General features: G+C 40.9%; 3 protein-coding genes across 8 annotated transcripts; all 3 read right to left on the bottom strand.

The window, feature by feature from the left end:
* Positions 1–3,395: 3,395 nt before the first annotated feature.
* Positions 3,396–62,746, bottom strand: ror2 (receptor tyrosine kinase-like orphan receptor 2). The gene is made up of 9 exons (XM_076757432.1): positions 62,245–62,746; positions 29,263–29,334; positions 20,679–20,966; positions 20,237–20,267; positions 16,927–17,048; positions 16,443–16,757; positions 13,294–13,548; positions 7,947–8,152; positions 3,396–5,853 (listed from the first exon to the last, which is right to left on the bottom strand). Exons 1-9 carry the CDS (start codon positions 62,306–62,308, stop codon positions 4,396–4,398), a joined length of 2,811 nt encoding a protein of 936 aa, XP_076613547.1. The 5' UTR covers positions 62,309–62,746; the 3' UTR covers positions 3,396–4,395.
* A 4,444-nt stretch (positions 62,747–67,190) lies between these two features.
* Positions 67,191–92,672, bottom strand: sptlc1 (serine palmitoyltransferase, long chain base subunit 1). Of its 4 annotated transcripts, XM_076757788.1 has the most exons (15): positions 92,590–92,672; positions 89,283–89,390; positions 89,095–89,189; positions 83,189–83,282; positions 83,023–83,095; positions 80,667–80,799; positions 80,353–80,482; positions 80,057–80,146; positions 77,371–77,478; positions 76,765–76,860; positions 71,653–71,749; positions 71,376–71,430; positions 70,227–70,344; positions 69,740–69,813; positions 67,191–68,342 (listed from the first exon to the last, which is right to left on the bottom strand). In XM_076757788.1, the coding sequence occupies exons 1-15, from the start codon at positions 92,641–92,643 to the stop codon at positions 68,249–68,251; spliced, it is 1,419 nt and encodes a 472-aa protein (XP_076613903.1). In that variant the 5' UTR covers positions 92,644–92,672; the 3' UTR covers positions 67,191–68,248. The 4 variants fall into 4 exon arrangements, with proteins under 4 accessions (XP_076613903.1, XP_076613906.1, XP_076613907.1 ...); XM_076757791.1 differs by lacking the exons at positions 67,191–68,342; positions 69,740–69,813 and adding an exon at positions 70,754–70,817; XM_076757792.1 differs by lacking the exons at positions 67,191–68,342; positions 69,740–69,813 and adding an exon at positions 70,760–70,817.
* A 7,017-nt stretch (positions 92,673–99,689) lies between these two features.
* Positions 99,690–111,850, bottom strand: chsy3 (chondroitin sulfate synthase 3). 3 transcript variants are annotated; one of them, XR_013079192.1, is made up of 4 exons: positions 108,583–111,850; positions 106,128–106,411; positions 99,986–104,536; positions 99,813–99,903 (listed from the first exon to the last, which is right to left on the bottom strand). XR_013079192.1 is itself a non-coding variant. In XM_076757433.1 (3 exons), the coding sequence occupies exons 1-3, from the start codon at positions 109,145–109,147 to the stop codon at positions 102,971–102,973; spliced, it is 2,415 nt and encodes an 804-aa protein (XP_076613548.1). In that variant the 5' UTR covers positions 109,148–111,850; the 3' UTR covers positions 99,690–102,970. The 3 variants fall into 3 exon arrangements, 2 of the variants coding, with proteins under 2 accessions (XP_076613548.1, XP_076613550.1); XM_076757433.1 differs by having other exon boundaries at positions 99,690–104,536; XM_076757435.1 differs by lacking the exon at positions 99,986–104,536 and having other exon boundaries at positions 99,690–99,903.
* Between the last annotated feature and the right edge of the window lie 785 nt (positions 111,851–112,635).

Raw genomic sequence — 112,635 nt, 5'->3', positions numbered from 1 at the left:
TCCTGAGAAGTTTGCATGCCTGATTGAATGCAAGCACCATTCGTGAAGTCATCCATTGCATTAGTCATTACTGGTAATGTTCACATAACAACTAATCATCATTATGTGAACCCATATGGGAGATTTAATATTGGACTTAACCCTCTGAACTACATTTATAAAATGTTATTGTTCACTTCTTGATTAACAGACAAAAATGGCCTAACCCAGGTCCATTGTTTGTTGTCATTCTACATGGTGCCCAGAGAATGTTATTTGAAAATTCAACATGCAGGGTTTTCATTGAGTGCTTGTTTATCCCTATTTTCATATTGCAGATATGTCAAGGGTGCTCACACTTCACTACAGTAGAGTGCATTTCGGCCCTTTTGTCACATCCGTGTGGCTTTTGACCTTACAAGAGAGGTCACTTATGTGACATCTCTCAAGTTCCTCTTTGATCAAGCAAAAATGAAAGTTTGTATGCACATTGGTGTGCATGATACAGAAGGGTCCAACTGTTACATTACTATTAGCTGTACTGTCGGCCAGATTTAGCTTATTGTAGATATATTGGTGTTTGCCTAAAGGTGACAAGAAATGTAAGCCCAGATATGACAAAGATATGTTTGAAGTGATTTACAAACTATCCTCCATTACACAGTTAATCTAGCAGAAGTGAAATGACCACTTTATTCTTACATTGTAAAATGTCCCACTCACTACATATCTTGCCCACAATTATCTATAAAGTGCATTGCAATTTAAAGTATAAATGTAAGGAACCCTTATCAAAACTGTGTCATGCATTTAAGTCAAAAAACTGCTGGGGGACGGAGTTCAGCAAGGAAACAGCTCTGGGGAATAAGCTGTTCCTGTGCCTGCTGGTGGAGGAACAGAGGCTCATTAACCTCCTACCAGATGGCAGAGGGGCAAACAGTCAATGGTTAGGTTGGGAGCTGTCACTGCTGATGCTCTTGCCCTTCTTAGACACCTCTTGTGCTGGAGCTCTTCGATAACTGTGCACCAGTGATGTACTGTGCGGTTTTCACCACCAGTTGCGGGGCCTTCCGCTCGGAGGCCGTACAGCTGCCGTACAATACTGAGATGCAGTTCACCATACTGAGATGCAGTTCCACTATCAAGCTCCTCTCCTGTGGAACCATCTTCTAGCCTCGGTCTGGAGGGCAGAAAATCTCTCTTCCTGGACAAGCCCCTACTTATGTTGTTGCAGGTTTAAACTACAATGGGACTTCCCGTGATAGACTGAGCTCATCTCTCCTCCTCTCCCTCTCTATCTGTATGCATTCATGTTCCATCTAGAGGTTCTTAGATGATACAGCCATTGTTGGATGCGTATCACAGGGGAATGAACTGGAATAGGGAGGTCATAACCAACTTTGTAGACTGGTGTGGAGATCATGATTGATTTCTGAAGGAAAGTACCACATACTACACTGGTGAACATTCAGGGCTTAGACATTGAGAACGTGGGAGATTAAAAATACTTGGGTCTTCATCTTAACCACAAGCTGGACTTGAGAAACAACACAGATGCCCTGTACTGGAGGGGCCAAAGTCATCTGCACCTGCTAAGAAGAAGAAGAAGAAGAAGAAGAAAGAGGTCCTTTGGAGTATGTAGGTCACTGTTAAAAACATTTTTTGACTCTGTGGTGGCATCTTCAGTTTTCTATGCAGTTGTCTGCTGGGTTGTTGAAGCTCTGAGAGGGACAGAAAAAGACTGGTCAGGAGAGCTGGCTCTAACCTGGACAGCCCTCCAGACACCATCATGGAGGTGGGTGAGAGGAGGATGTTAGCCAGACTGACATCAATCATGGACAAATTCCAGCTCTCTCATACACACCCCATGGTCTTCCTCGGTGAATTAGAGATGTAGAACATCAGTTATTTGATTTTTTTTTTTTCCAACAGACATTGGATCATCCATCTCCATTACTGTACACCTGTAATCTGTACATCTACCTCACCCCTTAAATATCAACAGCTTCATCCAACACATCAATCAACTAACACATCAAGTTCAGGAGTGAACAGCAACAGGTGGGTACACTGCTGGACTTAGACACCTGTTTCTGTGAAGGCTGATGGGAGCAAAAGACCATTTACATCATCAAAGATCAATGGTGACTGGAGAGCACCCTCCTTAAACAGAGCATACCTCTTATCAGTGAGGAGGGGGACAGAGAGGGTGTAGCAGCAGGACCTGGGGTGGCACTCCAGGCCAATGTGTATGGCCATTCACTTCTGACATCAAAGACCATCCTTGAAAAGGGACAGAGGCCATGTGGCCAAAATTCTATACTTTGGTGAGGCAGTGTCATGGCTGTGTCCCAGTTTTTTCTCTAGTTTCCTTATATTTACCCTTCCCTGTGTCTTCTTCTCTCTGCCTATCACCTTTTTCCTCTCTGCCCTGCCTAAGTGATTGTTTGAGTGGAAACATGTGCTGAGGCCAGAGCAGACCATCACCAGCTGTAGCCCATCCTGTAATCAAGCCTCCTACAAAGACACAGCTCTGCCACTTTGACCTTACCTGATCCTAGTCTCATGCACAGGTTAAGTGCTGCTCTGCACCAGCCTTGTATTTTGCCCTTTGTCATTTGCTTCAGTCCTGTTTTCCATATCAGAATCAGAATCAGAAACAGCTTTATTGCCAAGTACGCTTTTACACATACGAGGAATGTGTTCTGGTGAAATTGGTGCATGACACATCTACTAAAATAAGAGCATAAAATATAACAATTTAAATATAACTATAGATATATTAGTTCCACCTGGAGACCCCTCAGGACCTGATTCTCGTCAACCACTGCAACATTTCGTCTACTCTGTTCCGGACCCTGTCTCTGCAATGATTCCCTGTCTCAGACCTGCTCTGGAGCTGCTGAGCTCATATTACCATCCCCTTTGCCCTCATAATTGAATACTTAAACTATCATGCCTGTGTTTCTACCAAATTGCATGTTGAAAGTGAAGCTTATTGGGAGCCAATCAAAACATTATCATTATTCTAAAGCCATGACAGTGCAATCAACATTTGCTGTATAATGATACATTACAGCAAAAACTTGTAATTTGGCAGTTTAATTAAAGGGAAATATATTCCCACAAATATATGAATTTGTTCATACAGCAGTTCTTCTAAGCTCCAGTGGAAAGGTACAGTATGTGATCAAAAAAAATATTATTTTAGTATCAGCAATAAATGTATTTCTTCAGTACAAAGTACTTATTTTGAACAACTGTAACTTGATTGTGCAGCATACCATACATTAAACTCTCTCCACATTAAATGACAGTTGATGGCAAATATAATCAAGTGATAGCACATATTTTCCTTCCAGAAAATACACCATTTTATTAATGATTTTATGTGAATATTACATGGTGGGCTAAAAACTGCTTAAACAAAGCAAACATATGGTAGAAAAGAGACCGTATTAAAACCAGGCTTAGCAATCTTCACCAATAATGAAAATAGTCTAAAAATGTTCAAACCAATCTGTACAACTTGATTGTACAAAGTTGATGTTAGTATCAACCTCGTGGAAAATAAGTCACATGGAATGAAGACTTGAAAAAACAAAAAATATTTTTTCTTAGTCTTTGTTTTCAAAATCTCAACCCTATCTCATTGATAATAATAATAATAATAATTAAAAAGCGACAGACTGTTTCTTTCAAAACTCACTACAACATTTTTATTCATCATACTATTGTTCTTTGATTGCAACTTTCACAAACCATAGAATGATACCCTCAAAAACAACATAAAATTGTCATTAAGAGATGCAAAATCTTGACAGGCAAAACACTTATCCAACACTACCACCTGGTTTCAGTTCTGGGTTCTGGTGGGAGTACTAGATTGTGGATTCCAATAAACACAAGTAGTATTTTAAGTAAGGAGGAAGATTGTGTGGGATCAGGCAACTTTTTACTAAACTAGCAATCCCACTGGTTGGTAGGTTACCTGTATAGAGGGGTTAGGGTATTGCAGGTTGGGAGGTGCGGGTGGGCCCGCATGGCCTCCCAGTGAATGGCACTGATGGCAAGTGAAAGGAAATGGCTTGAGGCTTCTATAAAGACAAGGCAATCTCTAAAGTACTTGTGGATAAGGGATAAGAAAATCTTTTTGTGTTGCACAGCAACAGCAAGAACATGAATTCTTCTGAATGGCGGCATTAAAAAAACAGTCTGAAGAGGATTGCAGGATTAATTTTGCTTAATCATTGACATAGGAGTTTAACACATAAGACACACAACATTCAAATGTGTCTGTACTAAAAAACATTCAGTCTGTTCTGCAAAAATGCTCACTTTATGCTGCTTTTAAATTTTGGGCAAGCACAGCTTACAGAATATTTCAGCTCCACTGTTCTTTAAATAGCGCCACACTTATGTGTCTGATAAGTGAATCACCAATTCATCGGTCTGTGGAGGGTCATTGTCACCTAGCAATTCTGTTTCAGGCACTGCCAAGTCCTTATTTTGGTCAAGGTTTTCCTGGGACATCCTGTCACCCAGGTTCTCATCTATGGTCTTGGAGTCCTCATTTAGTAAAGTTGCTCGCTCTGTGACAGAAGTGTTGGATGGGGCAGTGGTGACGTAGCCTGTAGATGTGGATCCACTGCCACTATGATGAGAACCATCTTTGGGAACCATCTGTGGTGGGTGTTGCATCTGCTGGTGGGGTATGGGCATGGGTATTTGCATAGGGTAAAAGTTCTGCAGATAAGGGTAAGGTGGCATGGGATGATATCCATTGACAGGGATGTACAGTTGTGGGGGCACCATTGGTCGATGGATTTGACCCTTCATTGGCATGAACTGGGGCTGATGGAATGGTGAACTCTTTTTAGGATTGGTGTAGCGCGATGTATTTGCTGTGCTCATGCTGATGCTGCTAACAGGGCTGGTGCTGAGAGAGCTGATCTGGGTAGTGTTGCTGGCGCCAGAAGTCTGAGCAGAGTTGTTATAGTTGGACAGACTCTCCCAGGTACGCAGACGTGTGTGGATGTCCTTGAAGTGAGGCCTTCTTACTGGAAATTCACTCCAACACTCCAGCATAAGTCTGTAAATCCAGGCTGGGCAATCATCTGGACAAGGAAGTAGCTGGTGGCTTTGCACCATCTCTATCACATCCTGATTAGAGTAACCACAATATGGCTGCAGACCAAAACTGAAAGTCTCCCACAGCAAGACACCAAAAGACCAGATGTCGGAGTCAGTGGAGAACTTGCCGTACATAATAGCTTCTGGGGACATCCAACGAATGGGGAAAGGGCTGGTGCCCATCAAATTGTAGTAATCAGCAGAATAGACATCTCTAAACAAGCCCAGATCCAGGATCTTGATGCTGAGTTTGTCAAAGACCAGAATGTTTCGGGCAGCAAGGTCTTTGTGGACTACTTGTTGGCTGGAAAGGTACTCCATACCAGCGGCAATTTGGGTGATAATGTGAAGGAAATCAGCTTGCTCCAGTGTGGACTTGACTGTCTTATCATCATCTAAGCTGCCGACATCTGAGTTGGGGGACCGCATCACCAGATACTCGTGCAGGTCACCAAAGCTGGTGTAGGTGAATAACATGCTCTTTGGATGCTCTTTGGTAACCACACCAAGCAAACAAACAATGTTTTGGTGTTGTAGGTGAAAACGGAGCATGGCTTCATGGCGAAATTCCTCACAGAGGGTTGCATCAACCTTGTCTTTTAATGTCTTGATGGCCACAACCTGGGTCTGCTCACCAGGTGCAGTGCCATACAGGTGACCCTTGTAAACCTTGCCGAATCGATCCTCACCAAGTTCCTCCATAAATCGTACTGCTGACATGTTAATCTCCCGCAACTTGGCCTGCAGCCAGAAAGCAGTAAATGTAAATAATGACATCAAAGTGTATGACCAACAATAAGACCTAAATAGTTTAGCACTGGAATGCAACAGTACTTAATTCAAGTTTGCAGAAGTCATGTTCTTTTTTATTGCTAGGTGTTCAGACCAAAACCAGCACTGCATTAAAAAAACAAACAAACCAAAGAATTGCATTGGTGTGCTACCTCAGGTGCAGATGAGCTGATGAAATATGATTCAGGGATTTAAGTTTAAGTAACAGGTCCATGAGTTGTTAAGGTTTACCAGACACCAAAAGACAGCACAGTGTTTTACAGACCTGTCAACCCCCCCATTTTCCACAGGATTCTCCCTCATTTTTTTCCCTCTCTCCCACTGTCCTCCTGTTTCAATATTTTCTTGTAAATCTCCCATATCTACGGAAGCCCTGAAAGGCAAGGTGGAAAAAAAAAATAAAACGGGCAATGTTTAAGTTTATCTCGTACGTACAAGATAACTCGCAATTATTATTTTTTTTCACCTTGCCTCTCAGGGCCACTGGCTCAGTTATTTTGGAGGAAAAAAAAATAATCTGAAACGAGAGGTTTAACCTTCTCAGTTACTTTAACTACAAATATCTGCTGTAAACCACAATGGGACTGAGAGATTTCTCCATAAAATATTTATATCACATAATTTTATATAGAATTATGAATGAAAGCTCCATGTGACAACACGTAGCTGTTCCGCCACTGACAGTATGCCACGTCATCCAGACTGACCTGCCATGTAAAAGTGAGCCGCAAGCGGCTCAAACATATTTGTAATCATTTTTATCAGGTGTTTGTCTTTTTCAATCGATGCTTTAAAGTAGTGGGCTAATGCACGTCATGTAGCCTACTGACTCTTGCGACAACAGATTTTAGATTCAGATCGTGGTCGATTTTTTTTTTTTTTTTTTGTTGTTTGTTTTTTTTACTGTGGTAACTAAGTGGCGTGCTCTGATTGAGTGGAGATGCAATCTATATCTATCTATCTATCTATCTATCTATCTATCTGAGAATGTCTTTTTATTTGCGTTATGTCGGTTTGTGTAATTTATGGTACCACTCACCCACTACTTTAAAGCATCGATTGAAAAAGACAAACACCTGATAAAAATGATTACAAATATGTTTGAGCCGCTTGCGGCTCACTTTTGCATGGCAGGTCAGTCTGGATGACGTGGCATACTGTCAGTGGCGGAACAGCTACGTGTTGTCACATGGAGCTTTCATTCATAATTCTATATAAAATTATGTGATATAAATATTTTATGGAGAAATCTCTGAGTCCCATTGTGGTTTACAGCAGATATTTGTAGTTAAAGTAACTGAGAAGGTAAAACCTTTTGTTTCAGATTTTTTTTTTCTTCCAAAATAGCTTGGCCAGTGCCCCTGAAAGGAAAAGTGAAAAAAAAAAATAATTGCGAGTTATCTCGTACGTACGAGATACTAACTCATACGTACTAGATACTATCTCGTACGTACGAGATAAACTTAAACATTGGCCGTTTTATTTTTTTTTTCCACCTTGCCTTTCAGGGCTTCCGTACATATCTTTAATGTTGCTAAACAGAAAAAAGGTTGGCTATAACATTGACAGGAGGCATAACTGCAGAGTCCTATGGTAACGCAGGTGGCAGTAGGTAGAACATTGGCTGTAATATCAAGTGACAAGAGATCATTAACAACAAGAAGATTGATCAAAAGGTACAATCAATAGGCACCCTGAATGTGTGCTTGTAGTAATGTACCAATTTGTTTGTTAATACTGTATGCATAACTAAAAGCAAGCAGAATAAACTTAAATTACAGAGGCCTTCAGTTGACACCTGCATTATTATGTCATCTTGTAGTGGGACCCAAGTTGTAATCTAGTTTTGAGCCTTTGGTGTTTCAAGTTATGCTTTCATGATGCAAATTCCTATTTTGCCAGTCTCCTTCGCCAGCGTTAAAATTTACAAGGGGGCTGCATTTTCTAGTGCAGGGCTAATGTCAGTCTGAACATGGCATCAGAAAGAATGTAAATGAAATACTCCAATATCAATGAGCTTCTGTACTGTGTGTGTGTATTACCTGGTATTTTTGTTGATTGAGGAGTGACAGCTCCATGTCCTGGCTTGGTGAGGTGCTGAGCTGGCAGCGAGGTGGTGTGTCAACTGATGCCTTTTGCTTATTGCGACACATGCAAACCAGAAAGAACAGGCAAGCAATGACCAATGGGATGGTAATTGCAGGTATTAGAATGAACAGGATCTCCTTCCTAGGGTTCTCTGGATGCTCTGGAGATACATAAATACAGAATAGAAATACAGAAGTAGCAAGTTAAGTTCTCTGAGTTGTAATGTTTCATTGTAATAGTATCATTTTTTAACACATTATCTGTGGTATCAACACACATACAATACTAATCCTCATTTAGTGTTCTACAATATGATTTGTTCTGCTTGACATTCAGATGAAAAGCTTTACATTATCTAATAGATACTGGATGTCACTCAACTGAGGTTTTAGTGGGACATCAGTCTGTCTTAACAGTCAACTGACAACAACATCACCATAGATAATCCACGCTAAAAGCCAAATCCATCCTCATAGTGCAAGAATAAAATTCTAATTAGTTACAGCTGATGTGGTCTTAGTAGAACAAATGTGTTCTGAAAAGCAAATCAAACAATTAACAGAAAAACTGCTGATGGCCTGTTGAGACTTAGAGACCTTAGAGCAAAAGGTGAAACAAAGAAAATCTATTTTCACACCACCTCAGAAAATAGTGGAAGTTTGTCATTGAAGATGTAGATAATAACTAATGATGCATTTGCACTCCTCAGTCATATCACATTATCAAAAGTCATAAAGTAAGGCTAAAGATAGTGAAGGTACAGATAATTAATTAAATTGTGCATTAGTATGGGCAACTGATAAAAAATTGTTAAAAACTAAATGGTTGGTTAATGGTGATCCTAAAACTAAAAATAAAAAAGAAGTGGTCAGTAGTTATAGTATTGCTGTGATGGCCCTGAAAACAGTGGACAGAAATCCCTATGTGTGGATGGATATGGATGCGAGCTCTACTACCAGTAAAGACAGATCAGATGACTAGAGACATTAAAGTTTAGACAAGGTAAGTTAATGTGCTTGTTGGCAGAGGCAAGCAATGAAATGTGACTAGATCATATGTTACGCGCTGTTATATCTGCATGCCACACTGTTAACCTGAGAATGAACTAAGGCGACTGTACATATACTGCACACTACAGATCATCATCTTAAGCCCACTCCTGGTTCTCCAGATCCTGAGCACTGAATATTTTTGATCTCAAAAACCTAAATTTCTAACTGAACTAGGCCAACATTGTACCTCACATGGCACCTGCATATTTTTGCTTCCTCTTGTAGCAGAACTGCCCTCCAACTGACCCTTCTCCCTTGCAGTTCCAGCTGCAAGGAGTTAGTTATCATTTTGTCTGTTTACAGAAAGGCGCTAATGCAAGGAGACGTGATGTCTGGCCTGAAGCCCCCCCCCCCCCCCCCCCCCCCCCATTCCTTCAGGAGGACGGGAAACGAGAGGCAATCAACTACAAAGGATTTCCTATCAGTTAAACTGTTCTCATGGAGATGTTATTATTATTATTTTTTTTTTACAGCTCCACACCAGATGCAGGCATTAAAAATGTCAGGATGGACAAGTAACACGTCCTTGGAGAGACCCCACGAATCAGATAACATTGACAAGTTGTAAATTAGACATTCCTGTAGCAAACTGTTTTCTGTGTCTGTGTGCTTTCTTTTCTATCACATCAGGATGATTTAACTTTGGATGCTCCTACAGCACTAAACTCATAATTTGTATGGTATCAATTTTTTTTCCTGTGTTTCTAGCTTGTAAAATGACAAAACTATGATCTTGGCTCTCATAATCTTTTTTTTTTTAATTTTTTTTATCCGGTTTCTACCATGGAACCATACTGCCATTTCGAGACTAGAAGCGGTTAGGTTTCAGATACATGACATGAGACAGTTATAATAAGTAGCGCTTAATTCACCAAATATAATCTGCCTTTCCTTGTTTCTTTGTTCTATTCGTTAGTTATGCTATTAGTTATCATATATGTTATATGACCAGCAGAACAGAGGAGGGTCCCTCAGCTGTGGAAAACATCCCGCATCATCCCAGTCCCCAAGAGACCAAAGCTTGAGGAGCTGAATGACTTCAGGCCAGTCGCCCTGACATCACACGTGATGACGACCATGGAGCAGCTGCTGCTACACCACCTGAGGCCACAGGTGCGCCATGCCCTCGACCCTCTGCAGTTTGCTTACCAGGAGAAGGTGGGAGTGGAGGACGCCATTGTCTACTTGCTACACTAATCCCTCTCTCACCTGGACAGGAGCAGCGGTGTGGTGAGGACTACATTTTTGGACTTCTCCAGCGCCTTCAACACCATCCAGCCTCTGCTCCTCAGAGATAAACTTACAGAGATGGGAGTAGGCTCACACCTGGTGGTCTGGATTACAGACTATCTGACAGGCAGACCTCAGTATGTGAGACTGGGGGACTGCAGGTCTGACACCGTGGCTTGCAGCACAGGAGCACCGCAGGGGACTGTGCTCTCTCCAGTCCTGTTCACTCTGTACACATCAGACTTCCAATACAACTCAGAGTCCTGCCATGTGCAAAAGTTCGCAGACGACACTGCTATCGTGGGCTGTATCAGGACTGGACAGGAGAAGGAGTACAGGACACTGATCCAGCACTTTGTCACATGGTGCGACTCCAACCACCTGCACCTCAGCACCACCAAGACAAGGGAGATGGTGGTGGACTTCAGGAGGCCCTGGCCTCATCCGGAGCCTGTGACCATCAAAGGGGACTGTGTGGAGTTTATACAAACCTACAACTACCTGGGAGTGCAGCTGGATGATAAAATGGACTGGACTGCCAACACATTAATGTCAACATTCCTCAATGTTCTGAATGGAATCTGTACAACACTCTGTTCAACATGCACCTTAAGCTGCATTCTGTTTGCACTGGACATTTAAACTCTAGACATCTCATTTAAACTCATGTAAACACTGGACATTTAAACTTGCATTCTGTTGCACTGGACACTTAAACTCGCATTCTGTTGCACTGGACACTTTAACTTTTAATTCTGTTTGCACTGGACATTTCTACTTTTAATTCCGTTTGCACTGGACATTTAAACTCTGGACATTTCATTTAAACTCATGTAAACACTTTTTACTTTTAACTTTTAATTCTTTGCTTGCTGTGCTTTTAGATTATTTATTGCATGCCTTGTACTTACAATTTGTGGAATATGCTACAACTTGTAAATTTCCTTTGGGGATGAATAAAGTATCTATCTATCTATCTATCTATCTATCTATCTGCTATGAGTATTGAAGAATGTTGCCATCATTCATCAAAAGGTGTCTGGCGCATGTCGAGAACGATGTTGAAATGTCATTGAAAAATTGATCATTTAAAAAATATGTGATTTACCATAGTAAGGAGCAGATGAGTCCATCACACGTAATCATTAATTAATGTTTTCTCTCTATAACATGAAATCACAGCGTTCCCCTGTAAATCATTCTACATGCATGAAGGTCTGTTTGTCACAAGACACGCCCCAGACGCAGAAATTATATGCCTGCATATACTTTAGTTTACACAGTTTGTATGTTGTTAAAGCTGCAGTAGGTAAGATCGAGAAGAGAGCAGACTTAGCCTGAAAATTTGAACCGACACAAGTTCCACGTCACTCCCCCTCCCTCTCCGCTGCACTCATGCCCTGCCTCCAAGCCCCTCCTCCCTGCGGCGTCTGCGCGGCTGCCATGACAACCAGTACCGTTATCCTTAGCATCGGAAACAAGCTAACTCTGACCAGCCGCTACGTCACAGCGGCTCGCAGCATGCGTGAGTAGTGATTGACAGATGTCAGACACTCCCTCAGATGCTCCTCTGGCTCTGATTGGTTGTTTTGTGTTGGGTGTGGTGGAGTCTTGCAAATCGCAGTAGGAGCAGAGGGTGGACCAATGTGAGGGTGAACCGACCAATGGAGTCGTTTTTTTTTTTTTTCCCACAGATTACATGTTTCATGTACCGCTGTCTGGGCATGGGGACAGTTTTAGCAAATACGACAAAAAATTACTTTTATACAAATTACCTACTACAGCTTTAACTGTGTGGCTGAATCAAAAACCTCCTGCTGCCAACCAGTGGATCAAAGTACTTTGGCAGACTAAAGGAGGGCCTTGAAAGACAAAAGCACCCTCTTTAAAGAACTGAAGGATAAGGCGTCAGTCTCTGCACCAAGAAAAGGGGAAAAGTTTCTGAATTCTAGCAGTTGACTTTGTGTTGACCTTAAAAATGTCCCAGGATAATTTTGGTGATCTAATCATGACAAAAGATGATATCTAAAGTCTCTTTCAAACATTCATTCAGTGACAAGGATGGAATAAATTTCCTTAATTGTCCCAGTAAAGTCAGCAGTCAACTCTGCTGGCTTGTGTGTGCCCACAGTGGTAATGTGATACTTTTGTTCATACAATAACTTAAAATAACTATACATTATATTTTGCACACACACACACACACACACACACACACACACACACACACACACACACACACACACACATGTACACCCAGTGCAGGTGAAGCAGCCTCTAATATAACCTACGGGCTGTCAACTACGGTGCCCACGTGACCCAAACTCTGCGTATCACCATGGCAACAAGACAAAACGAATTGAACACAGAATAATCAATTAACAAAGCAATATATGGCTCCTACACTGACCTTTTATCTTTTGGATATAGAATACCATCACTTCATTCAAATCAGTGGCAGGTTGCACATTTAAAATGTAGCTAGTTACTGTAATGTGCCACCAACCAACCAACACAGTGAAATCAATTAAAATACAGTTTCAAATTGTTGTGGTTTGTCATACAAACTTTGTCCTTCAATCTTTTTTGGAGATGGAATCCATAACATGTTGAGGGCTGCGCTATAATGATGGATTATCACCTCTTGGTGCAAAATGGTATTACACTACAGTACAGGCTTGGGGCTAGCTGATAGCATGATAACTTCAACAGATATCTCTGCAACACAATACATAGAAATCTTTGACATAACGTCAGGAGTGGTCCTTCTTCACATTCTGTTGACAATGTTAGTTCATTTTTTAAACGTTTTAAACTAAAATTCTAGACATATCTTAGACATTGCATTAACAGCCAAGAATCTTGACTATTTTTCATATACATACTGTATACTTAATGTCCTTTTCCATTGCTTAGCTTTGTTGTTTTAGCTTTGTCACAAGATTTGTTATCTTAAAATAACCTGAAAATATGAATAATGCAAGTGAGTATCAGCAGTTATGATATTTATTGTACTTACTACAAGGTTGGATGTCACACAGATCCACCCTGACCTGAGGGTCCAGGGTGAAGCACCAGGGAGCCTGCATCTGGCCTCCTGGGTTACGGCAGAAGTTGTGACTTCCCCAGAGTTCAGGGTATTCCTGGGACAGGTGGTGACTGTGAGGGTACTGAGAGCTCCAAGGCTGACAGTGATGACCAGATTTAGTGATGCTGACTGTACCCCTGTAGTCAGCGCCACTTCCATTGTAGCAGCTGTGGTCTGAGGGGGAATCTGTGGAGCAGACAGTGACTCATTATGGATATTCCTACACACTAAGAAAGGTGACTTACATTTTGTGGGTTTACAATATTATTCTATATTTAGAACATGTCTGCAGATAGCATTGACATACTGTAACGTTATAGCCCTGTGGTGTGCAACTTGATAAAACAGGGTCACAAATTTTAACAGGACGGTTGTTCTGATATTATTCATATTGTGTTGCCTTTTTTCTGTATGTTACCTAATGCATTACTTACTAATTTGGATGGAATACTTCAACATTTGGGGAAATGTGCTTACTTTCATTATTTTTTTTTATACTTTTTTTCTAGTGGCATGTTCTGATCAAGTTTTACAGAGGAGCAATTAAAAGCATGCTGACAACACAAACCGAGGACCCTGGTCCAGGACAGAGGGGCTCTGCAGAGGGTGATTAAAACTACCCAGAACATCACTGGTAACCATATACCAAGCAACAGTGATAGCACTGCAGTGAGATGCCTGCGTAGAGTCCAAAGGTAACAAAAAGACAAACTCGCCCCAGCCAAAGCTGATCACCCGACTGCTGTCTGGCAGGTGACACAGAAGTGTCTGCAGTCATACAACCAGATTGCAGAGCAGCTTTGTTTTTCAGGCTGTGACACTCCCCAACTCATCCTTCACACTCCAAAACAGTTTTCCTTGAGTAAAGCCAAACTGGGACTACAGCTTACATTTCGTTGAGCAACCTTGTGATGTGATATACTCTTGAGATAGTGGTAGAACCTTGAACTCATTCACAAGGTAAGGATGAAGAAGAATTATGTGATAATGATTTAACTGTTTTCCAAAATTTAGCTGGGTTTCCTTCACTTTCAGAACGTGCAGAGACATAAAATGATGATTTGCTATTTTGAATAACATTGAGACAAATATTACGCTGCAAAAATATTGTCAATCAGTGGGTGGCTTAGTCATGTGGGCCTTGTGCCAGGCATCCCAAGCACATAACATATAGCAATTTCTGAGCAGAACCAATGTTTGTCCCTGTTTTTGACTTTGCTGCAGGAATTGTCATAGTAAACCCAAAATCACTGTAGTAGAAATCAGACAAAAATACTTGTTAAGAAAATTGTTTGAAATTCCTTTCGACCAAGATAGATGGTTTGGATCTTTGTAATTTCATGTCATAGATGCATGCTTTCGGGCAGTAGTCACTTTAGTCAAGAAGGAAAATACCACTAGATTTATAATGCAGTTGTTTATTGGCTAAGATAATATCAAAGAGTGTGGCCTTTTCTGTATTTTTTGGATCTAGTCGAGTGGGGAGGAAATGAAGACATGCTTTAATTATCAGATGAGTTATTTAATCAGTTACTGTTCATGTCACCCCGGGAAAGAAGTTCTGAACAATCATAGCTGGATATCATATCAAATAATTCATCTATCACACCTGCAGGTTCAGAGGGTGAATGATAAAACCAATAACTAGCATTGACTCCATCAAAGTGAGAGGAGGATGTTAGGCAAGCTGACATCAATCATGGATATCCCCTCTCACCCCCTGCATTAGAAAGTGGGGGCATCCACTGAGTAAGAAGGTATACTGTCACAGTTCCCCTTATCCAGTGGCTGTGAGACTGTTCAACTCCAGCATCATTTAATGTAGCACTGTGTTGATGTTGTTTCACATCACATCTCATTCCTACTTTTTTTATTTGCACTACTCCACTATTTATGTTAACATTTGCTATTATCCATGACATCTGTGCAAATATCTTATACATTATAACATATTTTCACTGTGCTTATATATATATTACTGTCATATTTTCTGTTTTGCAATAGTACAAAAAGACTGTAATTCACAATCTTCCATTGAGAAACTGAGGCATCCTTCTCAATATTATTTTTATACTCTTTTGTATATAATTTTTGTATATAATGTAAAAATATATAGAATATTGTGTATTTGTTCTTTTTCTGCATATCTTTTTTATTCTTGCAGTCTGTAACAACTTAATTTCCCCAGTGTAACACAATGTGGCAATCATTGTATTTTTAGCTTTCCACAGAGACAGGCTACTTCCCCTGCTCTCAGTCTTTAGCTAAACTAAGCTAATCATATCCTGACTCCAGCTCTGTATTTCACACAGATCACAGATATCCATCTGAACATCTCACTCTCAAAAAGAAAGCAACTATGCGCATCTCTTCCAAATGCTGAACTATTCCTTTAGCAGCAAAAAAAACATTAAATCAAATATGAGAATCATGACAAGCTTGACATTGTAAAATAACAACCTCAGTGAAATGCAGAACAATATTTACATTTAACATTTCCACATGACATTATTTTCTGTACCAAGTCCTCCTCATCTGCAATTGCAACCATCTGACATTTCCAGAACAGAGTTATTTTCTCTATCTATTAGACTGATAATTGATTAATTAATTAATTAATTAATTACATCACTTAAAACTATGACTGGCGGCTGTGGCACAGGAGTTAGAGTGGTCGTCCACCAGGAGATCGGTGATTCGATCCCTGGCCTTGGCAGGTCCAAGAATCCCTGGACAGATACTAAACATAAAAAACTGCCCCCGGTGCTGTGCCATCAGTGTGTGAATTCATATGTACGTCGCTTTGGATAAAAGCGTCTGCCAAATGACTAATTATAACATAGAACAATGCTGACTGAATGAACCCACAGTAAAATCAAAACCATACTTTCAAAAACAGTTTCTGGTTGTTTGTACTTTGTGTCTGATGTGATTCCTTTGTAGTTTTGCGCACATTAAACAGGTACGCCGAAATGACAGCCTGTCTGAAGGATTTAATGGCAGACTGTTGTACTAATTTATTAATTTATTCATGAGCAAGTTGTTTCAGTAATTTTAATGTGTGCATGACATCCACCTACATGGACGCAGTTTTTCTGGTGGCACTCCTATCCTCATACAGGAAGCAGCATCAGGTGTGCCCGACCGTGGCAGCAGGTGACAGCTGGGGAGCTCCAGCTGCATGAGGATCATGGGATTGGAGCGGGCAATGGTGTACTCAGCATGACACAGATCATTCTCCAGAGCCTCACACTCATCGCGGCAGAGCTGACGCCGTCGAGGGCTCTGAGAGCCCTTATCACACAGAGGGAAGATGTAATAGCAGAAGGATGGGATGGCAAACCTGGAACACTGATCTGATAGGTGGGTGGAGGTGCCAATCATAGTAAAGGCAGCTTGGGGGGGAGAGAGATATGAATCAAATATATATATTATAATACTGTTTCTCACATGTTATGCTCCCACATTACTGATTTCAGACACATTTAGTAATTAAAATTATATCCCGTTGTTTATTGATAATAGTTTAATATTTCACCCGAGAGAGCCACTGGGTTTCCTTACCTGTGATGCGGTTTTCACTCTCTCCCTGCATCTGCAGAGACTCAACATAAATACTCTGGTTGCCGATGAAGCGAGCACAGGCAATGCCTCGATACGGCTGGCAGAAACCTTTTTCACGAGACCTGAAAGGGAGAACAAACTTTGATTTAGGTACAAATGTTTTGTTTTATTTTATTTTGTGTGTGTGTGTGTGTGTGTGTGTGTGTGTGTGTGTGTGTGTGTTTGTGTGTTCATGTCAGTTGAGAAGTCACAAGACAATTCAGAAATTCTAACAGCATGTTTGAAACAATTTAAAAACAGACTTCTGGATTGACTAGCTAGGAGACAGGTAAAGCTGTCTTAAAATGTAAAATGCTTGGCTAAGTTTCCACTTGGCAAAAACAGTAAAACCATTAAGTCAGAACTAAAACAGAATGACATCACAAAGACATAGCTGACCAGAGAGAGCTCAGTTCATAAAATTAAAAACTCTTTAAGCCATATACAACAAATCAGTTCTGAATTATTTTATCATAGTTTATATTCCCAACCTCACACTGACAAAGTGGAATGGAGGACTTCTTTAAGATTTAATCAGATTACAACTGAAATATCAGAGAAAGAAATAAGCACAGCTACAGCTCAATTCAAATAAGGCTCTGAGCCCAGATGGGTTCCAGATGGCACAAAGTAATGAAGGCATCACTGATGACTGTTCTGCAGGTCATTTTATATAGAGTTTTGGATAGAATTGGCCTGTGTTTCAATTGGTTTTGGATATTTAATTACTTGCAAAGGTTTTGGGAAATGTGAGGTTCTGATTCGTAGGAGACACTCTACTGTTTTCTGATCATTTTTTCAGTTTGAGCAGATCTGGGGCGTGATATCAGCTCAGGCACGTTAAGGAAAAAGGCAGTTGGCAGGAGCCACATATTTATCGTACAGACATGAGAGTGATATGAATCCTCTCAGAATGCCAAACAATGTTGAATATGTCACTTTAGAATGGAACCAAGTGTGTGGGACAGAGCCACTTGTTTGTGTGTGAGGTGAACACATGGTTCATCACTATTCTACTTGATAGTTGTATTGTGAGCTTGAAAATAATGTCCCCAGCTATGAAGAGACCATACATCTAACACCAATTTCCACAATTCCTAAGGAACATCTAGATATTGGTACAGGGAAAGTGCATGTCCTTAAGCATGTATGTCTATGGAGGAATGAGGTCTATCCACAATTAAAATAATCATAACTCACTGAATTTTCAAGCTGTGTGGTTTGTTAGAAATGCCAGATATTTGTGATACAGGGTAAATTAAAAATGTGGGTTTTTCATACCAAAAATGCTTTACCTCATGTGCAACCCTGATCCCCCCAAAAATAAGTAACATTTTTGGAAATATATCCTTATTGTGAATTTTAACCAGAAGTACCTTGGGGCAGGGGCAACAAAGACTGGACAAAATGGTTCATTGGTGACATATGATAGTATCATGATTTGGTATGAAAGGGGCATCCTCGAAAGGCTCTGTCATTTACAAGCAAATATGGAGTGAGGCTCACCATGTGTGTTTTACTTTGTGATATGATGAAGTGTATTTTAATGCTACTTAGCTACATTACATTATCTCATCACGTTTAGCTCAAGTTCTATAAAATCTAGGCATATGGTTAACATTCATGCTGATGTTGGCAAATAAAATTTTACTCTGCACTCTGTAAAAGCTATACATGAGAATAAGAAAAAACTTTCAGAAAAATCTGCTATTGTTATTATAACTATCTCTGTTATAATTCTGTTATGCAAATTAAGATGTACCCACTGTGTGATATTTTTTGTATCAACATTGAGTGATGACTCAACACAGACTTGTGAGAAACAATAAACTGCTTTTTAACATAACTCCTTGCGGAGTTATTTAAGTACTACCACTTCTTTTGCAAGTGTTAAAATCATTCTGGCTTGCCACTGCTGCATTACTAGTGCAACTACAGGTTTTTTTATTATGTGCTGAAATTATACTGCTTTGCTACTGAAGCAAATCATGTTTCCAACACATCAATTGAAAAAGCTTCTTTATTTTTTGACTCAGTTCAACCATGTTATTTTCCGTGATACCGTTTTTTTTTTTTCTTTTTTTCCCGTTGAATACCAAGAAATCAGTCCAAAAACATATATATGTGGTTTGTGGAGTACATTTCAGTTTTGTATTTGTTTTGTTTTTTGACTTTAAACTAACAAGGGCCTTTTTAACGTGAATACCTGCATGAGGTAGCCCTGGACATGAAGTCAAGCTGAAGATTCTGTCTCTGATCTCCAACATTGAGGACATCAGGAAGTAGAAGATGTACCCCTACTTGGCAAGCCATAATCACCAGTTGCTCAAGCCAGTCTGACATCAAATGGACATAGATGATGCAATTTGGCAACTCAGAATGAGATACTCTAGGTCATACTTGCTCTGTACTTTATTGTAACCTAATCTGATAAAGTACACCTCATTTAAGACGTGGTTGACAGTTGTCTTTGCATCATTTGAAAAGCACATTTGATGCTGCTTTGCTGGACTTTGGATTCTTACAAGAAGCAATACAGCCTGGGTGTCTTCAAGGACAAGAAAGCCTGTCCTTCACCACTGGGTCTCATGAATCCATGTTCAGTGGAAATTGTATTTATTTTTTTTTATACAACATTCAAGCATGAATGAAGTACCATGTTTCCTCTTTGTTTGACTTAAAATGTTGTTGAGCTCAACCCTTATCAGGCTTTCTATTATGTGTTTTCTCTGAAAAAGTAACAAAATGTCTCAAATCAAATCAAATCTGCAATCTAACCTACTTCTCCACTTGCTGCTCAGTATGTTCTGAACAGTCGTAGTCTTAGGATTGTAAAGATGTGGCTAAATACACTCAGTATTTCGCTATTGCGTTCTGATGATTATTTTTGTGCATTCATTCCAATGGAAGCAGTATCTTTAGCCATATTATGGCAAAAATACAACTTAACTAAATGCACAGATGACAGCCCAGAAGTGGCTTACACTGCAGTAGTGGTTTCTATGGAAGATTTCCTGCTGTGAAAACCTAATTGCTTTGAACTGCATTGCAACTGCCATGAAGCTGACCACAGATGCTGTTCTGTCAATGCCACTACAAACACAGCAAACACAGCAGTGAGTGGTTGATACTTTAAAGATTTTAATTTCCAAAGTTAAGCAGTAAAGACAGAAAAAGTAAAGAGAATGTCCTCAATTCAGAGAGCTTTTCCTACTGTTGTTGTATCACATTTATTAACAAACTCTCAAACAAATAGCAAATGTTCACTTACGGTTCATCTGGTCCATGTGTGGGCAATTGTCCTGTGAGACCAAAATTAAAACATAATAAAACTTTAAAAACTGCCTTAACAAGCACATACAGTAAATCTTATTAAAGATTGACATATTTAGCTTTGTTAATCTAAATGCAGAAGACATGGCATCTTGGTAACTTAATAAAAAGCTTTTACAGTACAAGAAACATTTAAGGGTCTTTAACAATATAATCAGTCAATGAAAAAACAAACTATCTAAACAAACTACTGGTCTCATTGAAACTTCATGTGAACAGATGTTTATTAAAAAAGCAGGGAATCATAAAAATGTGTTTCACTCAGTCATATTTTACAGTGTATCAATTAAACTTAACATTTAGTCCATGTGATTTCTAAATCAAGTCAAATTCTATCAGTCTAGTCAAAGTCAAAGTATGAATATACATATGAACCTTACCCAGTTTGACATACAGGACACCTGTAGCAGAGATGACCTTCAGTGAATTGGAGGCAACACACTGATAATAGCCAGTATCTGTTGTGTCCAGGTCCTGGATGCGGAGCTTGGATCCTGCCTCTGTCTTTCGAATTGTTATGCGTCCCTGCTCCTGGGCCACGGGGGCGTCGTTCTTTAGCCAGCGGATGGATGGTCGTGGGTTTCCTGCCACTTTACAGTGCAGTGTAGCTGTCTGGCCCTGGAAGTGGGTGATATTGTTGACTGGCTCCTGGAACTCCAGAAAATAACCTTGAGGAGATGAAATTTGAAAGTTGAAGAAAATATTTAAACTAAGAAAAAGGCAAAATGGGGTGGACATAATGGTTTTTTTTTTTTTTTTTTTGTATTGTTGATTTAAAGACCCCTGCCAAGGAAAATCAAGTTTTCAATGTTGTTAACATGTCAGTGATTTTTATGCAACAAAACATATCATGAACAAAATAAGCAGTCAATGCCTTGCCTGAGCATTTCCACCTTGGAAGTGCAGTGAAACAATGACAGTGTCACAAACACAGATTCAGACAGCCAGGGTTTCATACATAGCATACCTAAATAGTCCGTCTTTGCGGGGTAGAGCTAAGGTGAAACAAGGGGTATCAGAGGTCAGGTGTAGTTACATGTTGGTATTTTGCAAGCTAAGCTTCAATGTTGTTTAAATGATAGTAGAGATAAATTCTGTTTTCGGTTGCAAATATGCAAAAGGACAAATTGAAGCCTTGCTTTGGTGTTTTATCCATTGACTGTGTCCAACAAATCTGCAGTGTGCTAGATAATGTTGGGCAATGTTAGCCTGCTAATTTACATGATATTTTGTATGGCTCATGGATGTTGATGAAAAAAGTAATAGCAAACATTCCTCAGAACAGTTTGTTGGATAGCTAAGCTGCTGATGAGGTTTGTGTGTTTGATGAGCAGAATCGAAGCTGCAGGTGAGCGGCGGGGGGGTGGGTGGAGAACGAGACGGGACTACTTAGATCCACGCATACCATATGAAGGCAAAGGTTTAGAGCTACATCTCAGTCAGCAATGGTTGGTTAAAACTAAATAACTGGACAGATTGATCATGGTTGAACATTCCAACAATACCTTCTCATCTGCTTTTAATATCGTTGCTCTACTAAATGCTAAAAAAAGAAGTCAAGTGACAGAATCTCTCCATGGTTAAACAACAGCAGTGTCAATAAGATTAAGAGAATCTGTCGAGCAGCTAAAAGAAAATGCACATGCACATGTTTTTATGGTTTCATAGAAATTACTTGCACTACCTGCACCTACCTCATACTGTTTATACCCCATGTCACTTGCACTACTTGCATGTGTTTATGCCTTTTATTTCCATAGTTATTTATTCTACAAGGAACAGGCTTGGCTGTGTTAACATTAGATCTGGAATCTAGATCTGGAGAAGCTAGCTAACCATATGCTACTGGAGTAATGATAAGCATATTCCTGCAATTAGGACTGGGGATAATGTTATGACAGCATAGCCGGCTACTTGTCTGGCTGATGAAGTGCTTCCACTATTTCTCGCCAGCATTAACATTAACATTGTCTCTGTCATGGTACTCCCTCAAGGAACCTTCAAATAGGCAGGGGTACTGTTGCCACAGCTCAACAAACTTTTCCTCTCTTCTGTTGTCCCATCTGACAACAGAAACCTCAGCATCCCTACTCCTCCTCCATGCCATTATTACGTGACTTTGCTCTGGAGAGAGCACCTGATTGGTAAATGCTCAGGAACATGTTGTGGGAGATGTCACACTAGACCGGTCAAAACAAAAAAATTCTGACATGCTGGTCTTTTTGCTGGGCTGTCGTGAGGAGTCCCAGATGCTGCATGACAGGTTATTTAGTATGTCACACTACAAAGGTACAGACGCCCGATTGCCGTTCATGATCGGCCAAGACGCTGGTAATTGGTCAGTCACAACAAATTTGTCTCAAAATGAAGCTAGATCAGAATCAGAATTCAGAATCAGAAAAAGCTTTATTGCCAAGTACGATTTTACACATACGAGGAATTTGTTGTGGTGAAGTTGGTTAATGACACATCTACTAAAAATAAGCTATTAAAGAAGTACAAAATATAACAATATAAATATATATACACAAGTCTGTTTTTTTTTTTTTTCAGAAACCCAGTCTGTTTTTTCAGAAAGAAGTCCAAGCTGAGTCTGTTAATGTAACGCATAGAGTTGTGTCTATGTCAATGTGACTAAATGAGGTGGAGTGTGAAGAGTGTCGGGGGGGGGTTCCGGGCCTTGTTGATAAGGTTGACGGCAGACAGGAAAAAACTGTTCTTGTGGCATGAGGTTTTGGTCCTGATGGACCACAGCCTCCTGCCAGAAGGGAGTGTCTCAAAGAGTTTGTGTCCGGGGTGAGAGGGATCAGCCACAATATTTCTTGCACGCCTCAGGGTCCTGGCGGCGTACAGGTCCTGAAGAGATGGGAGATTGCAGCCAATCACCTGCTCTGCAGACCTAACACACTGCAGTCTGCCCTTGTCCAGATGGTGATGGAGGAGGTGAGGAGGGAATCAATGATGGTTGTGTAGAAGTGCACCATCACTGTCTTTGGCAGGCTGAATTTCTTCAGCTGCCGTAGGAAGTACATCCTCTGCTGTGCTTTCTTGATGAGGGAGCTGATGTTCGGCTCCCACTTGAGGTCCTGTTGTCCACAACCATCTCCACTGTCTTTAGAGCATTGAGCTCCAGGTTGTTCTGTTCTGACCTGCAGGTGGAGTCAGGCACGCTCAGCTGGGAGAGCTTCTCCTGAAGCAGAGTTGGGATGATGGTGTTAAAGGCAGAGCTGATATCCACAAACAGAATCCTAGCGTAGGTTCCTGCAGAGTCAAGGCGCTGGAGGATGAAGTGGAGGGCCAAGTTGACTGCATCGTCTACAGACCTGTTGGCTCTGTAGGCAATGTAGGAATTAGATGACTTGCTAATTTCGGGAATCTGTCTGTGAATTGTAAAAGTCTTTGTGGCCTTTGATCACTAAGGTGAGAAGAGCATTCAATGAGGGAAACAGGATGAAGGGGGACGTTTTTAGGGTACAATCCATTGTAACTGAGAGGTTTATGGTATAGTATTAACCCCTGGAAACAGGATGAGTGAACTCCCCCAAATAGTCATTGTTTTTGAAGGAAAGATTTTATCATTACCAGGTGCATGTGACAACCAGTTGTCTTTTTGTTGAATAGTATAAATGCCAAGACATTGTGGAGATCTGGAGAGAACACTCTACATGAGTCTTCCCTCCATGCTGCATGTATTAAAGAGACCTGATTCATCACACCGAGTCTGTAATTCTTCTGAGAATTAGCAACTCTCAACAAGCAACAAGGAGAATTTCCCTTACAGCAAACTGCAGGGGTTCCAGGAGAGGGTCAGTGATGTCTTTGAGGTGTGAGAGCACAAGGCGCTCAAAGGACTTCATGACCACAGAGGTCAGGGCGACGGGTATGAAGGCGTTAAGTCCTGTGGTCCTTGGCTTCTTGGGAACAGGGATGATGGTTGAAGACTTGAAGCAGGCTGGCATGTGACGTGTCTCCAGTGAAGTGCTAAAAATGTCTGTGAACATTGGAGACAGCTGATCAGTGCTTTAAGGCAAATGGGGAGACAGAATCAGGTCCAGCTGCTTTCCAGGGGTTCTGTCTCCTGAAGAGTTTGTTGACGTCCCTCTCATGGATGGAAAGAGTTGTCAATGAGGTTGGTGGGGAGGGGGAGGGGGGGACCTTTAAGGTGGGAGCTGGAGCTGTTGGGAGGTGTTGTAGGGGATGGTTGCTGGACTGTCCCTTTGTCTTTAAAAGCAGCAGTAGAACTCGTTCAGGACGTTGGCTAGGCGTCGATCGTTGATGGAGTGGGGGGCTTTAGGCTTGTAGTTGATGATCTGCCTGAGCCCTTTCCAGACAGACGCAGTCGTTAGCTGAGAACTGGTGTTGGAGCTTCTCAGAGTACAGTCGTTTAGCCTCTTTCACCACCTTGCTAAACTTCGACTTCGACTCTTTGTCCCCACTCCTGGAGGCCTCTTCCTTTGCCAACCTTAGCACTCTGAGTTGGGCTGTGAACCAGGGTTTGTTGTTGTTGTAACTCACCCTGGTACGTGATGGAACACAGCAGTCCTCACAGAAGCTGATGTAGGACGTCACAGCCTCCATGTACTCATCCACACTGTTGGTAGCAGACCTGAGCACAACCCAGTCAGTAGAGCCCAAACACACCTGGAGATCCTCCACAGCCTCGCTGGTCCACTTACTTGATGTCCTCACTACAGGTTTGCAGAGCTTTAGTTTCTGCCTGTATGCAGGAATGCAGAGTGGCCCAGTGCAGCACAGGGGACGGCGTGATAAGCATCCCTGACTGTGGTGTAACAGTGATCCAGAATATTCTCCTCTCTGGTCGGGCATTTAATCGACTGTCTGTAGGTTGCCTTTGTTAATACCAGGTACCAGGTCAGGAGAACAGTGCTGCTGTTGATGTAGAAACAGATTCCTCCACCTTTATTTTTGCCGGAAAGTTCCATATCTCTGTCCGCGCAGTGGAGTTGGAAGCCAGCCAGCTGCAGCGCAGAGTCCGGTATTAATTCACAGAGCCACGTCTCAATGAAGCACAAAACCACAGATAAAGAAAAGTCCCTGTTTTTACCCAGCAGCAGTTGCAATTCCTCCAGTTTGTTGGGCAGTGAACGCACGTTAGACAGAAATATTCCCAGTACTGCTGTGCGTTATCTGCGCTGGCGAAGGCGCACGAGCGCGCCGGCCCATTTTCCTCTCCTCCGGCATTTCACTGTGTGAGCAAGGGTGAGCGCACCTTTGACCAGGATGTCCAAAATTTCCACTGTTGGGAGGAGAAATTTAGGAAATAAATCCTCTGGTGTTGCTCCCCTGATGTTCATGAGCTCTTCTCTGGTGAAAGACCTCCAGGTACCGTCACAAAAAACAGGTTTAAAACACAAAACAAAACAAGACAACACGCACCAACACACCGGGGCAGCGCCATCTTAAAACTGTTCATATAGATCCGTATAGTCTGATCCTCTCATAACACATACATGAGCAATAAGTCTTTGTAAAGTCAACACAGAAAGTTTAAAGACATAAGATGGATGGGCAGCGGGGAAGCTGTAGCAGCAAACATGTTGGCATAGGCATTTCTTCATTCCCTGTGGGTGAGGTGTGAAAATGTGTTTACTGATTATGTTTTGTAGTAAGAGTATGTATTTATTTTAATATTTTGCTTTGGACCATCTGCTGAACAAATGGACCAATAGACTGACCAACCAACATGCTGAGTTAACAACTGAGATCTGGGAACATGTGATCATAGCTACATCCAAATTCATTGAAACAGGAACAGTAAGATGATCAGGGAGCTTAAAAATGAATCAACAGTTTATCCAGACGAAATAAATCACTTTAAGTGTTGAAATGTCCTTAATAATCTCTCATTCACAGGACAACTATGTGTACACTGCTAAGGTATGTAGACTAGGTCAAAATAGAAGCAGTTCACCTTCATTTTGTCTTCCTTATATGTGTAAATAACCTGCCAGTTTGTTCTCAGCCTGTGTAATGGTCTAACTGGTCATGTCTCTTAAGCTGTTGGACCAGAAGAAAGATGGAGCCACAAGAGTGACAGCTAGTTACAGCAGCTCTGACCACTTTTCTTTGTTTAGTGTGTCACTAGTCTCAGGCAAACATGTTCACCTAGTGTACAACTGGTGAGACTAGTGATTTGCCTTTTACTCTTTTCTGGGCTATTTAAAACCACATGGGGAGATCCATTTAGCCATGGCCATTGTTTACACACACAGGAACAGCTGTTAGCACAAGCTAACATCAATCCTGGACAACCCCTCTCATCCCCTGCATGAGATAGTGGGGCCTTAAGCAGCTCCTTCAGCAACAGACTACTGCATCCACTGTATAAGAAGGAACCCTACCGCAGGTCCTTCACAACAGCTGTCCAATTGTTCAACTGCTACTACTACTTAATAATTCTGCAATACTTAACATGGTACTTATAAAAATGTACTTTATTGTAAGTGTATTTTAAACTATACTTTAGTGTACTTTTAAAATTCTAAGTCTAAGTATATTTCCAAGACAATGATGATTTGATACAATTGTACTGCAAATGTGTTTTCAAAGCACGTATATGGTGATTTTCACTGGTGTCTTTAAGACACTTAAAGTTTGTAAAAAAAGTTGTGCCGATTTAGCATACTATTTACACATCAAGTACTCAAGGACTACTAGAGTACACTTAAGTATACTTGAGGGTGACAAGATTAGCACAAAGTGCACTTTTGTCAAAAACTATAAGTAGAACATTTATTCCCCTGGGTTAATGGTTAGTGTTCCTGTTTGTGAACACTTGAGACTCCCAAGGGACTTAAAACAGCTAAGCAAATAGCTACACTAAATATCAGAGTTCCAACTGTTCCCACACAGAGTAATCATGCAGATCAAAGTGTTTTGATAGGACCTCAGCACTGCAGAGCTGACACAGGAATGTTTGACAATTTCTACAGTACTCTTGACTCTGTCCCCTGGCTCTTAATACCATCTGCTTTTCGATGTATGTAATGGAAAAACAGACATGTGCGCCTGGCTTCCTATCCCAGCTACAGCAGAACTCTCCACAGGGTAGGCTTCAGATGAGTGACGTAAAATTGGTTTGATTTCCTGAAAATAGTAAGTATGATGTTGCATAGCATGAAAAACTGGAGTCCTGAATATCTTGATTTTACCTCTGTCATGTGCATACCAAATTTCATTGCATAAAAAGTACATTCAAGTACTAATTAGGAAAAATGATGTTACGTATATATAGGTAGTAGTAATATTAGTGGTCCAACACTAGACCCCATCACGTACACCAACTTCTCCTTGTCGTGGGTCTGAGGTCTTGGGGGCCTGCAGTTGAGGTCACAGGCTCCAACTGCTACCTTTCAGGTAGGATAAAAGTTAATGGCAGTCTCTCTAATTCTATAGTTTGCCCCAGGGTTGCCCCATTAGCCCAACCCTCTTTAATCTATTTACTGAACCTCTGGCTCAAACTATTAAATAGGAAAGACTTTTGGAGGGTATGAATATAGTCATCATTAATGAATTGGTGACGCTCCTGATCTTGGGAGGACTGCTTTATATGCTTTCTATATAATGTGACATAAAACTGAATACTCTCATACTTCTTGTACACTTTGGACATGTACTTAATAACCATCCATTACCTGCCCATAACTGTTGAAACTGATTTTGTCAGTTTGTCGTTCTTGTTGGCCCTGTCCTGAGCAGTATTTGCGGTGTGCCAGAGCACACGGCCATGCTGGGGAGGGGCCATTGTCATCAGGGATTGCTGCTGCCAGGAGGAAGTGTACTTCTGGTATGGTCTGTGCAAGAGCCATATTCATAAAGATTCAGGGTCAAAAATTATTATGATCACCCGGTATATTTCCTGTTATGTGCCATTGGGTGTCGTTGTCCTGTCGCCAAGAGCGCAGGTATAGGTAGGTCACCTCACCTTGTTGGGTGTGTTTGATCCCGGTAGGGCATTTGGTTTTCGATTGCTGTGGTGGCAAGATGTTCGGACTACATATTCACTGTGCACACGGACATAAATGGATTGTATTATGGAGCACAGACAAGACGAGCCACAGACTCTTTATTGAAACAATACAGCAGATGGTAAGGTGTCAGCCAGGTCACTCCTGGGAGTGGTGTGATACCTAGCATGGTATCACACAAAGCTCCTACATTAGGTATGGTGTTAGGGTGAGTAGTGTGTGTGGTTTTAGTGTTGTGGCTGATCATTGTACATTTTCAATTGTATTCCTATCTGAAGGATGAGGTGACAAGGCATCATAAATATATGCATCAAGATTTTTCAGGTGACACATTGCAATGACGTGTAAAATTGATCTTGCATAGCTTAAAACATTTGCATACTTGTGTGTGGACCATGTTTGGTGCCTAAGACTCAGCTGGAGCTGGGACTTGGCTAGCTTATCTTATCATAAAGACTGAGAGGAATGGGAAACTGCTAGCCTACCTCTCTCCAAAGTTAAAAAAACATGCTTACCAACTAATTTACACACTTAAATCTATATAAACAGAAATGTTAAATGACAATTTGTTATTTGCTGCAAATATCTGTTGGAAAACATCAGTCCTTCTGAGCAGGATCTCGAGCTATAGTGCAGTTGTCAGGTAAAGCTGATGAGCTTTTGGTTTTGGCCCCTATATAAGCACTAAAGTTCCAAACCGGGCAACCTATGTGCCATGACAAGATACCAGGAAACTGTGCATTCACAGTGCCTGGCTGTTATTTGTCAAGAAATAGTTCATTAGTTCATAGTACTTCATAGTACTTCATAGTAGTAGCAGTGCAGTGGTTCATAGTACATCTTTATTTTTGTATGGATTTAACAAATGATTTACAGCATATTGATTAGCAAGCTTTTCAGTGCTGGTAAGTGATTTTTTGAACTGACTATGCACACCTATCAGCTCAGAAAACCAAACAATAAGTATTTATCTTACCTTGAGCTGTAGGTGCAGCTCCACTCTGAGCTTCAGCCATACCATCTGTATCCACTGACAGGCCTAGATCAACTGTAGAAACAACCATATAGAGGACATAAGAGTTAATTCTAAAGTTGAAATAAAACAAGACATGCCAGCAACTGAAAAGGGCTAAACCATACAGTATTAGGGTAAGGTAATGCAGTCCAGAGGCAACTGACATGCTTCAGGACTGCATGGAGCACTGACTGGGAGTCTGAGAGGTCTTGAGCACAACAATGTATTTGCTGACACTATATATATGCATCTGCATATTCTGTGAGTAGGTCTGCCTCCCAATCATAAGGTAAAAGAACCACAAGCCCTTGTTCACAAAACAGCTCAGAAAACTCAGGTGGCACAAGCAGCAGTCATTCATGGAGGAATGAATACATCCAGGCTGGCTAGACAGAACCTCAAGAAGGTCATCAGATGTTCCAAGATGGAATACAAAAGATGGAGCATAATTCAAACACCAACAACCCTGCATCCTCAGGGCAATCACAAATTACAATCAGAAAAGCCCTGTAATCAACCCATCTCCCAGAGCATCTGATAAACTCAACACCTTTTACACTAGGTTTGAGAGGTCCACTTTCACATATGCTGATGGCTCACTATCTCCCACCCTCCTCTCTCACCTTCACAATGAAGGACATCTGCTGTTTGGACAGATAAGTTGAAGGAAGCCCAAGGTTGAACTGGTGAATTGGTTTAAGTTGTACATGGTTTTATTTGTGTTTAGAGGATACTATCCACCTGAAACTGAAAGTGAAACAGTGCAATAACAGTCATTGGGAAGTCCGACTGTTTTTCCTCTGATATACACAATACATTTTTAAAATCAGGAATGTGTGTAATGGATACAATGGTTGCGGCGTATGATTGGGCCCGACTGCCTGGGGGCTAATCAGGAAGAGGTGCTTGTGAGGAGATGCAATGTTTGGCTTGGTCATTAGCTCATCTTGACTTGGAAATGATTTCTGCCTTCCCTTTGACACAGAGTATGTGTTTGACAGATGTGGGTGGTGGAGGAAGTTGGTGGTGCATAAACCCTGCAGTGAATAAACCCATACAGTATGCCTTTCAGAAGCCACCCTTCCCTCTATTAAGTCTGCCCACATCCAGCCATTGATGTAGGCAGACATGGAGACAATTTTTCTTCAGCATGAGAAGGGTGGATTATTTCACTAGATATTTCTGCATCATATGCAGATGCTGGATTTGGCTTTACTCTGCCTTGGCCATGCCCTGGAGATTATGTGTAGCCTTTCACCTCGCCAAGACATATCAAGCACAGTCCCCAAAGACCACATTCTTACAGATATTAGGCCAGTATCTCTGACCACTTTTGACATCCTTGAAATGTCTTCTAAACACCACAGCAGTGATGATCACACTGCAAAGACGAAATACAAGCATCAAAACACTTCGTAGTCTTTGTGTTATATTTTCCTTGATCATTCACAGCCCAATGCTCCCATCTCTTATAGATCTACTGAAGAAGTCACTAATTAGAGCTGACATGAGTGATCTGTTACTGAAAGAATAAAGAACGGCAAGAACAGCTAAACAACCTGAGAGTGTATGAGCAAACTTGTAATGTAGCCAGACTGCCTAAGATATTACTGGTTTATCCCAGTGATTGGTGAATGGCTACATCTTTCCACAACTGTTCCTGTTTGTAATTCTGACTTTCTATTATTAATTTGCAGAGAGCCCAATCTGAGGTACTCTGATAGGGTTGGGTCCGATGGCCTGTTCTGTTTTGGATCCATTCCATGTTGATAAAATATTCAGATTTGAAAAGCCTCAGGATACTAAACAGTGATGGAACAGATGAAGATACTCTGAATGCTAGCTTTGTAGAACTGGCTATGAACTTTCTGGGAGCTCTTCATCTTCCGGAGCAATAGGATGAACATCCACTGGTGAGCTTGCTTGATGACATGAGATAAGTATGTCTCCGTTTCATGTCACTTGGTGATTATTGCACCCACAACTTAACAGGCTCCACCACCTTTACAGCTGTTGCTGACAAGTCGTGGAGATTTGCAGGTGGATTTTTCCGAAAGTCCATGAATACACTATCTTTCTGCTCCAACTTATTATCTGTACAACATGCTGCCAACTATGACAATATTCCTGTGAGTGCCAATCATTGTTCTTGATGAGGCCTTGGACCATTGCCGTTTGACCAACTTGATGGAAGGGTGGCTGGATTTGCAGTCATTGGTGTACAGGGAGAACATATATGGGGAGAGGACACAATCTTGTGGGATTTGTGATATTGGTGTTGGGCAGGGTAGACAGGTGGCTGCCAAACTGCACCTGTTCCTTCCGCTGGTCAGTCCGTTATCCACTCTTAGATCGGACAGGGTACTACTAGTTTGACGGTATTACACATTTGCACGGTTCCAGAGTTCAGCTGTGGCTTTACAGCACTCTAGCTGATGCTTGGCATTGCAAATGGTGATGCAACTCTTAAGTGCAACTGCTCAGCCATGGAAACCCATTTCATTAAGCTCCTGATGCACACAGTGTAGTGTGTAATGCAACAGATGGAAGACAATTTTTTCATGCTACGCACATCAACACTAGTTGGCCCCGCTCTGTGAGTTTCCGTGGTGTTCCTAGGTGCTTTCATTTCACTTCATGTATTCTGTATTTTAGTAAAGCCTTTTCTAATTCATGTTTCTGCTGTGCTATTTTACATAAGCTTCTGTAACTTCTCATTGACAGCTACAAAACACAAATTAGTCAGCACAGTAATCACCAGTCATAATTTAGTTGCCTATGATCATTGCAATGTGGTTGTGCATGTTGTGCCAACAGATTGTCACCCCCAGTGGTCACCTACTTTCAACTATGATGCTATTGGTGCCACTCAACAATCAAGCAATAAACATGCAACACCCAGTTAGCAATGTCTGATTACATTGTGTTACAGAATAAGCTAATTTTTCTCAGTGTCAATAGTTATTGATGGTGAAGCAACAGTGCCAACATGAGGCCAAATATGAAAAAACATCATTACCTACTGTCACTTGCATCCAGCACACCCTGAATGAGAAATATATGATTCTAGTGAACCAGTTTTGGAGATAATCATTACAAAGACAATGCATTTCAGAACACTGTCTAGGGCAAATAGTCAGAGTGAGTTGAGTGCCTATGTGACACTGGCCACCCTTGAAATCCATTCTCGTAGCTTCTTGGATGTGTGCTGCTTACATTCTGATCCCTGGTTGTTACCTTTTTGCAAAGTCTTGAGCTCACCTGCATGCTGTTACTGGCTGTGGGCTCTACACCCACTGCCCAAATATTGCAGGTTACGAGAAGAAAATAATAAAATACAGGCAGAGGTCAGGGTCTCACAATTCTAGTGGGTCATAATTGATGATTGAGAGGGACTAGTTTTGCATGAGTCTAAACATTGCTTCTTGGAAAATCTTGCAGTGCATACCCTTAACTGGATGAAATGACTGAATTAGACAGGGTGCAATATAGTTCCAGACACAAGGTATACATTTAATGGTTAAATAAAGTATTATAACAAACTTTCTTCAAGTACCACTCTCAGCACTACTTGTACAACTTGTAATGAATACTGCAGCCTCTCCCCACCACACAGTAAAGTAGTATTTTGTCATAGAATTCTGTCAGTACACTAGAAGAAAACCGAGACAACCACGAACTGAGTTAGGCTTCCTAATGCCACAGGTCACAGGCATCACATAAGGCAGTGGTTGTGACTGATTATATGTATTCATAGCCTCAGAAAATGAGGGACTGGGGGCAATCAGATGCATTTCCACCCAGAGTAAGACTCCTGCCTGCTGCATTCCAACAGCCTGCTGCCTCCCCCATGAAAGGGCCCTTTGAGAGCTGAGAGGCCAGGCCACTGCTCCATCTACTGGAGTTTTTGACTGAGGGCCTTCTGGCAAACCTCAACACTTTCCTGCCCTCTTTCCCTGTTTAAATTGCTTGTGTGCATGTGTGTGTTCATGAACATCTCCTTCTGCCTCTCAGTCTTCTAACCTTTGTTTCTGTTACTCCCCATCCTCCACCCTGTCTACATGCTCTGCCCTCACTTCCAACCTGTCCCTGACTTTCCAGCCAGGGTCAATTCAACAGAGAGCAGAGACCAGACTTACAGTTATAGTTACACAAAATTTCTTGAAGGCAGAGCTACTTTAAAGGCAGAATTTATGTTGCTGGTTGAGTTAAACCTCAATGGATAGAAGCAGGTAACCACAGTGGCAAAGGTGAAAAAAACGACTGTAAATTCAGACTGTGGTTGTCTTCTCTACAAGAATGTGAGTGGTCAAATAGAGTATTATAAAGCTGCAAGCAGCTGTGATGTTTTTGCAATCATTATATCTGTATGTTGATCAGCTAGTCTGGTACTATTGCTTATGGTCAACAGCGCCAATACACAACATGTTCATGTTGGAGTTACCTCTGTTAGATTAAGTGCACCCCACCCTTTCCCCTGACCATATGTAGAGTGTCAAGCGATATTAATTTATCAGAATCATTCAAATTTCTCAAGAAAATCTAACATGTATTCCTTGTCATGGTTTCGGCTGTTGTTTCCACTTTAGTGTACCTGCTTTGGAGACAAGTTTGATTTGGGCTCTCCTGAGGGCTATACTAGATACTAAAGTACTAGCAGAGTACTAAGTAAGTTTCCAGCTGTGCTCCCAGTAGCAGTTGGTTAAGCAGATGCCACATGATATCATAAAAAGGACGACTACTACAGACACAACAGGAATAACCATTTTACAACTGCATCTATTTGGAGGAGGACAACCGATATGTAAAACGAGTGGAGTAGTAGTGAACCCTTGTCAGACAGGGAGCTAAAATCAGCTGTTACAAAGCAAAAGGACATTCCTCAGCATCTGACAGAAGTGAGGACACAACTCACAGCCTGAAAGTGCAGGTAAAACGATAGATGTATGCAAAAATGTGTCAGTCTATTTTTATTTTTGGCTTTAAAAAAAGCAAAATGAGTGTTTTCTCGTTTACATCTTGAAATAACCAAAATAAAAAAACAAGACTTACTTTTGTTTTTCTGTAATTTTGTTTTTCCTCTGTGCAAATGCACACTGACCTGCAGCATGCACTAACCTCGCATGAGCATGCTGATTCAAAGGAAAAGTTTGTAAAGCATTTAGAAATTGAAAATTAAGATACATTTTAAGAAATCTGAAAAAAACAAAAAAAAAAAAAACAGCTGTGACGTGTAACTTTTTTAACATCACTTTAGCCTATACCTTACCTATACTTCTGGTGTAATAACACCTATATGATTATTATGCAGGCTACAGTCCCTCTGCAAACACTGGAGCACTGGATGACAAAAGTCACTTTCAGTGATGGAATAACAATAATGTGAAAAAACATCGCAAAAACAAAAAATAGACTTATTTTTTGGCTGCATTTTTCTATTTTATTCAATTACCCACTTCAGTACTACAACCCTGTTTCCAAAAAAGTTGGGACGCTGTGTAAAATGTAAATATAATATATATAAATATATATATATACCGTAACCCCAAATTTAACTAAAAAATAAAACCCACAAAGACAACAACACCTTTAAAAAAAGTAAAGCCTGGAAAAGTTGTGGCATGTTAAAGCACCTGCTGGAACATCTGAGCTTAGACTCAAGATGGCGCTGCAGACGGCTGCTTCGGTGTATTTTTGTGTTTTAAACCTATTTTTTGTGAGGTTATCCGGAGCTCTTTCACCAGAGAAGAGCTCATGAACATCAGGGGAGCAACACCAGAGGATTTATTTCCGAAATTTCTGCTCCCAACAGTGGAAATTTTGGACATACTGGTCAAAGGTGCTCTCACCCTTGCTCATGCAATGAAATGCCGGAGGAGAGGAAAATGGGCCGGCGCGCTCGTGAACCTTCGCCAGCGCGGATTACACACGGTGTTACCGGGAATATTTCTCTCTAGCGTACGTTCACTGCCCAACAAACTGGAGGAATTGCAACTGCTGCTGGGTAAAAACAGGGACTTCTCTTCATCTGCGGTTTTGTGCTCCATTGAGACGTGGCTCAGTGGATAAATACTGGACTCTGTGCTGCAGCTGGCTGGCTTCCAACTCCACCGCGCGGACAGAGACACGGAACTTTTCGGCAAAACTAAAGGTGGAGCAATCTGTTTCTACATCAACAGTGGTTGGTGCAACAACATGACAGTGATCCAGCAGCACTGTTCTCCTGACCTGGAATCTTTCACCATTAACTGTAAGCCTTTTTATGCACCCCGTGAGTTCACTTCATTCATTCTGGTCGGCATTTACATCCTGCCGCAGGCCAACGTGCAGGACGCACAGTGTATGCTTGCCGACCAGATCGTGCGTGTGGAGCGGACCAACCCGGACTCTTTTTTTATTGTCCTTGGTGACTTTAACAAAGGTAACCTCATGCACGAACTCTCTAAATACAGACAGTTTATCTGCAGTTTGCCTACAGAGCCAACAGATCTGTAGACGATGCAGTCAACTTGGCCCTCCACTTCATCCTCCAGCACCTGGACTCCGCAGGAACCTACGCTAGGATACTGTTTGTGGATTTCAGCACTGCCTTCAACACCATCATCCCAACTCTGCTTCAGGAGAAGCTCTCCCAGCTGAGCGTACCTGACTCCACTTGCAGGTGGATTACAGACTTCCTGTCTGACAGGAAACAGTGCGTGAAGCTGGGGAAACACGTCTCTGACGCTAAGACCATCAGCACCGGATCCCCCCAGGGCTGCGTTCTTTCTCCTCTGCTCTTCTCCCTGTACACAAACAGCTGCACCTCCAGTCACCAGTCTGTCAAGCTCCTGAAGTTTGCGGACAACACCGCCCTCATCGGACTCATCTCTGATGGCGACGAGTCCGCCTACAGGTGGGAGGTTGACCATCTGACGACCTGGTGCAACCAGAACAACCTAGAGCTCAACGCTCTAAAGACAGTGGAGATGGTTGTGGACAACAGGAAGAACTCAGCCTCACCTGCTCCCATCATCCTCTGTGACTCCACTATTGACACTGTGGAGTCTTTCTGCTTCCTGGGAACTATCATCTCCCATGACGTCAAGTGGGAGCCGAACATCAGCTCCGTCATCAAGAAAGCACAGCAGAGGATGTACTTCCTACAGCAGCTGAAGAAATTCAGCTTGCCAAAGACAATGATGGTGCACTTCTACACAGCCATCATTGAGTCCATCCTCACCTCCTCCATCACCATCTGGTACGCTGCTGCCACCGCTAAGGACAAAGGCAGACTGCAGCGTGTCATTTGGTCTGCAGAACAGGTGATTGGCTGCAATCTCCCATCTCTCCAGGACCTGTACGCCTCCAGGACCCTGAGGCGTGCAGAAAAGATTGTGGCTGATCCCTCTCACCCTGGACACAAACTCTTTGAGACACTCCCCTCTGGCAGGAGGCTGCGGTCCATCAGGACCAAAACCTCACGCCACAAGAACAGTTTTTTCCCGTCTGCTGTCAGCCTTATCAACAAGGCCCGGAACACCCCCGACACTCTTCACACTCCACCTCTGCCTCATCTTGTCACACTGACATAGATGCAACTCTATGCGTTACATTAACGCTCAGCTTGGACTTCCTTCTGAAAAAACAGACTGTGTTTTCGGAAAAAACAAACAAACAAAAAACAGACTTGTGTATATATATTTATATTGTTATATTTTGTCCTACTCTTATTTTTAGTAGATGTGTCATACACCAACTTCACCACAACAAATTCCTCGTATGTGTAAAACCGTACTTGGCAATAAAGCTTTTTCTGATTTCTGATTCTGATTTCTGATTTCAATTAATTAGGTTAACTGGCAACAGGTCACTAACATCAATGGGTATAAAAAGAGAGGCTACGTCTTTGACCAGGAGGTTTCACCACTCTGTGACAGACTACACAGCAAATAGTGCAGCAATTTAAGAATACTGTTACTTACGTAAAACTGCAAAAACAATTAGGAATTTCATTGTCTATATTAAATAATGTCATTAAGAGATTCAGAGAATCTGAAGAAATGTCTGTACATAAGGGATAAGGCCAAAAACCAATACTGGATGGACATGAGCTTCGTGCCCTCAGACAGCACTGCACTGAAAACAGATGTGATTCTGTTGTGGATCACTGCATGGGCTCAGGAACCCTTCCAAAAACTGGTGTCTGTTAACACAGCCACTGCTTTCACAAATGCAAGATGAAACTCTACCATGCAAAGAATAGACTGCATATAAACTGCCTTCTCTGGTCCTGAGCTCATTTAAGATTGACCGAGGCGAAGTGGAAAATTGTCCTGTGGGCTAATGAGTCAAAATTAGATTTTTTTTGGAAATCACAGATGCCATGTCCTCCTGACTAAAGAGGAGATGGATCATCTGACTTGCTATCAGCAAACACTTGTGAAGGTAACATGAATGCTGAACAAGATATACAGGTACAAGTTTAAATATGGGGTTTTGCAAATCATCATATTCTGATTCTGTTTACATATTACACAGTGCCCCATCTTTTTTTGAAAATGGGCTTGTATGTCCTCAGATATATTATGCACATTAATGTCTGCCTGTCCTTGAAATATTTTGCATCTCTTACTGTCTGAAAATACTGGTCACTTCCTATTTTTTTTCCTGTCATTGACAACATGATACAGCATTCCGAATGTTTGATCTTAAGACGATAATAAAACAAGCTTTAAAAATGTGATACTTAGTAGCTTTGTCTGTTGTGAATGAAGTTTAAAATAAGCTTATGTATGAGGTAAGCCTTGTATGTACATGCTTTTATGTATCTGTTTGTGCTACACTGAATGGCAAATAGATATATAATATAGCTTTGTGTAATCAGAATCAGAATCAGAAACAGCTTTATTGCCAAGTACACTTTTACACATACGAGGAATTTGTTCTGGTGAAATTGGTGCATGACACATCTACTAAAATAAGAGCATAAAATATAACAATTTAAATATAAATACACAAGTCTGTAAGTCTGTATGTCATGACATCATAAAATTAATACTTTTGATCTGTGTAAGTTCACCTTAAGTGCACTACTATACAAATAGTGTTTTAACACGCTGAAAATACAATACAAAGTATTTGGCAGCAATTATCTGAAAAGTGCACATTAAATATTGAACTTCAGTTTTACTAAAGATATATTTCACAACAGTGTAATTATTAAAAGTACGCTATATTTCAATTTTAAATATAATGTAGCAAAAATCTACTTCTGAGTCAGCCATGACAGCATAAATTTAATCTACTTTTAATCTGTATGAGTTTATTTTAAGTGCACTACTAAACTAATAGTGTTACAACACTTACTACCACTTACTGAAAATATACTGCAAAGTATTATCTTAAAAGTGCACTTTAAAAATTGAACTTAAATTTTACTGAAAATATATTTTACTGTATTAAAAGTATGTTTTCAATGTATTTGAAGTATGTTGTAAACAAAAGACCAAAACAGGGCAGGGTGGGAGAGGTCTAGAACAGGGTAAGTACCAGTGATGTGCGGTGAGGTTCATGACTGGTGAGGCACTGACTCCTCTGTCAGATGTAAAAATATATGAACCCAAAATAGAAGCTTATATTTCAATTTTGACCTTAATTGAAACATTTAGTTGTTTTAAAAGCTTTTAATTGTGCATTAATCAATTCCACACTGTTCAACAATATGATAGCAAGAAAAACAAAAGAATATTTAATATAAGGTCAAATTTTATTTTTTAAAATTTAAATGTTTTATTTTTGGCTGATCTCTCTTTTTTCAATTGAAATTGAACACTCACTATTGCCCTCTATGTAGGAGAGCATGCAGCGACGTGCATTGCACCAATGGAGCTCAGCACTGCCACCTATCAGTGCAGCACGGTACTTTCTGTCTCACCTGGAGCATTTTCACTGTGCGTTCATGACCGATATAAAGAGAGACAGCAATGGGCATGCACCAACTGCCTGCATCAGTCAGTGTGTGTGGCACAGCACCATCAGAAGTGAGGCACAGCTCATCGCTGCCTCACCTCACCCTTCTCCCACATATTTGAACAGGAAATGTGTAAATTTAGTGATTTTGACCATAGAAATGTTGAAGTTATACAGAAAACAAATATATAGAACAGTCATGAGCTTAAGTCTGAATTTCCTACTCTTAATGAATTTATAAACCACAGTAAGTTTTTTATAAATTAGATTTTAACAGGTGAGGGAATGCCTCCGCTGCCTCCCCTGACTGCACATCACAACGGCCTCCGTAACCTCCCTCTGCCTGAGCTTTCTCTGTCCTCCCCCCAGGATCTCTCCCCCCAGGACTCAACTCCCACATCCTACACCATCGCCCACAGCACCCTCTCCACTAGCACCATCCCCTGTCTGACTGAGTGCAAGGTAAGAAGACAGCTGGAGATGCTGCTCCTGGGCAAGGCTGCTGGCCCTGATGGCATTAGTTCCAGAGTCCTGAGGACTTGTGCCAGCCAGCTGTCCATGATCCTGGGACACCTCTCCGACCTGAGCCTGAGCCTGTAGAGAGTCCAGATGCTGTGGAAGACATCCTGCGTGGTTCCTGTTCCAAAGTCTCTGGCCCCATTGACTACTGACCCGTTGCCCTTACATCATTCATGATGAAGGTGCTGGAGAGGCTGGTCCTGGCCCACCTCCGACCGCAGGTGAAGTCATCACTGGACCCTCTACAAATCGCCTACCAACCTCATCTGGGTGTGGTGCAACGTGCTCACTCCCACCTTTTAGCGGCAGCACTGTGAGGATCCCTTTGTTTGATTTCTCCAGTGCATTTAATACCATCCAGCGGCTGCTCCTGGCTGAGAAACTGTGAGTGATGGGTGTCGATGCACCCACAATCTCCTGGATTACTGACTACCTGACAGACACACCACAGTTTATCCAGCTGGGAAATGTTCTGTCTGAGACCATGGAGAGTAGTACAGGAGCACCACCAGGGTCTGTTTTGTCTCCTTTTTTCTTCACCTCGTACACTTCACACCTCGAGTACAACTCCTCATTGTGCTACCTACAGAAGTTCTTGGAAGACTCAACGGTGGTGGGGTGTATAAAGGATGGACGAGAGGAGGAATACAGAGCAGTGTTGGATAGGGCTTGGCAATAAAACGATAACAATATGTCTCACGATAGACACGTAATCAATATCAACAAAAAATGCATTTGATAAAACATTTGCTAATTTTTTTTCTTCATCGGAAGAAACTAGAAGTTGCGAAGCAAGGTTGGTTGCATGAACAAAGGCACTCACTCTCTGGTAACCTAGCAATGTAGGGAGTAATCACTGATCAGTGGGAGTGACACGCTAACAGCCAATCATGCAACAGTATCATGTTCGGTTGCGCCATCTCGTTGTCTTGTGTTTGATTCTTTGTGAGGAGTGAGACGAGAAAAAGAAAGTGAGCGCAGCAGCGAGTGAAGAAATTGTCGATAAAACAGGGAAAGTCAGCTCGCCGGTATGGCAGTTTTTTGGATTTTGGAATTCGGACCATAGTGAGACAAATGTGGTCTGTAAAGTATGCAAGACCGTTGTCCCCACCAAGACCGGCCAATAGGCAAGGAGCGTTGTTCAATATCATGGAGCACTGAAGGCACCACCAACAAACTTGAAGGCAGATGTCTGGATGCATTTTAGATTTACAAAAACACGAAGGCAGCAATGCACTGGACAAGAGCAAAACTATATGCAAGATATGCAACATGGAGGTGAAATATTGTGGGGACACAACGAACCTCTGAAATCATTTAAAGAGACACCACACAGAAATGCAGTCTGCAAGGACATCGGACCCGAAACAAACGCAGCTGGAGAAGGCATTTGTATGTAAGTTACAAGCAAACTCTCAGAGCCCAGAAAATAACCGAGGCTGTCGCAACATTCATATGTAAGGACATACGACCATACAGCGTTGTTAAAAATGATGGTTTCCACGGCAGAATCTGCTGTTGATATAGCTGAGGAAAGCCGAGGAAGCTGTGCCTGTACAGCAGAGAGACAGCTCCCTTGAGCCTGCTGAGGAGGAGGCTTCCCCGCAAAAGAGGCCAAAGGAATCTTCGGCACTTGTGTTTCTCCTTGGGTCAGCCTACATGCCAAAAGACACTGTATCACACAAAACTCTGGCTGACAAGGCACAGGAAGAAGTGAAAAGATACAGGGAAGTAACACATGTTCCACTTTCTGAAAATCCATTGAACTGGTGGAAGGTGCATACTGGGGAGTATCCCCTTTTGGCTCGCCAAGCAAAGCAGTACCTCTGTGTACCCGGGAGCAGTGTCCCATCCGAAAGAGTGTTCTCAACTGCTGCCGATATTGTTATACAAAAAGGAGCTGCCTCACTCTGCAACATGTAGATCAGCTCCTTTTCTTGCAGAAAAATCTTACAGTCTACAAGAGAAAACACACGCATGTAGGGGCTTAAGTTTCATGGGTAGTTTAAGTTTAATGCCCCGAGGTTTACAAGACTTTTTTATTAACATGTTCCAAAAAACATGATTCATTACACTGTTGTCATACAGTCATTGACAGAAGTCTTGTCGCATAAAGACAGTAACTTAAAATGGCATATAACTTTATTTCAAATCAATCAATTGTTACGATGAATGGTTCATTTTATTGTTTTATTCACAATAATAACTGGGTGCAAAATTAAACTGTCAAAAAGTCTCCTGATATTCACAGCTTGGTAAAGCCCATAACATCTGTTTTTGCAAGGACAAAAGTCTCGCCATGTCTTTAAATGATTCAACCAATCACAGACTAGAGCTTCACCTGTGACAAATCCTGGAATAAACACATTCCCAGATGTGCATAAAAAAGAATCCCAGCACACCAGACCTTCATGTGAAGTGCAACCTGACCTCTGACAACATGCCAAAAATTCAACCACAGACCAAAGTGCTGATCATCAAGAGCCTGAAGACCAAGTCTGCTGCTAAGGTGGCAGACATCTTCAATGTGTCCAAACGTCAAGTGGAGAGGATAAGAAAAAGATACGAAGAAACTGGTGACATTCATGACAAGCCCAGGTCAGGCAGACCTCATAAGACAACTGTTTGACAGGAGCATTTGTTGCTTCGACAGTCCAGGGCCAGCCCTTTTTCAACTGCAGCAGAGCTACATGAGAACTGGTCATCAGAAACCCCTGTATCTACAAGATCAGAAACCCCTGTATCTACAAGAACAGTTTGTCGAATTCTCTCTCACGGTGGTCTCCATGGTTGAATTAGTGCTCAGAAACCAGCATTAAGCAGAAGACAACAAGAAAATCGGGTTGCATTTGCCAAGGCCCACAGCTTGCAGAAAGGATGGACAGTGGAAAAGTGGCAGAAGGTTGATTTTTCTTTCCCAATCGCCGCAAATACTGCAGAAGACCTGTTGGAACCCGCATGGACCCAAGATTCACCCAGAAAACAGTCAAATTTGGTGGAGGAAAAATTATGGTTTGGGGTTACATCCAGTATGGAGGTGTGCGAGAGATCGGCAGAGTGGATGGCAACATCAACAGCCTGAAGTATCAAGAAATCCTCCCTGTCCATTACAGTCGAAACCACAAAAGTGGGCAATGTCTTCAGCAGGATGGTGCTCCTTCTCATACTTCAGCCTCCACATCAAAATTCCTGAAAGCGAAGAAGGTCAAGATGCTCCATGACTGGCCAGCCCAGTCACCAGACATGACAATTATTGAGCATGTTTCAGGTAAGATGAAGGAGGAGGCTTGAAAGATGAAACCAAAGAATCTTGATGAACTCTGGGAGTCCTGCAAGACTGCTTTCTTTGCCATTCGAGATGACTTCATCAATAAGTTATTTGAGTCATTGCCGACACGTATGGATGCAGTCCTCCAAGCTCATGGGAGTCATACACAATACTAATTATTTTTCCCAAGGTACCATGGCTTTATGCTCTGATGTTATTTTAGTATGTTTGTGTATTCAAAATGAAGTATAATTTCTATCGCGCATTATTTTTTGAATGCGACAAGACTTTTGTCCTAAGCAACAAGAATTTTTGTCAGGGACTATATGCAATTCAGAGCCCTTTTCAGATATTTTTGTGTGATGTTTCTTTCTTTTGATTTTTGGCAATGCAGTGACAGTCTGACAGAAATTAGACACAAGGGGGAGTTCAGAGTTCAGGATGAAAAAGCCTCAAAAGCAAAATAGAATTTCACTTAAAATTTTGTTAGACAGAGGGCTTTTTCAGTATCTTATTGTATACTTGAAGTTTACTGTTCACAGGAATTTACAAGACTTTTCCAACATGTTCCAAAAACCTGACTTATTGAACTATAGGACAATTCAGTGCTTTTTTACTTTCTGGTTGTTTACTCTTATTTATTACTATTTATTCATTTATGTGGTTGTTTGTCTCTTTTGATTGTTTCTCTTCTGATACAGTTGTTAGGTTTGTTTTGCAAGCACTGTGACATATTGCACAAAAGCTCTGTGAGACAGACACAGGCAGCAAAGTGAATGTCCTCAGTTTACAATGTGTTTGTAGCCACCTTATTTACACTGCCTGCCTTGTGATTTGATTTGATATAATTTATTACATTTTTGTTTTGGTCAGGTCATGTTAAATAAAAGTACATGGTTAATGTAACTGCTTAGGGATCAATTCTTAATGTAAACATTAATATTTTTAATAATGCACCAAGTTAGAGTTAGTTTCTACTATTTACAGCATTAGGCCTCTGAGAATCTCTTCCATTCTTTTTCTCTTAGTTGTTCATTCTCATCCTTATTCTTCTTTGTTGTATATATTTTGTGTTTGTGTCTGTATGTTTTAACTACTGCTGCAATGGAATAATTTCCCAAGTTGGGATCAAAATAGCACCAGTCTAAGTCTCTGAGTCTAATATGGTTGTGTTTGGTTCTATGTTGTTTCAATACACAATGTCAGTTTTCCCTGGAATCATGTGGTATCTTAATTTGTAAAGGGTATCAAAGTATTCATTGCAGGTTTGCAGAGGCATGAAATTGACATCTAAACCATTTGACATTAACACTTGACCAAACTGATACTGACACCACGTACAACGTGATGTCATATTGTAATTATTCCTTCTTCAATGACAAAGTGATATACTTTATCATAGACAGGCTTCCTCACATATAGCGGCCATTACATACAGTATATTCAGCCTATACAGAGAGTACGGTATACAACATCAGCAACATTGTTACATGCTATTTCATGAAGACACACTATCTTGAAGTCTGTTCACAAGTAACTTATTATCTAGTCCTTGATTTAGACTTATTCAGGAACTGTTCATTGATGATTCACAAAGTTTCTGGTGTGGAGGCTATTTAAAGCTGCTTTCTGAACTGAACTGAAAGTATTTGTTTCATGCTCTGGTGTGAATAGGGAAGTGCAATTACCCATAAGTATATTAAAAGGTGAACTTTCTGATGCTTTAGACTTTGCATTTGTGTTTTGTATATAAGCACAAAACACAACAAGCCAGATATCTTTGTCAGATTTTGATGGAGCTCACCCAAAAGCTAAATGAAGAGTGAATATTGAACTCACATTCAAAAGGTTGACGCTCTATGTCTGTTCAGTGTACAAATAGTAGAACCCCAGCCACCTTTGTCACATCACTCCATCATGCCTCTCTTATCACATAAATACACACGTAAAACATATAAAAGGTTTACAGTCTTTCTGACCAAATAACTGTATCATTGCACTCTTTGGATTGTGAGATGGTATCACTTGCTTGCAATGGAATGTCCACTTTACTGAATATACTGTCTTTTCACCATGTGACCCTGCCCTCATCACAGATGCAGCTTACATAGGAGTATCTCCATCCCCTTGACTAAGTTAAAACAACAACAGCCAACTCATAAAAAAGCAGACACTTCCCTTCAAATATTTAGCCATTTGGAAGCTCAAAGACAAGACAATAAAAGACACTGGGGAGGTTGTGGTGGGGGATGAGCCAAGTCATTTGCATTTTATTGGCTTTCTCAGGAGTGTGTACTAGGTATGTGGAAAACTAAGATCAGCTGTGAAAAAGAAAGCTTTTGGATACATGTAAAACAAAGCTCTAGTGTCAATTATTTATCTCTCTCCAAATCAGCTTGTCATTCTTTCCTTCACCCGAAGAATCTGACAAAAGAGCAGGAATGTGGAGCTTAAGAGTACAATATTACAGAGATCTTGTTGTGAACAAACCAGAAAAAACTGCTCCCATTTTTCCTTCTCTTTTCCTTTTGGCCTCTGTCTCTGAACCATGATTAACAAAGCATCTGCTGTAGGTGGAAGGACAGACTATTTGTTGGACAAGCCTGTTGTTAAGATATTTCCACAGATCCAAGATTATAAAGGCCAACCACCACTTACTCAGGGCTTTCAGCATGTTTTACTCATTTGTCTAAGTGAATACTTAGATGTGCTTAGGTTTCAACAGATGAATCAATCAATACAAACTTTTAAAATGTTACACTCTCTTTTTTGGACACAGAAATTTGTTGTCTTCTTTTTTCCTCTTGTAAGCCCACCAAATTGTAAAGCCCATGACAGTCCTTCAAATCACATGCATTTCCTTCATTCCATAAAGTGATGAACAGTGATTAAGGATCTCCAGTTTCACTATGGCCACATGCAAAGTTACTGCCTTGGGATTGTATGCATTTACCAACCGTTTAAGTTACAGTTCACAACCATGTCTGTCCAGTTTGTTTAGTGAAGACTGTGAAGGAATAATAAAAGGTATTTGGTGATTTTTTTGGTGAAATAGAAGTTATTACTATATTAACAGGTATGATTCCAGTGGAATGCATTCCACTGGAATCATATATACAGAGTTATCATGTTCTGATGTATATACAGGCAGACGGATCGACAACCAAACAGTTGTCAAAACAGTGTGGAGTCATAATAAAAACTGCAATAATCTTTTTGTCCATTGAACACACTGATGTTTGGCTGGTTTTTCTGTGAATGGCGGCTGTTGGTGAAGAAGGACTTGAAGCTGGAGTGAGGCCCACTCATCCATTCTTCTGCTTATGTTACATTAAATAACATATTAAAAATACATTAAATAACAGTATTTGACTTTGTGACCTCTCAAGGGGTGGTAAGTTTGTCATCAGAGCAATTGCACACTTATTCAGTGGTTAACTGAATACATACAATAAAAAAAAAAACATATACAATACAATATGATGATTACACTCTTATGGGCAGGAATGTCTTCTTTTGGCATTTTTCCAGACAACGTAGATCAGCAACGTCAATGAGACAAATTTGAGTCTAATACCATAAAAGGTAGGCTGGCTTACAAGGAGCTGTGAGTCTGCCATGACTGTAACCGGCCAATGACATTGACAAGAATGCCTTACTATTCCCCATTAGTCATTGTGTTTCCTATTTTGTCTCTAAATGATGACAAAATTTGTGACTGCTTTCATAACTGTTATTTATTAAGTGGACCATATGGATAAAAACTCAATCGCAGTATGCTTACTTCTATATCACTGGTTGAACCAATACCTGCAATTTGATGTACTTCATCACATCCATGCAAAACCTGGTCATTGATTTGTAGTAGTATAAATGTGTTTACAAAATCTATAAATGTGTTGACAAATTTATATCGTCTTATGGTTTATACTTTTATATTGCCCACACCTAATTTAAATCTATTTTACTCCCATATTCTAATCTTATTTCATCTGACATTTCCTTTTTTGCTGCACAGGTTTAGGTTCTGTTGATTTCCCTTTCCCATTAATTATCTTAAGCTTGCAAATCAAATTCCAGGCTGTATGTGAATATCTCTTTTTTTAGCTTATTGTCTATCATCTTCTTCAAGTTCTTCAACATAGGTGTCTACATTGAATAAAATACTAAACTCTAATGCTTCATAGTTTTCTTGCATCAAAACGGAAATATGTTCAGCTATCAAATGCACATTTGCTATCGTTAAAAACTTTGATATTGCCATTAGAATATAAAAAGATGTTTTGTGACTTTGAGCAGAAATTTGTAAAGTTTGTGAAGGTAAAGCCACAGGCAGATCTGGAACAATCACAGAATTTGAATTAAATTTTTAATGTTGGAGTTTTACTGGACAGTTTGTCCATTATGGTATTATTAGTTCAGCATAAGAAAATTATTTTAATGTTTTTCCACTGCTGTGCAAAAAACTGATGGAGCCTCTTTTGGTTGAGCAGCATTTTCTACAACAAAGCATATCAACAAAAGCAGCCTTTTGCTCACTGTAAGTACATATGTACAGCAATTGCATAGTTGCTCTACATATGCATATACATAGGTTGAAGATGAGGGGGTTGGATGAGCCTTACCTTAATTATCATTTATTAATCAAAAATAACAGTTAATAAAAATTGTTTAAGGAAAACCTTATGTATCCTCATTTGGTGATCTTCATGGTTTCACTTCAGGCGTTTAGTTCATGACACTCTAAATGCTTTCATATGAAAACTGCATCACTTTAAGTCTGAACACACATTTGTTTTTCTTCACATTGGCCACACTGTGGACATAAAAAGTTTTCATCACCACCAGCAATTTGCTTTTATAGTGAGTAATCCAGAATCCAAGACAAACTGTGCAAGGCTGCACAGGTTTGAAAGTAACCCTGTCTCTATTAATTGAGTTAAGAAGGAATGAGTATGAGAATGAATCCAATCCTGAAAACAGTTACACACATAGAGAAATATGTACCATAAAACATGAGAACATATCCTGGGACTCTTTAACAGGATAATTATGAACAGACTCAACAACACTGCCTGTGGCTCCAAATATCTTCTAATCCAAAAGACAATTTCCAGGCACACATGGGAATTCAGCAAGATTAACAACATCCACAACCTCTTCTTCTTAGAAAAATGGAAAAATATAACTTCTCTGTTTTCTCCACCAAAATATTCTTGATTAAAAACTGTTGAGACAAAGTGTCTATAAATACAAATTAAGATACAAAACGTCTCGCAGCTTCACAAGTGCTCCTGCTGACCATTGACCTCTGAGTGTTTGTAAATTTGTAGGTTTGAAGCAGTGTGGCTCTCTCTCACTTAACAGACTACAATTTGTGTAAAACAATTCAAGATGTGATTCAGCAGATCCACAAGCACAACAATCCCAAATGTATTTAAGGGAGTGCGATCTATGACGTGTGTTTTGTCTAAATCAGACTAAATCTGCATGCCCTTTTATGAAAATCCAGCCAGACTACTTGGCAAAGACATGCTCTTCCTCCTCAAATCTCCACACTCTATACATTCACCCTGTTTGCCCTATTTGCCTAAATTAATTTCCTTAGTTAGTCAGGGTACTGGTGTAAAATCTACTGAATGCAGGGTCTTGCAAAGGTCCTTCCTAAACAGGGAGTGATAACTCTGATAACCAACAGCTGTAGCTCTTCACCACTTCCACCCTCACAAGTGAGTAAAGGGCACTATATACTCCAAAATAAGTACATAAGAATCCCATGTGAGCCTGAAAGAAGCTTTTCACTACTTTCAGATTGTCTAAACTCTTCCGCTGAGTATTAACTAAATTTGCCTTAAGAGAGGGCTATATCCCAACAGTCACCCTGACTTCCTGCACTGATTGGCCAGATAGGCTGACATTTGTCAGATAACCAATAGGATTGTATAAAAAGAACCTTAAGAGGCTGATGTGACCATCAAAATGTGAACCTAAAAGTCTATCAGCACCAAAGTGCTACAATGTGACTTTAGCTGCCAAATTTGCTTTAACAGAAGTACCTGCCGGACATTTAAGCAGCTATGTAACCCACCTCCCTCACACCTTTCCAATGCTGAAGTTGAGTCAGGATCCACTTTTTTAGCCCACTGTGCTTACACATTGACATTGAAAGAATGAGGGGGCTGCATTTTCAAATAAAACAGACTTAATTCATATGTCTGAATACAAAGTCATGTTTGGAGTATGCATTTATCAGCACTTAAAGCTACCCTGTGCCACTTTCTTGTAAATAAACAAAAGCATTTTCTTGTACCTGTACATGAGACAAACAAAACAAGGATCACTCTTCGAAGTACAGCTCCATAGATGAAGTTTAATAACTAAGCTCAGGACAAGACCACACCTCAAACACACTCCATTTCTGCACCAACGTAATTAAGCATTCCTGGTTCATTCATTTCCCCTTTGACTCGTTTTCTGCATGGCCCCATTCTCTGCAATCCAACGCCACCAGCAAATCCGGCTGCACTCAGAAATCCACTTCCCCTAACAATAGCAGCTCACAACCCCTGACAATTTCCATGTAGCCGGCCCGTTGCCGCCACAAACTCCAGGGGAAAACCTCATCTCAGTTGTCCAAGAAACACTGCCAGACATCTCTCTCCCACCTGCTCAAGGTCCAAGCATATGTCGACACGTAAACAGCTCCTCAGCATCAAACACATCCAAGTGGACAGTGGCTTGTCTGAAACACACTCTCGGGCAGCAAAACATCCACTTCCACAACTCTGACAGGAAAGCAAAACTCTTCAAACTGTTCAGTGAGTCTCACAAACTACCTCTGCTTCTTCCTAAGCGTCCCAAGCATTTCCGGGTTCCCAGCGCCACGCCGAAGCCAACGTCACGACGCACACCGAAGAAACTCAGCCTTCCTCATTAGACCTTCCACAACAATGCTGTTATTAGCCTAACGTTTCTTTTTCGTTTCCTCCCATTTCTCTTTTGCCCCACCCCATAACCACCATGTTTTCAGTGTTTCTCATCACTCATTTAACGCACCTTTTCCTCCCACAGCTCCACAAGTAGCAGATTATAGCGCTCTCCCCGCTTGCCTCCCTCTACCTAACAGTTTCTCCCTAGCCACCGCTCTACCTCCAGTACGCCCAGTCACATCAGTCCGACCATCACTTGCGTCACCCATGCTCAGGCAACACATCCTCACTAGTAACTGTGCTTACCTCGCTTTACTGATTTACCCATCCCCATGTAATCCACATGTCACAAGGCAAACACATACCACTCCAGGCTTCAACTCCCTTCAACTCTCTGTCTTTGCATGACACATGACAAACCACGCCTCAAACACATATTGTGGATGTACAGGTCCATATGGACAAACTGTGCATGACTGCAACCACATATAATGTGTCACTGATAATGTTGATCACTGTAAGACAGTAAATAATTTCTGATAGTTTATTCTACATTCAGAGGAGGTTGTGTGTCTCAGATTCTACCTGTCTGTATCTGTCAACATCTAAAGTTATTAAGCATCTTTCTTTCATCTGGATCCATATTCTTCAATAATTTGTATACTGTGATATACTAGAAAAATAAGCTTCCTCCCATTTAATGAGATACTTGCACAAACTCTTAGCCTTTTTGGCTGGGACTCCACTCCTCTCACATTGATTAGTCTTCTTCTTCTTGTTTTTTTGGCAGATGCTGGAATGACTTCCCATCACTAGATGTTACAACTAATACATACTGCCACCTGCCTCCAGATGGGAATGTAGCAAACACATCAAATAGGCTGGGCCCATATGCAGGTCATCATTACAGCCAGCATTATCTTAAGAATCCGGGACATGTATGGGAAAACATTTAAAGGGAGGACAAAATATGCAAAAAATACTTGAGAATCCCATGAATAGCAGAAGGATTGACAGGTCTGCCTCAAAGCTCTGTCCTTTCCTGGTATCTACATGCTCCCATTCGACTTAATAATTCAGCAGCATATAGCAGCACCCTTATAAACCAACATGGTCTACAAATCTTTTTTAGTTAGTAAAGCTTCAGAAAACCTTGACTTCTCAACTTCCATTAAAAGGTCTCTGTCAGTGAGTTTTTTTCAACTGAGGTTACTGTGTCTTGTATCTGTTTACGTCTTCAGGGCTGTCTTGTACTCTAAGCTAAAATGTCTGTCCTGTTTACACTGTACACGTAAACACATAAACATACAAAGAAGGTTGCAGCAACACAATGAAGCATTGGTGGAACAGAGTGTTCTACAGTCAACCCATGCCATACTGCCTTTCCTCCCACAAACACATGTAGGTTTCCTCTTCACTTCTTGCCAGGTCCAGTAATAATCAGCATATATCAACATTATGCCTCTATGTTTTGTTTCAAATTGCAATCAAGAGCAGTCTGTCTACAACATGAATGCATGATGTGATGTAGTCTTTAAAGTTATGATTATTTCAAGAAACGATCACCAAGTAAACTAGAAGGTTATGCAAAAAGCCAGGAAACTAATTTGTCACACACACAGCACAGTGCTGACAGAGTTCATTCTGTCTACATGTCAACCTTGCTGAGCCCTGTCTATTGGAATGTCTTGCATCACTCTAATTAGTTCCAGATCTAGGATTTTAATTATTACCAGATCCAAGACATACCAGCATACAGAACTATGCTTCCAGACAGTCATTTGACTCTGCATTGCCACCTCACATCAACATATAGAGGAAAGTGTTAATGGTTGATCATTGTGGCCAGGACCTTTCTTGCTATCACGGTTCTCACATTCTTTCTACTTTCACTGATGAAATGCATGACTCACCTATGCATTGTCAGTGATAAAAGGCAATCTGCTTTCACTGACTGGTGGTTAGAGAAAATTCACAACTGGCATATCTATGTAACCCTACTAGGGCTGAGCAATATACTCAATGTTCACAATAAATATGTGATAATTATGCTGGGCATCAAAAAGTGGCAAATAGGCTGTTGTGAATATTGCAGTTACTGTAATGTTTTTATACACCTTTATTAATATTTATTTAATCATTTATCTACTTTTATGCATAAATGAAAAGAGGCATGTACAACCGAAGCTGGCATTTTTTTGGGGGGGGGAATTCTGTGGGTCATGGGATTCCTATGAGATGTTGGCCCACTTGTGTTATTGGGTTGACACTGAATGCATTTGTAGCCTTAAGTGTGCTACAATTTAACAGGAGCATCATATATCACCAATAATTTCCAAAATGTAACACAATGATGTTTACACAGAATACATTTTAACTGACTTGTGTTTTTACGTTTATCTGAGTATTTACATGATTATTTTTACTTTCTTTTAACAGTTCTTTAACTTGAGTATAATATTCTAGTACTCTTTCTATCTGTGTCTAAATGCAATCTGAAAAGGATAGCATATACATCAAGTCAAAACCACAAAGAACGAAGAACAAACAAAGAACAAAGTTGTTTAGGTTGTAACATGATGCCAACTGTGCAAGGGTGTTAAATCTCCTGTGAAGGCATGAAAGGATGCTATTGTAGGAGGGGGATAAGTGGTGTCATAGACCTCCTCCTCTCTTAAGGGATGGTTTCTCTGTTTTTATGTAAATAGCCTCCCTGATTCCTCTTAAATGTATTTGTCCTCCCTGTTCAAAATACATAGGTTGTTGTACTCAAGTGAGTGTCCTTTATCTTCCAAGTGGAGGTAAAATGATGAGCCTTGACATGAGGAGTTGGCCCTCCAGTGCTAAGCCATGCATTTGTTCAATGGTTGTTTAGTTTTCTGATATATAAGTCTATGCATTCCTCACTGCACTGGACTGCATACACTAAATTACTTTTCTTGTGTTTGGGTGTGCAGTCTTGTGTGGAACAGTTCTCAGATACTCCAGACACATATGGAACGATGATGTTGTTACAAAGCTCAAAGTATAAGTATTGGGGGTGTTCCCCATCTCCAATGTGGAGGCTTATGTCCTCTTCATTCTTAAAAGACCAAGCTGTTGTTCCTGATGTCCTCTTGTGTGAACTTGATGTTTCTGTCCACTGAGTTAATGTGTTATATGAAGGCCTATGTGTAATCCACATATCTTAATCAGTGGCCCGGTTACATTCCTCTGAAGGAGATCAGGGCTACTACTTCCATGTAAAGGCTGCCCACAATGGGAGATACTGGTGAGCCCATGACACAGGCATACCTCTGTCTGTAAAACCTCCTGTTGTACTGAAACAAGTTGGTGTTCAGACAGAGGTCCAGCAAATCTGGTCTGGGAGTAATCTTTGATTAGGACATGCTCTTTAACTCCCCACATGAAATAAATCCCCTAACCCCCCTTTTAACACTTTGTTGTTCTCCATTACTCATTTCATCTATACTAATCTAAGGTCCTATTTCAGTGTGGATGTGTGTGTGCTAGTGTCTCAGCCAAACTGTATTTTGTAGTAACACACAAGATGGCAATAGCTACATTTGAAGTACTGTGTGGGAAGCATTCAAGTCAAGGAATTTTCAACAGCTTGGTCCAATAATATTTCACAATAAAAGCTTTGTAAGGAAATGATGGGACTCTGTCCACTGAAACCATACAAGGCGTTTTATTTTAAACAGATTGAATGCATCAATTTACCTATCAATTTGAGAGAATTAAAAATAGGAGAACAATTTACTGTTATAGCCTGCTTCAAATAAAGGCCTAGTACCCTCTGCAGTTGAACTAATTTAAGGTTTCGATTTGGGGATTGGTAGGTAACATGATAACTAACCCTGTGAAATCCCCTCACAAACCTAAGGTATTCACAGGTACACAGCACTTGTGATTTTACTTTTTTCTTAAGTGAGCAAATGACTGATTGATCAATGCCTGGTCAGAACAGCATTTTTTTCATGGATAACCATTGTAGCGTCACATGCAGGACTCTGGTACTACTCTGCTTTATACTTCTATCTGCTTTTTTATGACACTGTTGCATTTTTTGCAGGGGACCAGATTGGTTTGGAATACACAATGTTGCAAGGGACTACAGTGCACTACATTGTGGACAATACGGAAATGGGCCAGTGTCCTTTCGACTATTAGAAACTCCAAATTATCTGATGGGCAACAAAACTGGGCCTTAAGTTTTTCCTCGCCACTGTCATCAAGTGCTTGCTCATGAGGGAATTGTTGGGTATGTGTAAAGAGTATGGTCTGTACCAGCTCTATGTGGAAAGCGTCCTGAGGCAACTTCTGTTGTGATTTGGCGCTATATAAATAAAATTGACTTGAATTGAATTGAATGAAACTATGATCCAGCATGCCGACCATGGGAAAATATAGTAAAAACAGTGTAAAGCATAGTTAACATGCTTTTGCACCACTGTGTACATAGCCAATTTCCCATTAAAAGCTTATGTTACTGATGATGTAAAACTTATGATGTAAAACATGAATAAAACCAAAGTTTCTGTTCAGGACGTCAATTTTTTTAATAATTAAATAATTGAATCAGTTAATATCAGCACCCATCATATAGACAAAATGGAAAAAATGTACCTTGCTCAATTGAGAAATAATGTAGGAACGAAGACCTTTGTAACTAGCCAAGGCTACTACTTCTGGTACTTTGTTTGGAAGTTCTGGGGGGTATGGACTTTTCTTTTTAGTAGATCTACTCTCTCTCTCTCTCTCTCTCTCCCTCTCTCTCTCTCTATCTCTCTATCTCTATCTCCTTGTCAGTGTCTCGTCATCTGACATCATGATTATTTCCTAACGGCAAGTCTGGTTAGGACACACACACACACACACACACAAACACACACACACACACACACACACACACACACACCTCCCTGTAACCTTCAAGGAAATGTTATTTCTGCAGCAGAATCAGAATCAGAAAAAGCTTTATTGCCATTTTATACATACGAGGAATTTGTTTTGGTGAAGCTGGTGTATAACACATCTACTAAAAATAAGCTATTAAAGAAGTACAAAATATAACAATATAAACATATATACACAGTCTGTTTTTTTTTTTCTTTTTGTTTGTTTTTTCCGGAAACACAGTCTGTTTTTTCAGAAAGAAGTCCAAGCTGAGCGTTAATGTAACACATAGAGTTGTGTCTATGTCAATGTGACTAAATGAGGCAGAGGCGGATGTTGAAGAGTGTCAGGGGGGTTCCGGGCCTTGGTGATAAGGCTGACGGCAGACGGGAAAAAACTGTTCTTGTGGCGTGAGTTTTTGGTCCTGATGGACCGCAGCCTCCTGCCAGAGGGGAGTGTCTCAAAGAGTTTGTGTCTGGGGTAAGAGGGATCGGCCACAATATTTCTTGCACGCCTCAGGGTCCTGGAGGTGTACAGGTCCTGGAGAGATGGGAGATTGCAGCCAATCACCTTCTCTGCAGACCGAATGACACGCTGCAGTCTGCCCTTGTCCTTGGTGGTGGCAGCAGCGTACCAGATGGTGATGGAGGAGGTGAGGATGGACTCAATGATGGCTGTGTAGAAGTGCACCATCATTGTCTTTGGCAGGCTGAATTTCTTCAGCTGCTGTAGGAAGTACATCCTCTGCTGTGCTTTCTTGATGACGGAGCTGATGTTCGGCTCCCACTTGAGGTCCTGGGAGATGATGGTTCCCAGGAAGCGGAAAGACTCCACAGTGTCAATAGTGGAGTCACAGAGGATGATGGGGGCAGATGAGGCTGAGTTCTTCCTGTTGTCCACAACCATCTCCACTGTCTTAAGAGCGTTGAGCTCCAGGTTGTTCTGGTTGCACCAGGTCACCAGATGGTCAACCTCCCACCTGTAGGCCGACTCATCACCATCAGAGGTGAGTCAGATGAGGGTGGTGTCATCCGCAAACTTCAGGAGCTTGACAGACTGGTGACTGGAGGTGCAGCTGTTTGTGTACAGGGAGAAGAGCAGAGGAGAAAGAACACAGTCCTGGGGGGTTCCGGTGCTGATGGTCGCTGCGTCGGAGATGTGTTTCCCCAGCTTCACACACTGTTTCCTGTCAGACAGGAAGTCTGTAATCCACCTGCAAGTGGAGTCAGGCACGCTCAGAGAGAGGAGAGCTTCTCCTGAAGCAGAGTTGGGATGATGGTGTTGAAGGCAGAGCTGAAATCCACAAACAGGATCCTAGCATAGATTCCGGCGGAGTTCAGGTGCTGGAGGATGAAGTGGAGGGCCAAGTTGACTCATCATCTACAGACCTGTTGGTTCTGTAGGCAAACTGCAGGGGGTCCAGGAGAGGGTCAGTGATGTCGTTGAGGTGTGAGAGCACAAGGCACTCAAAGGACGGGTATGAAGTCGTTAAGTCCTGTGGTCCTTGGTTTCTTGGGAACAGGGATGATGGTTGAAGACTTGAAGTAGGCTGGCACGTGACGTGTCTCCAGTGAGGTGTTAAAAATGTCTGTGAACACTGGAGACAGCTGATCAGTGCAGTGCTTCAAGGCAGATGGGGAGACAGAATCCGGTCCGGCTGCTTTCCTGGGGTTTTGTCTCCTCAAGAGTTTGTTGATGTCTCTCTCATGGATGGAAAGAGTCATCACTGAGGTGGGTGGGGAGGGGGAGGGGGGGGCCTTTAAGGTGGGCATTGGTGGAGATGACTGGAGCTGGAGCTGTTGGGAGGTGTCGTGGGGGATGGTTGCTGGACTGTCCCTTTGTCTTTCAAAGTGTCAGTAGAACTAGTTCAGGTCGTTGGCTAGGCGTCGATCGTTGATGGAGTGGGGGGCTTTAGGCTTGTCGTTGGTGATCTGCCTGAGCCCTTTCCAGACAGATGCAGTCCTTAGCTGAGAACTGGTGTTGCACATTAAGGTGCAAAAATAAAGAATACGTAACAAATGCTTACTAAAGTGTAACAAAATAATGCAAAGTGTAAAAATGTAAACATAGAGAAACCTGAGAACTTTTGCAGGTTTAGTGCCAGGACGTTCACAAGCTGATTAATCTTCTGGTGAATAAAGTGTTTTAAATATGTGCAATGTTTTATAAACACAGGAGAAATTAAAATTAACTGAGGTAGACTTTACATCTGTAACGTAGAAAACAAATGGCAGTCTTAGAAAAGTACTTTCGGCCAGGTATAACATGGAGGTCAAGCACGTGTAAGAGATTTTTATAACCTGGTTTCTCCACAGTGCTCAGCGGAAGCATGTCTTTAGCTATATGATATGTCACTGCCTCCGTTATGTCTTTGTGCCTTTTAGATGATTTGTCATAAGGCACTGAAGCAGAGAACCTCTGCATGGTGGTCTGCTGCTTGTGCAGTGGTGTTGCAGTGGCAGATGTTGTTGGACATTGGCGAATATGGCTGCGCTCCGAAGGGTGAGCGGGGCTAAGGTTATAAAACAAGTTTGTGGTATTGGTGGGGACGACAGTCTTGCATACTTTACAGACCACACTGGTCTCACTACGGTCCGACAAAATCCAAAAAACTGCCATACTAACGAACTGACTTTCCCTGTTTTATCGACAATTTTTTCGCTCGCTGCAGCGCTCACTTTCTATTTGTCATCTCACTCCTTGCGAAGAATCAAACACAAGACAACGCGATGGCGCAACCGAACTTGATACTGTTACATGACTGGCTGTTAGCGTGTCCCTCCCAGTTATCAGTGATTACTCCCTACGTTGCTAGGTTACCAGAGAGTGAGTGCCTTTGTTCATGCAACCAACCTTGCTTCGCAACTGGTTTCTTCCAACGAAGAAAAAAAATTATCGAATGTTTTATCGAACACATTTTTTATTGATATTGATTACGTGTCTATCGCGAGACATATCGTTACCATTTTATCGCCCAGCCCTAATTCCAGGTCAGGAGATCAGTGCTGCTGGATCACTGTCACGTCATTGCACCAACCACTGTTGATGTAGAAACAGATTCCTCCACCTTTATTTTTGCCGGAAAGTTCCATATCTCTGTCCGCGCAGTGGAGTTGGAAGCCAGCCAGCTGCAGCGCAGAGTCCGGTATTAATTCACAGAGCCACGTCTCAATGAAGCACAAAACCACAGATGAAGAAAAGTTTTTACCCAACAGCAGTTGCAATTCCTCCAGTTTGTTGGGCAGTGAACGCACGTTAGACAGAAATATTCCCAGTACCGCTGTGCGTTATCTGCGCTGGCGAAGGTTCACGAGCGCGCCGGCCCGTTTTCCTCTCCTCCGGCATTTCACTGCGTGAGCAAGGGTGAGTGCACTTTTGACCAGGATGTCCAAATTTCCACTGTTGGGAGCAGAAATTTAGGAAATAAATCCTCTGGTGTTGCTCCCCTGATGTTCATGAGCTTTTCTCTGGTGAAAGAGCTCCGGGTGCCATCACAAAAAACAGGTTTAAAACACAAAACAAAACAAAACAACGCGCACCAACACACCGAGGCAACCGTCCGCAGCGCCATCTTGATCGTCAAGCATGTGAAGTTGTTCCATGATCTGCCCTTCTCCTTATGGTTACTGGTTTGTAATGTTAGGCTGACATAATTAACATTACACTAGCAGCAGACATGCCAACCGTCCTGTTTTCCCCGGAATAGTATATTTTACCCTGACCCATAACCGCCTATTTGATGTGTTTGCTACATTCCTCCTCTGGAGCAGCAGTATCTTGTTGTACCTTTGACCACAATGCCACATTCTGAGGAGTGTTTCGGCATCTGAAATGCCTATGTCTTACTGCCCCCCCCCCCCCCACCACCCTCCCATAGACATTTTCACCCCTCTCTTCCACCCCAAAAGACTGCAACAAGATGAACATTTGAACTCAGCCCATGCCATACTGCATACATCACTTTATATTTTATATATACCCCATCTGTTCACTTTTTTATTTTTACTGCACTGCCACTTACTACTGGTTGCACATGTCACCTGTTTACATACCATGTTGCACATGTTTTTTTTATGGTTTAATAGAAATGACTTGAACTATCTGCACCTACCTCATACTGTTTATACTGTTTATACTATACTGTTTATATCTCATGCCACTTGCACTATTTGCATGTAATTAGATTTTTTTTATATATTTGACTTTTTGCACTTCTGGTTAGATGCTCAACTGCATTTCGTTGTTTCTGTGGTGCACTCTGACGATGACAATAAAATTGGATCTAATCTACTCTAATCTAATCTAGATACCTTAACAGAGGGGTAATGAAAAAGTGGGATGGAATGGAGTGGGTCTTTTAGCCACACCCACAACTTTTGACGATGGAAATGTGATATGTGTAATAAATTGAACTGAACCAGACTGCTTGGTGGAAACACACCTCCACCAACACCAACACAGTCCCATATATTGCTTTAACACAGTGCTGTTTATGGTCAGAATCGCTTCTAACTTTGTTGAGTACAATAACCAATAAAATGAAGGAGCAACAAAAATAAAACCAAGGTTGTTACAAATTATAGTCTAACTTCAACAAAAAGGAATATATGGGAAACATAACCTCGTAAAAAATACAGGAACTGCGAAAGCAGTTTTCTACATTTCCAGTCTTTGTTTTAAGGTAGACTAAATGTATCTCTGGACCAAAGCTTCTACACACTGTCAACCATCCCTACTGGAAACCACCATCTATCACTGAAGAGGGTAAGATTGAAACAAACTTGCTTCTACGTATGTCCGAACACATTAAGTTGAAGTGTTCTGAAAGGGTGCATTAGAAAGCATTGTGAAAAGTCACTACAGAGAGAAGGTAATCATTCAAATGGGGATTGGTGCACACTTTCAATCTTTCCCTTCATGGTGTTGCACTTGGTTGTATTGCGTAGTCTGTAAGACAAAGACGTGTAGGTTTATGAATGGGGCTTGGTATCAAACTATATTTTCGTAACAGAAATGTGTCTGTAACACTAAGTATCTGAAATCAAATTAATGCAAGTTCTAGACATTCCTATTTAGGTAGAGTTCTTATATGGCCACTTATGCTTATGTATCTCCAGCAGGCTTTTGTTAAATGTGACCACAGGGATGATGGAGCACTCTTTAAAAACTCACACCACAGCAAAGGAGGGCCCTCTGGCCCCATTTCCACCAGCAGCAACTGCCTTTCTACCCTAACCCCAACACTGTGAGTCATGTCTGTGTGAGTACTCATTAAAAACAAGCTTCCAACTCACCTCACAGCTGCTCCTTAGGCTTTCAGCTGTTTCTGGTTCTTCCTCAATACAATGCGCTCACATCATTTCAGTTTTTTTACTTATCAAAATCACTCTCACAGATTTAATATACTTTAAATGCTGAGCACTCCATTGTCATGTTGAGTCTGTCAGTATTATCCTTGGAAATCTGTGACCTACTTATTTCTCTATATTTTTCCACTCCTCTTGTTTTCTTCTTCCACAAGCTGGGATGACAACCAGTGCAAAGCAAAAGATGAAAGACACATTCTCAATTATATTCCTTGTACACGACAACTGATTAAGTTAATTAAATCAGATATGTTCTTTCTATTGGAACACAAACCACTCAGTAGTTGTTTCCACTCACACAGTCACAGCTCATACATGCATGTGGTTATTGATGATGTCATCTTGGTGTGTCAGAGCCCTTGGATTTTTTGTGAGGGTATTTTTTACCTTCAGGCAGCCATTATTTTCCATCCATTTCACTAAACTATGAAAACTAACTGCAGAGACTTGAAACAATGAAAGCAGACAAGATGTTTGTTGCTATAGATGACATTATGTTTCAAGGTTTTACAAGTTGATTTTTATAGTTCAACAAATGTTAACCAATGGCTGTCTTAAAGGCAGGAAAAGCATGTTTCAAACACCAAAGCCCATGTGGTATGCTGTAGGACATTGTTTGCAGTACTGTAAAATCAAGTGGACAATATTAAACCAACCAACTAAATTATTGTTTTTTACTTTGCACATGGGTATGTAATGATAACAGTGAAACACAGTTCATTACTTTGATTATTGCACATATGATTTCAAGTATTATGTTCCAGGAAAAAAAGAATGTGAATTTATCAAATGTCAAACAAAGTGCACTTGTGGAAAGCCACCACATATGAAAATTTGTATTGGAGCATAAGTATTAAAATGTGTCATGTGGAACCACATATATTAAAACAAAAACTCAGATATACGACATTTATGTGTCACACCACTGTCTATCACACGTCAAATAGCATTTCACGTGTGATAAATTCACATACAAAGATCTGTAGGCTACGTTAGTGATTCAAATATTTAACAAGTGAAAGAAATCAGCATGCCGACATGTATAGTTAATATTGCGCCCCACCTCCCATGGTCCTTTCACTTCATACAAAATGGAAGTTCTAGGAACTGGAACTGAAAACAGGCAATCTCCATTGCTCTCATCCCCCGCAGGGCGAGTAAATGATTTAGCATGACTGACAAAGAGGCGAGGTCACCTCGAGCTATGCATTCAATTAACATAACAACGACACAGTGGCCACTGAGTCTGACACAAGTTTTTCTGAAGACTAGAAGCTACAAGGAACACATGCTGAACGAGGACAAAGAGTTGAAGTGATCACAGAAACTTGGGGAGAGCCTACCTTCCGACACAGGCGTGCGCGCGCATGCACACACACACACACACACACACACACACACACACACACACACGCACAAACAGCGTTCCCCTTCACACCATCAAAACATTTTCATCATTAAGGTGAAACAAATACTTTTGAGGGGCTCCCAGGACGATTAACTACAAAATTCAACCGTCTATTCTTCAATAAATTCTAAAACAAACAAACAAAAAAAAAGAGTTAACACTTTATTAAGGGGGTTGCCTTATTTAAATGTGTGTGACGCACACGATTAAGATCTTAAGCGGTTGTAAGGGATGCCATGTTTTAGTGTAAAGCAACGGTGAGCGTTTTTCTGCAGATGAGATGTGAAATCTCGAGCTCTACTCACGGTAATGGATCTGATACAACTCTGTGAAGTTTTTACTGTAACAGCAACAAAAAATGCCACGAGAAAGAGCTTCATCTATTGTGTAAAACCATCTCAACGCACGATGAGAACGGAGGAATGCCCAAAGGTGTTAAAGTTCCAAGATAAATAGGAAGGTGATGCAAAATGTGCAGTAACTTGATCACAAACTGTTTTCTGCTTGTTGACTGGGCTACATGCTGCGCAGTTAATCACTTTCATATTTCATGTGGAATTCTGTCATTTAGAAGATTGTAACGCTAGTATGGAAGAGACTTACCGTCACATCTCAGATTTGGACACAAGAAAAACATCCAGAACAAACTCTTCAGGAAAGTGACCATAGCGTCAGTTTTCACTCACAAAGGTGTGCACGACAATGTCAAAAATAAGACTTCAGATGGTTTCATCCAGTTTCAAGAGCTAACGTTCTTCAGCAGGGTTTCCAGTCCTTCTTGTTTTCCTTGTCAGCGGCAGAACCCGGAGAGAATGTGCACTTTCCAGGTCGCGGAGGAGTCAGACATGAAGGTGCGAGACAGATGCTGGCTCAGAGTGAAACAATACCGCGTTCATCCAGTCTACAGTCCGGCAGAGACTTCGAGAGCCGCGCGGTTACTTCGGGGCTGCTGGTCTCAAAGTAGCTTCTGTCGTTGCGCTGAAAACAAGCGAGCTCAGAAAACTGAGGACGCACGCGCATACTTATACGCACAAACAGAAGTGCGGTTGCGTTTTTGTTGAGGACCTCATCGAGAGACCGAACGAATGTAGATCAACAGCCGACCTACTGCAACACTACAACAAATGGCCAAAACTGAATCTTTAAGATCAAGGTTAATTTATACTCCTCTGGATGTTTTAACCCCATCAGACCAGAGCTGTTCCACTCTTTAGACCTCCGAAGCCCCCAGAGAATGCTCCCAAACACCAGCATTAAAGTCTATATTTTTAATGCAGTCAAACGTTGCTTTCTTCTTAATTTCCAATATCCAAGAATGTAAATGATTTATCAAAGCCTTCACATTGCCACTAAGAATCTGGTGGAGAGATAGGAAATCCTTTATTTATCTGGTCTCAATGCAGTCAAATATAAATAGTTAATAAAAACAAACAAACAAACAAACAAACAAAAAAAAACAGTCGCCACCATGTGTTTGTTTTTTCGTTTTTAATTATAACTCATATTGCGACAGCCCTGCTGGCTGCAACTAGTCACTATCCTTTGCAACTTCGAAAATGTATGTTGCTATCCAGCATTTCCAACTACGATTTCAAAAAAGTAGTTTTGCAGTGTAAAACAAATGAAACAGAATGCGAAAATTGATGCCAGCAACACATTTCAAACAAGTTGGGACAGGAGCAACAAAAGACTGGAAGTTACTCAAAAAAACTAACAAACCAAACATTCCACAGGTAAACAAACGATATTTCTGCCGTTGTTTGAAAAGACGGACTCCGCCGTGGGCTGTTGCACACTCCTTGACACTACTCACTAGGGACCCCCACAGGATCATCTTTGAAACGAGCGATAGTATATACGCAATATCCGGTTAGATTTTAAAAATAAAGCTAGCTGAGAACAATAGTAAACACATTATGGTTGTGAAACAGTCACAGTTTGGTTAGGTTTAGGCAATTAAGTTAAGTTAAGGAAGAGATCGTCAAGAGATTTGACTTAAGTATATTACTTCCTCAAGTATACACATTATTTTTCTCACTTATGGAAGCCCATAGGCGACTATATTAAAATGATGACTCAAACTTGAAAATACAAGTGTTATTCCACAATATCAATATCATTTTCCATTTATGTAGGTGGCAGTTGGGTAACCATTAAAATAAAACTGCAATAATCCAATTTTCATTTTCATTTTGACATACTCATATGTATGTTGATGACTATATTAAAATAAAAATGGAAAAGCTCTTTGACATTTCATTTTCAAAGACTTTAACCTGCTCTAAAGTGGACAATATTCAAATGCAACAAACAAAACTGCCCCCAGTCTATTGTATTTATGTGTCAACATTGCTCTTTTGGTGACAAAATGAAAATGTAATTGGAATTTTATTAAAAAAAGAAAAAAAAAAAATGAAATTTTCATTTTTAAAGACTTACTACTCTGAAGTGGACTATAATCAAATGTTAATTTAAATCACATCTAAAATGAAAATGCAGTTTTCTAACAATTTAAAAATGAAAACAGCATTTGACAGTTCATTGTAAAAGACTTTAGTGGACAATATTCAAAGGCAATAAGGGAAACTGCCCCCAGTCTATTACATTTACATTTATATGTCATCACACTCTAAAGTGGACAAAGTGAAAATGAATGCATTTTCTTCAAATAAGAGTACACTATACAAGGGCATCGGTGGAGAGTCACTGAATCTGTCTGTCCCCCAAGTGCCAGAGATCTACAAGGACTCCACCCCTGTTTCTGCCATGGCTGTCTAAAACCTGTGTGAGGTCCCACTGTTGGACTCTGCTCTTTGTAAAAAGCAGTCCCTTGTCATATCAACAACCCATGAAGGCTTGAAGTCACACTGCTGCCCATGCTTCAAGTTGTCTATGGAAAACTGATAAACCCTTATTTTATGATCTGACACTGCATACTTTAGATTTACATGAGGAAAAAACATATTGGGACCTTAAACAGCCCAAACACAGGCATACATACATTATAATGACACACATTAAAATATTCATTACTGTTTATACCCACCATTGTTTTGTCATTCACCACAGTCAATCTTTCAAATGTTCGTGTTAAACAGATACTGGCTGGGCATATGTCCATATTGCCAGACACAGACATATTATTATGCAAAATAAGCATGTCATTAATGAATGAAACTAACTTAACAACCTTTTCTCAACCACACAGGAAAACCATGTCCAAATAACCTCATTAATTCCAGTGTTGTATAGACTACTGTTGGTGCAGCGTCTATAGTGTTAAACTCTAAATGTCAAGTGCCAAACTTTCCTTATAGCAAAATGCTTTATGATGGCTTTCAAGTCCACTTTCTGGGCAAGCTAACACTCTATGGAGAGCATTACCAAACCTTTTAACCTTTCCTGGGACATGATAGAGTTCAAGTAGTTTTTTCAGAGTTTCATTTTACTGACGGTCCATTTGCCTCCAGCCACAGTCACAGGCAGAGAAAGGGAAGTGCGCAGCAGGACACACGGGTCTCCATAAATGCTCTGCTGTTCCACAGCACAACAGACCAAACCATTTTTTGCATTGTAAGGAGGCAGAGTAAAATTGTTTTTAACCACTATGTCATGGAAAATTAGGAAGAAGTCACAGGAGTCTCTTGAGGTCTAGAGGTGCACAGCACTGATCCAGCCACACACACCAAGCTCAAAATTTACAACTTGTACAAAAAGAAAGTAAAAGAAAATACTTCTTCCTAGCTGTTAAGTTGGCTTTGCATTATGCTATCCTGTCAGGGTCATATTTTGGTTTGATAACATGCCATTTCACAGAGCAAATAAAAAAGGTCTAGATCTGTTTTCACTATAGTAGTGAACAACTTCTTATACAGACTGTATAATGAATTTATTTGCAGTCAAATGAAGAACAAGAAATCATACACAAAGAACAGTAACAAAACACATCTGTACATGTAAAAACAAAAACAAACAACAAAAGTCATATTGAGGTTTAGGTTATACTATAACAACATTTAATCAGTTAATTCACGTCACATCTCATGATTGGTCCCAAAATCATGAAACCATGGCAGACAAGTCTAAGACAGTCAGTGCATATATTTCTGACTCAGAAATAGGAGGTGAGAGCAAATTCTGTGGTGTAACATTTATGTATGAACTCTGCAGCAAGAACACGCAACACTCTCCAGTAGTTAACGTTGCCATGACAATGTCAATGACCACATTCATCTGGAGACCGGATCACAGTGAATGATCTGCAGCTACACTGAATATTCACCTACACTAATAATTTATTGATCAATAGAAAACGTATTTCAAAATAGAAAATGTTACCCTTCACAATGTATATGGCCTATTCATAACATGGGGTACGGCAGGGGTCCTCAACTACATTTCTCTGAGTTTTTCTGTAGGGACTGGACTTTAAAAATATTCTGAAAATACTTATGCCTTATCAGGCTGTAGTTTAATAATTTCACTTTTTTTTTTTTTTACATACTTTTTTCAATACAAAAACCCTCAACCCCCCCCCCCCCCCCCCCCAAAAAAAAGAAAAGAAAAAAAAAGATCCTTCTGTAAGACTTGATGAGTAAGAATCCCAGTAAGGCTCGATGATGTTGAGATCAGGGTTCTGTGTGACCTGTAACATGGAACTGTCTTCAACAACCCCACCCAGCAGAATTTGGCTGTTCCTCACCCAGTTTTAAGCCTCCTACACAGATGGTTCTGTTTCAGTTACTGACTGTGTTTCCACTTACATGTGAAATTGATGATCATTAGCACCTGTTTGGCATAATTGGTTGATCATACACATACCCTGACTTTGTGCAACTGTACCTATAAGAATTGATGCTGGCTTGAAGGCAAAGGGTAGTAACACCAAATACTGATTTGATTTAGATTTTTCTTTTGTTTGCTCACTTTGCATTTTGTAAATTGATAAAAATAAACAATTATTTATATTTTTGAAACCATTTTTTTGTTTACAGCATTTTTCACACCTGCCTAAAACATTTGCACAGTACTATACAGAAATTTTATCAAACTAACATCAGGTACTTACTGAGCACAGCAACAAGACACAAGGTAGTTATACTGCATCAGCAAGGTCTCTCACAAAGATTTCAAAGCAGACTGGGGTTTTAAGATGTGCTATTCAAGCTCTTTTGAAGAAGCACAAAGAAATGGGCAAAGGATCGTTGATGTAGTGGTCGGCCAAGGAGACTTAGTGCAGCAGATGAAAAACACATCCAGCTTATCTCCCTTCGAAATCAGAAGATGTATTGATGTAACTATTAACACATTTAAAAAAAACATTTTTACAACATTTTTTCCACACCCACCTTAAACTTTTGCACAGCACTGTATATATGGTTGATTTTTTTACATCACCTTTTATTGTCCATTTGCTCTTTTTCTGTGTCTCCTTTTTATTCTTGCTATTGTTGCTGTCTGTAACAACTTAATATTCCCAGCATGGGATCAATAAAGTTATCTTAACTGTGATTTGAATTAACATTTCCATACTGAAAAGTACTGCAAAGTGTGTTAATGCATTTTTATTTAAATCGTTATTCAAATAACATACATGGGACACTACAATGCTATTGTGGAACTAAATTTTCATTTTCAAATTGACATTACTATTTAAATATAGTACCCTATGGGCTTCCACAGTCTTTAACAGCCTATTTAGTCATAATATTTCTGCTTCTACATCAACACTCAGCACATGTTGTGGAAATACAACAGTTCAAAAAATTCAGTTGGCTTTCTGGTTGGTGGGCTTGACTGCAAACGGTTGTGGAGCTAAAAAAAAAAAAAAAAAAAAAAAAGAAAAGAAAAAGAAAAAAGAAAAAAAAAGTATAAATCATCTTAACCCAAAACAGATACAAGATCATTCCCCACAAAAAAGAAAGAAAACACACACACACACACACACACACACACACACACACACAAACACACACAATTTAAATTTGATAAGTAAGTGATCAGAAATGCAATGACATCTAATAGAACAGAAGAAACACCATCTGATGAGCAAAGAACAAAAATCCAGCTGTAAACCTCAGTATTTGTCATAAAATAACCAGTGGCACTTATAATCACAACCCTTGTGTACAGTTAATATGCTCATAGACTACAGACATATTAAAAAACAAAGAGCACAAGGTCTTCTCTTTGTTCAATATACAAAAAGCAACAAGTGATTTGGTCTGTGGAAATGAAGTCTAGTTACACTCACTGCAGTTTTTGTTTATTAGTGACTGGGGACAATTATTGTTTACAGCAGGAAGCCACTGCTAACAGTCTTGCTGATGGCCCAAGATTCCATTCATGACAATACACAACAGGTAGTACATGAGGTATGATTCTGACACACAATAAATGAGAGCAACCCAAATAATTTTAACAAACAAACAAAACCAAGATTAGGAAATATAATGTGTGTTAATAAGTAAAGATCCTCATAGCATGTTCAGTGTACAGGGTTCACATCCTGTGGATAAAAGTGTTCCCATCCAGCTGATGTCTGATTCAGTCCATTACTAAAGCCAGTGATGTCTGCTTAGTTTCAGCATTGACAAACATTACATCATCATTTGAGGACTGCTGAAGCTGCCGCTTTGATACACGACACGGCCGTCTGGATGTCCTCCTCCGTCTGGTCAATGGTGACTACTACTCTGATACTGAGGACACACAGGTGGAGCAATCAGACACAAAAGAGCAGTGTTAAGGCTATTGTCATCTACAAAAATGACTCTCTTACAAATTTGGACACTTAATTCCATAGTAACAATCTCACTGATGTGTACATGTTTTGCATTAACACATGTTTTGTGTGTGTGTGTGTGTGTGTGTGTGTGTGTGTGTGTGTGTTCTCATGTTTTCCCTTCAGATTTAGATTCAGAAAAACTTTATTGATGCCCACAGGGAAATTGTTTTGTTACAGTGCAAGTTCCTCAACACACAGTTGGAATGAGGGATAAAATACTTAAAAAAGGTAAAAAGTAGAAAGGTATACAATAGCATAAAGTTAACAGCCATAATTATATTAGAAAAATGTGCAAATGTGTATGTGCCAAGGGTAATGCATATTTAATTCTATTACTGCAGAATTACCAGCATCTCTTCTCATACTGATACTTACATTCATTTACACCTCTCTATTCCCTCTGCCCTTTGGTCCTTTAACTTTTCCAGTAGATGTAAACATGCTGAACTGACACAATAATTTAATCTCAATTTGAAAATACATCTCTGTAAATTAATCAAAATCAATTGCGAATATAAAAGAAATACTGACTACCCCCTTGAAGAAATCTCTTCACTATTTTTCTTACTGTCATAAAATCAAGTGTTAAAAACAGTGTTAGTCCATCTCTCAATACTATCCAAATTCCCGACCCTGTCTGTGGCACTCAGTTCAAAGCCTGCTGGTTCCCACTGAAGACGTAAATCGTTAACAATGTCTCACAAATTTAAGCACAGTTTCATTTTTAAATAAGGTTCAGTAATTTCCTAAAACAGCTGATCATTGTAGTTTTCAACAAACATTACTCAAACAGGAGCATAAATAGTGCATTTGTTGGGGGCTATTTTCAGCGTGAGATTAAACCACATCTGGTACTGTAGTATTTCTGGTAATAAATAATAAAATAAACCTACATATATAAATAAAATAACCTACTGTGTGTGTTCATGGTAATGAAGGAACATGTCACTCAGTGCAACAGTGTGGCATGTGATGTGTTTTTAATAGTTTATGGACAACAATGGAGTTCTATGGAACAGAGAAATAAGATATATCTGACTTTGATACACACACTGCACTTTAGTTAATGTATATATAAAGGTTATGTTTCTCTTATTAACCACAACACAACTAAATCATTTCTGGCGCAGCAATTGTTTTTAGAAGTCACATAATAAGTTGAATGGAGATCATGTGTGTGATACAGGGCTGAGGGTTCAGGATTAGTGTTCTACAGTGGTAAAGTGAGACACATACGTAAGAAAGTACTGGAGGACACTCAACACAATAATACACTTTTTTTCAAGTACACAGTCAGGGAGAGCACCTTACCTGGGTGGGGGGAGGAAACGCTCTTCTTTTTCCAGGTAACGAGCGAGGGTCAGAGCCACGTGCCTTTCCAAACACTGACACATAAAAAAATGTAAACACGACCTTATTAGACATTACAATTTTTGTCACACTTTATAACTGTATATGTAACCATTTGATCAAAAACTGCAGTAAAGTTGAAAAAACAAACAAAAAACAAAGATGAAAAACTATAGAACAAATGATTTTCCCATTCTACTTGTAACCTTTATGGCATGAATACGTAACAAAGCTGAAAAGCCTTATAAAAATGATCAAAAGAGTTTAATCTTGATATTGTTAGGCTACACCTGGACTCATGAACAGTTTCAGAACTTTATGTTTTTTATTTTTTTTTTTCAGATGAGAGAGATTTCAGATGAGAAGAAAGAAAGAAAAGAAAGAAAGAAAGAAACTTTGAGTATAATGTTCTTGGGTTTGATGTAGTCAGTCGGAACAGAGGACTTACATAATCTACAATGGTGCGGAGCAGCTGCATGTCAGAGTCTCTGTAGGCCGAACTTCTCTCCAGCTGTAAGTGAAGAGCTGGGGCAAACGGTTCTCCAACTAACTTCAGTCCTGGAGTTCTGTCATACATGGATTATCAGGCTAAATAAAAATGATGCCATGATATAACACTGACAGCAAAAATATGAACTCCACCTATTCATTCTGTTAACTCCCTGTTTGCTGGCCTGGATATGGTGTAGACAGTTTTTCCTCTGCTACAGACGCAGCTGCCACCTGCTTTAATTTTCTCCTGCCAGCAATAACCTTCATTGGGAAGCTCTAACCCGTGTGGAGGTTCACTTACTGTGTATGCCTAGTCGAAATAACGATGTAGCAAAAAAGCTAGTGGAGAGTTACAATGAAGCCCTTTTCTTGCTCTGTAAGAATCTTTTATCTTATCTTTTATTCTTGAAGATATTAATACATGTGATTTATCTCGGCATTTACAACCCTCCAGCAATATGTGGACTGTCTCACTGGCTTTACCCGTACTCTTGATCTTTACTTCAGGAACATCCAAGATGTCCATAAGCTTGTATGCAGACGGCCCCTGGAGAGATTGGACCACAACGTTATCCACCTTTTTCCCCAGTCCTGGCACTGGCAAGATCTAATGTTTAAAGACTTCCAGTGTAGCCAGCGGATATCTGAATAAGAGATATCCTGGCCGAGACATTGTCTTCCATGCACTGGTCATTACTCACAGTCTAATTAGCACACTGACTTTCAAACTTGACAATAACTCAACATTTCGGCTCTGAGATTGCAATTCAGCCCATGCATTACGCCTCCTCTGTTCTTCACACAGACTGTTTACCTGTATGCAACTAAAGCCTGTGATTGGTCAATACTACTAAGACAACAAACAGCCTACAAATGGAAAGCAAAATGTTTCTGATACCAAACAAAACAAACAGATTCTGCATTCATACGCTGATGTCTGTTTATAGAGATTACCTTTACCTCCAGTACAAGGTACTAATGAAAAGAGTGAACCCCCTAAACCAGCAACAATCAAATTTAAACATTTAGTTGAATTCACACATAAATAGAGGTCTTTATGCACCCCACAGTGATAAACTGTAATCGCAGAGAAAACTGAATTTACCCCTGTAAAGCCTTGTAAACATGTTTGCACTTTTCCCTCAGAACAGTGAAAATATCTGCAAAACAGATGAAGACAGATAGGTGATTGGGAGCAGACCTGAAAAGAGAAATACTTCATACAAAGTTAATATTGTAATCAGTGTGACTTAAAAATGGAAAGGCTGCCCTCCAATAACAGCTTGTCTCAAATAAAGACTGCTTTTACATAGAAGGAAAATAAATGCCCCAAAGATGAAAAGGTGCATAGAGGAGAAAGAAGTTAAAGATAGAGTCTGTACCAGGATCCTCCTCCATGATGTTGAGGGCCTCTATGGCAGCAGCAGCTAGCATGGGAGGCAGGGAGGCAGAGAAACAGTAGCCCTGGCCCGACAGTCGCTACAAAACACAGACTTTTGTTACTGTTTACTTAATCACAGTGGATGTCATTAGGATTAATATTTTTACACTGATCAGAGTGAAAAAAACAATACCTTCACATTGTCAAAGTAGAAAATAAAACTTTTCTAATTACATGTGATTTCCCCTGCATAAGTCTTTATCAGCTTTATTTCATTTGCACAATTTCACAGGGAGTGTCAGTGAACATCTGTCTGAAAAGGTTTGAAGATATTCCCTTGTTGTTTTGGCTTTAGAGGTGGGGCTGTCTGCTAAAAAAAAAAATACTTCTTTAAAGGCTTGAGGCCACTCCTTGCATAAGACTAATTTACTGTGGTACCACATTAAAAGTAACAAACCAAAATTCTTGATATTATCCTGGGAAAATATGAGGAATGAAGTCAAAGTTATGTGCAATAAATTATAGATGTCCCTGGAGAAAAACAGTTGCTGAAGTAATTTAATAAAACAGCTGAGGAACAAACCATTACGACAAGTAGTAGCATAATTTATGTGTATTACGACAACTCAACATCAACATTTTAACTGTGAACATTGATTCACAATAGCGTGTGATGGAATTGTCAACTACTGACAACAAAATAAGAAACAAGCCATGCCATGAATCTGCAACCGCTACACATGTATTTTCTCAATCGTTCAATACTGCAATAAACTTTCTTACATTATGACTTGTCAAACACAGGTGACATCACACTAGCAGTTAACTAGACTACAAGCATGTCTTCAGGACATAAAGACCTGGATGACCTGCAATTTTCTGATGCTAAACTCGGACAAAACTGAAGTTATAGTACTAGGTCCTAAACATCGTACAAACTCACTTTCAGATGAAATGGCAGTTATAGATGGCATTGCGCTGGCTCCAGCACTAGTGATGGGCACGCCAGTTCTTTTAGATGTACTGAATCACTAGAATCAGTTCACCAGAAAGATTCATTCAAAAGATTCGTTCACTGAATCACCGAATCATTCAGTGCTTGGCAGGAGGAGCCTGCGACTCCTGAACTGATATACGGCTGAACGGTTTAAGTTTCAGCTCAGTTCACAGCTTCCAGGACCGGGAGACGAGAGTGTTGTGACTGTGTTGCTTTGACAAACACATTTGTAAATATAAAACTATATATAACTATATTATAAATCATGATGTTTTAAGTGTCCTATACTATGGTATGCTATTTAACTGGTCTACTCGGCAAATTGGGCTCAGTGAGTGATCCGTTCACCGAACGTATACCCCACAGTACATTCAGTGAAGGATCCACACTGAATATGCACCGTTCCCTCGCAAATTGTCGCAATGAGATGATCAGACAGTCACGCGTTTTCTCAAACTGCGGGTTTTATACACTATTTGTTACATGCTGTGTCCTACTGTACTGTTGTTGCGGTGGCAAATTTAGCAGAGTTTAAAAAAAAGTTAGTTTTCTCCGAGGTACACTTGAACACAACACACCCCTATCTCCCTCCGTCGCTCCTCATTACTGCCAGCGTTTGTTTATCTGGAAACTAAATCTGTTAAAACAACGGGGAACAACGGTCGCCATGAAAGTGTATCCCTCAGAGGCAAATGATTCAGGAGAGTGTAGTTCACTGAGTGATTCATATGGCAAGCCGTTCCTGCCAGAAATACGCCACATTCAGTCGCGTTTCAACTTCATTACGGCGTACAAAACGGCGTTCTTTTTGCGCATTACGGCGTAAAAAATGGCGTAAAATCTGAAAAAACTGCGTTTTTACGCCGTAATGAAGTTGAAACGTGACTGAATGTGGCGTATTTCTGGCAGGAACGGCTTGCCATAGATTCATGCATCGGCGCGCGCGGTCCCTCCCTCAAGTGATTCGTTCGTTTCTCAGTTCAGTTGAACTGTCAGCAGCGCCGGTGTTGTGTCCTCCAGTGATTCGTTCGTTTCTCAGTTCAGTTGAACTGTCAGCAGCGCGGCCTGCTGACAGTACACTTTCTCAGTTCACTTTCTCAGTTCAGTTGAACTGTCAGGTAATTCTGACTGCTGACAGTTCAACTGAACTGAGAAACGAACGAATCACTTGAGGAAGTGATCTGGTTCAGTACGTTCACTTAAAAGATTCGTTCTTTTGAACAAATCGTTCGCGAACCAGACAACACTATCCAGCACCACTGTAAAGAATCTGGGAGTTATCTTTGATCAGGACATGTCCTTTCACTCCCATGTAAAATAGGGGTGCACGATATTTATCGCACAGATAAAATATTGGCCGATTAGGGGAGAAATTACGTCATTTTTAATGGATCCGATAAAAAGGTCGATAAATTTATTAAATTAGGGAAACTGTTCGCAAGCCGAGGAGCCCCAAAATAGGCCATGACGTGCTGGTTGCGTCATCTATCGTGCCTTACTGACAGGACCCAAGCCTGGCCCACGACAAATCTTATTGCGAAGCGGTTTTGAAAGAATACGAAGCAGCCGCGGTAGCAGCTAGCGGTGCTAAGGCTAAAACTACGGATAAAACATTTTTGATGAGTACGAGCAAAACTCGTCAATATCCATACTCGTGCTGAAGGAGAATCCTCATTGGGTAACTGACTGTATTCACGCTCTGTGATTGGCCAGTCACACACAGCGCCCGCCCTTCAGTACTCCTCAGGTTTTCTTCAGCTCGCCTCTACGTCGGTTTGCATGATATTTAAAGTTACTCGGTGAACTTGTTTCGTAACGTACGCGGTGCATTTGACAAGACAGAGCCGAAAACCGCTCGTGTCGCGTCGGTCACTGCCTCCACTCCGGTCGTGTTTTTTTTTTTTTTTTTTTTTTTAATACCGTCTGCTTGCTCTTAGTTTGGCTGGTGATATAAAGTCAGTTGGAAAACTTTGCTCATACTGAACGCTATGCTTTTGAGAAGAATACAGTGAACAAGGCTGACATATTATTTCCCTGTTAGCCATCGCTGGATGTTTGCATGAATCACCAAGTTCACACAGATAAACAGTCTGACAGACCACTTCAGCAGCACACCAGACTTGACTCATTTCATCAGCTGATCTCAGTCTTCAGAGAGCTGATTGGTCAGACTTCGTGCTCTGGATTGGTTGGAGGTAAAACCTGTAGCCACACGGCCCTTTGTGGAATAGTTTGGACATGCCTGATTTAGATGGTTGAACAGATACAGATGCAGATACAGATAGTGGTGTACTCGCTCATCCCTAGCTAAAACAACAACACAGAGTGTGGATGCCCCCATTCAACAGGCGTTTGAGAACAATTTTCGAGGGATGCACTTTTTTGTTTTGTGTAATGATTTGATATGTTAGTGCACTTGATTTATTCATTTCATATGGAAAATGTTTGGCCCATGAGTGTCTTTGCTGCTGTTATTGTTATTTACAGCAAATGACCACAAATATTTGCGTGATATGATCACTGCATTCTAGATTTGTTATTCTCCTGGACGCACAAACTGCAGATTATATGAAGATTATATTAAATATAAAAATATGAACTTATCGGTTATTGGTATCAGTATCGGCCATGAAACGCAGGAAATTCTCGGTCATCGATATCGGTTGAAATTTTTCATATCGTGCATCACTAATGTAAAACAAATTTCAAGGACTGCCTTTTTTCACCTATGTAACATTACAAAAATCAGGCATATTTTGTCTCAAAATGATGCAGAAAAACTAGTCCATGCATTCGTAACTTCCAGGCCGGATTATTGCAATTCCTTACTATCAGGCTGACCGAATTCGTTGCTGAATAATCTCCAGTTGCTCCAGAACGCTGCAGCATGTGTTCTGACAAAAATGAGGAAGAGAGATCATATTTCTCCGATGTTAGCTGCTCTGTACTGGCTCCCTGTAAAATTTAGAATAGAATTTAAAATTCTCCTCCTTACAAAGCCATAAATGGCCAGGCACCTTCTTATCTTTAAGAGCTCATAGTACCTTATTACCTCACTCGAACACTGCGGTTCCTAAAGTCTCCAAAAGCAGAACAGGAGCCAGAGCATTTAGCTATCAAGCTCCTCTCCTGTGGAATCATCTTCCAGTCTTTGTCCGGGAGGCAGACACTGTCTCTACATTTAAGAGTAGGCTTGAAACTTTCCTTTTTGATAAAGCTTATAGTTAGGGCTGGCTCGAGCTAGCTCTGGACCAGCCCCTAGTTATGCTGCTATAGCATTAGACTGTCAGGGGACCTCCAAAGATACATCGAGCTCCTCTGTCCTTCTCTCCCTCTCAATCTGCACATTTTCATGTCCTACCATGACGTGTTACTAAGCTTAGCTTCTTCCCCAGAGACTCTGTGCTTTGTCGTCTCGCAGGTTTCCCATTTATAGTGGCTGAACCTGGATTGTGGATTACAGCTATGTCTCCTGCCATGGCCCTGCCTGACATCCACTGCAACTGCTACTACTGTTATTATATCCAGTCATTGTTACTGTGATTGCATTTCTGTCTGTCTGTCTCTCTCTGTCTGTCTGTCTCACTCTCTCTCTCTCTTGCTCTCCCTCTCTCATCCAACCGGTCGAGACAGATGGCCACCCACCCAGAGCCTGGCTCTGCCTGAGGTTTCTGCCTGTTAAAAGGAAGTTTTTCCTTGCTACTGTTGCCAAGTGCTTGCTCATGAGGGAATTTTTGGGTCTCTGTAGATACAAGAGGCCTGTACCAGCTCTATATGGAAAGTGTCCTGAGACAACTTTGGTTGTGATTTGGCACTATACAAATAAAACTGAATTGAATCATGACTTAGTGGCTCATCTAAATGAGAAGGAACCAGCACTAATGTTATTAGGTACACTTGCGCTTGGCCTACTCTGAAAAGTCAAAATGTCTGGTGATAATGCAGTGGGTTTGTACCATTTGTGGATAGAAACTCTCAGACTGTACCAAAGCTTTATGTGGAGCAGTGATACAGTCAGCTTGATTACCAATTTAATCAAAACTTTCTTCATCCCTAATGAGCAGACACCTTTACAGTCATTTATTCATGTGTCAATAAAATTCTCATTGTATTTACCTGGTGGTCAATGACAAACGAGCGTCCGCAGCAGAAACCTCCAATGGAGGCCACAGCATTCTCCATGTTAGCACTTATTAGGTCGATGTCATCGATCTGCATGGTGCAGAAAAGGTGCCATGTTATTATTACACACACGAGACACACAAACACAATGGACACAAATGTGCCCAAAATGTTTTCAGATTTGACAGCCTGACCAAGTGTACTTTGAATCCTAATTGCACATCATGTCTTTTACGGTTTATTGAAAAATTTCATGAAAATGAATTTATTAGTAACAATCTTACAATAAATCATTACTGGAAACAATTAATTTAACTAGGATTGCAGGCATAGGTGTAAGTGTAGGCATGAGGCTAAGAGACTAGCATCAATAAAAAAGAAAGTTAAACATAAAAAAAACATAAAAAGATAATGACATTGGGTTAAAAAAAAAAATGTTTCATTATTAGGTTTTTGAGTGCAGATATTGGTCTACTGATACAACTACAGCAGAGCTCCAAACAAATAAGTCAGTGTTACTCAGAACATTTTTAATCAGCTGCTTGACCTTTCACTATGCCAAGACACAGTAATACTTTATTTAAAGTTGAGTGTGCTCACATTGACCCCAAAGTGTTCTGTGACTCCTCTGCCATGTTCTCCTAGTACACCGAAAGACATGCTCTCCTCCAGAAAGATCCGCACCTTGTACTTGTACTTCAGCTTCACCTGGAGGTTACACAAACACAACAAATGACCAATAGAGTAGAGACATCTAGAATTATGACAGCCCAAGAGTAATCATGCTATATTAGACACAGTACATATTCTGTGTTTGTGAGTAACTTAACAGCAGTTCAGTCATCAACACTGTGGTGGTGTGTGCTGCACATCATTTGTCTTGAACTCTCACTATAGAGAGGCTCCTGGCTGATTGTTAACATGTGAAGCTGTTTTTGCAGTTATGATGAACTGTAATGGACACCTGAATGTCTGGAGTAACAGCGGCAAATACATAATTACTTAATGTGGCAAGGGGGATATCTAAGTCTAAAATAACTCCAAAAAGGACAGAGGCATATTTACCATTTCAAACTTTGGCTTTACAAAGTGTAAACTGTTTGTAAGATAGAACAACATAGCTCAAAGTTGTCAACGTTAATTAAACAACAGCAGTTTCTTGCATTTAGACTACCATTTACAGTGGTGGAAAAAAGTTTTTGGACACCCCATGCACTCTTAGGTCTTCAAGTGCAATTTCTTTTAGTACAGTCACAGCCAAAATACTAAACAAATCCTAAAAAAGCAATTAAAACTAAAAATTGATTGGTTCCATAAAAATACAAAAGAAAGTTTGAGTATTGGGTCTTTTTGGTACCAGTGATCCACTAATGGAGGTCGTGCTTTTTATAAAAAGACACAGTTTTTGTTGCCGTGCTTCATGTCTATATAAAGCCAGCACATTTGAAAGTTCTTCAGAGACAAAAATGGCTAAAACAAGGAACCTAACGCAGGAAACACGCTTTCTCAGCCAGGAAGGGTATAGCTGCCGCCAGATAGCCAGGAAGTGCAGATGCAGTCCTTCAGCATTTGGATACACTCTGCAGAAATACAGACAAACCAACAGCTTGGAAGACAAACCAAGGTCTGGGCGTCCAAGGGCTTCAGCAAAAAATGACCGCATACTGATCTGCATGTGCAGGGAAAACCGCTGAATGACATCACAGGAGCTTCAGCAGCGGTCAAACCAAACTGGTGTCCAGTGTTCCACCCGCACTGTACGTGGCCGACTTTTAGATCATGGCTTAAGGTCCTACGAGGCTGTCAAGAAGCCCCTGATCAATGAGAGACAGAGGTTAGCCCAGTGTTCTTGGGTCCAAGCACACAAGAAGAGGACAGTCACTGGAAGAAGTGACTGGAAGAAGATTCTGTGGTCAGATGAGTCCAGTTTCCAGCTTTATCTTCCTCCTGCTAATGTGAGGATACGCAGAAGGCCAAGCGAAGCATTATCTCCAGCATGTACAGTACCTACTGTCAAGCATGGTGGAGGCAGTATTATGGTGTGGGGATGCATGAGTGCTGCTGGTGTTGTTCATCTCACTGTCTGTGATGGCACACAACTCTGCCAAGTATTGTGCCATTCTCGAAACCCACATGTTCCCTTCTGCACGTGCACTGTTCCGTCGAGGTCAAAACTGGATGTTTCAACGAGATATGCCCCTTGCCACACATCCAGGGCCAGTAGAACATGGCTGCAGGAGCACAGTATCCAGGTCTTAGAGTGGCCAGCTCAGTCCCCGGACATGAGCCCCACTGAAAATCTGTGGTGGATTATCAAAAGGTCTGTTTCCAAGCGTAAACCAAAGAATTTAGAAGAATTAAAAGCAGTAATTCAAGAAGAATGGGACAAGATTACCCCTCAACAGTGTGAAAGACTCATGGGGAACATGCCAGCCAGGATTAGAGCTCTACTGCGTGCTAATGGCAAGACTACTAAATATTAATTTGATGATGTGATGGTTTATTTATTTTTTCTTCAGTTTTGAACACATTCTCTGTTATTTGTTGACTTTGATACCGACAATGTTGAGAACTGATATATTGAAACTGTCAAGAATTTAGTTTTGTTAGTTTTTCTTGTAAACAATAAACAAAAAAAAATATCATTTGTATTTGTTTGTGTCTGTCTAATGCAGCCACACCTTTTGAAACACAAAAAAGATTTTTCCACAAATATTTCATGATAATATTTGAGAGTAAATATTATGTAAAATTTTAAGGGTGTCTGAAAACTTTTTTTCACCACTGTATGTCTGCTTCTGGCAAAGGCTACATGACAGTTTGAAGGTGTTACATAACAAATAATCATTGACAGCACAACATTCTCTATTGTCATTTTGAAGTAAGTCATGTTCAGGTCAGCAAAACCATGACATTTTACAAAAAGAAAGAAAAAAAAAGCAGTTACAGCTCTCAATAATGGAAACTGTTGTCTCAGAAATGACTGTTGAGTTTAATGCTGACAATGCTCAATGGAAACAACAAATAATGAATACTGTCTTTTACCGGAGTAAAACCATTTGTGGTTGAAACACTGACATGTCCATGATTTGAAACTGAGATGGAATTATGCAGGTATTTTTTAGTCCTATGTGCCGATTGTTACCCGGCACCTGAAAGACGTGGATGTGAATGACAATCAGGCTCCTTGACAGCAAATACAACTGGCCAGTTTATGAATCAAGGAGAGCGGGTTTTTTGTGGAGAATAATTAGCTAGCTTTGAGGTCCATTATTTTTCTATTTACCAGTTCAGGGAGAGGACAGATGTCTGCAGTGTTGATGTACAACCCCTCCACTACAATGAACTTCCGAGTCACTCGAGCTTTGCGAGGATTCTGCAACAGAAACAAAGTGTGTTAGTATACAAAACTTTGACAAGAGAGAAAGTAACACATACAACATTCATTATAACAACTAAGTGAAAAGACCATTATACAAATACAATTAGCAGTTCAAACACTGTGGGTTACATTTACAAGCACGAAATTACAGAGCACTCCCCCAGTTTTTCTTTTCTCATACTAAACGATCCTATACGAACCCTCTGGTCCTCCAGCTCCTGCTCTTTGAGCAATCTCTCCAGATCTACCATATCATTGTGTTTGAAATATTTGATGAAGCTGCGAGATGCTTGAAGACCCTTCTGAATGGAGAAGCAGGCTGCTTCATCCCTGAACACACAACCAAGGACACAACAGAAAATTAAAAACACAAAACTAGGGAATACATGGTCGATGTGTTTTTCTGTGCTGAACTGAGCCTGATTGACAGTGATTTTATAACGTGTTTTTTAATTATTATCGTTGAATCCTGGTTTAATATTGCTCAAGGCACTTTAGCAGAGACAGTACTTACACAAAGATGATGTCCCCTCTCTTGGAGTAGGCAGGGATTGCACTAGCAATGGTTGCAAAGCCATACGAATAGATGATGGCTTCTTCTGTTTTCATGAATTTTGCCAGACGACTCTCCAGCTCCAAGTGCACATCTGAGCAAGGGAAACAAAAAAGCAGCTGAAACTAATTAGTTTCACCAGACTTCACCGTTAATTTGTATGGACAATGACAGAACATATTCACACTTGAAGGGAATATACTGGCTTCTTGCAATGCAAAACTTAACCTGATTCAAGGAGTATATAAGGAAAACCTTTGTAATGGTGGGTGTAAAGACAGCCATTTTAAAAATGTTTATTATCCCAACAACTGTAGCTTAACAACCACTGTGCCCTAAAGGTCTCCTGTGGAATTTTTACCACTAACAGTGCTATGGAGCTGTATTTTCATAAGCCAGTCTCTGTTTTGTTTCTATGTCATGTACATGCACATTGGTGACACAGGTCTCAACCATTCAAAACTAGAATTACAATTTTGTGATTGTATACCTCCACGAAGCAGCCAAGTTGCAGTTCACATCCATGTCTGTCTATAAAGAGTATTAGGTATACTTGATCGTGAAATGGAGGTTGTCACTATATTGACATGTATGATGCTATTGAATAATTTCCAATGAGAAACATGTTTCAGATTGTAGTGGACTACAACGGTTCAAATACAGATGTTGTTGCCAAGAAGCCACAAATTGAAAACCATGGATGCTTCAGACAACCCAGCAGTACCTATACAATCACCACAGTTTTAAAGGTGGGCACCCAAGATTAGTGCCACCAATTCAGTATCCAGCCAGATGAGAGAAATGGTCGCAATCTCCGATTCTGTTCTTGAGTTATTGTGTTGAACAATGGCCAGTAAAGTGTTTGTTGACTTGTGACATTTGGATGTAATCACTTCACATCATTCATCACTTAATTTTATCCTATGAGACATTTGTGTTAGCATATTGATTCTTGAGTTAAAGCAAAAAATGTAATTCATGTGGTCACAGTGACCTTTGACCACCCAAATCTAATCAGTTCACTCTTGAGTTAGACATTTGTGTGAAATTTTGTTTATTAGTATGAATTCTCTAGTGACTCCCAAAAACATTTTCACAGTCACTGTGACCTTTGACTACAATGTTCTAAATAATTTCATCCTTGAGTCCAAATGGATGTTTAAGCCAGATGTGATGAAATTCCCAGAGATATTACATTCATGAGAATGCGCCAGCCTTGAGGTCACAATGACGTTAACCATTGACCACCAAAATCTAATCAGATCATCCTTGAGTCCAAATGAAAATCTGTGCAAAATTTGAAGAAATTCCGTCATGTCATTCCTGCAATATTGCATTCAAATGAATAGGACATAGGTCACTGTGACCTTGACCTTTGACCACCAAAATCTCATTGGTTCATCTTTGAGTCGAAGTGAACATTTCTGCCAAATTTGAAGAAATTCCCTCCATGCGTTCCTGAGATATCGCATACATACAAGTAGATCCGAACATAATGTCCCTGGCCATGCCTTTCACCAGCACAGCAGCATATAAATGTGGCTTTGCAAGAGAAATCATTGGGGGTACCTTTAAGACACGTTTCCTTGAAAGACGGCTCCAACAAAACTAACCCTAGTGAACTCCTTCTTCTGTGCATCTCCTTGGAGTTTGCATAAATAAGCATCCAACTGTTTCTACAAGGTTTGATGATTGTTTGTGTGTAGCGGGTTTATTTAATTTAATTTATTTGAAGTCCAAAATAAAGATGTAGTGAATGATACATTAAAAGACTGTGAAAAAAACTGATGAATACTGTAGCTGGTCCCCCTTAAACAGAAACCTTAGTTTTTCAGGTCAAAACATGACTTTATTGGTGGTAATATAACTCTGAACCTGTACCTTTCAGCCTTGTCAAACGGCTCTTAACAAATATTTGCAACAGCAGCTCTGTTTCTTAACTTTATGAACTGATTCAACATTTCATGGCAACGTTGTGTTAAAAATGTGTATTATATCTGATTTTGTTGAGGAGCAGTAAAACTTGCAGTGCACCACAGATGGCTCTATGTAGGGAAGAAAAACTGTGAGACAAGACTTAAACAGCATGAAACAGGTCTATTACTGTCGGCATAGGTGGCTGCCACCAGCTGGTCCCATCTTACCTCTACCTAGGTTGCATCCCAGATTTTGGAATCAGATTATCCAAATTTGAGCAAACCTTTAGAAGCAAATGGTTAAGGGCTACTGCGTATTACTACAGTCTATTGAATTATCTGGATATCAGACCATGGCATGTTAACATAAGATGAATAGCAGTGAAGATTTTTTCACTCACCAAATGTTCCATAGAAGCCTCTTGGACCACATGTGCCAACACCATATTTCTTCAATGATGCCAAAGCTTTTTGCTGTAATGAGAATTTATTCAGAGTTGCACTCATACACTGATCACTGTCAAAATGAAGACATTTTTAGCAATAGCTTGAATAATAAATACTGACCTTAATCCGTTCATGGTCAAGGAGACCCAGGAAGTTGAATGATGCAAAGTTAATGCACTCTTTGCCGTTGATTATGATTTTATGGCTAGGAGGTCTGTAAAAGAAAACAAGCGTATTTAACACACACTGCAACAGTGTATAGAGTTGAGATTGTATAATGACCATACCAGCATTGTGCATTTTTGGTCGTTTTCCACCACAATTGTGCAATTTTCTTTTTTTTTTTTCCTAATTTCCAGGCAGCCGCTGGTTCTCAACTAAGTCCACTGAGGTTTTAACATCCACTAACTGGCACATAAAACATGCTAGAAGCAACATTCTTTTATTGTTGCCAATGTTACATTTTCTGTTCTGTTCGAAACAAATCTGCACAGACAACTGAGTTACAAAGTACTGTAAAAAACACAAAAAACTAAACATTTAAGTTTACTCTTGACCTTGGAAAACTAAACTACTATTATCGCCTCATGGTTGTATGCTTCCACCAACCAGTCAAGTTGCAATTTACACAGATGCCAGTCCAGACTCATACTATATATCAGGCAGCACCAAATAGCGGACCTCGTCCGGACCTGGGCTGAGTGATGGTTCTGTCCAGACCCGTGACCAATTTGTGATAAATTCACGAGAATAGATCATTTTCATAGAGCATTTTTTCTGATGGTCACGGCTATAGACAGCAGGCACTGCTACTCCAGTTAATACGACAATAGCTTCACTCAGTTGAGCCAATCAAATCGTTTTTTTACCCTGCATGGCCAGCGCACCAGAGCAGAGAAGGACAGATAGCGGTGACAGCATGGCTTGCCCCAAAAGAAGGACAGTTGATGCAGACTCATCACGGAACATTTACAGCCCAGTAATGTGCAAACAAATGTTTACCAAAGTTATCGTGGATTTTGAGGCAAAGAACTTTTAGTGATGGGACAGTTGTGAAGGAGTGCTTAAATGCTGTTGCTGAGACATTATTTGAGGGAAAACGAAAAGACGTGTGAAAAAAATCAAATAAATCCCGATGTCAGCTTCAACAGCAACCAGAAAATCAGAAATATCAGCAGATAAGAATCGGGGGGAGACATTCCCCTTTATTTGTCACACACATGCACATGCACGCACTGCACACGAAGTGAAATTTGTCTTCCGCATTTCACCCATCCTGGTCGTCCCTCCTCCGCGGCAGACCAGGAGCGGTGGGCAGCCAAACCAGGTGGTGATCTTCTTGCATGTTTTTAGTGGGGGTATATTTTTACGGAGGATACCCAGGTGAACACGGTGAGAACATGCAAACTCCACACAGAAAGGCCCTCTTTCTTGCAGCAGGCACCGAAGGCATGGTGGAGGACACACCCCCGGTGCCCGCAGCGAGAATCGAACCCGGGACCAGTGTTGCCACTGTTCCACCGTGCCACCAGATGACAAATGGTAAGAGCCACTTTTTATTTATTGTTTTCTGAAGATGCTGACTTTTTTTTTTTTCCTTACTTGAAAAGTAGGCCTTCAATTCTTTAGGGTTGGGACCTCTTTAATTTAAGAGAAAAAGAGCTATTCACCTCTGTTTGCACTTTTTTTATTTATTTTATTTCTGCTTTCTTTAATCTGAAATAAAGGCCTTAAATTTATTTGCCTGGGAGTACTCTTATTTATGGTAAAAGAGCTAGCTAGTCAGCTCCATTGAAAACTGACAAAAAATATTATTGAAACCATATGAAAATGTGGACATAGGGGAAGGCTATAAGACACAAGCTGGACTTCAGTTCGGACCTTTTACTTGGAGGAAATTTTAATAACTGGACCTCAGTGACTTTTAATTGAATACCCCTGCTATATATGCAGTGAAGACTTTCCCCTGAAGCTCAATATCAGCAAAACCAATTAGCTTGTGGTGGACTACAATGCTTGAATTATGGATGTTGCTACAAAGAAGATAAAAATTGTAAAATGCGAATGCTTCATTGATATATTCAACCCAGCAGCACAGAAGATCTATACAATCACCACAGTTTCAATGTGGGCACCCAAGATCAGTGTCACAGTGACCTTGACCTTTGACCACCAACATCTAATTAGTTTATCCTTGAGTCCAAGTGGAGGTTTGTACCTGATGGAATGAAATTCCTTCTCTGAGATGTTGCATTCATAAGAATGAAACAGACAGGCATTTGTTCGTTCTTATAGACATATGGACAACCCAAAAACATAATGCCTCCAGCAACAGCTATCAGCTGCACAGTTTGGAGGCTGTTGTCTTTGGTGATGTTGAGCTGTATTTTGTAATACTGACAGGTGTTTCTATTATTTTGTTCACCCCATTTATATTTATGACAATGTGTCAAGGGGTGTGGGGACTACCAGTAAATTAGATCAGTTAAGACAATTTTACAAATTGATCATATCTATTTTAGAGTTTTTTTTCTTCAACATTTAAATTTATTTATTTAGTGACACTTGATATCGTTCTCAAATTGCCAATATAAATTCAGTTTTGAACCATTCAGATAAGATTAAGATCAAGATGGCGCTGTGGACGGCTGCCTCGGTGTGTTGGTGCGCGTTGTTTTGTTTTGTTTTGTGTTTTAAACCTGTTTTTTGTGACGGTACCCGGACCTCTTTCACCAGAGAAGAGCTCATGAACATCAGGGGAGCAACACCAGAGGATTTATTTCCTAAATTTCTGCTCTCAACAGTGGAAATTTTGGATATACTGGTCAAAGGTGCGCTCACCCTTGCTCACGCAGTGAAACGCCGGAGGAAAGGAAAACGGGCCGGCGCGCTCGTGCGCCTTCGCCAGCGCGGACTACACACAGCGTTACCGGGAATATTTCTCTCTAATGTGCGTTCTCTGCCCAACAAACGGGAGGAATTGCAACTGCTGTTGAGTAAAAACAGGGACTTTTCTTCATCTGCGGTTTTGTGCTTCATCGAGACGTGGCTCTGTGGATTAATACTGGACTCTGCACTGCAGCTGGCTGGCTTCCAACTCCACCGCGCGGACAGAGACATGGAACTTTCCGGCAAAACTAAAGGTGGAGGAATCTGTTTCTACATCAACAGTGGTTGGTGCAACGACATGACAGTGATCCAGCAGCACTGTTCTCCTGACCTGGAATCTTTCACCATTAACTGTAAGCCTTTTTATTCACCCCGTGAGTTCGCTTCATTCATTCTGGTTGCTGTTTACATCCCGCCGCAGGCCAACGTGCAGGACACACAGCGTATGCTCGCTGACCAGATACTGCGTGTGGAGCGGACCAACCCGGACTCCTTAGTTATTGTCCTTGGCGACTTCAACAAAGGTAACCTCACGCACGAACTCCCTAAATACAGACAGTTTATCAAATTCCCGACCAGAGAGGAGAACATTCTGGATCACTGTTACACCACAGTCAGGGATGCTTATCACGCCATCCCCCGTGCTGCACTGGGCCACTCTGACCACGTCATGGTCCACCTGATTCCTGCGTACAGGCAGAAACTAAAGCTCTGCAAACCTGTAGTGAGGACATCAAGGAGGTGGACCAGCGAGGCTGTGGAGGATCTCCAGGCATGTTTGGACTCTACTGACTGGGATGTGTTCAGGACTGCTACCAACAGTCTGGATGAGTACACGGAGGCTGTGACGTCCTACATCAGCTTCTGTGAGGACTGCTGTGTTCCATCATGCACCAGGGTGAGTTACAACAATGACAAACCCTGGTTCACAGCCCAACTCAGGCAGCTAAGGTTGGCAAAGAAAGAGGCCTTCAGGAGTGGGGACAAAGGCAGATACAAAGAGTCGAAGTACAAGTTTAGCAAGGCGGTGAAAGAGGCTAAACGGCTGTACTCTGAGAAGCCCCAACACCAGTTCTCAGCTAATGACTCTGCGTCTGTCTGGAAAGGGCTCAGGCAGATCACAAACTACAAGCCTAAAGCCCCCCACTCCATCAACGATCGACGCCTAGCCAACGACCTGAACCAGTTCTACTGCCGCTTTGAAAGACAAAGGAACAGTCCAGCAACCATCCCCCACGACACCTCCGAACAGCTCCAGCTCCAGTCACCTCCACCAATGCCCACCTTAAAGGCCCCCCCCTCCCCACCCACCTCAGTGACGACTCTTTACATCCATGAAAGGGACGTCAACAGACTCTTCAGGAGACAGAACCCCTGGAAAGCAGCTGGACCGGATTCTGTCTCCCCATCTGCCTTGAAGCACTGTGCTGATCAGCTGTCTCCAGTGTTCACAGACATTTTTAACACCTCATTGGAGACATGTCATGTGCCAGCCTGCTTCAAGTCTTCAACCATCATCCCTGTTCCCAAGAAGCCAAGGACTACAGGACTTAATGACTTCAGACCCGTCGCCCTGACCTCTGTGGTCATGAAGTCCTTTGAGCGCCTTGTGCTCTCACACCTCAGAGACATCACCGACCCTCTCCTGGACCCCCTGCAGTTTGCCTACAGAGCCAACAGGTCTGTAGACAATGCAGTCAACTTGGCCCTCCACTTCATCCTCCAGCACCTGGACTCCGCAGGAACCTACGCTAGAATCCTGTTTGTGGATTTCAGCTCTGCCTTCAACACCATCATCCCAACTCTGCTCCAGGAGAAGCTCTCCCAGCTGAGCGTGCCTGACTCCACTTGCAGGTGGATTGCAGACTTCCTGTCTGACAGGAAACAGTGCGTGAAGCTGGGGAAACACGTCTCCGACATAAAGTCCATCAGCACCGGATCCCCCCAGGGCTGTGTTCTTTCTCCTCTGCTCTTCTCCCTGTACACAAACAGCTGCACCTCCAGTCACCAGTCTGTTAAACTCCTGAAGTTTGCGGACGACACCACCCTCATCGGACTCATCTCTGATGGCGACGAGTCCACCTACAGGTGGGAGGTTGACCATCTGGTGACCTGGTGCAACCAGAACAACCTGGAGCTCAATGCTCTAAAGACAGTGGAGATGGTTGTGGACAACAGGAAGAACTCAGCCTCACCTGTCCCCATCACCCTCTGTGACTCCACTATTGACACTGTGGAGTCTTTCCGCTTTCTGGGAACTATCATCTCCCATGACCTCAAGTGGGAACCGAACATCAGCTCCCTCATCAAGAAAGCACAGCAGAGGATGTACTACATTGAGTCCATCCTCACCTCCTCCATCACCATCTGGTACGCTGCTGCCACCGCCAAGGACAAGGGCAGACTGCAGCGTGTCATTCGGTCTGCAGAGAACGTGATTGGCTGCAATCTCCCATCTCTTCAGGACCTGTACGCCTCCAGGACCCTGAGGCGTGCAGAAAAGATTGTGGCTGATCCCTCTCACCCCGGACACAAACTCTTTGAGTCACTCCCCTCTGGCAGGAGGCTGCGGTCCATCAGGACCACAACCTCACGCCACAAGAACAGTTTTTTCCCGTCTGCTGTCAGCCTTATCAACAAGGCCCAGAACCCCCACGACACTCTTCACATTCCACCTCGGACTCATTTTGTCACATTGATATAAATACAACTCAATGCGTTACATTAACGCTCAACTTGGACTTCTTTCTGAAAAAACAGACTGTGTTTCCGGAAAATAACAAACAACAAAAAACGGACTTGTGTATATATATTTAAATTGTTATATTTTGTGCTCTTATTTTAGTAGATGGGTCATACACCAATTTCACCACAACAAATTCCTCGTATGTGTAAAATCGTACTTGGCAATAAAGCTTTTTCTGATTCTGATTCTGATTCTGATTCTGATTCTATTGCATTACAGGGTAATCTCATATTGAATTTTATTATGTTGCATCCTAGGTAGGATGATGGAGAACACTTCTGTGAATTGTCTGTGGGCATACTTTGATGTAGTCTTGGCTCTTATGGAGATTTAGCTTCACCCAGTATTTAAAAGGAATAAGTAAAGCAGAGAGGTATCCTTTGTGTTTTACCCTGTAACAACATCATAGTTGATGGAGGGATGATCTTTGGAAACAGGGGGAACAAGAGCCTCTGGCTGCCACTCCTCAATCAGGTCCTCCTTTTCCTGTAACATGGAACCACAAGACAGCTGTTTGGTGACACATAAACACAAACATTCTTCTCATTATTTTTTTTTCCACTGCTGTGCTGAGTTTACCTTCTCTGTCAGTTTATAGGTTTCATGAAGTTTGTAGGTCTTAGAGAACAGAAGTCTGATGATCCACAGTATAAGGATCCCCTCCAGAATCAGGTGATAAGCAGGAGCCTGAGAAATACAAGGACATGATGATTATTTTGCTGTCAGATTGCTGAATGAGTGAGAATCTCCCCATGGAATTGTGGTAATCTATGGGCAACATTGTTCTATATAAACCAAACCAACATGTCTTGACATCAGTAAAATTTACTTTTATTTTTTACCCCCAGTTGTCTTTTAGGGCCATGTGATCTTTTTGCAGGGACGGTTTATAATATCATGACGTAGAAAGTAACCACTGGACTTCAATATTAAATTTCAAGTTGACCACAACTAATACTGTCGTCGTTTCTTTGCAGTCTTCTCACGCACAATGCACCAGATTAAGAGAGTTGACCAGTCGAGAGACTTCGCTTGGACTTGACATCATGGGAACAGAATCAAAGGCGCAGTTCCAGAATCTTAACTCAGAGATAACTTTTCTGCATCCAGCAAAATAAAAAGAATGCACAGTGCATTCACATTCTGCAGTAATTCCATCATCTGGTCTCATTCTACAAATTCATTTGTTAAATTTGTTCAGTTACTTCTTGGCTGAGCGACAGTACAAGGGACAATGATGGAACAAAGTCCAGGACAAAGAGTCTAATACAGTCATGGCCAAAAATATTGGCACCCCTGCACTTCTGTCAGATCATGCACCACTTCTCCCAGAAAAATTTTCAAAATACAAATGCTTTGGTGTTCACGTTTCTTTTGTTTGCATTGGAACAACACAAAAAAGCAGATTAAAAAAAAGCCAAATCTGAAATCATTCTTCACAGAACTCCAAAAATGGACTGGACAAAATTATTGGCACCCTCAACTTAATATTTGGTAGCACACCCTTTGGAAAAAAATAACTGAAATCAATCACTTCCTGTAACCATCAATGAGTTTCTTACACCTCTCTACTGGAATGTTGGACCACTCTTCTTTTGCCACCTGCTCCAGGTCTCTCAGATTTGAAGGGTGCCTTTTCCCAAATGCTGTTTTGAGATCTCTCCACAGGTGTTCTATGGGATTTAGATCTGGACTCATTGCTGGCCACTTCAGAACTCTCCAGCATTTTGTCTCAAGCCATTTCTGGGTGCTTTTTGAAGTATACTTTGGGTCATTGTCCTGCTGGAAGACTCATGACCTCTGGCGGAGACCCAGCTTTCTGAGAATGGGCCCTACATTGTGCCCCAAAATTCTTTAGTAGTCTTCAGATTTCATGATGCCATGCACACAGTCAAGGCATCCGGTGCCAGAAGCAACAAAGCAACCCCAGAACATCTGTGAACCTCCACCATGTTTGACCGTAGGGACCATGTTCTTTTCTTTGAAGGCCTCATTTTGTTTTCTGTAAACAGTACAATGATGTGCTTTACCAAAAAGCTCTACTTTGGTCTCATCTGTTCACAGGACATTCTCCCAGAAGGATTTTGGCTTCCTCAGGTAAGTTTTGGCAAACTCCAGTCTGGCTTTTTTATGTCTCTGTGTTAGCAGTGGGGTTCTCCTGGGTCTCCTACCATTGCGTCCCTTTTCATTCAGATGGCGACGGATAGTGTAAGCGGACACTGTTGTACCCTGTGTCTGCAGGTCAGCTTGAATGTGTTTGGAAGTGGATTGCGGTTCTTTATCCACCATTCGAAGAACCCTTTATTGCAATCTTTCATCAATTTTTCTCTTCTGTCCACATCTAGGGAGGTCAGCTACAGTGCCATGGGCTGTAAACTTCTTGATGATGTTGCGCACAGTGGACATAGGAACATTTAGATCTCTGGAGATGGACTTGTAGCCTTGAGATTGTCCATGCTTTTCCACAATTGTGGTTCTCAAATCCCCTGACAATTCTTTGTTCTTCTTACTTTTCTCCATGCTCAGTGTGGTACACACAGACATACATGTGATTTCTATATTGCCAGCACCTGTTACTTGCCACAGGTGAGTTTAATTTCAAATTAAAGGAGCATCACATGCTTGAAATACAATGATTTCTTACAATTTTGAAGAGGTGCCAACAATTTTGTCCAGTCCATTTTTGGAGTTCTGTGTAGAATGATATCAGATTTGTTTTTTTTTCTCTGCTTTTGTGTGTTGTTCCAATGCAAACAAAAGAAATAAACATGCGAATACCAAAGCATTTATAATTTTAACAATTTTCTGGGAGAAGTGGTGCATAATCTGACAGAAGTGCAGGGGTGCCAATGTTTTTGGCCATGACTGTATGTATTGTATGAACATAATCAAATATTGCCACTAAATCAAACAAATGCTGCCCAATACATAACTCACATGTTATTGAGTGGAGTTCTGGTTACTTAATACGCATTTTCAGAGAGAACATAAGAAACACATTTCACGTTTGAAAATTGCTTGCCTTTATGATAACTGAAGCAGACAAGTGGCAAACTTTCTGCAACAGCTCTATACATGAGAAATTCTGGTCTGGTCTCAGGCTACAGAACTGGTAACATACAACATGACGTTTACGTAAAATATCAGCTGCACAATTTTTTAACAACTAATACATCTTTAAATGTATATCGGTACAGTTCTGTAGTGCATGTTTTGAACTCGTCAATCTTCACGCCCTCTATATAGTCAATCAGAATTACAAGACATCAATGAATAATAATATTACCTTTACTATCAATCTTGGCTTCAACGCTGCAATTCGTGAATCGGTTTCGATACTATTCTCTACTTTTGAGTAGAGCTACAGACAAAGCTAATATGGCTAGCCGTCTTAACATTTAATAGCTAGACTGGATATACATTGCAGATATCGGTATTTCAATCCCCCCTAGTCAAAAACAACATTTCAGATATCCACAATAACATTCTTCCAATCCACACTTAAGATATCCATAACGTCGCTCTTCCTAGGCCAAATGACGTCACTTTGCATTCATGTGCATTGGACTTTCAATTTCTGATGGGATGCCATAAGCTAAGGGTTTTCAAGGAACTGCTAACTTCCTTGGGACTTTGCTTCTTCATTTTGACTGTTTTTTGCGTGAACAGTTTACGTTCGACAGGCGCTTTTCTTCGAATCTGTCAAACAACCTTTCACAAGGTAGGGATACTTCCCGACAGAGAAGTTTTCAATTAACAGCCCAGCACAAAATTAAAAAAACAAAACAAAAAAAAAACCCAATGTGGAGCTAAACACATAAGGAATCTACTGGGAAACATCAGAAAATGTTTCTACCTGACAAAGTTGTAAAGAAGGGATTCTTACCTCATAAAATGCTTGCACCATTTCCACCAACACCCATTGCTGTCCGGACGCCATGTTTATTTCCTTTCTCCAACGTCATCAGTAATGCCGCATTAAAGTTCCTCGAGAAAAATAGTACATCTGAAAGTCCGTCCATAAAATACAATCCACCTGAAGACTCCATCGTGTAAATACCACTACACTCTTGATCCCGCTGTTTGAAACATGCAAATTAATGTAGATGTTAATGAATAAAAATGTTACAAAAAAAAAGCAACGCCAAAGAGAATGGAGGGGGCGGTGAATAAGAGAAAGTAGTTCCAAACACATTCGCGCTGTCAAACTGTTTGAGGGATTTCAAGCAGGACATACTATATTTGCTCTCAAATCGTAGAATAACAGTGGTGTAAAGTAACTAATCAAGTGATGTACTTAAATACAATTTTGAGGTACTTTATCAGAGTTTTTCCACTTTCACCTACTTTTTATTTGTTCTCCATTACACTTGAGAGGCAAAACGTTTTTACTTACTTTTACTTTTTCCTCCACTACATTTATAACTTAAGTGATTTTGCAGATTCACATCAATGATACAAAATGTACTCAACAAATAAATTATGTAATTCTGTGGATAAGATGATCAACGGGGTGAAATTTACAAGCTACCCTGTTGTATATATGCTAAAAAAAAAATAGCTCTACCTTTGTCAGCTGCAACATTAAAACGATTTATGTATTAATACATCAATCAATATAATTCAGTAGTATACATTATTCTGATATGGACCATTCTGTATGAAGGCCAGTTTCACTTTTTGTTTGCCAAGTATATTTTGATGCTAATGCTTTTGTAGTTTTACACAAGTAACACTTTGAACACAGGACTTGTAGATGTAAGAGAATATTACTATCTGCTTGTTGTCATGTCCTACCAAGACATGTTACTAACTTAGCTTCTTCCCTGGAGTCTTTGTGTTTTGTCGTCTGATAGGTTCCCATGGACAGTGGCTTAGCCTGGAGTTATAGCTACATCTCCTGCCATGGCCCTGCCTGACATCAACTGCAAGTGCTATTACTATTAGTCATACTTCCATTATTATTACATCCATAGTGCTGTAATATGTACATATACTATCTGTTCCCAATGCATACATATATCACACACACACACAAATATATTATATATGTATATGCTATGCTATATATACTACATAGTTAAGAGTCTATTAGTAGAACTGTTACTGTTATATACACATATAACTGTTTGGTCAGTCTAATCAAAGTTGGGCTACAGTTCCAACTCCACTGTAGAATTGCCCCATTTACTGAGAGATATTCTAATTTCAGGTGTATACATTCCTTTACAAATAAGGGACTGAAGGATAAGAGAAAAATCTTAACTTTTTATGGAACACTTTGATGTTCAAAGGGTCATTGAAGCAGTAGTGTACATGTGCGTCTTTCAGAGAATCACCAGAATGAGATCTTTCTCTCATTTGTGTGAAATTTTCACAACTCTACAAGTCATGTTTTCGAGGAAATCAAATGAAAATTTTCACCAGGAGCCATAAACACGACTTCAGTTTTGTGGTCATGCACAAGCAGCTGGCCTAAGAGACTGTTTTTAGTGCAATGGAGAGTGAATACAATTCCACATGCCTTGGCTGTCTTCAGTAACAGGTCTTCTCTCCACAGAACTGGTCCTACCACAAGTCCTTGTAGTCCTGGGACTGGGATATCTGTCTCTTCCATTGTGATAAGACTGTCCTTTGACACACACACACACACACACACACACACACACAAAAACACACACACACACACACACACACACACACACACACACACACACACACACACACACACAAAGGGTAGACCAGTAGCTGAAAGGACAGATATGTTGCTTCTGTAGCTGAAATTATTTGCATGTCCCATGTATACCATTTATATATTTGCCAAATATTGTGGTAGAGAACTGGTCTGGTTTACTGTCATTGTTATTATACCTTGCTACTCTTTGCATCATTTGTAGATAGCTGGCTTGCAAGTTCATCAATGTCACGTCCCCATGGTTTCACGTCAGTTCTTCAACAGAAACAAAAGCAATTATCTGTCTGCAGTTATGCTTTGCTTTTATTGTGATCATCCACATTTATGCTGCTGATCTTATGGAGTGTAATTTTTTTCTAGCAGGCATGTGATGACTTGAGAAACAGATGTATAATTTTTTTTCCTATGCAGACATGTGATGACTTGAGAAACAGATGTGTGTTGTGATGTAAGCAGAGCATTGATGACCAGAGAAATAGCTGTAGCAACAATCGTGTAGTGCTATTGTGCTGAGCATTATGTTTGTTTACTCATTGTATGTATTGTTGGGTGTGGACATACCCTGCTGCTCCTCCACATGTGAAGTTCCTAACGGATAAATAAAGTTCTTTGAATTGAATTGAATTGAATTTGATTGAGCAGAGGCATGGTGGTACTCATGCGCATACTTCCTGGGACTTTCCTATGATTTGTGTGCAGGTGTCTTAGCAGCTGCTTCTCTGATCAGCTACCAAAAGATTACCTAATGCAACTATTGGACAGTACTTTAGAGGACGCCCCACAGGTGTGGTAAAAAACTGAATAAAAGACAACGGCCAGGTCATCTCAGACCAGAACACTTCTGGTGCATCTCGTGTGTACTTGAACCTGTTCTCCTTTTCTGTCAACATTCAAGTCTTTGCTTCCAAACTTTCTGACTCCTGCTGATTTTTACTGAACACAAGAAGATTTTTTCTGAACAACTGAACATGGTTGAAACTTTGATTTTTGGTCCATGTGGCTTGGAACTTATCAACCTTAACTGATGCACTGCCTAACAAACAATGTGTGTAATGACAGAATTTACCACGGAACAACCTTGTCTGTGTGTGTGTGTGTGTGTGTGTGTGTGTGTGTGTGTGTGTGTGTGTTTCCCTGCAGGGGCATGGCTGACAGGTTGGGCTCGGCCTCCTCTCCCTGAGCGCAGCTGCCCTGAGTCATTCAATCAAGACTCGCCTGCTGGCACAGTACATAAGCCCCGGTTCTCCACTCAGTATTCGTTGAATCATCCATTCACCTTCATGGTAACGACAGAGACTCCAGCAGACACTGCTAAGTATTTTTGACCTATTTTCCTTTGCCTGCCTTCCCGACTCCTGTTTCTCTTATATATGTGCTCAGGTGCCTTGCGCTCACCTGTCCCCATCCTTGCCTTGCCCATCCATGTCTTGGAAAAATTCTGGATCAGCTTGCCTCTCCCTCATCAAGACCTCCCCAGACTCTGAAAACTCTATCTTAGTTGGCTCCTGATATAAGTGATCATTAAAGACATTAAACCTTTTTTTGGTCTCTGGCCTCTCTGTTTGAGTATGGCATTTTCGGGGGCCTGTTCTACATTGTTTTTCACCATATGAGGTTGGACTGGGGTCTTTTTAATTATTATCATCTAGTTGCACCCACTTCTACAATGGCATGATATTTTTCCACCTGGAGAATTGGTGCTCCCATCATGGGAGTGGGTAGAAATAAGTATTCATTTGTATTTTCTTTTGCCAGTTTTCTTCAAATGTGATTCAAATTTGCTATTTAATTCTTATTGTGCTAGATGTCCAGTACCCATCAAAAGTTTGGACACACCTTCTCATTCATTGGTTTTTCTTTATTTTTTTATTTTCTACATTGTAGATTAATACTGGAGACATCCAAACTATGAAGGAACACATATGGAATTATGTAGTAAACAAAAAGTGTCAAACAAGCCAGAAAATGTTTTATATTTTAGATTATTCAAAATAGCTATCATTTGCTTTGATGACAGCTTTGCCCTCACTTGGCATTCTCTCAATCAATACATGTGTGGTTCCCACTGTGAAGCATGGAGGACGAGGTGTGATGGTGTGGGTGTGCTTTGCTGGTGACACTGTTTGTGATTTATTCAAAATTCAAGGCACACTTAACCAGCATAGCTACCACAGCATTCTGCAGCAATATGCCATCCCATCTGGTTTGTGCTTAGTGGGACCATCATTTGTTTTTCAACCGGACAATGTCCCCAAACACACATCCAGGCTATGTAAGGGCTATTTGGGCTGGGTGACTACCTCATGAAGATGATTAAGAGAAGGGCAAGATTGGGCAAAGCTGTCATCAAAGTAAATGATGGCTACTTTCAAGAATCTAAAGTATAAAACATATTCTGGTTTGTTTAACACATTTTTGTTTGCTACATAAATCTATATGTGTTCCTTCATAGTTTGGATGTCTTCAGTATTAATCTACAATGTAGAAAATAAAAAAATAAAGAAAAATCATTTAATGAGGTGTGCCAAAACTTTCGACTGTTACTGTATATATGTTTATGTCCTATTAAGTTTGATTATTCCGAAAACTGTAAATGTAACCTCAACTTCAGTGAATTTTCATGACCAGTGTTGAATTAACTCCCAGAGAGTTGATTCCAACACTTTGTCTGGGTTTATACAGCTCCACACTCTCTAGAGTTAAATCAAAACTTTTGAAATAGTTAAATATTTAACACTGTGCACTGAGTTCCTTCTTTAACTCACTAAACAGAGTTAAAGATGAGATGTATTTTTTACATCCTCATTAGTGTTGGATTCACACCCTATATAATCAGGCATCTACACTGAAAAGTGTTAAAATTAATTGTCAGATTGAATTACATAACCCCCCCCCAAAAAAGAAAATAATCCTGTCATTTATTTTGCTTTTCAGTGAAAATTAAAACATTTTGAAAGAAGCTTAGATGTACAAAGTTTCATCTAAAACACAATATGAGCTTTGAATATCAAATAGTTTATGAAACTTGAGCTCAGACATTTTTAATATACATCTTTCTTCAGTACGTAAAACTCTGAATGCATGACGATGGTCTATAAAATTCTCTGTGAATAGCTTGTTTGTCAACAAAAAAAGAGATCTGACAGATCAACGTATATTATTTGTCAGCAGACAAAATGCACAGAAACGAAGAGAGCCGTTCAAAAAACTTGACGGTTTATTTAAAGAACAAAAAACAATCGCCATGAACCAACAAAACACAGTCTAGTAAACAAACGCAAAATCAGCCCTAAAACAAAAGTCAACTACGCCGTGGCGAGTGGGTAGGAACAATACACACATTAAGCACGAGGAAATCAAAACGAGAAGAACAATTGTGGTAACAGGACAACGAAAAAACTAAGACACGTTCAACAGCGGCTAGGAAACAACAAGAACTAGGATGCAACGAGACAAGGAATGGCTGGAAAGTTTAGCATGTGCTCAAACAATCTGGCAGCGAGAAAAAGCCGCCACGCTGCTTAAGTGCAGGGAGAAATCAGTGGATGACCGTCAGGTGCGCCGTCTGCCCTCTGCACCGCCAGGCCACACCTCCACTGTGGAAAACAGGACACAAAACACAAAAACCCCTACACAGAAAACACTAACTAAATGTCACCAAGCACAGTGAAACATTATTTGGCAAAAGACTGGCATATCTTCTTCCATTACACTGCAGCTTTATACTCTCCAGCATCAACTTGAAACCAGCTAGTTGAGAAAACATCTTTTGGCAAGATAATTTCAAGCATTTCATTATTGACCAAATTCTCATCTCTAAGTGAAGATTTAATTGCATAATCATGCATAATGTCAAATGAATAATTATTACAAACATGGAAATATTTCAATGAATTCAGCATAAAATTCTTTTTCAAACCATATAGTGTCTTCAGTTGTGTTTTCCTGGAGAGACTGGCAATGCATTTCAAACACATCGTTTCCAAGAAGGATCACTTTTGGATCATCCTCACTGAATACTGTTTGACCATAATTTTTCTCAAGCAAACAAAGGGGACAGAAATGATGGCTACTGAATGATTAAAACCAAGAATTGTGTGCATCCCCAGATTATCTCCAGCGATCTGTGAGACTGTACCATATACGCGCTCAGAAAGTGGAAGACTTAGGCCCTGGCTTTCCAGTATTTTAAAATCATTTATCAACAGTTCTAGTATAACATCAAAACTATACTTTTGCAGATCATGTGTGTAAAAAAATGCAACCAACTGAATGTTCATTAAAACTGAATTAAATTTTGGGGGCAAATTCCTTACAACAAAATACAGACAGTCAATTTTATGAATTCCACACTTGGAGCCAAGGGGACTGGCTGGTTCAATATCATTGTAGTAATGCAAGTCTTTCAGCTGTAAACAAAGGGTGGGTCTTAAAATAAATTTTATCACAAAAATCAGTGTATGTGTCAGGCTCTGATGTACACTTATTCTTTAGTAAAACACAAATTTCTGGATGTCTGCACATAAACTTTAATGTTTCTAAAATTGGCACATATATAAAATCTAATATCTTTCACAGGTACTTGATCATAAGAACCAGATTTTTGATTTCGCCTATTGTCATATCTTGCTCCTAGAGCTGTGATCGGGTACTCGGCAGTAAGTCGGACTTTCTGGTGGGGGTTGGCCTCTGTCCGGGCTGTGCTTTCTCACCAATCCTGTTCGTGATATTCATGGACAGGATATCAAGGAGTAGTCGGGGGGAGGAGGATCTGCAGTTCGGTGTGCTGAGGGTTGATTTATTTGAAATACATTTAAAGGGGCAATACAACCAGTGACCAGTGATTGTTTTCTTAGTTAGCAACATGTAATAACTGCATGCAGGGCCCTTTGACCATGTAGTGGAAATGAAAAAGGCAGTAAGTGGTCAGCTGGACACCTTGGAGATGCATGACAGGCAAAGGTGTGAATGGCTTTGTGTCTCGAGTGCCCACTTGTGATTGGATCACCTACGCATGTTAATGCCAGGTGTAAGGTGCCAAAGAGGGCTAAATTCTGCAGCTGAGATCATGTGATTTTTTTTATCAGCTGTGGAGCTGCCTCTTGCACATGCTCTCCTGGAGGTCCTTCATTTGGTTTGCAGTTAAGCACTCTTGGAGGATCCAGCTTCTCGTTTAGGATAAAAGAAAAGACACACTGACCAAATTTCTGTTAGGTGTACGAACACCCTGAGACCAGAGGAAGGCGAACTCACTGTGAAGGCTTTCAGAGAGAACACAGGGCACAGGCAGGTAGAAACAAAAAGGGTTTATTAACCAAGGGTGTCCACAAAAACGGGTAAACAAAAGGCGAGAGCACAAAAACCACTCTGCACAGTTCAACCAAGGGTGTCCACCAAAACGGGAAGAAAACAAGGCGAGAGCAAAAACGTGCTCTGATGAATCCGAGCTCCAACTCCTCTCATAACCGAGGCTGGGCTGAGGGCTATCCACAGGGCTAAAAGCTCCTACAAAAGAAAAACAGAGCATAAGTCAGCGGACCGAAAAGACACAGGGGATCAGAAGGCTGGCAGAGGAACAACAGAATACCACGGAGGTAAGCAGACGATCTGACGAATACTGGAGAGAAGAGCAGGGGTTAAATGCAGCAGCTGATTAGGAGGTGATGAGGTGATGACTTGCAGGTGTGTGAGAGGAGGCGGGTAGGAGGAGCTGTCTAACAGGTGCAGCCTCCCAACACGGACCTGGACAGACAGGGGAAGACAGACAAGACCACAAGGGGGCAAAGGAAACACAGGGAAAACACAGGGAAAAAAGGGGAAGACAGAGCCCTGCCTGACAATTTCTGTATTTCAGCATTTATTATAAATATTCAGTTGGTATTAAAGCAGTTGTTATTGCAAACAGAGTTAAGTCATTATGCTAGGGTAATGCATTCACTTGAGAAGAAAAATGTTGCCCTATTTTCCTGAATTCATGAGATTATTATCTCTCGATTTTTGTGTTGAGTAATGGTTAACATTAATTCTAAAGGAATTAAGTTGTATTATTTGTGTGTATGCTCTGGTTATGTCTGTGTTTTTGCCTACACATCAAAACTGCAGAGGGAATTTCTGAATATCTTCACCTGGGAAGGACTTAGTGACTTAAAACTGTTTTTTGTGTGGATAAAAGGCCAAAATGCATAGGAAAAAGTTTAAGCTATCACTTAGCTTGATCAAAATTATTTATCTTTCTGTCTTGCTGAAGAAATTAGTGTATGATTCAGAAGTCTGAAAACAGCTCCTGCAGTCATAATGACAAATATTTGTTTGGTTTCTCATTATGATAATTGTTACAAGAAATGCAAAGAAAAGTTTGCTGGTAAAACTGAATAATATGGTATGAAGTGATACAAGGAAATTTTTTGTCAAGGTGGCAGCAATAACCTTCTGTAGGAACCAGCCTAACTTAAAGCTGTTCTGCGAGTTTGTTCCAGCTATTTTTTTTTTTTTTTTTACCAGATTATTCCTTTTCAAAATAGGCAGTGGGTGTTTTATCATATTAAAGCACAAGGCTGCATGATGACAAGCTATGGTCCTGAAGCAGAAGTGTCAACATTATAATAACTATGGCAGTAAGAAAAAGCTAAAATAATGACAATTAATTACAGTTGAGGGGAAGTCAATAAGTAATAGCTCAAAACAGATCCTTTGCTTAGCTCAACAATGTCCTTTAGAAGATACAGTAGAACTGAAAAATACACACAAAAAGCAGAAATTGCACCACTGCTGTCTGAATTTAGCATCAGAGGAACTGACCCTTCTCAAACCACGTACAAACTTTCAAGTCGACCATGATTCCAAGTCCAGTCTCACTGAAATTACTGCAGGTGTCAGGTCTATCCAAAATTTGAACTGGAACTGACAGGACCAGAGATGACCTAACAGTATGACAACATGATGTGCTCCATCATCAGTTAGCCAGTCAAAAGGCCACTACTGTCTGAAGTGCAGCTTCATGGTGTTACAAATTATGATTGTGCCTGTGACTTTAATGGGGTCAGCATGCTTCAAATGAAGTGTCTGTCAAAGGATCATACAGCATCTGAAATCCTCTCACTCTACACTTTTGTTGTAGGTGGCACGGTGGCAACACTGTCGCCTCACAGCAAGAAGGTCCCAGGTTCGATTCTCGCTGTGGGCACCAGGGGTGTGTCCTCCACCATGCCTTCGGTGCCTGCTGTAAAAAAAAAGAGGCCTTTCTGTGTAGAGTTTGCATGTTCTCCCCGTGTTCACCTAGGGTATCCTCTGTTAAAAAATATACCCCCACTAAAAAACATGCAAGAAGATCACCACCTGACCAATGGTAATGGCGAAGATGGGTCCCCGGGCGCCGGTCTGGCTGCCCACCGCTCATGGTCTGCCGCGGAGGAGGGACGACTAGGATGGGTGAAATGCGGAGGACAAATTTCACCTCGTGTGCAGTGCGTGCATGTGTGTGACAAATAAAGGGGAATGTCTCCCTCCGATTCTTCTTCTTTTTCTTTTCCAACCTCAGCATTGGGAGGGATGTGTCTGACAATTTTTATAAGTTTTCAACTTGACAGTCATACAGTCGTTTGTTTAAGTTTTACAATTTTGTAAACATTGTATTACCTGTCTTCTGTAGTCACATTTTGAGTAATGGCAGGAAGCACATTCAGGATGCCGGCAAACTGAATCTGCATGGTTTAGGACCAATAAAAATAAGGTAAACAAATGATAGCTACCATAGGTAGGAGAGAAAACAATCACACAATGTTAAATAACATAGTGCTGTAGCAGGTCAGGAATCATCCCTGCAGGGACAGTAACAAACACTGTGTGGTTCACTTCACTGGGAGATTAAGGTAGTTAAACGGGCCAACTCTCTCTATCACACACAGAAACACAAATACACACGAACAGAGTGTGTAATGCAGAAGACGATGCTGCTCATAGCACAGCAAGCATCCACATTCTATTATTCAATTCACTAGTTAACCCAGTTACAAGCAATGATTCTGCTGGATACTGAAACACATTACAACAGCACACTGGGTACACACTTAAACATCCTTATGGTTTGGCTATAATATACATTTTTTACTTTTAGATATTCTGGGTGGTACAACTTGTTCTTTGAGTCATTTTTTTTTTCTTAAATTTCCCAAGCTTGGTACTCCCCAAAGTAGCCTTGGTCATTTCTGTATGTCTAAAAAAGACACTGGTACAAAATTAGAGTTAACCCTAACCCACCCCCTAATGAACTGCAATAAAGGCTTGTTATTTGTATCATTGGCATAGTCAACAATAAATAAATACATCTGTAACACTGAAGTGAACAGTACAATGCCAATGTACCCACTTACTGTCAAATTGTTTTTAGTCAGTGGTTTTCCCAGCTGGTTTGAAACTGGATAAGGTAGCAGACACTTTGATGTGGTTTCTTGTTTTGGAAAGAATAGTACCAAGGCCCTCAAATTTTCCAGGTTGTGAAGACCTCTGATCCAAAGTCACTGTCCACATTCAAGCAGAACTAAGGAAACTGTGCATGTCCAGTAGGGCTGGAATGTTACAATGAAGTTCTGTTATATCCTACGTGTTTCTCCAGCCACTGCTCTGCTAGCTGCATTGTCGATGCAAACATGCTTGCTCTTGACCCAAGGCACATTCTAAGTTGCTTCTGTTCAAGACTTGTGTTGCAGTGGACAGGATGATACATGTGCACAATGCCTGGTTCTTGGCTGCGTAACACTGTCAAACCAGAATTAATAACTTTTGTGAACAAGTCTACATCTTCCAATTCCCAGCCTATGAATGAGGTGTCAAAACCTCCGGCTTTTAGTAAATCACTCTTGAAAACACAGGTGATTCCAAAGCCATGTTCTCGCCAGAAACCACTTTCCTTGGTGAGCACAAATGTGTTTTCTCTTGGGGCTTTCTGAGGATATACTATCTTGGGGTTGTACTGACTAAAGACTACAGGAAAATAGACCTGTCTCCCTTGGACAGCATTGTCTCTGCAGCGTTGCAAGGCATCACCATTAAAAATGAGATCAACATCACAGAAGAAGAGTAGAGTGTCATTATCAAGCTGTGAGAAACTCAGCTGCAGAGCCAATCCCCGTGAAAAGTTGCCTGTCACAGGGATTAAGGACAGGTCAGCTTTGGGATACTTCTTGTAGTAGTCTTTGATTAACTTAATGTGTTTTCCTCTGTTCTGATTGCTCTCATTGTTCACCAGAATGATGAAGAGCTTAACGTTTTGTTTGGGTATCAAACACTCTTTCTCAAAGTTCTCCATAAAGTGGACAAAGGTATCGTAGCGACCTAACAATGGGACAAGGATGTTCACCTTTGTCTGGTTTTGCTCCCACATTTCCCTGGTTGATTCATACACCTGGAAAGGTGACAAAAACTTAATAGAGTTGGATAAGAAAGACAAGGATTGGGATTCAGAGTTGATGGCAGACATGAGTTCAGCTACATCTAATTCTTCAGTTTCAGTAAAGAAGGGTCGGCTAAAGGATTGCTGAAGATAAGCATGCCGCCTCACAGACACTGTTATTTTGCCTCCCTTATGTTTCTTGTACAGAAGCAGTAAGTCTAAGATGTATTCTGCACCATGCACTGGATCCACCCTGTAGTAGCCATATTGAATCTCTTTAAAGTCAATTACACGGCCACGCATTTTCGAATTCTCATTAATCATGTCCATGACCTGGAGTATAATGTCTTCTAGTGCAGTCTGAAACAAGTTCCCAAGGCTGTGCTGGACCATCCTGTTCTCAACAGTTGAGTAAATATGCTGGCCCATCAGGAAATCCCACTCAATGACATCATTTCTCTCATTTGGCTGATAGAGCATGTAGGATGGTGGGGACCCTAGCTGTTGATCTTCCCACAGTACTTCTGTATTACTGAGGTAACTCATAATTAGGCCTTCACGGTGGAGCAGGATGGTATGGTAACGAAGCCTTGAGATCTCACGGCATAGCATGAATCTGTGGAGCCGGCACTGGTGGGCGGACTTCTTGTTGGGGTGGAGTGTAATGGCATTGTGGATCTTGCTACTACGAACCTCTTCAATGAAACCTTTCTTGTTGTGTTCATAGTTCTCATAGAAGAGCTGCTGCATCTGTGGAAACAGTTGCAACGCCATGATAAGAGCATGGATGATATCCAGGTAGGAGTGCAAACAACACTCTCAACTCCTTACTATTTTCCACTTTGGTCCAGCTAAACTAACTGTGCTTTTAAGCAAATTGGTCTTTTTACATCACAGATTAACTATACACTGAGCTTAAGAGGTCTTTACTGACCAATGTACTGAAAAGTATTGTTGTCCATGTGGGCAGCATACTTGAAACAGACAAAGATGCCATCAAGAGTGCAGTATGGTGGCTCAGTGGTTAGCACTGTTGCCTCACAGCAAGAAAGTCCCAGGTTTGATTCCCAGCCAAGGCAGTTTCTCACTATGCAAATTTTGCATGTTCTCCCAGTGTTTGGTGTGACCGCTGACCACCAAAATCTAATCAGTTTATCCTTGAAATAGACATTCTGTAGGAACTGGCATACGAATTCTTGAGTTATGGCTAAAAATGATTATTGTACACAGCCAGTATTACTCTCAAATGTCAGTGTATTGTCTAGTATGGTTCCCAAATACTTGTAGGAGTCCACTATTTCTATGTTTTGGTCATCAATCACCGTACTGTCAGGAGAGGAGTGAGAATATCTAAAATCAATGTACGTCCTTAGTCTTTGACACATTCAGAATTAAAAACGATTCATGACACCAATTTGAAAACATAGTGAAAAACAGAATCATGGGAAATTTCCTTGCTGTTTAGCAGGGTAACTATAACTGTATCATCAGCAAACTTCAGGATGTGATGGTTTTTGTACATCCTGTGGCATATAATATTTTATATGTACATAATATATTAAGGACTTGCAATGTGTGTTATAATACCATTTTTATTTGGTACGGATACAAAGTGTGAGAAAGGATTGATGAAATATGAGTTTCTTGTCATTTTTGGCCCCTCCAAGCACCAGTACATAATAGCATGGGTAGATGTACATCGAAATCCAAGTCACATCTGGCTTGACTGAATTTTAAGAAACAACGTCTCACTTGATCTACAGTGAGCAGGAATAATTCTTACCACAGCCTGACTGAGAGTGAGTTTGGGTTTTAGGGTGGGGTGAAAGCGTACCCCTGTAAAGGAAAGGGGTCTGCTGGATTTTTAACACAAGACAAAATGAGAGCATCACTGCAAATTGGAATGTAACACAATTGTTTTATCTTTCTCATCTTGTTTTCATAATCGTTGAAAGCCAAAATTGTTACTGAGAATAAAATTGCATTAATTGCGCAGCCCTACTCCAAAGGCCATAAACTTAACAATGTTACAATGAAAGCCCTGATATAAAGTGGAATGGCATTGCCATAGTTGTCCATCACCAAATAAGAGTGGCTCTATGACATGTAATGGTCTTATTTGCTGTTTGTTTTAACAAAGTCTTAAGTCTAAACTAAGTCTTAAAATAAAAACTAAAAATTTTCTTAGAAATTCTGTTTGGTTTTATTCATGTGAAAAGTTATAATAGACCATAAATTCTGATTAGACTAAATTCCCACAAAATGATCACATTCCCCCACTGTCACTAGATAGACTCCACGATATTCCCAGCAACAGGAAACACATTGACTCAATCCATACCTCATAAGACCACACACACTGCGTTCCTCCAAAGCGTCGCACACAGCGGCCCACTTCCACATCCTCATGGGTGGTGTACATCTCCCTCAGACAGGTACTGATGTGAGGAACCATCCTGTGTAGCACCTCTCGACTGAAAACCATCCCAGGGCCTCCCATGCAGAAGTTCTCTCCAGGCTCTAAGGCTAGTCTGCCCAACTCCTCAGCCATGCCCAAGCCTGTCTGGCCAAGGTAAAGGGGCTTACTGCTGTTTAGTGACCGCAAAAACAACTCCAGCTTCTCACCTGGCAGAAGGTGAAAGTGGCAGAAATTAGATGATTTTTTTTTACAACATGTCAAATTTTTCCAGTAGTATGGTAAACATTTGTCACATATGAACATCATTTCTTCCATTAAAATTAAGCACATTTTACTATTAATTCATCATATAATGAGAAATAAAATATGAAACTGACTTATACTGACTTGACTTGTAGTCAGTCTCAACTAAATCACATAACAAAGAGAGTCTTTTTTCTTCAAGGTGACTAGTTTCTGTATGGCATGGAAATGTACTTGAATGTAACTGTTCACAATGAGATCTTTCACGTACACTGAAAACTAGGAATAATTCAATGTCTCAATGCCACCATGAAGTAATCAGCTGGTCTCAATAAGCTATTTCATTATTTTAAATGATGAATTTTTTTCACATCTAGTCCATGTTATCCTGTCATTTTCAGCAGAATGAGATAAGACTTAGCTTTTTAAAACTAGCTTTAAGATTATGTAAGAGAATGGCTCTTTTTTTTGTAGTTCTGCCCATCACAAACACAAACAGCTGCACCTCCAGTCACCAGTCTGTCAAACTCCTGAAGTTTGCGGATGACACCACCCTCATCGGACTCATCTCTGATGGCGACGAGTCCACCTACAGGTGGGAGGTTGACCATCTGGTGACCTGGTGCAACCAGAACAACCTGGAGCTCAACGCTCTAAAGACAGTGGAGATGGTTGTGGACAACAGGAAGAACTCAGCCTCACCTGTCCCCATCACCCTCTGTGACTCCACTATTGACACTGTGGAGTCTTTTCGCTTCCTGGGAACTATCATCTCCCAGGACCTCAAGTGGGAGTCGAACATCAGCTCCCTCATCAAGAAAGCACAGCAGAGGATGTACTTCCTACGGCAGCTGAAGAAATTCAGCCTGCCAAAGACAATGATGGTGCACTTCTACACAGCCATCATTGAGTCCATCCTCACCTCCTCCATCACCATCTGGTACGCTGCTGCCACCGCCAAGGACAAAGGCAGACTGCAGCGTGTCATTCGGTCTGCAGAGAACGTGATCGGCTGCAATCTCCCATCTCTTCAGGACCTGTACGACTCCAGGACCCTGAGGCGTGCAGAAAAGATTGTGGCTGATCCCTCTCACCCTGGACACAAACTCTTTGAGTCACTCCCCTCTGGCAGGAGGCTGCGGTCCATCAGGACCAAAACCTCACGCCACAAGAACAGTTTTTTCCTGTTTGCTGTCAGCCTTATCAACAAGGCCCAGAACCCCCGCTGACACTCTTCACACTCCACCTCTGCCTCATCTTGCCACATTGACATAAATACAACTCTATGCGTTACATTAACACTCAGATTGGACTTCCTTCTGAAAAAACAGACTGTGTTCCCGGAAAAAACAAACAAACAAAAAACAGACTTGTGTATATATATTAATATTGTTATATTTTGTGCTCTTATTTTTAATAGATGTGTCATGCACCAACTGCACCACAACAAATTCCTCGTATGTGTAAAATCATACTTGGCAATAAAGCTTTTTCTGATTCTGATTCTGATTCATTTCTATAAATTATGATAACATTGTGGTCTCTTAAGTAATAGCTGAGATCTTGGAAGAAGGCAACATCACCACAACAATGTCCAACAGGGCAAGAAACCCAGCAGTCAGATGATCAAGCAGGTTAGAATCAAACCATTAATTTATCAAATTCTGGAGGTAAACCTGAAATTAACTGCATCCAAACATTAGTAATAATCCCTTGTTGTGTAGAAAAAACTGTGGCACACCGCTAGTGTTAAGTACAGCATCGTTTAAGCAGGATCTATAATCTGTCATGGATGTTTACAACAGACAGTTTGGGTCGTAATTTTTCTGTTCACCTCTTCCACACAAGAGACTGTGTGTTTCCAGCCTGTCTGATTGACTGACTACTTTAGTTTCTTTACTGGTCAGAGTTCTTTGTAGATTTGAGAACATGTGGCCATGTTCCCTGATCTCATTAATAAACTTGGTGAGTACGTTATTATAACCTATAAGAAGGATGGACAAAAATAATACCAAAATTATTTTAAAACAGAATAATCCTTTTGGCACACATGCACACACACACACACACACACACACACACACACACACACACACACACACACTATACGTTTCATTATTCACAGAATAATCACCTCTTATGTAAACATCATCATCTGCCCGCATGAACCACTCGTATTTATCCAGGTAGTGGTCGTGGATATATTTCAGCATCATGAACGACTTCTTCTGTGGCGGGTAGGAGTCGTCCACACCTGCCAGCGACACCACCGGGACTGGGACGGGTACGTGGACGGTGTCAGATACAGTGCTCGAGAAGAACTCCACCTTCCCGGGTATGGAACTCACCCAGGTCTTGTACGCAGCCACGGCGCGAGACCGCAGATATTTTTTCGCTGTCATCACGCCGACATAGAGGAAACGGTTTGATCTACTTGAGGATTTCCCCGTATCTCCGCTACTGTTCACTGTGGTCCCGTCCTTACTGAAGTGTGGACTGTCCTGGTTTTTGACAGCTGCGGTGTTCCCGAGGATGTTTGGACCCTTACCAACAGAGGAGTCACTGTGGTACAGGCACACCTGAGATTTTTTCCTTTTACTTTCCAGAACCTGAGGTACAATAAGCCAAGAGGACGCGACGAATCCGAGAAAGATGCCGAACATAACGGTCGTACACGGCCTTCTTGATTTCAGAGCCATATTGCCAATTTACCTTACGAAAAATTTAACTCAGGGTGAATGCAGTGCAACTACGTAAATTCTGCGTCTGGGGAGGTGCTGACGTTTATGGGCATTCAACATCTCTGTTGAGTAGTCTGGGAGCCCTGCTATTTGGAATGGGAAAAATGTAATTTCCACATCTGACTGTGTAGGCATTTGTGCCAACCAGTACCAGATTTCACCTATTTTATAAGTTCCATTATAACCGAAAACTGCGTTGAATTTTTCAGATATCCCGACTGCCGAATATTGTTCTAGTGGGTTTTTTTTATTATTATTATTTTAATAATAGTCTTGTGGCCAGTCGTTACCGCATGTCTAGGATTTAGCGAGTATGATTATAGCACGCCAGCGTTCTCCTCGTCGTCCCAACAGTCATCGCTCTATAACCTTAACTCGCCCCGAACTAAACAGTGAAGTTTGTTCGTGCTGTTTAGACGGTTGTTTTCATGCCAACTATACGGATATCTAATCATCTATCTCCATATCAGGAACAGCTAAATTGACATCACATTGGTCTGCGCTCCGTCATCAAGAACAGGAAGACTTCCTTTCTTCAGTATAAAAGCGTAAAATCTCTAAATCTGAAGGACTGAACTAAAATGACTTCCGTACTACAGCCAATTAATTTAAAAAGAAATGTAAATATAAATAGTAATTGTTCTAATTGATAATAAATCTTACAGCAGGACGTTGGTGCTTTTATTTTGAAGGCTGATTATACACCAGCAACCCTTTTTGTTCCCAAACTACTATAATGAAAAGCAGACATCGGATCCTTTTTTTTTTTTCTTGTTTGAGGGTTCGTCCACATTTGTTGGCGATACTTGTTGGGAAATCATTACATGCAGAAATTAAACAATATGGAAGCATTTCCACCAATGACAGAAAAAAACAAAAATAGCCCCATGGTATGTTAAAACTATAAAATTAAAAATCGAAATTATGAGATAAAAAGTCAAAATTCTGAGATAAAATGTCAAAATTTAACATAACACTAATAAGATAAAAAGTCAAAATTATGAGATAAACTTGAAATTTTGAGATTAAAAAATGAAATTATGAGTTTGTAGTAAAGGTCACGCCACCAGATGGCATCCCTGAAATGAAAATTGTGTCACTACTGCTTCCTTGAGTTGCTTTATGTTACTCAAAGGTTAGCTGTTTAATCAAGAGTTGGTAAGTATTATCACAGCTATAATAACCTTCTAATGTAACATAGTGCTGTGAAGACCTGCTGTATGTACCGTATTTTACTATTTGTTCAGTCCACGTTATGGTCATTTGACTCAGGCATAAGATATTTAAAATGGACAAACATATAATCTCATTCACATTATAGCAAGACACAACACTATTTAATCCCCGGTAATCCGAAGGTGTTCTGAAAAAAATCTTGGTGAGTGGGTTTTATTACTCTTATCACCATTGTACTATCAAGGTTGTGACAAAACAAAATACCGTACTTAACAATTAAATGCTCTGTAGAGGGAAAAAAAATTAAAATGATATTAAAATGGTCAGCTAAGTTGTTTGCATGATGTTGAGTATAAATCACTGTAAAATCATAAATAAATGTATGTCATGCAAGGTCTTGAGTCAGTATAATAACTAATTGGACCATAAAATATTCATGTAAATTGGACCAAATAATAGCCCTTTTGTACAACTCTCTTTTTGCTACATAGTTCTGAAATAAATCAAGCACATAAACATGCTCAAGGGATATTTAACCATTTTGTTATGGCTGTGGTCTCTTGTTGCTGTTTTTCTGTTTCCGTAGACTTGCTCCCTGGCGCACCACTCCTCACCAGAAGACTTTACAACCTGACCAAACCCGAAGGAGAGGCTATGGAAACGTACATAAATGACTCACTAGCTGCTGGACTGATCAGACCATCCTCCTCCCCTGTTGGCGCAGGGGTTTTCTTCGTTGAGAAAAAGGACAAGGCCCTGCGCCCCTGCATAGACTTTACTGGACTGAACAACATCACCATAAAAAACAAATACCCACTACTACTCATAGACTCTGCATTCAGCCCCCTCCATGAGGCTTGTTTTCTCCAAGCTGGATCTGCGCAATGCCTACCATCTGATCCAGATCCGCGAGGGGGATGAATGGAAAACAGCGTTCAACACACACCTTGGACATTTTGAATATATGGTAATGCCTTTTGGGTTAACAAATGGTCCTGTGGTTTTTCAGTCTTTTGTTAATGATGTATTGAGAGATCTGTTAAACAGGGTGGTTTTTGTATATCTGGATGATATTTAGATTTTTTCCCGCAACCAGGAAGAACACGTTGGCCACGTCAGAGACGTGCTACAGAGACTATTGGAAAACAAACTGTATGTGAAAGCAGAAAAATGTGAGTTTCACGTGTCAACGGTTAATTTCCTGGGTTACATGGTGGAAAATGGGCAGCTCCGGGCCGATCCCTCCAAAATCGAGGCAGTAAAGGGATGGCCCGTGCCTACTAGATGTAAGCAGCTGCAGAGATTTCTGGGCTTTGCAAATTTTTACAGAAGATTCATTCGAGATTACAGTCGTATAGCAGCCCCCCTCTCTCGCTTAACTTCCAGCAACATTCCTTTCACTTGGTCACCTAATGCTGAGAAAGCATTTGTAAAACTTAAAACTATGTTTGTTAACGCTGTCTTAATCCACCCAGATCCTGAGCAGCAGTTCGTGGTGGAGGTGGATGCGTCAGATTCAAGAGTAGGGGCTGTTCTCTCCCAGCGTCTGCCTGCGGACCAGAAGCTCCATCCGTGCGCTTTCTTCTCCCGCCGTCTCACCCCAGCAGAATGAAATTACAATGTGGGGAACCGGGAGCTGCTGGCGGTGGTGCTGGCCCTGCAAGAATGGTGGAACTGGCTGGAGGGAGCTGCTCAACCCTTCATTGTGTGGACAGACCATAAAAACTCATCTTACCTCTGCTCCGCGTAGAGGTTGAACTCCCGGCAAGCTCGATGGGCTCTCTTCCTGGGGTGGTTCAGTTTCACCCTCACATAGGCCATCTTGTCATGCACCGTGTGTGCCCACAACAAACCATCCCACCGAGCCCCGGCAGGCCTCCTACACCCCTTGCTAGTTCCTCCGCACCCCTGGTCCCACATCGCCGTGGACTTTGTCACTGGCCTCCCCCCTTCCGAAGGTAACGACACGATCTTAACCATAGTTGATCGGTTCTCCAAGGTGGTTCATTTTGTCCCTCTTCCCAAACTGCCCACCCATTTATTAGTGCAGCATGTGTTCAGGCTTCACGGGATTCCCCAGGATATTGTGTTGGACCAGGGGCCCCAGTTTACATCAAAAGTCTGGAAGCCTTTCTGCCGGGCGCTGGGCACCACATCCAACCTCACCTCAGGCTACCATCCTCATTCTAACGGGCAGACTGAGCGGGCGAACTAAGACCTGGAGACCTCCCTACGCTACGTTGCCTCCCGCCTCCCCGCCTCTTGGTCCA

This window comes from Chaetodon auriga, chromosome 19 (assembly GCF_051107435.1).
Source record: "Chaetodon auriga isolate fChaAug3 chromosome 19, fChaAug3.hap1, whole genome shotgun sequence".
Classification (NCBI taxonomy): domain Eukaryota; kingdom Metazoa; phylum Chordata; class Actinopteri; order Chaetodontiformes; family Chaetodontidae; genus Chaetodon; species Chaetodon auriga.
The sequence above is the reverse complement of the archived record's forward strand: the minus strand, read 5'-3'. Positions and strand labels throughout refer to the sequence as shown.

Bases quoted from the DNA above. Each gene is read 5' to 3' on its own strand.
- chsy3 (XM_076757433.1), bottom strand. From the start codon at position 109,147: ATGGCTCTGAAATCAAGAAGGCCGTGTACGACCGTTATGTTCGGCATC. The intron at 106,412-108,582 runs GTGATTATTCTG...ACCTTCTGCCAG, and splicing joins TGATGATGTTTACATAAGAG to GTGAGAAGCTGGAGTTGTTT. The intron at 104,537-106,127 runs GTATGGATTGAG...CTGTTTCCACAG, and splicing joins AGTGTGTGTGGTCTTATGAG to ATGCAGCAGCTCTTCTATGA.
- ror2 (XM_076757432.1), bottom strand. From the start codon at position 62,308: ATGGTCACTTTCCTGAAGAGTTTGTTCTGGATGTTTTTCTTGTGTCCA. The intron at 16,758-16,926 runs GTAAGGAAACCC...CTCCCCCCCAAG, and splicing joins GAGTGAAAACCGCATCACAG to CTGCCTTTACTATGATTGGC. The intron at 13,549-16,442 runs GTAGGTGGATGT...TCTGCTCCACAG, and splicing joins ACCAGAAAAACTGCGTCCAT to ATTCCCCCTCAGACCACAGC.
- sptlc1 (XM_076757788.1), bottom strand. From the start codon at position 92,643: ATGGCGTCCGGACAGCAATGGGTGTTGGTGGAAATGGTGCAAGCATTT. The intron at 76,861-77,370 runs GTGAGCACACTC...TGCACCATGCAG, and splicing joins CAGAACACTTTGGGGTCAAT to ATCGATGACATCGACCTAAT. The intron at 71,750-76,764 runs GTAAATACAATG...TGTGTTTTGTAG, and splicing joins CGTTTGTCATTGACCACCAG to CGACTGTCGGGCCAGGGCTA.